This window comes from Ammospiza nelsoni, chromosome 18 (genome assembly GCF_027579445.1).
Source record: "Ammospiza nelsoni isolate bAmmNel1 chromosome 18, bAmmNel1.pri, whole genome shotgun sequence".
NCBI lineage: Eukaryota > Metazoa > Chordata > Aves > Passeriformes > Passerellidae > Ammospiza > Ammospiza nelsoni.
Window position 1 is genome coordinate 200,650 of NC_080650.1, and position 134,351 is coordinate 335,000.

The 134,351-nt window shown below is 42.0% G+C and overlaps 1 long non-coding RNA gene across 1 annotated transcript; it reads right to left on the reverse strand.

Moving 5' to 3' along the window:
• Nucleotides 1-63,683: 63,683 nt before the first annotated feature.
• Nucleotides 63,684-120,839, reverse strand: LOC132081617 (uncharacterized). The gene is made up of 3 exons (XR_009419696.1): nt 120,786-120,839; nt 72,729-72,830; nt 63,684-63,926 (listed from the first exon to the last, which is right to left on the reverse strand). It is a non-coding gene; the product is annotated as an uncharacterized LOC132081617 (long non-coding RNA).
• Nucleotides 120,840-134,351: the final 13,512 nt, after the last annotated feature.

Consider the following 134,351-nt stretch of genomic DNA (forward strand, 5'->3'; position numbering starts at 1 on the left):
TGTAAAAGTAAATATCTTTTTTCCATTCATCAATCAGTGGAATCTTTCTCATTGTTTCTTTTATCTTCCAGAGCTAGTTTTATCTACCAGCAGACCCAAGGCTTGTTTGTAAAGACAAATCTGCTATTCCTCTCACACCTGCACAGAAACACCCACACCTCACCCAGCAAGGGATCTGCTTCTGTAGGTGACAACAGCTAAGGAAACACATTACCGGAACGCCCCCAGATTATTTGGTTTTCTGATTGATTACATGTTAATTGACTGATTAATCTGCCAGGCCAAGTTCAGGAGCAGAAAACTGCACAGGGATAAGGCAAAATGGAAATATCATATTTCACATCTGATCAAGTTGAGAGGCTCCTCTCAGTTCTCAGTCATGAAAAGAGATTTCAAATAAAGCCCCCTCACATACTGCACTTTAACCCAAACAGGTTGAGTTCAAGCTGAGTCCTCCATACGCTGGGAGCAGCTGTGTATGGATCTGTGAATATAAGCTTCTCATTATATTTTCATGTTCCTTTTCTGGACTCTGAACAGTGTCTTAATTTATGCTAAAACAATCTTCTGGAACTGCTCATTCATCTCACTTTTCAGGCTCATAAACATTTGCTCCTCCCCTGGATTTGATATTCTGGTTTTTGTTTGCTTTCCTGCCTGCACATGAGGTAAAAACAAAACTTTTGCATAGTAAGCGGCAAGAGATTCCTTCAGAAAAGTTATCATTCAATGTCTTTATGTGATTCTCTTCAAATGTGAACACATTGGTGTGTGTTTCCACAAATCTTCCTACCTTTTCTAGCATTTAATAGCTTACTTTTAAAGCAGAGGCACTCCACATAGTGGGAGCCAAAAAGAACATTAGTGAATTCATCTAAGAGAAGTGTGCTGTTAAATAACATGCAGACTAATTAATGTAAATGCCATGGTGAGAACATGCTGACATTGTTGAAGTTAGTGATCCAGCTGCATTATCATTTCCAACATGGTGATGTTGAGAAAACCAAGGAACTTGGTTTTCTGCACTCTGGCACAGCATTTTCACTGGGCATCTTTCAGACACAGCTGGACAGCCTTTCCACACACTACTGTGTGAATTTATCATGGAATTTGGGACAATAGATTAACTTTACCTACAGCCCGGAGCAGCAGATTTTAGCATTTTGTTTGACAGGTCAGAGGTCTCACCCACCCCAGTGAGGTGGGAGGCCTGACCTATCTCCATGCCTCCATCCTCCCACATGCATATTATATTATTACATTTGTGCATATAAGCAATAGTTAATGCACAACATTATGAGGAAAGAGAGCCCTTTTGCCAGACTGACCTGGACCACGCCAAAACCAGATGTCTCTTCTCACCATGGGTGCTCTGTGGCTGGAACACCACTGATGGTTCTGGGGAAGACAAACAGGTAGAGGAGAAGGCACGTGCACTGCCCTGGTTCTTCTCAGTAACAGCAGAGGCAAAAAAGCACCCATCCTGCCTGCTAGGCAAAAGAAGGAGATGCTCTTCAATGTTTACCAGGGGGCTGTTCTGTGGAATAATTGCTTGTCATTTCTGTATAATTATGTTTTTAATGAAACCGCTCTTCAGACAAGGTATGAGAAGCATGGGCACTACTCACCATCTTGTCTGGGTGCATGGCAATGAAGGACTTTTGAAAAGTCAGCAACACACAATGCTCTCAAAGAAAATGAATAAAAGAACATGGTGCTCAAAATGGCCAAAGAACAGGACAGCTGTAATGGGTCTTGGTTCATTTCATCAGAAGTGTTTTTGCTGCTAATTTTCATGGTCCAGAATGAAGGGCAGCGCTTTAAAGGGAGCAGAAAATTACAATGAAAACAATGCAACATCATGGCCTTAGTTCATCCTGCACAAGCCAGGAATCACTGCCACCTTATTTCAGCAGGGCTGAACAACCCTGACTCACAAATGCATTCAGCCACCAAAGTGCTTTTTTCACTGGGAAAATGAAGCTCATACGTTCCAGCCGCTGTCTCCAGCAGTGCTGCCATAAATTCCTTTTTTACCTAGGGGTGATTCATTTTACAGTTTTAGAATTTCCCTTCTGCTGCAAGTCCTGCACAGGGACTGCTACTTAGAAAGGATAAAAATGGCAAGCACAGTTGGCCATCTTGCCTAAAGCCACTCAGACCCAGCCTTTATTTGAAATCACAGCCCCACAGATTACACAGGCCAAGGGAGAGATCTGATAAGGCCCCAGGCAGACAGACAGACAGACCTTTTCCTCTCATGGCTTTTTCTATGAACAGACAATTACTTTGAAGATTATACTCTAGGGAGAGATTTTCTAGAGATTGCAGATATGCTCTAAATTGCAAAACAAAGGTACAGATTTTTTAAAAGTGCCCATTGTTGAAAAAGTACCAAATACAAGACACTACAATACTACGATAAAATCATATTTTATGAGAAAATGGAATTGTTAAACTGTTTTGGTTTTTTTCCTTTCCTGTAATTTGTGTTTTCACTGACATTGTGCGTCTGTCAAACAGAACAGATTTATTCGTGAATGACCTCCTTGGACAGACTTTCTTTTGTTGTTGAAAAACACGATCAAAAAGGGGGGCATCAAGAGTATGCCTTATGCCATGCAATCCAGCCTTTCAACACAGAGTAGCTGGTTTCAGAAAGACAGCAGCTTCAAAGAAACATGTTGCCTAAATATCAATTATTCTGCTATGAAGGAATGAAATTACTTGCGCAAAGGAATTTTAAGATGCTCCAAGCCAAAGTCTATGTAATTTCAACTCTGTATGTTTCATGTGAGATGTTTGGGTCATGTCCAAACTCTCAGTTCAGAGTTACCTATAGAAAACCAAATAATTGTGGTTGTTACTGAGACGACACCTCAATGCTTAGCTGCCAAACCATCCTCCTTGTCTGAAGGTCATGAAAATTCTTTCCAGGGAAATAAACAGAGGATTCGAAGACCAGGAAGTTTTTATACCAATTTGAAGTCCGCAATGAAAGTTACAAAATGATAGGTCTATTTTAAAGCTAATCACAGCTTTGATGCTCCTCATTGAGGGCATGTACAAAGAACCTTTGGTTGACTACACAGCAGCTAATTTGAGGATACCAATATATCACACTACTTCTCCAAGGATTTTTGAAACTAACCCTTTATTGCTTCCTTTTATCTCTTAAAAGCTCCTGTCACTATAGCCCTGGCAGAGCATCACTGGTGAAGCTTCCAGCACCCAGTAGCCTTTGGAAGAGCATTCCCATAGTAACACTTCAAATCCTGATGGCTACATCCTTTCAGCACAATAAGCTTAATATCAGATGCTTGAGCCATCTGTCCAGCTCCTCAATTAACATAGTTAGCTACTGAAACTTCAGCAATTACTGAAATCACACTGCAATCAAGGAACAAATCCACAACACAAAAGCAGGACAAAGGAAACCTTAAAGCCACATTCAAGCAGAGCTGGTATGAGTGAAAAGAGAAGGAGAACTACTTCATCCAGAATTAAATGCAATTAGAACTTAATCTGGCCCATAATATCAGCCTCAAGTCCTCATTTGGACTGTGAAGCAGCTGGAATCCTGTTCTCATTACTGTAAACGACTGTGTGGTGCAAGGAAACAGAAAACCAAGCTCAGCACTTGTGTCCTCTATAAATAAACTTGAGAAACACCTTGGGACTGAGATGAAAGCAGAGCAGCCTAAGGCTCGGCCATGAGAAGCAAGATGCCCTTTTCTGCTAGCTTTGGACTTGAGGTAAATACCGCGCAGTCATCTGGATACATGAAAAACCTGGTGGATAAAAGTACCCTGGGCACAGCAAACCCGGGATCTGTGGATCTGGAGTGCAAACCATTGGGCTGGAGCAGGCGAACAGGGGCCCAGAGGGGCCAGCAAACAGCACAGGGCTGTGGGGACAGCTCTGCAGAGCTGGGGCGCAGGAGGCAGCAGAGTGGGGACGGGCAGCGCTGGGCTCTGGCGGCAGTGCCAGCCCTGAGCAGCTCTTGGCTGCTCTCCTGCAGGGCCAGGGGCACGGCCCCCCTCACCTGCCCCTAAATTCACAGCTCTCCAACCACTTACCTGCACCACCCCGGCAGTCCTCAGAGAGACACAGGCGTTTCTAAAGCATGACTTATATGGCACTTTAGGCATTTACTGTAGAATAGGACAAATCATTCCCTATTTCTCTCCATGGGCTATAAAAGCACTCTGAACGCTCAGCTCAGGATCTCTGTACAGTGGATATCAAACTTAAGGCAGCAAAGCCCTACCTTGGAGTACTCTGGTGATTGTGTGAATTGTTTCCTTGGTTTACAGGGATCACAGATTTCATGGAACCAATGATGTTTTGTACTACAGCTGCAAGATCTGCACTGCTAAGCCCATGCTAAAGCATTACAAAAAGATGGTCAAGATCTTGCCCCACCAGAAACAGCAGCCTGTTTCCACTCCTGAACTCAGCACAGCCTTCTGTTTGCAGCAAGAAAAATTCTGCTCCAAGCTATTAGAAAACAGTATGAAACTGTATGAAAACCGTATCAAACAATAAGTGTATGTCGAAAGACATTATGGTGACACTTGTCAGCAAAAGAAAGGCAAGGTACAAATGAATTTACTGGTAGCAGTTTGTCCCCTCACAGCAGGCACTGCTGCTTGGCATTTCATCTTTCAGCTCACGCTGGGTTTGATATTTAAGTGTCACTGCCAGCCCTGAGTATTTCAGGTAGTGCTTCTCTTTCTTGGATTTCATCCATTAAGGGAAGCAGTAAAGCCCAGGTGTCTTCCCATACAGCTGCTTGTTTTGCAGTCTCACATCCCCAGAGCCATCACCTGCAAGTGAGGAAAAGTTCACTTTGCAGAGCGCCGAGGGGTCTCCCCTCAGTCAGCCTGGGCTTTTCCCTCAGGTCACTCCTCAGTCTGCTGCACAAATTCCATCTGTCCCCCAGGCCCTCTGTCTGTCCTGCAGCTTGCTACGTTGCCTCCACCTGCAATCACAAGCCCATCAATCACAAATCCACGTGTGCTTAAGGCAATGTCCAGGAGCTGTCCTTTGTACAGAAACTCAGAGCCGTGCCAGCCTTCAGCAGCTCCTCCTGAGCCAGGGGTCACTCCCCCCCACACCCAGGGGTCAGTCCCTCACACCCAGGGGTCACTCCCCCACACCCAGGGGTCACTCTCCCCACACCCAGGGGTCACTCCCCCACACCCAGGGGTCACTCCCCCACACCCAGGGGTCAGTCCCCCCACACCCAGGGGTCACACCCCCACACCCAGGGGTCACACCCCCACACCCAGGGGTCACACCCCCACACCCAGGGGTCACTCCCCCCACACCAAGGGGTCACACCCCCACACCCAGGGGTCACTCCCCCCACACCCAGGGGTCACACCCCCACACCCAGGGGTCACACCCCCACACCCAGGGGTCACTCCCCCCACACCCAGGGGTCACTCCCCCCACACCCAGGGGTCAGTCCCCCACACCCAGGGGTCACTCTCCCCACACCCAGGGGTCACTCCCCCCCACACCCAGGGGTCACACCCTCACACCCAGGGGTCAGTCCCCCCACACCCAGGGGTCACTCTCCCCACACCCAGGGGTCACTCTCCCCACACCCAGGGGTCACTCCCCCCCACACCCAGGGGTCACACCCTCACACCCAGGGGTCAGTCCCCCCACACCCAGGGGTCACACCCTCACACCCAGGGGTCACTCCCCCACACCCAGGGGTCACACCCTCACACCCAGGGGTCACTCCCCCACACCCAGGGGTCACTCCCCCACACCCAGGGGTCACACCCTCACACCCAGGGGTCACTCCCCCACACCCAGGGGTCACTCTCCCCACACCCAGGGGTCACTCCCCCCCACACCCAGGGGTCACACCCTCACACCCAGGGGTCAGTCCCCCCACACCCAGGGGTCAGTCCCCCACACCCAGGGGTCACTCTCCCCACACCCAGGGGTCACTCCCCCCACACCCAGGGGTCACTCTCCCCACACCCAGGGGTCACACCCTCACACCCAGGGGTCAGTCCCCCCCACACCCAGGGGTCACTCCCCCACACCCAGGGGTCAGTCCCCCACACCCAGGGGTCATTCCCTCCCACACCCAGGGGTCACTCTCCCCACACCCAGGGGTCACTCTCCTCACACCCAGGGGTCACTCCCCCACACCCAGGGGTCACTCCCCCACACCCAGGGGTCACACCCTCACACCCAGGGGTCACTCCCCCACACCCAGGGGTCACACCCTCACACCCAGGGGTCACACCCTCACACCCAGGGGTCACACCCTCACACCCAGGGGTCACTCCCCCACACCCAGGGGTCAGTCCCCCCACACCCAGGGGTCACTCTCCCCACACCCAGGGGTCACACCCCCACACCCAGGGGTCACTCCCCCCACACCCAGGGGTCACACCCCCACACCCAGGGGTCACACCCCCACACCCAGGGGTCACACCCCCACACCCAGGGGTCACTCCCCCACACCCAGGGGTCACTCCCCCACACCCAGGGGTCACTCCCCCACACCCAGGGGTCACTCTCCCCACACCCAGGGGTCACTCTCCCCACACCCAGGGGTCACTCCCCCCCACACCCAGGGGTCACTCCCCCACACCCAGGGGTCACTCTCCCCACACCCAGGGGTCACTCCCCCACACCCAGGGGTCACTCCCCCACACCCAGGGTCCAGCTCCTCCTCTTCCCCCGTTCCCACCCCCAAGGCAGAGATGGTGACAAAATGCAGACTCCAACCCAGATTCTCTAGGCTGACAGCCTGCCACCTAGATATTTATCTATTTAGAGCTGCTACTCTATTACCTTAAGAAGAGCATATCGTGGAGGAAATCCTGTTTCTCCTTAGAGGGATACAGGGGATTTTGATAGCACAAAACTCCCCTGTGTTCCTTGAAAGGCCATGTTGCTCTCCACTTCTGTGTTTGTGCTAGAGACTATTAAATCTGCTCATTATTATAAAAGACATTTTTCTAGCTAGAGCCATTCACAGCACAACATTAATTTTCTCCTCATTTTGTATGGATGTATTGATTTGATCACGGCTACAACCCATGATGTGTTTTGGTGCTATTACATTCACGTACTTGAAATAATATTGCCATGTAAAACAGAGCTATTAACTGCAGCCTAATATCTACCAGCCAGTGGTGTGTGATAGAAAAGCAGGAAACTATCCCAAAGGGAAAACTCAAAACATGTAAATATAGTTTAGTCATTCAAATAATTATAATTGTTTTCAATAACATTGAAATGCAACATTCAGATTATGAAGTTAATTCTCTGTACCCACTCATCCATGGGGTTTTCAGTTATTATAAACCCCAGCTATTACAAGGTTCTTTGTACAGCTGAACAGTAAATGAGCCATATGTGCCAGCCTGACCTTTTGTCACATTCTATTTATGAACTCAAGCCTTAAAACGCTTATACCTAAAATCCATTTAATGTTGATATAACACTGTCTAGCTTCTTGCATCAGAGAGGTATCCCATCTTTTACTCCTGTGTATCATCAATACTGGGACTCTGCTATTAAAAAATAAAACTATTTACCAGCTATTGCAGATCTTGGAGAAGTAACTTGGCTGGATCCACTCTTCATTTTTGTTGTTTGAAATTGCAATATTGTAGTGCCTTTAACTCCTGCCAGCAGTGCCAGCCACATTTCTGACTGAGAGAAACCATTTGCAATGAAAATCTGAATGTGGTTTGGGTCCACCCTGCTGCCCACAGGATTAGCTGTGCCTCTGAGAGCTTTCTGTGACTGCATCTTGCCAGGCAGAAATCTGTGCTGCTCCCCAGAGGCCTCACTCGCTCTACCCTGCAAATCAGCTCTCAGTCTCCTGGGTCTGGTGGGGCATAGATGCATGAATAATTAATGCCTTCTCTTCATATCCAATTATATTTACCAGAGAGTGGTTTTTGCAGCTGGCATAGCGCTGGTGTTTGTTAGGAGTTTTCTGAATAACCAATACACGATTTAAATTTTATTTTCCCTGGCATTTTCACTGTGGCAATCACACCACCTGCAACTGCCACTAAACTGAAAACAACAAACTGTTAATCCTGTGAAGGTCCATAACAATTCAGGGCCTCAATTTTGAATTTATCTATCAGCAGATTGTTATTATATCAGACAAACATATGTATACATTAAACACTTCAGTGACCCAGCATAGCCCTAGGAACTAAACCATGAACCAGTGCGTGCACAAGCTTTATAGCTCATTACCAAATTGTCCACAGGATACCAGAGGGCAGAGATCTGTTTGAATCTTCAGTAATTTTGCATTTCAAACTAGCTTGGTTGGAACCATTAAATTGTAGAAATTCTTACTTTGATCGGTTTTACTTCATAGTAAAAATTCCACTGTTAAAAATTTTGAAGACTGTTTTTAATACTTTAGTATTTTTGCAGTTTTTTGAATTAAGATTAAGCCTATTGTTTTTATTAAGTTTCCAGAACATTTTGTGAAAATATTAACTTTAATTTTTAAAGAAGTAAAAGGAAAGGTAAAAAATTCCATGATCTTTAAAATTATTCATTTTCAATTTTTCTGATATTAATCCAGTGTTATGATTTGCAAACCATAATAATAAACTTAGAACTCTTGGGGTTGCCAATATCTAACTTTTATGGAAACTGGAGACGCACAGAGACTCCTTCAGTACCAAGCCATGACCTGAAAAATTATTTTATGCTACTCAACTGATACAACAGGGTGCAGCAAAAATGTTAATTTGCACGGTCCTGACAGGCAAACAGCCCAGTGAAGAGGAGGACATTCCCAATTTATTCCCCTTCATGCCGCTCCTCTCGTCTCTTACCTACCCCTCCGATCCTCATTATCTCTTTCAAAACCTCCACATTTGAGCCAAAAGAGGTGGGGAAAAGGCTGAAAGAGTCAGAGCCGCTCTGCGCACGCTGACACCGCCGGCCCCGGGGCAGGAGCGCCCGCCGCAGCCGCTGCCTCAGCGGAATCGCTGCTGCGGCCAAACCCAAATTTGCCGCTCAGGAGGGGCTGGCAGCGCCTGCTCGCCACCAGAGACACAGGGGCCACAACCAGAAGATAAATTAGACCATTCCAAGTGTAATGCTGATTGCAGTGTACCAAATTTACCAATAAAACCCCGCATGCCTGGAAGCCAGAGAGCTGAGGAAATGTGCTGCAGGAGCTGCTGCAGTGAGAGTCACAACGAACCTGCAGCCATCAGGTGAGCAGGGCCAAAGTTAACACAGACCAGGGGATGCTGCTGGAGCACACTGAGCTCTCTGCAAAATGACAAAATAAGGGTGTCTAAATTGCACTGCAAATCTGATAGACTGCATGCTGGAAGCAAAGAAATTAGATGAGCAAGGGCTCATCTACGTTGGAAAGTTTTACTGCCTTAATTAATCCAAAAACATAATTAAAGCTGTGAAATCTTTCTAGTGTGAATGCAATTTTACCGGTTAAATGAACAAGCACTTGGAGCTCACTATGGTTCAGATATATCATTTACCCATCTGACTGTACCCTACTCTGGCATAGTGTAATATACCCAGTTTTCTTCTACAGATGATCCTGGCTACCGATGTAAATTTCACACGGATGTTTCATACCACAGAGTAGTGCTGAAATCACACAAGTCTTTTAGATGATCAAAGACAAACTAATTCATGTTATTATTTATCATCTTTGCAGTTGTGCTGAAGTTGTCACTTGTAAGGGTCATTCCTCACACTCAATATATAAATATTTCAGATTTTTTTTCCTGCTGAGCACTGAGGTACTAAACAAAGCCATGAAAGTAATTTTGAGACTAAAAAGACAACTGGCATTCACGCAAAAGTCACAGAGCATTTTATGTTGCTGGCAAATTTAGCAGAGAATCTTTCTGTTGCTTTGCATTCACTTTCCAACTGATCTATACCAAATCTCCATCCACAACAAATATACAATTCGCCCTGGCTTTTCTCTCCTTGTGCTCATCCGTTTATGTGTTAGTTGGGATCACCATAACAACATCTGCAGGACTTGAATGACCTCAGAGTATGGAGATCCCAATTCCCAAAAGGGCTCTTGGGCCTTCAGTGGACTGTGGCTGCCATTACTTGATGCTGCTCAGCAGCTTCCTGAGTGAGAACACTCCAAGGAGCCTCAGTGGAGCAGCACCAGGCAGGAGTCCCAGCTGACCCCAGAAAATAATGGAATGGGCAATGGAATGGGCAATGGAATGGGCAATGGAATGGGCAATGGAATGGGGAGTCCCTCCTGTGTGGGCTTGGGGCGGCCAGTGGCTGGGGGTCACTCAGACTTGGCTCAGTGCTGCTGCCTCATCACTGGGCTGCCAAGGCAGAGTGCACCTCTGAGCACTGTGATCCTGCAGGCTCGTGCTTAATGGGAAGGAGCTGTCAAATAGCAGGCAAAGTGAGTTTTCCATCTCTGATCAGGACTGGGTGACCTTCTCCCTTGCAGAGCTGCATTGGCAATCAGCAGAGCGTTCGGTGTCTCTTCCCTCCTGAGCCCACTGGCACATGGGGCTCGATCAGATAAGAGCACTCAGCTGTCATGTTCTGCTGGAAAAAGGCAGCCTCCTGCTATTCAGGTGCTGAGCAATATTGATGGATGTCAATCAGTCTCAGACTGCAGCGTGGCCAAGGGAGATTGTGCTTTTGCACTCGTGTTCACGTGGGGAGATGAAAGCTGCCAGTACCCTGGGAAAATTCATCTATCCTTTACACAATCTGGGTTTCATACACTGTGTTTAGTATCACATCAAAATTCCATTCTGATTTGCTTTTTACTGATGTCAAACTAAGTAGCTTTTTAAAAGTTGTCTCTCTAAATATATCAATATATAGACAAACAGATGAACAGACACAGGAGTGTGGATATGCTCTTGAAAATGGAAGAACAAAGCAATTCCTCTGTGAAGTGTCAGCTGCAATTTGTAATCAATGACACAGTATGTCACATTAACTGCTTCATTCCAAGTATTCCTAAGGAAATATAAAGATTTTTCATCTAAAAAGCTTTATCAAGGCAGAGGACATTCAGCAGTCTACGTAAACCAATTTAAGCAATGAAGGACAAATAATTCCTCACTTCTAATACAATTTTGAAGATTGTTTATGCTGACAACATATACTGAGCTATAATGAGAAGCTTAGAGCTTCTTGCTAGAGCACAGTACATTCAGAAATTGAAATTGTTAAACAGAGTATGTTAGGAATCAATGCATTCACGTTCACCAACTATCATGTAGAGACAGCAAGACACTACAGATTTAAGTAGCACCTTGACCAGAAACTGCTCTACCCTCAAAAAAAAAAAAAAAAGGGTGGGGGGGGGGGAACAGCTATGATATGGTTCTCTTTGTGGAAAACATGGAAATTACAGAAATGTTTAACTCAAACCTACTTAAATTCCTCTTGATACTTATTATTGAGTTACTACAGGTATGCTTTAAAAATTAAAATATATGAAATTTGAAATATAACTTGAAATACAGTTTATTTTGCACCAATCTAAATATTTCATTCTGCATTAAGAAACCCAGATATTGCTGAAATCTGGTTTTGAAAAAATTATGTCTCTGCTACTTGACGGCTTATTCCAACTTGATAGAGGAATTTTCTAATAGAGGAGTCAAACACCAGCTCTATCTGGATCCTCTTTAGCCCAGCTTTAATAAACACACTTGGAATAGGGACAGAAATGAAATGTACAACTTTGGGACAGTTGTAACTCACACAGAACTATTTAAGAATATGAATAGATGCTTTTTGTGGTTACAGGGAGATGAATCAAAACAGACAAAAAACTTTCTCAAAATTCAGCCCCCCCCACCTCCACGGCATTTTTCAACTTTTCCAAAACCTTTTGCCAAGGTTGGAATGGGTCAAAACTGTTATCCTCAATTATTTGATGTGCCTGAACTTGTGCAGTGGCAAAGCAATTAAGTGCGAGTGAGGAGAGAGTCCAGTTATTGCCATGGCAGAGCCAGTGGGGGCTGTGCTCCAGCCCAATTAGGGTCTGCCCAGCCTCGCTGACAGCCTCATTACTGCCATCAGCAAATTAATTGGCATGGGGTTCACTTGCACAGAATGAAGGGCTTGAAAAGGTCTGTTTTGCACATTACAGCGAAGTCAAGGTCCTTCAAAGGTTTTTGTGACTGTGGGGATGAAAGGACAGACAGAAGGCAAATCCGGCCTGAGAAATGAGTGTTCAGAGTTTGAGATCAGGCTGTCTCTGACTCAAACTGCTTTCCTCAAATAAAGGCTTTCTGCATCATCCTCCAATTTCTGTCCATTTGGCACAGATCTCTCTGTTTTTCACCAGAAATCCCATCTTTGAAAGGAGAGGCCTCCTTGAATCTAAATTTTCAGAACATATCTATGTTCCCATTAAATAACTAAAAACTTCCCAATCAACCTTTTAAAGTGAGGAAGGATGCAAGAAACACTGCAGAAGTGGACAGTGAAGCAGTAAATTAACACAGGATGGTATGGACTCACTAAAGTGATATGTGGCACTGCTATAAATCAGCACAAGCTGATAATAATCAGGATGAATCCTGGGCTGAGGGCAGCATCTGTGTTTTGCACACAGCTGGTGCCTCAAATGGCAGAAAGCCAAACAATAACATCACTACTTTCTATGGGGAATAAACAACAAAATAACACAAGTTTCAAAAACTCAGAAACTTTGTCCAAGACTGCTGAGGGTATCTAACTAAATATAGTCATGAAATGGCACTTGCCAGTGTTAAAAACAAAAACAAAAAAAATTGCAATATTAGTACACTAATATTGTCAAGCTCAGAAAAAAATAATCTGTGAAGAAAAGTGTCAGTTTTCAAAAATTTCTCCTTGGTTTCCTTGTAAATTGTTATTTTAAAAGCCCTACTATCCTTTATTCTTCAGTTTCTCTGTGGCCATTAAGACAAGTAATAACTCCCTCTTTAAAAACTTCAATAAATAATTGAATCAGATACCAAAATTTCTTCCAAAAGCCCTGAAAGTGGGTCCATTTCCATCCTAAGTATTGCTGCCAAAACTGAGAAAGGTTTTGGTGTACTTGAAGAATGCAGGGCCATTGGAAGAAGATTTTTTCATTCAACTAACCTTCCTCTGTAGTCAAAAACCGAGATTGAGACTGCCATCCCACATTTTCATTCTCAGAAATCAGTTCACTCTGGTGCCAGCTTTTCCCCCAGATTCTGACTGCAAAAGTGAATGCATTTCCATCAATGTATAGGATTCTGAAACTGAAATATTATAAAATATATTAATAAAACAAGGTAGAAAATAAGTCTGGAAATGCCATCAAGTCACACAATCTATCTTTTTTTCAAGAGAAGTCTGAACCCTGTATTTCTTGACAGAAGCTTTCCAAACAATTAGTTAGAAAATTCTGATTGAAATTCTACTTTCTTCCTAAGCCATGTGGTCTTATAGTTCTCTTTAACTGACAACAGAGACAGCTAAAGCAGCTAATACAATTTAATTGACTTAGGGTTGGCAAGTCTCCAAAATAATGAAGAAAAGCTTGGAAAAAACCACTCCTTTTCCCTCTTGAATACAAATCCAAGACAAAATTCAATGAGGATTCATTATGTGTACACAAGGAAGTTTGGTGTCCCATTATCTTAAAAGCACTGGTGAAATTTAATATATTTACTCCTCAAAATAGCTTTGAAAATCCCAATCCAAAAGAATGAGAGTTGCTTGTTGATTAAAGGAACCATTCCTTTTAACAATATCGATTGTGTATTAACTTAATCCACACACTTTCCTTCAGCTGGAAGGTGTGCCAGGTGTGGAGGACAAACATCAATGAGCTTTTCAAGCAGCGTCACAGGCAAAGCTGCTGGGATAGACCAGCTGTACATCACATTAACAAAGCAGCTTCAGAAGGAGGGTTTTAACAGGAAAGCAAGGTGGAAATGCACAGAGGAGGATTAATCACTCACACAGTGTATTACAGAAATTGCTACTTAGTATTAAACTGGCCCCAACCTTTAAACATTCCACCCAGAACATTTCCTACAGAAAGGTGAGTTTCAGCTCCTGATCCTTCATGGGTTGTTTGGAGCTAATCTTACGTGTTGGCTTACTGAGATTGGGGCATTTTATTTTTCAAACCATTTTTTTTCCTTTATTTAGCACATATGGCCCTTTCTGTAACGTCATGAAATCGTGCATTGCATTGGTTTTAGGAGTAATATACATTAAGCATAAAGTAACTGGAATGTCAATCATTATTTAGCTGCTTTTCCCCTTTGCTCAGGTCTTAAACCCGATGCACAAATTTGCATTGGCAATGCAATAGCAAAAAAGTGAAATAGTTTTAATAAATTATTCTGAAAGATATTAGATAGAGGTCAATTCCCAATTCTTTTGAACTCCATCACAGAACTCTCATTTAATTTTCTGGGAATAGAATTTGGCCCCAGTCGCTTATAAAATGGGATTAAACTTCTGGCTTTCTTCCCAGAACCTGAAATGAAAGTACACCAATGAAAATCTGCAGAATCATAAAACAGAGCTTCCTAAAGAAGAGAAAGCCTTATATGTAGCTTTATGAAACAGATTTTTTAGTGCCTTAGATTGCCACCTTCAATGTGAGCCAGCTTGTCCTGTTATTCATAAATTGATTACAATGCCTGAAGTCAGAAGCAATTTCTTGAACTTGCGTTGAATCAGTGGGCTTTCCAAATTTAAACGTTTTTCAGCTTGCATTTAAAATTGAAGAGTACGAGCAGCTATCATTTCTGTAAGACCATAATAAAGGTCAAACATTTATTAGACTGAAAGTGACATTAATACCTCCTGAATTCTTATTAGAGGAGGTCCATCATGGTATCATTTTCTTGGAGAGCAATAGGTCAGCTGTCAAATCTATCACCATGTCCGTGTCTGTTTTCCTACTCGCAAGTCAAAGAGAACAGAAGGAATTCAAGGAAATACACTTCTCAAAAGCACCAATTTGACAGTTTTAATTAAAGACACAAATTCAAACACGTGGAAATCCATTACCTGGAAAGCCTAGAGCTGACTCTTCATTCTACAATGACTTAAAGAAATTGAACTTCAATATAGGACTGCACAAGCCATTTGCATTGTTACATAACTACCAACTCAAGAAATTACTTAGCCCAAAACATATGGAAGGCGAGATTTCAGCTGGGGCTGGCTTCTTACCCAGGATAATTAAAGAATCCCCCTCATGGCATGACCCCCTGGCCTTACCTGAACAGGTTCCTGAGAGGAGCTGTGGTTCCCACGCCAGGGCTGGGGCGGGCAGACACCTGGCCCCGCTCACCTCCACTCCCAAAGAGCTGCGTGGAGCCCAGGTGCCTCACCCAGCCTGCTCAGCACCTCTGGCATTCCCCGTTTGAGGGAGAAATAGCGAGGAAATGCTGAGACAAGGATCAGGTGTGCACCTCCTGCCAGGAGACATGGATGCACTAATGCTCCTCTGACAGCTGGGTACCTCAGTGCATCATCTTTGGTTAACAGATTAGCATATACTCTTAAAAACATACTTACAAGTGAGAAATGCAATAAAATGAAAAATGGAGCCAAAAGAAAGACATATTTTATCTAATGTAGTCACGCTTCTGCTTTTAAATGTCAGTGAGAGCTACCCAAGTTACTTGTGTTTTATGTATTTGTGCATGTTGGTTTAAGAAGATCATAAAATTGCCCAAGTGGAAAGTATATCATTTTAACTGCAGAGGGCAAGTCAAGCAAGGGAAGAAAAAGAATATGGAGGAAGCTACTCCTGTGTTACTTGTCAGTAGGAAGTAACTGAATATTTCTTTTAAACCAGACTAAGAAGCAGAAAAGCTTACAAGATAACAATCCATTATTAAAATAAAAAAGGTGAGGGAGGGAGGGAGACAGGAAAAGAGAGAGAGAAGAGAGAGAAAGGAAGCATCAGAATCTCTAAGTATCAACAGATAACAAAAAATACAGGGTAGCCAGGGAAAATCAGGAATAATTTCCATAAACTTATCCAATTTTACACCCAGGATAATTCAGTGATAGTCTGTGCCACAGGCAGGATAGTTAAAAAATATGAAAGCAGTGAGAACAGTCAACATTCACAGAAAAATAAGCTCACGTCTTTTAAACAAGCCTCTCTCTTCTATTTGCTGTTTGATGAACAGGCATTTCTGGTGAGCACTGCCCAAAATGAACTGTGTTCCAAGGTCTGCAGAGGAACAGCACTGATTTTTATCAAGAGGGGCAGAGGGAGCCTTCCTGTCTCTAACAGAATGTTTTGGACCCAACTAATTTCTCATACTCGTCTAAAATACATTTGTCAGGGATTCAGCTTCCACAGGTAGAGTAATATTGATAAAAGACAATAATCTGACACAATTCAAGAGGGAGAACAGACAATCCCAGCAGTATGCATGTAATTGCAGCACTATCTTCTTTCCTGAAGCACTCTGCTAGCACCCACATGTAAGCTGGGAACACAAGTAATTATTTTTTTAGCTGTTAGATGTAGCATGTTTGGCATCCTCCAGGTTTTATCCAGTCCTGGTAGGCCACTAAACCCTTCTGCATGTAGTGAATATTAGTATTATGTATTTAGCAATAGCATTTCCTGGTTTTACCTGCTTCCCAAAAGATTGGAGAAGACTGTGTCATGTATTCAAAAATCCATTATTAACTTCATATTAGCATTTTGAGTCTCTAAGGAAGTAGAAGTTGTTGCAGGTTTCCCACAAAGAACCTACTTTCAGTAATGAGGAGCGGAACTCTGACATCTGTCAACTGAGTAAATTCCACTGTTTTGTAAATATTGATCAAACAATCATGGCTAATGATACAACTCTAAGTGAATTAGACAAATGTTCCCACATGGCCATCAATTTAATTCCCAGACTAAATTAGCTTCTTTTGTAAAGCAAAACCCTTTTAAGGAAGATAAATTGTTCAGTGACATCAACGTCCATTTCAATTATGGCTTTATTCTGGTGGAGGCTGCTCTGCATAATACACCTGCTGTTCACCTGGTTGTGCTGTAAGAAAATACAGTGGGAACCACATGGCTCTAACCTTGAACATTTATTTCCCACTTTTCTAAAATATGGGATAGCTGCTGTAAATGATACACAGCAGTTATTACTTTTCTCTGTACCAGCCCACACAGTCGGCTGAGCTGAAACCACCGTTATTAGAAAATACACAGATTTAATTCACCTTAGCACAATTGTGTGTCAGAACTGCACTGGAGATAAGAGCCGCCACCTGAACACGAACGAGGTGAAAATGGGGAGCCAGAATGCACCAAAAGGATACTTGCAAATGGGCAGAAAACACTTCTTAAAGCCTGACTAATTACGTCTCAGAAGTAATTAATGCATCACTCTCTAGCCTGCATGAGTGCAGACAAAGCTGCCTGAGGTTCAGCTCTGCTGGCCCAGCAAGGCAAGAAGGGAGGGGAGAGGAAGGGGAGTTAAACTTGTCCCAAAAATCCAGGGACCCCTTCTCAAACCTGCTGTCTCTTCAGGTCTGAAATACTGCTCAATGAAGGAGGGGAGCAGCTCCCCACTGGCCTCTGCAGACTTTTGAAAGCGTATGGAATGTGTAATGCTTTTTTACTGCTGTATTTTAGTCTTTATTGGCAGCAGTTCATTAGTTTTTTTGAGAGACTAGAAAGGCTCCTTAAAATGAATCTCAACCAAAGTGCCCTTTATTTGCAAGCAGTTTATTTCAAAATGTTTCAGTTAAAATAAACTGGGGTTTTTTGGTAAACATTATTATATTTCAAACTCAGTTTTGGGACAAAATTACTATTAACTTTCTCTCCCTAGTCTGTTTTCCTTGATACATTCTAGTAGCTTTCAGTGGATGGAAAGAAAGACCTGAGTAGGTAGTTATTCAAAATTATAAGTACTTTTCCTCCCCACAAGAAAGACAGCTGCTGTTTAAATGGTCTTTTCTCACACAGGGAAAGAAAAAGCTTTAGCACAGCTCTGTACAAATATGGGCTGCCCACAGGGCAGAAGCAGAGCACAGCATGAGCCTCAGAGCCCTGCTGTTACATTATGCAAAAGCAAACAGTAGAAGACGAAGAGGTTATAGAGGCAATTTGGTGTTGCATTTAGAGGTTAATAAAGATTTTTGAGGAGGAGGTCAGCTTTTTAGGATATTCAGGTGGCTAACTCAATAGAGTGCCTAAATGCCTTTAAATCCCACACGGTGCTCATTCTGACAATTCAGTTTCAAGAACCGTGATGTTATCAGAACAATGAAACAAGTCATGCTTAGTCTGTGAGAAAATTTGTGTTTCTTTTTCTCAAATTGCTTTGTGTCTTTCTCTATATTTGACCCCGTTTTGAAAAGACACAATTCAGGGATGTGTTTGAATAAGAAAGAAAGAATCCCCACATATCCTGAGTTGGAAGGGAGCCACAGGGACCATCACATTCACCTGGAGCGCCCCAGGGATGGGACCGTGCCTGGGAGCAGTGGCTGCTCACACCACCCGTCCAGAGCAGGGACTGCCAGCGTGGGCATTGCCAACAACTCTGCCAGCGTGGGCATTGCCAACAACCCTGCCAGTGTGGGCAATGCCAACTCTGCCAGCATGGGCATTCCCATCAACTCTGCCAGTGTGGGCATTGCCAACTCTGCCAGCATGGGCATTGCCAACAATTCTGCCAGTGTGGGCATTGCCAACAACCCTGCCAGTGTGGGCATTGCCAACAACCCTGCCAGTGTGGGCAATGCCAACAACTCTGCCAGCGTGGGCATTGCCAACGACCCTGCCAGCGTGGGCATTGCCAACAACTCTACCAGTGTGGGCATTGCCAACAACTCTGCCAGTGTGGGCAATGCCAACAACCCTGCCAGTGTGGGCAATGCCAACAACCCTGCCAGTGTGGGCATTGCCAACAACTCTGCCAGTGTGGGCAATGCCAACAACCCTGCCAGTGTGGGCAATGCCAACAACTCTGCCAGCGTGGGCATTGCCAACAATTCTGCCAGTGTGGGCATTGCCAACCCTGCCAGTGTGGGCATTGCCAACAACTCTGCCAGTGTGGGCATTGCCAACAATTCTGCCAGTGTGGGCATTCCCAGCTCTGCCAGTGTGGGCATTGCCAACTCTGCCAGTGTGGGCATTCCCATCAACTCTGCCAGTGTGGGCATTCCCAGCTCTGCCAGTGTGGGCATTGCCAACCCTGCCAGTGTGGGCATTCCCAGCTCTGCCAGTGTGGGCATTGCCAACAATTCTGCCAGTGTGGGCATTCCCAGCTCTGCCAGTGTGGGCATTGCCAACTCTGCCAGTGTGGGCATTCCCATCAACTCTGCCAGTGTGGGCATTCCCAGCTCTGCCAGTGTGGGCATTGCCAACAACTCTGCAGCCCAGCCATCCCCCGGGAGTGCCCAGGACTTATCCTGACAGCGAAACACCTCTGTTAACGTCACATCTCAGCCGAGGGCATGACAGGAGTCCCTCAGTGGGGCTGCTCTGCTGGCAGCTCCTTCCCATGGCATTCCTGAGCCAACCACCCAACTGCACCACGTCTGCTCCCTCCCTGTTCCTGCACACACCTGAACACAGACTGCAGGGCTGTTGTGAGAAGAATTTACTACAAGTTCCAAAGCATGATTGTGAATTATTGATGGCCACACCAGGGCTGGCCAGAAAACGGAACATCTCCTCCCTGACTCATTCCAAAAGTTATTTTCATTCTGAGTTCAAATGAAAATCAATGGATCAAAATGAATTGTACAAATTCACGCAAACATTTCCTTATAATAAACATGTTCCTATGAATCATTTAAATGAAAGTTTTTCCAGGAAGAGATGGATCATTTTGTAAACAGCTGTTATCTGGGAAACAGGTGCTGATGTATGATCACACACATTCAGATCATGGAGAACAGGATGAAACAGTTGCTTCTCCAGAGTGCCAATCTCAGGAGCAATTATTCAAATGAAATTATGCCCTATGTGGCTTTTAAAAGGTTTACTTTTCATTTCTCCCAGGCATCAGGGCAGAAACCCCTCTCCCTCACTGCCTGCCCATACACATCACCCCAAACACAAACCCCCAGTTGATCAATATTGCTTCCCGACCAACAGAAGATTTAAGACATTACTGATGAGGTTGTTCTTTAATATAATTTAGGAATTAATTTTCAGGCAATAATTTGTTTTCCTCTTAATTTTTCATGCCTCCAATGTACTAAAGCACTTTGGATATATGGACTTCTTGATATCTCTTAAATTGAGCTGACAGTGCTAATCACCAATTCAATATTTAATCTGAATGAAGGACTGTGTAATAGTAGGTGTAAGAAATGGTGTACAGGCAAACATTCTCTTTTGGATGGCTTCTTTGGGCTCATTACTGTTCGTCTTTTCTCTGAACTGGGTCACTCTCTGACTCATTAATTGTCTTCTGAGATTTGACCCATTTTTCTGAGTAGTCCTCTAAGACCTCTCAAAAAAGGGATGAAAGCAGTCCAAAGTGCTGGCATGGGCTGTTTTGGGTTGCCTGAATAATCTGAACGGTTATCTGAACCATCAGGAAGAACGGAATCAAGGCTGGCAGCAGGGGAGCCCACAGGGGAAGGCAGAGCTCGGCTTCTGGGGAGGCTCCGAAGGCCCTGGGGCGGGATGGGGACGCGCAGAGCCTCGAGCAGCTCTGCCCAGGCCCTGCCTGCAAAGGGGCACGGCCCCACATTCCTGCCTTCCACTACCTGCAGAGGGACGTCAGGACTCCAGAGCCTTTTCTCATGAAAATTGCCATAACACTTTCCTTCCTCAGAGTGCAGAGAGCCCAGGAGAAACAGCGGGCTGGCCCGACTTTGAGCAAAAGCAAACACACTAATACTCTTAATTCTGAAAATTGACTGCTGCACTTAATACACTTAGTTTCTGTTTAATCTCATCAGCGAATAGTACACTAAAAAGAGAATTTAAAAGGGGAAATTTTCCTTGATTAAGTGAATTGTCAAAAGTAAATCAGAATAATTGAAGAAATTGAAAAGGCAAAATAATATCGCTAGTTTGTTAGTATGGGAAATACTTTACAGGTTCCTTTCCTGGGGCCTGTTGCACTTACTATGGATTAGCTGCTTATTGCATAAATTACATGTCTGAGTTTATCCAAATTTTCTCTCATCCATAAATTCATCATTAAAGCCAATTATGTATCTTACAGGAAGTATTTTGTGGGATTTTTTTGCCGCTAACTTCATTGAACAGCAAGATAGGTATTTCTGATTGCTTTTACCTAGCTGACAAGGGCAAACATCACTTTTTAAATTCCACTGTGATATTTGCAAGAAAACATATCTGCTCTTTCAGAAATGAAACCTCATGTCCTAAGACAGCTAGATAGATATAGATGTAAACAAGGAATCTGAGTCACTGAGAAATAGAAAAAACCAATTCAATACCAGGAAAAGGTCTCTATTTGGGGGAAAAGGCAATGCTGGTTTGAGATATGCAAAATGATACAGTCATAAATTCTCAGGGCTTTATGCTTCAAATATTGAGTCTAGAAGATTCAAGAGCCAATTCAGTGTCTCTTTTTTTTTCTTTTCTAAGAAAGCTACATTTCCTATCACAATTTCAGATTACTGCTATTTGTCTCACTGTCACAAAACAAAAGTTTCCACATACTCTTTCTCCTTTTTTATGAGCAAACATTTCATTGTTTTAGTACCGGGTTCAAGTCTAGTGGAAATTCAAATAACATCAGCTGGATGATTCAACAGCAGCCAGATGCAGCAAGAATCTCTACCAGACACTCCTTTCCCCAGAGACATTGTAATAAGCAATGGCCTTTTCTGGCTGCAGACATCTTAGTATCTGATTAAATCTGGGAAAATATAGATGGTTGTACGCAGTAAATGCCTCACAAGTATGTAAGTTAAAACAAAACTGGAATCCTTGTTCATTGTAATTACTTCTTCCCACATAAATCGGTCTTGTCTCTCAGTCTTTAAAGGTCCCTTCTAGAAATTGGAACAATTTTAGTTGCCACTTTTTTTTCCCTACTGCTAAGGCGGCTGGAATCAAGAGTTTAAACTGCACAACTGCTAGGAGCTGGCTTAGCATCAGACATAATTCCAGCAGTGCTTTTGTGTTAATTAGTATTTACAATTGAACACATGGCTACTGAACACCACACTGTGATTGGTCCCTTGAATGATGCTTACAGCTGCATTTATTTTATAACAGGAAAGCATCAATGCTTTGTAGTCACAGCTGGCAGTGGAGAAAACAGCAACCCCAAATATACAAAACTTTAATACCTTTTAGTAACTGTAGCTCTGATGAACATGCAACCTTTTCTGAATTTAGATATGGATCCAGGTCACATAGCTGGCCTAAATTACTCTAATGGGCCCAATTAAAACTCCATGTCCAAACATCTGCAGCTCCTCAAAACATGACCTCATGAACCAGGAGCAGTGCAGCAGGTCATGGCAGAATCAGAAGGGCTGAATATCTATGAGTGCTCTGCAGAGATAGAGTTGTTATTTTGATCTTTAAAACAGATGACTAAAAATATTTTCAGAACCAATTGTATAAAAGCACAGAGTGATTGATATGAACAATGTAAATTTTTCAAAAGCATAAGGAAAATTACTGGGAAGCTATGCTGTGATAGCAAAATTAAACTCCATCAACTGGTGTTTTGAATAATGAAAGAAATTCAGTTTTGGCTTGGAGTTCAGCATTTAAATAAATGTCAAGGGGGAAGAAAGGGTCAGATCAAAGTCAAAGAAAGCCTGGACTGTGTTACATCTTACGTGATCTTTGTCCATAGCAGAAAGCATGTGCAAGACACTTCAATGTCTTTTCACTTCTTCAGCAGAAAATCAAAGAAAATAAAGCTCAAATGCAATATAAAGTAACCGGGAAATTTATCTGAATCCTTTCCCTATGAATCTGTTAAAAAAGTAAAATCCTCATGGGATAAAGCAGAATGGCAGATCACACCCTCAGTGAGCTAGACCAGAAAGAAAGCCCAAATATGCCTCATACAAAATTCATCTGGGTTAAGCATCAGGGGTCTGAATAAGAGCCAGTCAAGGAGGAGAATTTAAAACAGGACAAAAAAATAAAGCAAAAATATCTCCTGACAAGTTAGTGTAGCAGAGTTGTCCAGATTTGTGAGACATTTGTTCAACATGAATAGCAAAAAGCACATAGCAATGGCTTTTGTAGGACCCTGGGATTAAGAATGGGGAATTTCCAGGGACATTCCAGAACTGTGTCTGTGTCTAGAACTGACTAGAACAATTCTTCTGCTCTGCAGTGAAACAAGGGGAGGAACAATCACGAAATCACAGCTGTACTTTTTTTTATGGTAAAATGTATTTCATTGCCTTAGTGAAACAATTACATTTGGCAGCTGCTGCACTTGCCTCTAAGAAATATTAGAAATGCCACCACAATCATTAAGAAAAGTTCAGGATCAAGTGACATACCAGTTTATGGCAACATCTGTTTTGGGAGGAGCTGGAGGAGTGATGGAAGGGGAAAATAAGAGAGCTACATCACACATATGCAATAAATTTCTGCTTGCAGAAGCGATTTGTGGGGTCCCTGGGAAAGCCAGAGCAGCAGTGAGTGTCACTGCATGAAGCATCACTGCAAGGTGACGCTGCACGGCCACCAGGATGCCCCTTACACACCCCACCGGCGTGAGACCTGCACTGCTCAGCCTCAGAGCCCCTGGGTCACCTGTACAGAACCTTTGGGGGCTGAGGAGGCTGCGCTGGTCTGGAGCTGGGGCTGGGGGTCTGGAGCTGGGGCTGTGGGTCTGGAGCTGGGGGTCTGGAGCTGGGGCTGTGGGTCCGGGGCTGTGCGTCTGGAGCTGGGGGTCTGGGGCTGGGGGGCTGGGGCTGGGGCTGTGGGTCTGGAGCTGGGGCTGTGGGTCCGGGGCTGTGTGTCTGGAGCTGGGGGTCTGGAGCTGTGGGTCTGGGCAGCTCCCAGGTGTGGGTCTGGAGCTGGGGCTGTGGGTCCGGGCAGCTCCCGGGTGTGGGTCTGGAGCTGGGGCTGTGGGTCCGGAGCTGGGGCTGTGGGTCCGGGGCTGTGTGTCTGGAGCTGGGGGTCTGGAGCTGTGGGTCTGGGCAGCTCCCAGGTGTGGGTCTGGGCAGCTCCCGGGTGTGGGTCTGGAGCTGGAGCTGTGGGTCCGGGCAGCTCCCAGGTGTGGGTGCACGTCCCTTCCCAGCTCACTGGGAGGAGAAGGCTTCACCCAGCTCCCCTTTCTGGGAGAGAACATCCCTGCCAGGGATGCACCTTGTGTCATGGTGAAAAAAACCCAATGTTAATTGCATACGTTTTCAAAAATACTCTAAATTACTCTATTAAAATAAAGATATGCCTCAAGAAATAGGTCCTTTCATGCATATTAATAGAGTAAGAGAAATTCTTTGAGTTTACTACTTCCTAATTTTGAGTGTTTCCTAGAGAAATCTCTGCAATAGCTCTTTGTACAAGCTGATCACAGGCGCTTGTCCTGCCAGACTACCAAAAGATACAAAGAAAAGATAGAGGACAAAACCACACTTTAAGATTAACCACTAATGAAAATCAGACCTGTGACACCAACCCTTGCCAGCATTCCTGAAAGCAAAAGAACTGAGGCAGCTTCTAATGCGTGACCTGGTGACAGAATAAAGAAAACCCAGAGGAGGAGAGGTTCTAGCCAAGAGTTCCATTCCAAGATTTTACAAGAGAGGATGTTAGAGAGCAGCATCCAGGACAGCACCACCAGCGCTGCAGAGCAGCTGCTCTGAGAAAGACAAAACCAGCTGTATTAACGATAATTGCAGGTTCTGTGCTTTAGTAGAGGAAATAGTTCTGCAATATCATCTGGGATTTGAGTTAGAAGCTCCAATTAAGAAGGCAGAGACCTCACAAATGAAACAAACGTAAACTTTAGAATACCTGAGTGTCCTGGACAGTTATTGCCGTATGTGAGATATATTATATTAGCTGTATTAGATACTTGATGTTCCTGAGAAGCATGACATGTTCTCACTTTCTCTGAAATGAATCAAAATGCACGATTCTTTCTCCCTTGGCTGTGACCAGTGATCACAGACATGGCACAGGAATCCCCACAGGTGTGGAAAATCAGCAGGAACTGTGAATCAAACACTTGCAATGTGTCCTGAAGCATTGTACAATTGCACATTGTGTACACAACCTGTACCCTTACCTCACCTGCCTTTAGCAGGAGCTCACAGCTCTCCGCTTCCTCATCCGCACAACCAAAAGGAATTTCTTTTGACCCCAGCATCCAGCCACTGAAACTCACTCTCCCACTGAGCACTGCCTTATTGAGAAGACAGGAGGAAAATTAAAAGCCGCATATAAGAGTTAAAAATCTAGATTTTAGACATAAATCTAAATTCTTTATCTATCTTTACAACTCTAGGACTCACTTAAAATAAAACTTAGAACACAAGAACCCTTATCTAAGGCTCTCCTCCCTCTCATTTGTAATGGAAGCAGGTATTGTCTTCAATTGTGTGAGCTTGTCAGCAAAAATTATGCAACTGTAAACTGCTAGAGATAATAAAAGTCATTCTTACAAACTGATTTTTGCTGACATCCAACAAAGAAATAACAAATATGTATTAGAGATTCTTCAGCCACAAATGCAAGTTTGGGCTGCTGTTCACAGCTATGAAATTGTGCTCTTTTAACCTTACTAGGTAGATTAATTAAAATCAGAAGAGAAAAAGTCAGTGTAAAAGCTATGTTCATAAATGGCATAAATCTGAATTTTTCAGGACAGAGACTTGACATGTCTTTGCCTTCCTTGCCTCTTTCTCCAACACAAGGAACATTTTCTTCTGTAAATTTCTGTTATCGGAGAGTGAAAATTAACATCTCCAGACCATCATTAACAGAAGCATTTTGAAACATTAAAAAATTTGTTTCAGTCTTTGCTTTGAAGTCTCCCAAAACAGGAATTGTTCTCAAGGTGCCATCACAAGTATTTAATCAGAACACAGATGGCAGTCACAAAGACTCACAGCTAACAGAGGACATGCCAGCCTCAAGAATGGCCACACCAGTGAACTTGCATTAGTGCTTACTTGGGTAAAAAGGAGAAACACTCTAATTCCTCCAAGAATGTTTGTCAAAAAATTCTGTATCACGTTTCACGTAAATGTAATTCTAAACAAGCAAACAATGGCAAGAAGGCAGCATTGACTGGGTAGGTGGCTACAAGGCAGGAGCGTCTGACATAACTCTGCTTTCTGCAGCCTTGTCTGGAATAAATTGTGCGAGAGATTGTTTGATTTTAGAAAAGCTGAATCAAAAAGAGACTTGTTTGATTTTAGAAAAGCTGCTCGGTGTCGCGGAGAGGCACAGGCAGGGCTGTGGTGGCGCTCTGTGCTTCGCTCTCGCCCAGCAGGTCCTGCCAGGACCCCAGCGCCCGAGAGCAGCGGCGGCCAGGGACAAACCTTACCCAGAAACCGGAACGAGAGCAGGAGAGAGGATGGAAGAGCTGGGCTGGGGGCTCCTGCAGCCCCCCGCTGGGTCCATCCCCTCCAGCTCACCTTGGAGACAGCAAGAGCTGGAAGCCAATCACCTGTCCTTCACCGAAGAGCTGTGTCAATTAAAATAAACTTCATAACGAGGGAAACTCCGATAAAATGTGTCATCCCATTTCCCTTGAAAGATAAAGATTAAAAAGGAGAAATAATGAGACAAATTATAAAAATAAGCTAGTCTGCCAGTGAAGGGAACAAATGGAAATTAAATATCTGCCTATAAAAAGGCATACTAAAGCATACTGGAAAGTAAATAGATGCTTGGGGAATATGAAAGCTGTGTGGTTAGAAAGGAGAAAAGTGCTTTAACTTGTATAAAAAAAATGCTAATAATCAAAATGACATTGAGAAATTAGAGCAGTGGAAAGAGAGCACATCACAGGCAATTTAAAATGTAAATTCCCTGCAAATGCAAGAAAACCCTACAGATACTCCAAAGGCAATCAGAGAGCAAAATCTAAATTACAAAAGCTATAGATGAGAACCTCAGATGTTCAGCACACATATATAAATCCTCAAATATAAAAACACTGCTACATGCAATTCTAATATTTCTTAATTCCTCATCTGAAAACAGACATGCAGTGCGTGGCAAAATGGGTGCAAGTTCAGTGTGCTGCGGCCAAAAGCGGAGTGCAGCTGTGCAGAGCACTGGTGCCAGGGCCTGATGCAAGGTCTGTCCTTGTGGGGAAATGCAGGAGCCTCCTGAGCGCTGAGCGGATTTAACTGTGAGAGGCAGAGCCTGTGAGCATTTCTCTCCTTCCATCCTTCCTGCAGGGAGGAAACCCTGACCCTGAGGGCCGTGGCCCTGCAGCCCGTCCTGTTCTCTCTTTCTGCACTCGGTAACTGTGAGAAGCATGGCTTAGAATGCATTATTCATATCTAAGACTACACAGTAACTGCATAAATGGCATTTATCACTGTTATCTAAACTGGCTAGGAAACCAAGAGTTCTGTATGTAAAATTGAACACATCCATTCATACCTACATGCATACATATGTATCTATAAAATGTCTGTGCACAGGTAAATTTGCTATATAAATATTTGAAGCAAAAATACCATTTCTGATTCCCTTAAATCTCATCCCCACTTTTTTACCTTTCTATCCATAATCCATCTTTCAGAAGAAACCCTTAAAGACAATTTATTCTTCAATAACGTTTAAAAACCCCTAAAAGTGAGGCAGTTAACAAAATTATACCAAAAGTGGGTGACAAAGAACTTGAGCAACTGTTAAAAAGTGAACTAGAACTAGTCAATGTGCTGAAAATTCAATAATTCTGTGGTGTATTTGTTCCTTCAAAATACTGTCCAAGGGGATAATTCCTGCTACAAAAGCAACAAAGTTTGTCTTTCTCAGCTGCACAGCCATTTGGGCAAAGCAGCATGCACCAGGAAATTGTGCAATTGCATGAAGTGATATTAACAGAGCCATTTCTCCTCTTCATTATCTATATTCTAATAATTGGACAGTTATCAGCTAATAAATTCTAACTGCAGCTCAAGTCTGGCACTTCATAAGCAATTGCAAAAACCTGCCAGTACAGCAAGGTAATCACACCTTGCATTTTAAATCATCCCCGGGGACACATCCTGTGGTCCTGGATAGGATGGCCCCTGCAGAAACCACAGCAGCGTGGGCAGGGTCTGTGTCTCAACACGCAGCCATGGGCACAAGAGCCTCACTCATCTCTGCTGAAGCAGCACAGGGAGCACTCAACAGGCCCCTGGAGCTGACAACTGCAAGAAAGTAAATTTCACCAAGAATGTTTCATTATTTTCTTCCCCCTGCTTGTCTGTTGTATTTTTATTTCTGTCTGTAAACCTTCAGGCACAGCACCTTGGTAGTGTCTAAATACCAGTGCAATGTAATGTGTACTTGGTGTTTATTACTGTATATGTAACATCAGCTAGGTGCATCACAAGGGAGGATAATTAACTAGATTTTCTGGAAAAAATCTGCTCTGTATGAATATCTGAACATATTAATGTCCCCATGTCTTCCCACTTTGTGGGAAGAGATGAGGGGTTGCCCTTAGGGTTTTTTTAAAGACATTTGGTATTTTATTCCAACTCAACACTCTTCTCAGGAAAAAAACCCGAAAAAATGGTTTAACAACGCAGTTGCCTTTGCAAGCTGACATCAAGATACTCTTAATAAAGATAGTAGTTTATTCCCTTAACTTCTGCCTGTGGCATTTACTCGATAAAACACTATATAATTAAGTCCAAAAATCAATATGTGACCCCATGAATTTACAGCCACCGCGACATCCCCAATATTCACATATATGTCCCTAGATATAACTTAATCTATGCACTTACACTGCAGTTTGGAAGAGAATGTATAAATAATTTAGAATTCTTTGCAGATATCCCTTTGCAGAGACACCCCAGACAGCAGTTGCTGAGCACCACCCTGTCCATGGGCTCTGAGGCACGAGGGAGAAGGGAGTCCCTGTCTGGAGGGTGCACGGTGTGCCCTGTGCCACCCCTACCAGGCACCTGGGGCCACATCTGGGCTGGCATCAGGAAACTATTGCCCTGGGGGATCCCGTACCTGCGAATCAATTGTAGACAGCTGCAACTTTCATTTCAATGCAGTTCTAAGCATTGAAAATCAGGTTTGGATATACCTTAAGCACTCAGAAACTGGATAGCCACCGGAATGAGCTCCAAATTTATTTGTAAAATTCCTTGTAACTTTTAAGTATATCACATGCTGGTTTGGGTCTTGAGACCAATGCTGCATAAACCAGTAACTTTCTGCTCATCTTCTGTATTTGCACATTGGAGCTAGGCAAAGTACAGAGGAAATTGCACCCAGAAGTGTAGATGATTTATAGTGCCTTGGGCCAAGAGATACAATTTATGCACTATGTCCTACATAGCCCAGCCCAGAGGCTCTGCATAACACTTTGATGAGGATTTAATTTACTTCCTGTGGTGATAGTACAGTCTGTCACATCAGAATTTAAGTACATTAAACAGCAACACCATAAAACTTCTCATTTTCATTCATAAGTCAGAAGTAATTCCAGCAGGAAAAAAAAAAAAAAAGGATATTTCACATCAGAAACAGATTCTCATCTTCTGAGACAATTTTTCTTCTATTGAAAGTCTTACAAGTGACATCCCATATACCCCTCTGACCCTTTAGCTGGAGACACTGAGAGGTGGCCAGGAAGCAATATATGGCCACACGCGTGTCTCCTGCCCCAAACCCTGGGTAACACAGTAAATTAACCCTGTGAGCAATGAGATGCCGCCACACCTGCAAGGAGCAGTGAACACATTTTCTGCTGAGACCAGGTGATTGACTGCCTGGGCACTGCTAGTCCCTGTTAGCTCTCGGCCCAACAGATTAATTTGAATTATCAGCGAGCAGGCCCCACGCCCTGGCAAGTTCAAACACGGATTAACCCCAGGATCCCAGCAGCCACAGCAGGGCTGGGAGGGCGGCAGGAGCTGGGTTTGAGCAGTTCCCAGCGACCACGGCTGGGCTGGAGCCTTGCTCTGCCACCCCTGGGGGCAGATGGGACTCAGACCCCCACAACTTTGTCGTGGTGCCTTTCTCTGCACCAGAATTTATCTGCAGCGAGCTCTCAGACTCCTGTTAGGAGACTGCCAGGTGTGGAGCCCTAACGCAGGCCAAGTGCCCCACGGTGTCATTAGGTAGATTTAATCAAATACCACGTTGTGACTTCCAGCCCTGCACAAGACACTCTTGGAAATCCAGTCATCATTTCCCTGCATTGAAATGATAATGTGTTCTTATTTTCTACAGACACCTTGAGAGGAATATGCAAAGTATCTTAAATAAGAGATGAACGTGACATAGGTTAAATGGAATTGTTCCACAGGAACTCACTCCCCTCTGCCCACAGCCACTGACACTAATACTTATATCTCAGACACACAGGCTCATGCCCTAGCGACAGACTTCCCGAAAGATGAATTTTTGCTCACTTGCATGCGTACATTGAGTTCACTTAAAATTAAATTTGCATTTATGCTGTTTTTCTTATTAATGACAAAGAGAAAATACTTGGCCAGACTTGGCCTGCAGACTGGGTAGATTGCTTTTAATCTCGTTTTTCTGAGAAGAACCTAGCTTTTTAAACGGGAGTAACTATTCCTGATACGAGTGCTCATAGGGGCTGAAAAACCTCACAGCTCAAGAGCTTCCCAAAGTAGCCAAAGCTCCACCTGAAGAAGTAAGAAGGAATAGAATAGTGTCTGACTCCTTTTTCTCTTAAGCTTTTTTGTACACATTTGTCTTTGCCCTATTCTTAGATGCAACTAACTGAAAGAGTTTGTTTGACAAACATTCTCTTCTCCCGTTTCTACAAATGTAGGAATCCTCTGTGAAGTTCAAACACTAATTAATAAATTCAGCAGAGGATGAAAGTCCAGTTATCACATTCCATTAATACAAGTTTTTGAAATGCAGCTGCTAATCAAATACCAGCAAATTTGTTGTCAAATTACTTGCAGGTCATTTGATTCTGTAACTGAAGGCAATTTAAATAACACCCAAAAATTTCTTGTTACATTAGAAAAGTATCTTTGCTATTGATTTTTTTTTTTTTTTGAAAGAAAAAAACAAACAGTACGACTCTCTTGGAGGGAAGAGCTAAAAAGATGATTTTGGGCATTAGCCACATGTAGTTGGATTTCTAAGTAAATAATGGGTCAATGAACACTTGAGAATTTCTTTAACTCAGAACAAACATTTACAGTGACCTCAGAACCCTTCTAATTCCACTGAACTGTCCTTCAGTTAATATTAAAGGCTGTGACATGTAATACCCATGTAATCCTATTCCTTATAGCCCCCCAAAAGATTCAAATATCAGAGCAGTAGAGCACTTTCTCGACTTGCACAGGAGAAACAGCTGAGGACATGGAAGTTCTACAGGTGTTTTTATATTTTTTCTGGAGTTCCAGTTACATTAATTTTAACAATTTGTAATTTATGTTTCTATTCTTATGTAAGTGATTGGTGTCTCCTTTCATGAATGAAGCATTTCTCTCTAATCATAATGCAGCTCCTAAAACCCATTAAAATCAGGGACACAGTGTTAAAATGTCAAGTGTGTAATTGATGTGTGAAATAAATGGACTCTCAGGGCTATGTAAAGGGTGAGCAGGCACTCTGAAGGATCCTCCAAACGAAGGCAGCATTACTGCCTGTGGAAATACAACAGACAGCAGCATTTTAAGGCAGCTTTTATCACTGCCCTTCTTTCTCCTTCCTAACAATGGCTGTAAAACACAAACAAAAATTCAACAAATAAAGTACTTCATTTGGGAAAAAATTCCACTGCAAATCTCCCATTTCTCTGAAATAAAGCAAGAAAGAAGCAGAGCAAACAGCCTGAGGTTTTTCTCATGACAGCAGCAGGCTGCCATGGAACTGAAGCTGGATTCTGATTGCTTTTTGTAAAAGACCAAACAGCCAGCACTCACTGAAGCCCTGAGCAAAGGTGGGAAAGGAGGAGTGCTCCAATGGCCCAGAGGTGACTCCAGAGGGGCCCAGATTCTGGCACTTCCAGAAACTGGGAAATAATTATGGATCTTATTCGAATGAAATTTCTACCCACAAAACAAACATAGGCCTAATCTCTCCTTACTCTTTTTAGTTTGTTCAAATGGGATGCTTTTCTTCACACTGAAAAACTGTTAGATCTTGTGACTGCACAAAAAGTGGCATTTCTACATTTGAGAGATTAATACATCTATTTGGATATTCATGTAAATAAGGTTTGTTAACACATTCATTTTTAAAGATGTGCCATTTTGCACTATGATAAAACATTTTAAATGAGTCTATAATTCAAGGGCACCGATAAACACCTTTGAAACACCTAAAGAGTACAGAGAGCTACAAGGATGGATGTATAGAGGGTGAAAATTAATAGAGCCTAACCTTCTAATCAGTCTGAAGATTTTAATTTCCACTACTACCAGCAGAATTTAATTGTCTATTTAATAGCATAAATGTTGCCAAGTATCATATTTTATATTTCTACAGTCATTATGAATATTCATCTAAAAATGATGATTGCAAATAGGTTGTCAATAGAGCAGATAGACAGTCTGAAATGCTTAATAACCAGCACGATGATAATCATCATCCCTTGTATAGTATTTCCAATCCAAGGTATATAATGGCCTCTTCTCTTCAAATTAACAAAACTTAATTAGGATACATTCCAATTACCTTGGGAGACTGCAGCCTGAGAGAGCAAAATGAAAGATTGGTCTGCAAGAAAGAAGCCTGGCCTTGTAGGTGAGCACTGAAGTACAACAGAGGGAAGCTGGAACAAAAAGAGAAAACTGGCACAGGTGCCAAGCACAGAGCCCAGGTGAGTCTGAGTGCTTTGGAAAACACTGAGCAACCTGGCTGCTTTCCCCCTTCATTACAGTCTTCAAGGAGATTGGAATCAAAATTAATTCAGTATTTTGGCCATTCAATATGGGAGAAATTGTCATCTTTCCAACTGACATTCAGGATTCCCTATTGTTTCATTATGAAAAGGCCACTGCTACTGCGATATTTAATTCCTCATAATAATTCATGAGAAACAACAAATACAAAACTACACTGAGAGCACAGCAAGCTTGCTTGTCCATCTCTCAAACCTTATATCCACATCTCTGCTTTAAGAATCATGTCTGTTCTGATAATAATTTACTCTACAGGCGCCTGAAGTTATCATTCCTGAAATGAAGTAAAGAAATCCTCCCTGCCAACCTTGGCACCCAAGGGCAGAGCAGAACGGAGCGTGCTGTTCTAGGAGGAGATGGGCAATGCCACGGCCACCTCCCCTGTCCTGCTGAGACGATCTGCCGCCCTGCCCCACAGCGTGAATTACTGAGGGGGCGGCTCGGGGCTCACACATCCCCTCTGCCCCCCGGGCCAGGCAGCCACTGCCTGCAGCAGGATTGCTCCCGCCCATCGCCTTCCTCTGCAGGTAAGCCCATGGAGAGCAGTTCCACGCCGTGCCATTCACCCCCTCCCTGCACAGAGCCCTCGAAAAGTAACCTCTCACTGATCGCAGCCAGACATTGATTTTTGTCATCCCACTATAATGAAACTGGAAATTACCATGTTTTTTCTTTAACAGAGGAAAGAAGTTCTTTAATTAACCCGGGCTCCCTGTGCAGCAGCTGAGTGGAAGGCACTGCAGGTGCACCTGGCCAGCAGAGCCTCTGTGCACAGAATGATCTTTCCCCCAGTGCATACACGTGTATATCTGCATTTTCATATTTAATTTATGATTCTGTTTCACATTTGGTCAAAAGCAGCTCTACTTTTTTAGCAATTAAACCCTTCCATGTAATGCATTCCTTGCATTGGCAGACTGCAGTTCAAGGTAAAGTTCCTGTCTGGTATAAATCACCAGAAGTCTGCTGACTTGAAGGGAGCAGAGTTGATTTACACCTGCTCAGGACCTGCCAGCAAACCTCTGAAACACAAAATATGTCCTTTTTCTTTTCCTCATTTCTTTAAGCTGCTCCATTTTTATTACCCTTTGAAAGGAACTCTGAAGTGTTTACTTGTCAAGAGGATAAAATATTTGCTGTTGAAGTTCATTCCCTAAAGTTTACAGGGAGCGCCAGTGTTGCAGGGGTCATTCTTTGCCCACTGCAAGCCCCAGGTCCCGGACAGAGACACCAGTGAATGTTCAGAGGAGCACTGAGTTCCAAGCACAGGGACAGAGCCAGCACAGGAGCTGCTGGGATGTTCTCCAGAACATTTTTGTAGAGATCTACCAGTGTTTGAAGGTCTAAGAGTTAATGGCTGTATTTAAAAATTAGGGAATGAATGGGACTTTTAAAATTCTGCTTTCCTTGTGAAACAGAAGAGGTTTTTTGGAAGAAATCTAGAATAGTTCTATTCAGAGTCAAACTACTCTCACAGTTTTCTTCAAAAACATGTTCTCCACATGTGTGATGAGCTAAGTGTGTTCTGGATGTGTTGGGACTGGAGCCTCCTGCAGTGTGGGTGCTCACAACCCAGTGTTCAAGCAGCCTCCAGAGCTCCAGAAACCCCTGACGAACTCTTTTGCTCTTTATACACAGAAAAAGATCTGAGCAGAAGCACACACCCTGCTAGCATTTATTCTACTTCCCCAGAGAGACAGTTTCATTTATCATTAACTCCCTGGATGTTGAGCTGGCTTGTTTGACAGCCTGAAAAGGAAAGGTTGAGTGTCTGCAAAGCTGCACTCTCAACATGCTGCTTATTTGATATTTTTAGAGATCCTCTCAACACTTCACAGTTGACAAGCTTCTTGATCTTTTTATAGTTTGATTTACATAAATGTGTTTCTTTCCTCTAAATAAACATCCATGCAATTCAAGGCTTAGTTGATTTCCAGCCTGTTGCTAGTACAGCAAGAAAAGCCTTAAAAGATGAGAAATTATAGGGATGGGTATATTTCATTGACAGAAAGAAAGACTGTGTTTATCTGAGAAAATATTTTTTTTGGCAATTTCTGTACCATCTCAGTCAGGAAACAGTCTACAATCATAATGCTTACAGACTACCAAAGAAGTTTGAAGTCCAAATATTGCATTACTCCTATAAGCACGAAAAAGAATAAGTATTCCAGTGCTGTTAATTTAGAGCAGGCTGCTGACAGTTTAAGCCATCTCAGAACCCACCACTTTCTGTGTAACTCCACACTGTGGTCTCTGTTTTCCATTGTAATCTGTAAGGTTTCCAATGTCAGACACAAATAGTCATCAAGCATTAGAAATTAAAGAGAAAATGTGGTCAGAAGTTCAGTATCAATTATTTTTTTGGCTTTGTGAACAAACATTCAGAAGATTGAATAGTGGAATATCACTTCTGAGCAGAAGACAAAAACAGATTTAATACAAGTATTCCAAAGAACAAAGGCCACATACATAAAAAAGATAAAGCTATATTATTTTAAATGTAGTGAGCGACAGAGGAGCTCCACAGAAAATAATTTGTGACTAAATCTTTTAAGCTGAAGATATTTTAGAGCTTTACGTGCAGAAAATGAGGCAGCGCATGTCACACATACACAGAGGGTTTGGCCATGGTTACAGTGGTCACTGTGCTTATTGTCAGGAGGAGCTCTGTGGAGTGCTTTTTGTCTCAAATACTCTGTGAGTACGAAGAAATGCTCTGCCAAAGTGTGCTGCTCTGAATGTCCAGGTGAAGCGTGAGCACAATGGCTTTTTCCCACTGATTACCTAAGAAGTGTTCTTACGTTTTTCTGCTGATTGGTCCTTGTTCAAAACGCGTGACAGCCAGCAGCACCAAGCCAGGCATTCCACTGAGGCATCCTGCAGCACAGCACCAGCGTGCCCTCCAAAACTGGCTATTTTAGACTTCCCACAGCACTGGAGATCTAATTGTTGCTGAGGCTATTGATTATTCTTGCTGCTTCCAATTGCTTGAGGGTTAAGTATTTTTAGTGTATTTTAAAGTTAACATTGTTTGCAAAGAGAGAGGGTAGAAAATTATCAAAGTACGAAGAGGCAGCAGTACAAGACAAATTTATTGTCTAGCAGCACAGTCCAATCAATTCAATTATTAAACTGATGCACTAAGTGCATTTGTCTTGAGCCATGTAATTTTAATGTTAAAGTCAACCAGAAAGAAAATACGTTATTTTTCAGGACAGTGAATTGTCTTTGTCACAGCAAATAAATAAGCACAAATTGTCACAAACACATTTTTACCTCTGGTTCTTTCTTCTGTATCAAGATCAGACATTTCTATTACAGAATGGCTCGTCCTCTCAACAGTAGCAATCAATCTGTTTGTGTTATGCTTAGACAATTAATTTGTCTTTTTCTGGAGAAATTATCTCAATTCTATTAATTTTTACATCTTGAAAATTCAGAGTTGATTGTGCAAATTGCTTATTTATATATATAAGATTTCTCTATTTATAGATACATATTTCCTTCTGTATTTTTATATATATTGAATTTAATAAATTCAGAGACTGAAGAAGTACTTGCTTCCTGATGAACAAAAAAATAAACTATATGAAAGGAAAGATGCATCTGTATTGGAAGGGAAATATATAGATTGCAAAGTAGGCCCCTTCCAGAAAATGCAGAAGAGAAAGACCAAGCATGTATAAATTGTGTTCCATTAAAAAATCAGGATTTTCAGAGTGCACTGAAATATGAGCCGAAAGGGGGTTCAGAAATATCATGCAATCGATCTGTTTTCCTCCTAACCAGTCCTTCCCCTGGTCTGACCAGGCACCATCTTTCAACAAGTATTATATTTCGCAAGGCTTTTCCAAATTACACATCTCTCAGTGTGAATGTGGCCAATTTCATCCCGTTCTATGCTTAGAAAACATGGAGATGGAAAACTTGGCCTTCCTTTTCCCAGCATTTTAATCTGCAAAGGCACCTCAGATGCCATTAAATACTCCATGTTTAGTCCCTGTCGCAGCACGAATGCCACATTTAGTCCCGTACCACTTCTTTCTGTACTGGTTCTGTTCTATCTTTTTGTGTTGTGTATAAAGGACCTTGACAGGCTGCTGCCTCTGACAGATCAGTTTAAATTTCTTTTTGGACTGACAACTCATTTATACAGCCTTGTTGAGATACCTGACCGCGTCCTGGGAACTGCTCTTGGCATTTAAATGAGATTTAAGACCGAGTTAAGTTCTCTTACAGGTATTTGCATCCTAATCAGTAGGTCTTTACATCCCTGTGGGAATTCATTGCCAGCCTTTACCCCACTGAGGCTTATCACTTTCCATATATCAGCAATGTCCTTTCTCCTTCAGATCCCTATTTACCTAACTTGCTTGTGCTAATTTCCCCACAAATCATCACTGCTCCCGGAGAGGGAGATGCTGTAACGACTCTCCTGTATTTAACTTCGGACAAAGCCACTGAAGGGAAAAGGACGTGGCCTTAAAAGCTTCTAACCATTGGAACAGCCAGACTTACAGGCCTGATTTCCAGACAGCTCCCAGCAATTACTCTCTCCCAACTCACTCTGATTAGGTGTTGACCTGAACGCAATTTGTTCAAAAGCAGCAGTGTGGGAAAAAAAAATTAAATTCGTAATTATTTGTGACGCCGATAAATCCTTCTAAAATAACTCTGTGATGGGCAGTGAGTATTTGTTTGAATTCTCAAGTCTATATTCAAATAAATAGCTGCATAAATAACCAGAGGCAAACAAATTGCCCCAGCAATAAATAAATTCCCTTTCATCCAACATGAAAAGCATATTTGTTCTGAAAATGAAGTGAACGAATTGTTGTTATTGAAGCTTCCTTTTCAGGTGATGTGTACCTCTTCTGTCAAATGCTTGTGAAGGACAAATTACTTATTATTATGTATGATGTTTAATTTCCCAGTGATAAATTGCATGTGATATCTCATTTCCTAAACGTGCGGGTGAGAATGAGTTAATTAATGCTGAGCAGTCTGGAAATGTTTTGTTCATTGTTTTTCTGAACATCCCCTAATCAGTGCTAGCTGTAAACATACCCGTAATTCATGTTAGGAAACAATTCCTGCAAGTTCAGACAAAGTTCCTGGTGAAGATAGAATGTCATTAGATGAAAAAATTAAGTCATTTTTTCTGAACTTTTGACACATCCAGATGAAATTTTGAATATGAATTTTAGACTAGCTTGTCATAGCTTTTTAACTTCCTAAGTATTGACACTAAGCTAAATAAAATATGACATGCAACATCTTGTCTATGAAACCTTATGCTCAACACCTCTCTTAAATTGACTATGACTTGTAAATCAGAATTTATTGAAAAGGAAAATTACTCCAATGCATATCGTGAAAAAAACACAAGTTACTTCCCACAAGTAAACAAAAGCATTTAAAATGTTTCTAAAATTTAAGGAAAAGGAGACAATTTTTTACAGTCATATAGGAAAAATATTCACTCTTTCAGCAATGACGGACACAGAACAACCTCATGTGGGCTTACCTGAGGTTCCCATGCCAAGTTCTAGCACATACTAATTAGCAATTAATCACTTAGACTGTGCAAGAGCAATTTGCAGACAGTCAGCGGTATTGATTCTTATCCATTGTTTTTAAAAATGGCTTCTGCGCTCTGATGTTTTATCAGTCAAATCTTTTCAGCCATGAACATTTGTCATTCCACCGCCCCTCTCCACACACTCATCACACTAATTACCAAAACATTAATCAATCTGAACGGCAAAACAACCTCTTCCATTTCTATTGGAAAATCCATCCCAAATGAAGTTTCAGAAATGACCACTTATCTTATTCTACACCGAGTTCCTACTAATGTTGGTATGGAAAATGGTGTTCAGTTACAATGCTGAAAACTCAGTGAAAGTTTATCCAAGGCAATTTCTGCCTTATCCAACTCAAAAATCAGAAAATTGCTGTAGAGACTGAGAGAAATTAAATTCAAAATTGGGTTTTGGGTAACAATGGTACAGAGTAGGACAGCATCTTTCTGAGGACAGAGGAACACTTTCAAACCTTTCAAACCCTTTCCCATCCAGCTCCTGGAATTGACCCCTGCAGGGATTACTGAACCTTTCCTGGGCTGCTCAGAGGTGAATCCTGGCTCTGCCGGGCAGGGGGAGAAGCTCAGATGTGAGAGCTGAAGGGGCTGCAGGTGGTACCTGGTGACACCAATGCCACATTCCCACTCCCTTCCCAGGGGGAGAAGCTCAGATGTGAGAGCTGAAGGGGCTGCAGGTGGTACCTGGTGACACCAATGCCACATTCCCACTCCCTTCCCAGGGGGAGAAGCTCAGATGTGAGAGCTGAAGGGCTGCAGGCCATACCTGGTGACACCAATGCCACATTCCCACTCCCTTTCCAGGGGGAGAAGCTCAGCTCAGATGTGAGAGCTGAAGGGGCTGCAGGCCATACCTGGTGACACCAATGCCACATTCCCACTCCCTTCCCAGGGGGAGAAGCTCAGCTCAGATGTGAGAGCTGAAGGGGCTGCAGGCGGTACCTGGTGACACCAATGCCACATTCCCACTCCCTTCCCAGGGGGAGAAGCTCAGATGTGAGAGCTGAAGGGGCTGCAGGCCGTACCTGGTGACACCAATGCCACATTCCCACTCCCTTCCCAGGGGGAGAAGCTCAGCTCAGGTATTTGCAGCCCCCAGGGAGTGCCAAGTGACCAATTCCGGGCCCTGCTGAGCACCAGGAAGGTCCCACTGCCAAAGGCCTCTCAGAATTTCTTTGAGAGGTGCTAGGAAGCATTCAAAAAACTTGTACCTGAGTTCTCCACACATTGTTAGAAATAACTGAGGTTTCTTTAACAGCATGAGAGCGATATTTCACTCAAGATCTCCAGAAAAATAACTATCAGCAGAAACTGCAGTCACAAGGTCACAGCAATTTAGAAATAATTTCAATTACATTTCCTAAGGCTATAGGGTTTCTTTTGTGATGTTATCCTAATAACCTTTAAAGAAATGACACATTTGAAAAAAAAAAAATACATGGCTTGAGGAGAAGAACAGTGGCCACAGATTTATGTAATATTTATGGATTCAGTTCTCAAAATAGAGGAACTGGAAAAATTAATACATTCTCTGCCTGAGGTTTTTAATCAGTAATAATACATCAGGTTTAATAATACTAGCCTAACACTACAATAAAATTCAATTCCTGTTTGCAACAGCTTTTTTTGCAGCTTTGGATGAATATCTCTTTTACAGGCAACAGTATTGCACAGCACTTAAACTGTTGGCAAAGCTTGGCAGGGACAGGAGCAGTATCTTTGGAAACATTTCCTGCGCCCCTCATTTTAAGCAGAGGAAGGTCTGAATACCAGCTCTCTGTTCCATACACAAAAAGGAGGTAAAGCCATGTTCCACAATTCCATTTTGGCCTCAAATTCTCCTTGAATCACTGACTGCAATCCATCACCTGAGCACATTTGTGATCTGGCTGTAAGTGCTCACATTGCTACCAGCAGGATGCCCAGACCCATCATTCAAAACAGCAGAGCCCTGTCTGCAAATGGAAGCTGAGGTGCTGCAATCACATTTACCTCAAAGGGGTCTGGGAAGGAAAATCACTGACCAAGGACACAGACCTCAGCAGCGAGGAATGCTGACCAGATTGACAATATGGCTTTGGGCAACACAGAGAGGTTCATCATCTTGCAGTGTGCCTAAGGCTTCCAGCACGAAGCACAGGAGAGAAAGGCAGAAATATTTCATTACTGCTTTACACACGCATCTCCTTTCAGCTGGAAATGGCGAGAGGAACAGAAACAGCCACCCCTTCCAGTAATGGGTGTTTCTGCCATCCAATATACATCAGTGTAAATGATAGCTATAGTCAAATAAACTGCTGAAGCATAAAAGAATTCAGGCATGGAAATGGAAAGTTTTCCCTCCGTCAAAGACATTGGGGAGTCTCACCGGAAAATAAATGTGTATCTACATAGAGAAGAATGTCATGCCAAAATATGGCTTATATTTCTTAAGCATCCTTTCCAGTCTAACATTAAACAATAACAGAAACTCAAAAGTCTTCAGTTCCAGGGTCTTCTCATTTCCTTAATACTTGACTTCGTACAGTGACTATCAGACCATATTCTCACATTAATTTGTTTAGAGAAGAATGCGTTGTTTGTTTCAATATTGTCAGCATGGTATTTTAGCAGTTTGGACATCTCTCTTCCCTGGGTATTTTATGCATTCTGTGATTTTTTTAAAAAAAGTTGCATTATTTCACTGTTCTTAATGAGCCTCTACAGGAGTTAAAGTGTAGTATTATTATTGTCCTTGTATCCCTTAAACCCACAAATCTGTAGCATTGGGGTTCATTGAAAGCATTGTTTTTACTACATAATAGCAAAAAGAAGTTTTGTCCTTTCTTGTAGAGAGAGAAGAGCTATATTACTTTTGTAATTCAGGAAATTAAGTGAATTCTTCCTCCATCATTTGTAGAGGCTACAGAAGTGTCAAAAATGAGTTTCAAGGTCACAGCCTGCAGCACAGTTAGCTCAGCTGACATCAGGAGATGTTCCCATTCAGAGGAACAGCAATTTCACCTCTGGATTATCTCTCTCACATCAGCCTCAGATGTCTTAACCTCCCTGTGCCTCAATTTTCTCACCTACAAAACTGTGGCAAATGATACTGATGGCTGCCAATTCTTAACTGTTCAGAACACCTTGTCAATTGTGCAGAGCAAAAGGGTATTTTTGGATCACAGGCACCACAGAAGTCCCAGCACATCCAAAGACACCAGGGGTAAAATCCTTTTGATTTCAATGGGCATTGTTCATGCTTGATGAAATAAGGATGATGCACAAAAGCCTCTTGTCAGTTGGAACTGACAGTGACTCTGCATCTGCTCAAATTTCATCTAGAGATGAAATAAATTCCATTTTGGTGAAGCATTTTAACCTTGATAAGAATGTGCTGGGTGTAGTATTAAGTGGAAACCTTTTCACAATTAGAACTATTAACAGAGTTCACACTTAAAACATTCTCCAATGTTGAAAGTCTCTTAAACTGCAGAGGAAAAACCCAAACATTTTGGGTTAACATAAAGTTAATTTAGTGCTGACTGATATGTGAAAATTATTCCACATGCTCGATTTTCATTTATTCTTCCCTAAACATCTGCTGTTGTCCTCAGCTGTGAGGTCCACCTTTGTTTTTACTCCATGTGTGTGCAAGTCACCTGGCATAAACAGAGGTCACCCCTTGGGTTCTCCAGGTGTGTTTGATTTTAAATTTCTTTGGGTGAACGCTCATGATTATAGTGGTTGTCACAGTAATTCTGTGACAGAATAGAAACATAGAATGGTTTGTGTGGGAAGGGACCTTAAAGCCCACCTCATTCCCACCCCCTGCCATGGGCAGGGACACCTTCCACTAGACCAGATTGCTCAAAGCCTGAAAAATTATTAAGTCTGTCTTTTCTGACTTTAAACAGCTCAAATCCAAGGCCTTTCGTGGCTACTGTTAATTTTACATGTAATTTACTACAATGTGTATTCAGATTTCAGCATATAAAGGAGCCTTTCTGAATGCAAATGTTCCAACCTCAAGGTTTTGCAGGTAAAATCCAAGAAAATATGACATTTAAGACCAAAAAATCCCTAAGTTTCTCAACAGCTATACCAAACTCTTAAACAAAAAGCTTCATGGAGGCTGAAAGTGAATATAAAGCTTCTTTTAAATTAAAGGTCAACACCAAGAACTCGCTCAGAAGTAAAATTAAAATTCAGCAAGTGCAACAATTTTCTATAGGTTCCTAACTTGGCAAGCATTTTAACGTTAAAAAGGAAAAAGAATGAAGGGAACATATCTTTGTGCCTGAATTTCCACTGAGTAAATAAGCAAATGATTTATTGAGCTCTGCCTTCTTCTTAGATCCTGGAATATCTATGAGCAATGTTTGATCTCTGTGAAGAAATCCACTTGAAATAGCCAAAAATATTCTTACTGTGCAGATTGATTATCAAGAGGTGTCAGTGAGGTTTGCCTCCTCTGTGCCCCTCAAGCCATTACTCAAGTGGTCCCTGCAGCATTTTTCAGCCTCAGCTCGACCTCACGAGCAATCACAGAAATTATTCCAGTGAGCTCTGGGCAGCCAAGACCAAGTCCACTCAGCAAACAGACTTTTCTGGTGTAAAGCCAGTATTTAAAATACCTAAACATGTATCCTGGGTCACATTCTGAACAGCCCACTTTATTTGGTAAGTGGGCTCACATGAATGAACATCAACAGGTAAATTCTTTGTGGAAACTGAGGCATAGATATATTTTTTTTCCTTGCTTGCTTGGAAACAAAACCTAAACACCACAATAATGTGTGACAGTTATTGAAAAGCATGGAAAAAGCAGCCACCTCTAATCTTTTTGAATTGCTGCTCAAACAAACACCAGAGTACTTGAATTTCATCTCTGGGAAGGAATGCAAATATTTGCAAGCCAAAAGGGAGAAATTATGGTTGTAGGACAGCCAGAATGCTGGAAGAAATATGGTCATAATGTTAGCACTGTGTGTATCATTTATGTGACAAGTATGAGTAACCGGGAAAGAGATTTTGGAATTAAAAGAGTTAGGTAAGCTCAGAGGAACAAGGCTTAATGCCCAGTCCTTTCCAACCCTTCAGCTTCTCTGTTACCAACAGTTGCCATAGTGTTTTTCTAAGCCTTCCACAAAATGCATTAATACAACCTTGTGAAATAAAGTTATGGTTTGTGACGTGTAAGTGCAGCACTACAAGCCAGGAAAGAATGACAACTTGATTTATAGTAGCTAACTTCAGAAATATTGTTTTTCATACTGAGGAACACATATCAAATCTCTGTGTAGCACTGCAGACTTTTACAGAAGTCAGTTTAGACACCACCAAAGCTGTGCTGCATCTCTGGCTGAATCAGGAGATCAGGAAAATACTAATACTCTACTAAACTGCCTTCCACTCCTTAAAAGGTTGAGGTTAATAGTGCTTCCCACAGCTGGTTGTGCAGTGCCACCCCTCACTTCAGCTCCTCTGCAAGACAAGGATCACTCAGTCCGTCAGCAGTTTGTGCAAAATTGAAATGCCTCATCTTTCTGATACCTCAATTTGCACATTCAGCTGAGTAACAAATTGTGTTGCACTGAAAATACATTTTATACACGGCTTTAATTTCAAAAGATGCTGTGGAGATAATGCTGACAGCAATGTCCTGTTGTTACTTTATTAAGCAAAACAGGAGATGGAAACACGGTTCCTTTTGGCGTGAGCAGAATTTGGATAATTCTGTAATTAGCTCCAGACTCATTTTATTCCTTTGCCCTGCAAAGACAAAACATGCAGCTCCCAGACAGGAAGATGAAGCAGAGCTTTGTTTGCAAATTGCAGTGCACATTTCTGGAAGCACATGGCTTAGTGTCCTTACGTTGCTTTTACAAAAAATAAAAGAATGAAAAAGTAAAAGCACGAGTGGCATGAATGAGGAAAGGTGGTCAGTACTGCCTAAAGTATTTCAGTCACACAGAAAATTTGTGTGGTCTTATATCCACATTTCCTCAGATGTGCTGTGCTAGGAAAGTGGATAGTTCTCTCCTAAGGAAACAATTATCTTCTAACATGCTTAAATAAAGTTAGCTTTCTAAAGTTATTCTCTGAAATAGCTGATATTAACCTGTCAGCATCAAGATAAATGGGTCTAATCTTATCCAATACACTGACTCTTTTGTTCCTATTAATTTCCATCTAGCCAAGCTACAAGGTTACAGAAAATCTATTTTTGGATACTTTTCAGTATTGATTAGGTATTATTCTGAAATGTATAACAGAATGGGAAATCAGTAGCCAAATCTTAAGCTTATCTTTATCTTGGGACATCAGTGTTAAGGAGGTGATTTTCAAGTTCTTGTCTGCTGTATTTTCCAAGAGCTGATGCATATGGAAATTAATTATTCTGGATTCCTGGTGGTACCAGCAGGTACATGGTAATACCTGCTCAGCCACTGATCAGATTATAAACCCAGAACTGTTATTACATTTAGAAAAGAAACATCCAGCTTTTTCTGACTTTATCAGATCAGCCTCTATTATCACAAATAGGGGAATAACTTGGCTTAGAGAGAGAGAACAGCATGGAGCTGTGACAGGGGAGGTTTAGGCTGGGTATTCTTATATTCTATCCCCCTACATATATATATATATATATATATATGTACACACACACACACACATATATACACACATACCTACATACACATCTACATACATTCTGTGTTCTTTCCCCAGAGGGGCATTACCTGTTCAATTGCCTCTGGACACTCCCTAACACCTTAACCCTTTTCTTAAAATGTGACACCCCAAACTGCACCAGGACTTGAGGTGAGGTTCTGTGTCCTGGAATTCACCACAGATTTTTGATGACTGTCCTCTGGTCAGCCATGGCACCTCTATGTTGTTCGTATCCAGAAGTTACTAAGGCAGAGAGGAAACATCCGACCTTGATTTAGCCACTACGAAGGCAACGTTCCATATGAAAAGCACAATCAAGCTGCTTCATTTCTTTCAGATTACAAAGAGAAACAGTTTAATAATGCAGCAATGGAGGGGAGGCGAAGGCATCCCGCTGCTGCGGGACAAACACGCCCGTGGTGGGCTGGCGGTGGAAGTTATCTCCAGGGCCAGGAGCGCCGCCTCAGCGCGCTGCTCTGAATAATCACCTTGCAGGGAAGCTGCACTGATTGCTTTGGCTCCAGCCCAGGTGGAGTTTTGTTCCGGGGCTCGGGGCGCCAGCTCCCCGTGGCACTGCAGGGTGCTGGACAGGCTTTGTGCTTGCTTGATTATCTGTACCATGGCGTTCCTAGATAAGCACATCCCACCTGAGAACGGCTGGAAACCAGAGCTAAGGGTGCTGAGAATACCTGCATATTATTTGTGGAGTAGGAAAATATGTATTTACTACAGGTGTAGGTTTAAGTCTGGCAAGAGGAATAGTCAGCAGTACATCTCTGATGTACTGCTGATTATAATTAATATGAAATATAAACTATAACTTTCATTATAGAACTTATCAAAACTAAAATAAATCACTTCAAAACATTTTTACCTTCAAGCATGGTTTTGATGAACATGCTTTCTCCTGGAAGGCAAATAAAATGACATAAAAATCTATACACCAGAGAATTTCTACATAAGGTTAATTTTTTTTTCACACTGAAACATTAAGTGTAGGTTTTCAATTGATTTCATCTTGTAATTGAACACAAAAGTATTTCAGCTTTGGGGACTAATCTAAAAGTGATAAGTATTTAGAGCCAGGCTTTACATTTTTGACTGGCAGAATGCCCTACATTTAGCAAATACTGACAAGCAGCACTTTGGTTCCAGAAGTCAAACAGTAACTGAACATCAGTTTTAAAGAGCCACCTCTCAGCCACATTTATCCAGCTTTGTTACATGACTGGAATAATCTCTGAAATTTCAGTGTTGTCAAGAGATCTGCATTACAAATGCAGAAATGGGAGGACTACATTCTCTGACCCTTGTGCTGACCTTTGTGTGGAAAATGCAGTTACTGAGCTGAGGAATGAAGCAGATCTGTTGAATTTTGTTAGAGGTTAAAGCCCTTCAATAAGTCCACTGATGGTTTTGCTTGGGAAGGATCAGAATGAGAATGCAATAACACAAAGTCAACAATGGCAAAGCTATCCATAACAGAGAAAAAATAAACTTCTCATAGGAAAGCAGGTTACCCTTTTGCAGTTTTAGACTTCCAGAGAATGAGCACTAATCAATCTGATTTAAGAAGAAATTTTTTCTAAAGGGGAAAATAGAACTCCATTTGTTTACTGCTTCTTTTTTTGCACCTCTCATACTTTTCTCTTCTTTTTTTGCAGACTTAGCTTTTGCTCAGCAGTTACATCTACACAGCGTTATTATAAAACACTTAAAACCATCATAGTTTCTGTCCCCACAGTAAGCAGTTCCTTACACTATTTAATGAAAGATAACGAGGAACAAGAATCTTAAATATTAAGCATTTACTTTAAACATGAAACAATTGAGTTCTCCTCTGAATTTTTAACACTTACACCAACTTTATAAAAACTGAAAATGAACAAGGCAAAACGTCTAGTATGAAAAACATACATCCCTTATGCAGGAGAAAGAAACTGGGAGCAGGACATTAGGGACACCCCACACTGCAAATATTTCAGATCACATCTACAGAAGAAAAAACCCCCATGTGATTTTTCCTATCATCAGGTAAACATGATCTCTGATGCCGATCTTGGTAAAGAATTAGAAGTTTCAGCTAGTTTGCCAAAAACGCCTCAGTGGCTCTGAAAAGGGCAGCATTAAGCGTTTCTGTGCATGCTGTGAGCCCATCTCTGGCTCCACAGCAGGAGCAGCCCAAACTGGGCCATTTCTGCCCCAGCAGCTGAGGGAGTGACAGTGACCATGACTTACAGCCACGTGGCACCAGGAGACTTCTCCAGTGCCAGTCCCACCTGTCTGAGCCCGAAAAAGCTCATTATCCTGAAAGCTGCACTTTTGTGTTATCCTGTAGGCAAAGTCAATACCAGGAGAAGTCTCACACACTATACTGATTAATTTTTAATCTATCATAATTGTAATCAGCAAAAATTCTTTTCTTCTGTGAAACATGGACCCCTATTGCTTTTCACCACCTTCTCACAGTAAGAGAGAAATGACATTTTAATAGAATTTTATACTCACTAAATTAAAATGTCAAAGGTAATATTTAATGAGGCATAATCCTGCTACTCACACTCCCTTGATCTTAGTTATAATCTCAGATTTTTTTTAATGACTATCACCTTATTAGAAACTTTTCTGAAGGCTGGGGTATACCAGGACCAGAAAGTAAACAAACAAGCAAAGAAACCCACACATGTCCTACTCCTGGGCTTGGGACTGCAAGTCTTAAAATGAGTAAGCAGCTTCCACCAGTTTTAATGCACTGGGAGAAGTACTACTGTCATTCCATTTGGGAATAAATCAGAAAGTTTTGACACCAGCAGACATGTCACCAAACCTCCCTTCTTTCTTAATATTTATTAACTTTTTTGGCTACTGGGAAAGTCTTCAGAGACAGATACCTCATTTTTATGAGAGTAGCTCTACATGCAGCTGGAAGATGAAAACCCTGGGATCTACTTCGCAGTTCACCCCAGCTGCTAAATTTTTCATTTCAAGCAATTAAGAAAAAAGATTATAACTGGAATGTTGCTCAAGATTTTAAAAAACCAGAAAACAACTCACAAATTGCTTTACACGTAACACAAGTCTTGGAATTTGAAGTGAAGTATAATGTTCAAAGAAAGTTCTCAAACATTTGGAATTTATTTCAGCTCAGAAATCAAGCCACATTATCAAGAAGCATTCAGGGCAGTCAGAAGGAAATGTGTAGTTCTAACAAATTATAGAAATTTTTAAAAAATTAAATATCCTGATTTTCTACTATATAGACACACTCCAAGAGTCTTTCAAAGCAATATATGCAATACTGAAATGGTTTTACACTGCATGTCACTTCAGCTTAAAAGGATAAAAATTTATTTCCTTAATCTCTTAATGCAGGTTTGTGTATTTCTTTTTTTTAACCTAAATTAATTTCAGCAAATTATGTGATTATAGCTATTTCCAAATCCTTTTCTGAACCAACAGATGTTCTTAAAACATGGAAAGCAACAAGAGACAGCAGGCAAAAGAAAACGAACGTTATTCTGAAGAAGGTAGGGATTCTGAAAGAGCCATTTTCAGAAGCCCAAGCCTGCAGACCAGACAACACAAGAGGCAATTCAGAGTATCTGTGAAATTACAAACAGAAATGAGATAGTTGACACTCACACTTTATGGTCCTTGCATGGGCTGTGGATTGAACCCCTAATCCCACAGCCACTCACACTCTGTCCTGGCCCATGGGCTGGAGTGAGCCCCTAATCCCACAGCCACTCACACTCTGTCCTTGCATGGGCTGGATTGAACTCCTAATCCCACAGCCACTCACACTCTGTCCTTGCCCGTGGGCTGTGGAGTGATTGAACCCCTAATCCCACAGCCACTCACACTCCATGTCCTTGCATGGGCTGGATTGAACCCCTAATCCCACAGCCACTCACACTCTGTCCTTGCCCGTGGGCTGTGGATTGAACCCCTAATCCCACAGCCACTCACACTCTGTCCTTGCATGGGCTGGAGTGAACCCCTAATCCCACAGCCACTCACACTCTGTCCTGGCCCATGGGCTGTGGATTGAGCCCCTAATCCCACAGCCACTCACACTCCATGTCCTTGCATGGGCTGGAGTGAACCCCTAATCCCACAGCCACTCACACTCTGTCCTGGCCCATGGGCTGTGGATTGAGCCCCTAATCCCACAGCCACTCACACTCTGTCCTGGCCCGTGGGCTGCTGCTTTCTCCCTGTATCCCAAACCTTCTGTGCTTCTGGAACATCCTCACCAGGACTCCAGCTGAGCAGCAGCAGCAGCTCTGCCACAGCACTTCTGAGCTCCCCTGCCCCAGATTGCAGCTCCCGGTATTCAGGGCTTTGAAAAGCTTTCAATAGATCATTTTCCTCTTTCTTTGCCTCAGAAAAAGTAAGGAAATTATGGAGAAGTTGATATGCAATAATCATTTGTCTATTGAACCCACGCTTTCCCCCTTAGAGAATGAGAACTGTGTTATGTTTGAATCAGTACACTGAGATTACTGTTAGATATATGTGCATGATTCATAAACCATTGAAAAATACTAATCTGCCCCGGTTATTATGAAAATACTCTACAATTATGCACACAGTTACATTGGTTCAGATGGAGAACTGAAACTTGTTCTAACTCAGATCTCTCTGAAGTTCATTTTCTGCAGCTTGTACACGATGAACATTTATCCATTTTCAACCAACCATCAACCAGTGCAATTATTTTTGCATGCTTATTAATATAGAGCATAATGAAATAATTTATTCCTAAGAAAGAGCAGCAGCTGTCACAGTATTTGAAGTTGTCAGTAGTGCTGACCCCTATGCTATATATATATATATATATATATATATATATATATATAGCCTGTCACAGGCTCAATTAGGGTATTTGGGGAATGTATCTGTTCAGGATAGATGGGACAGTAAATAACATTTTTTCCTCCCCAGGTCTATATATTTAGCAGCTAGAGCATCACTGTACCAGTGATTGCTACCTCAGGACTATGCACTATGGAATCTCCAGATTTTCACCTATTTAAAAAGAGAAGGAAGCATTAAATATGTAATGGGCAATCAATTGAGGTAGTTAAGGACAAAAGGTGACTTCTAAACAGTAGCTATGTCTATTATCTGCACTGGATTAGTGTCGCTGCCTTGGCTTTTCAGTGCTCTTGTCATCCAGAATAAATGGAGATTGATGGCAACTGTTAGTCTATTTGTTCACACTTCCTGTGGTTTGGTATCTTTCTGCTTGGAAACATTGCTGTGTAAAAAAGTGACATTCATCAGCTACATTGCTAAATTGCTTCAAATCACGTGTTGATGAAAGCATCAGTGTAGTGCTACTGATTAAAGCATGACAGCGTAGGAGATGTGGGGGCCACTGTGCCCGACCTCTGCAATCACAGTCCTCAAGGTAAATGACACTGCATCCCGGCAGTGCTCGACCATACATCACATATAAAACACCAACACCCTCAAAATACGCTATGTGCTTCAGAAATGGGGAAAGGAAGAGATATTGCCAGCCTCCTGCATTTCTTAAAGCTGAGTATCCCAAAAGGAGTTTGTACTTTCACATTGTAATCCTCTATCCACTGTCTCTAACCAGAAAGCAAAATTAGTACCAAATTATGAACTGCCTAAGTAGAAAAGACAATTATTAAGTGAAATATTTGGCCTCTCCAAAGAAGATTTACAAACATTACAGAGTTTTTATCCCACATAGTGATCTAATGGATGCCGAAATTCTGAGAAGCCAATGATATAATTTAATTGAATATGTAAAATTTGAGTCTTTAAGAGCCACAGGGATGAGTAGGACCCAGGGAAGTTTTACATTAAATGAGTGTAAACAGATCATTATAAATAGTCAAATTCCTGTAGAGCCAGTAACAAGGTGGCAGTAATCAAAGGAAAACTGGCAAAAGCCTTTCTGTCAGCAGATAGGCAGTGTTACCCGTGTGCTTTATTTTTAATTAGTTAAAAACACCACTTACAGCCTAGTTTACATGCACATGAGGATTTAAAATACTGTAAGCAGTAATTTCTTACTGTCTTTGGTATGTTCCCATATAATTCAATCTAATTTATTCCATCAGGTGAATTTTTTAAGCTCTGCTTACTGAGTTATAAATTGATCATGGCATTTTACATGTTTGTGATGAGTTTGAGATATTGTTCTTCTCTTCCCACACAGCTTTTTAATAAAATGCTGCCAGTTTGATGACCTTCCCCTCTTCAAAGTTAATGGCTTGCTACCTACAAATTACTTTTCATGATACAACTTGGGTTATGAACTCCAAAATAGTCTTCGGTTGGCTCTCCTTTCAATTTGTTTTAGGCTGAGAGAAAAGCAGATTTCACAATAGCAGAAAGGGCCACAGAAATGAAAAGAGATAATGTTGGCTTTTGGAAACTTGCCTTTTTGTTCTATAAGAACTCACAAAATTACTGCAGCAGGGTGATACTGGGGAACAAGTGCTGTCATGTAGAAAAGCTAAAAGCCTGAGATTGCCATTTACCACTGCCCTGACTCCTTTTTCTTGCATACAGAGCCTCTTGGCTAAAGATACTTCAGAGACAATAATTAGTGACATTGCATAATTGTAAAGGTTTATAAAGATGTTAATAGTCAGACAATTTATAATATGCAGGCTTTGTTATCTTCACGGAACATCTGTTATTTAAGAGCCAACTGCGTAATAAACCATGTCCTAGCGTTTCTTAATCCTGTCACAGTTTAAGAAGTTAAAAAGAGATTAAATTAAATTTGATCTTGGGAGGTAGCAGAAATCCTTGCATCCCATGGAGGGCAGTAAAGCAGAAGGTGTTCAGTACCACCCGGCAGTTTTAAGATCCTTCACTAATATATCACACAATCCTTTACCAGCTGGCCCTTCCCACCCTTTAAACTTTGAGAGAGGATTCTCCAAGACACCAGCAGCACATTATAACTCAATATCCAGGGAATACACACTGGCTTGCAAGGTCTGGGAACCATTTGAGTATCTGCACTGTTGAAAAATATAACTCTGCCACTTCAACTGCAGTTTCAGTCATAAAAAAGGTGTGAGAGTCTTTCCTTCTGAGTGACTGTTGTTTTCTAGAGGTCATTTACTTTACATGAAGCCATTTATACAGGAATAGAAAATCATGCAGCAGTGAAGCAGAGCTTTCTTGGCGTATTTGTGGTACCCTTGCACACAGAATATTGCAAACTGCTTAATTTCTTTAATTTTGAATAAAGCGTTTATTCCACTTTTATTTTGAAGGCTTTTTGAATGAAAACAGGCAGCATCCAGCAGAATCACACCCTGAAATTACTCTTACCACTTTATAAACAAAATAACAGAGACCATATTTTTGCTAAAAGTAATAGCAGTTCTAAAATTGCCATTGAGAAGCTGCTGAAATTATGTCAACTTATTCTAACAGGCAGCAAGCCCAAGCTTTTTTTGTCTTGTTGTTGGAAAAGGGTTGAAATTTTTTTATCTGTTTCACAAATACACTCTCCAAGCATCTCTCTCACATTTAATAACTTCAGCAGTTCAATAGACTGTGCTTCAGAGCACTATGTTGAATTTACTTTTAGTTTCATTCTAAAAACAGAGTTAGTCAATAGCTATGACATACTGCTTCTTTGTCTGCAGAGACCATTATTAAAATCTTTACTTACAGCCACTTGTGCAATGCCTTCAAGCTATTTCAGTCCAATTTTATTCAACACTTAAAAATATTTTTTAAATTTATACCCTTTTAAAGGAAAAAACCCCATATTTTATGAGTTTCCAGGGGATTGCTTTTCCTCTCTCTTAACATTCTTTTTCTTATTTACATTTAATTTCCTTTTTTTACTAGTGCACTGTGATTGTACCTTTAAAACAACAAAATCCCCCTCCCCCCATATGTTATTTGGAAGAAACTGCTAATTGTAGCATCTTAACCATCAAACTATCAACTTTAACATCAACTATCAACTATAAACTCAGCTCCTATAATGTTTTGCTGCAGAATTTGATTTACTTTAAGTAAGTTTTGTTCCTCTAGCACTGGCCTGGAATATTGGTCTGGTTTTTGACTTGGAAAAGTCCAAGACCACTGGGAGCACATCAAGCTTAGAGCAAAACATTGCCAAAATCAGCAAAGGTTTGAGTAACAGTGCCAAAGCAAACAAACTTCCCCAAAGTGGCACTCGGCTTCCCTTTGTGCCCAGTGAAAAGCCTTGCAAGGAAGCAAAGTTAGAAGCACCTTTAAGTGGCTCTAATCTTGGAAAACTGCCCTTGTTGAGAGGCCTCAGGCTGGGGGCTCCCAATGCAAAACTGTAAAGCATTCAGGTTTGCTGACACGGTCTAGGACATGACAGTTTCAAGCTGTCCTCCTTAACTAAAACATGCCCTGAATTAAGCAAAATTTCCAGAAGTGATAAATCTGATAGTGGTACCCTAAAATATCAGCTTAGAAGCATCAGTGACCTATTATGAAATAGACGGTGTTGAAAGATTCAAGGCTTTCAGAACTGGGTGCTGCAGCACTGCCGTCAGAGGAAATCACTCAAACTATCAACCCTTTTACCACTACACAAAATTTATTTTCCTTAAAACCCTAAGCCTTTCATTATCTAAATTAGAAGTACACTGTGTTTGTTGAACTTGGAGATTAGCTTGCTGTTACACACTGTAGTCTTACTTTGATGTCTCAGGATTAATATTCATGAGGCTTCAGACTATTAACTACACATGTACAACATCTAACAAGAAATGTATCTCACAGAGTTCAATTATTGTACAATGCTGTTAGTTCTGATTTTATCTTTCATTTTTCTGTGGATTCCCATGGAGTTCTCATAAAACCCACGTTTTAAGGTTGGTCACGGCAGGTTTTTTGTATCGATGGATCTGGCTAAAACTTGGACTTTCAAAACCAAAGGATATCCTTCAATTTCTTTCTCATTTTCACTAGTTTTGTATGAGTGAAAGTTTTCAACTTCAGTTGCCTGAAACATCTGAACTTTCAGCAGAATTGGAAATCAGCAGAAAGCGTTCCCTGCGCAGTTCAGCCCAGAAGGTGCCACGGCACTTTGCACACCACGGGTCAGCACTGACCCTTGTCCCTTTCCAAGGAGTCTCACAGACACCAAGCCTTTGTAAGGATCCCACAGGCAGCCAGAAACACAAAGAGCTCAGAAACGCACCACTCCTACAGAGGGAATAATCACAGAAGCATCAGCACCTCTGGAGACCTCCAGCCCAAGCTCCCACTGGGCCATTTCCAGCAGACACGGGGAGCTGGCCCAGTTTGCCTGTTCTGCCTCGTTGGCAGTGTTCTCTTTCATTAACAAGCAACCAGACTAAAATGCAGATACACTTGTTATGGCCCAGAGATATTTAACATTAGGAAGAATTTGAGATCTGTAAGGTGCAGCTAAGATTACCTTCCAGTCTTTTTCCTTATTAACACATGAAGATATATCAAAATACAGAACTGCCTTAAACCAATCATCCTCCCGCACAAATGCAGGGGCTCAGCAGGGAACCAAATTACTTTCATTCAACATTATGGGCATAAAGCAAGTAGCTCTGTGGTCAACCTGACATTTAAATAAAGCAATTCAGAATGATTTCATTTTCTGGTTTATGGAAATAGTAATAAAATCTGTATTGGTCACAGTCATCATCTACATTAAAAAGCATTCTACAATTGACTCTGGATTGCAGGAGGATGTTGTAATTAATGGCTTCCTGCTGGCTGCATTTTTAGTCATTGCAATTTGCGTGGAGCTGGAGCTCTTTCCAGATGTTGGTAAATGACAAATTTTCCCCCAGTTTTCTCATAGCATTACTATTTCTACATTACTTTGCTGAGCATCTTAAACACAATTACATATTTCTTTCATAAGCATTATGAAATTGGGTTTAAGCAGGCCCTGAGGATTACAGAAAAGGCCTTTGTTTGACAGTGTTAAACATCAAGTGAAGGTGGAAGCAAACTGAATTTGGGCTGGGTTGGATTTCCTGGCCTGGGTCACCCATGGTACAGCTCCACTGGCAGCAGTGAAACTGCATTGGTGTAACACAGGCTGGAAAATGTCTGGGGCAGTCTTTGGTAGCCCAAACAACAATTATTCAGGATTCCAGGCAATTCAGCAAGTGCTACAATGATTCATTATCAGAATTCCAAAAGGTCTTTGCTTTTCCATCATAATCAATGGAAAAACTCAGGAAACACTAGATAGACACACACACAAAGAAGAAAAAAAGGAAATGGAAATTAGAAATCACCTAGGGTCCTTCCAACTAAAGAAAAGTATGTTTCAACAGGCATGATTTAAAATCATTCTCTGTCTTCTGCCATGGTCTACAGTATAGAATTCAAGCTGCTGAGTTTCATTGAGTACAATGATAAATATAATAGGGCATTCACTGCACTTTAACTTACTGGAGAACTCAATGAATGGAAGTGAAAGAAATCTAGTTTAAGCTCAGTTTTATGTTTTGTTGGGAATACGTGCTGTAGCTAATATTAATGATTATTCTGACAGCAAGGATCCAAAGATTGAGAGGTGCTGCTACAGCAGCTGCAGTAGAAGATGCTACAGACGGGAAAAAAAAATCCAAAACAAAATAAACCACAGGCCAAAGACTGAGAAAAACAGGCATTTATTTCTTGCCAGCTTTTATACCTGATATCTGTCACTGTTTTAAAAATGACTATTTGTATTAGACAGGAGTACAAAAGCTATTTTAAAAGGAAGCCCACAAGATAATAACTGTGGAACTGACCTGCGCTGCATTTATGAAATGTCAGCGGTGGAAGATTAACTGCTGATATGGGACAAATCTACTACCTGAAACAAAACTTACGCATGGAAAAACTGTTTGGTGGAGAAAAAAGGCCTCATATCTACTGTGGATGCCCCAGAGCTGGCTAATGCTGCCTGCTGACCAGCTCAAATCAGTTTGTGTGCATAATGCACAGAATCCCATTTCCTGCAGAGCAGGAGAGATGATTTGTCTCAAACTGGAGTTTGAAGGGTACAGCATGTGCAGAAAGCATCCCCTTCCTGCCTGCTCTGTTTGGTATTTGCAATACTTTGTTCTTGCTGGCATTTCACCTTGCATGTCTCTCAGACATTTTAATATACTCACAACTGATACCATGCAGTAAAACAGAAGAAGCGCCACTCAAATGAAGAAATTTATATAAAAAATAATAAATTCTTTGGATAAATATATTTTATCAGAAAAGAACTTTGCTACACCCACCACTATCCATCACACAGTGGACACAGGGAAACAAAAGTCTTATTTTCATTTTGTGTCCTTGTACCTATGTTCTGTTGTTGTTTATCTGGATAATTTAAGTACCAAAAGATTAAGCCATTATTGAGCTACCCTTCCTAAGGAAATGAGAGTCACATTACAGTGTGCTCTCTGTTACTCATTAACAGCACTTTTATTAATTCTCGGTTGGGTTCAATCGAATCTGACAGAGAAGCAGACATCTCAACCAGAGGAGGCTTCCTAGATGAAATAAACAAGGCTGGATAGAGAAATGTGACTCAGATTAGTGGTTCTAGCCCCTGGAAAACGGGGCCTCCAAGGATGGAAATTCTCCACAGATTCTGTACAAATTTTGTAATACGAAAGCATGCAGTGCATGTTGAACATGCCAATCAATTCCCTGTCTCTGGGAAGGGTTCACTGCACTCATCCCTGTTCTCCTTAGTAATTCAGTAATCTTGACAAATCCTCATCATGCAGAAATATTCTATTTCACAGAGTTACCAGAGTTCTTTGGCTGTGCACCATAATGAAATCTGTGCACACAGTCACTGAGCAGCAGCGACACCACCTTGGATAAACAGCGCCTCAATTACACCAGCAAACATCTCCACTGAGAAAAAGATTCATATAAAAGAATATGTATATTACTGTTTATCTGTTAGAAAACAAAGGAAGAAAAATACATCTAATTAGCAGAAAGCTAATTAGAGGAGGCATCTCTCACCCTTGGCCATCTGTTAAGAGCAGAAGTTGTCTGTGGAGTTGGTGAGCATCCTCCTCTGTTCAACGAGCAGCCCCATTGCACTCCTCAGTAACCTTAAAACAAACTTAAATCTGTAATGCCTGGTCTATGTTCAGGAAAAAGGAAACCACAATGAATAATGGTGGTGGCCGCTATGGCAAAGGTGAGGAAGTTGCTAATTCCAGATTATAATTCAGACACCCTGAGCTGTCGACAAACAGAAAGAGAGAATTTTGCTCCTTCAGGGAAGCAGTAAAACCTCAGTGAGCCTGAGGTCTGCACGACTTTAAGTCATTTGCAAGGGGGTCTGAGCTCTGCTTCACTCGAGGGTGTGTAATGGGACCAGGCACTGTGGCAGTGAGGCACCCGCACACAAACCAGGGGTCGGGGCAGCGCTGCAGCTGAACATGCACACAGCTGAATAATTCCTAAAAGCATTCATACAGGGCTCTGGAGACATAAAAACCCGTGCAGAAATAGCCCCTAACAGAAGAACTCAGAGTTCATGGCTAAAACAGCAAAATGTTCCAGGTCAGAACACAGCTGACCTTCTGATCAAGCCATTTGACAGCTCCTGATCCAGAACTAGAAGTACTGACTTTCATGAGCAAAAGCCATGTAGAGTCCCAAATATATTCCTTCATGTATTATTAATGTTTGACAGCAGATTACAAGCTTCATTTAGTTTCTTATGGACCTGAATGCTCCTCAGTCATCACCCTCATCTGACCTCTCCTAAATTCACTTTTTAAATCTGAATTTGAAATTCCAGACCCTATCTTAGTGTCCAAGCAAATAAAAAAGTTACTTTCCAACTTTAGTAGAAGAAGGAAGAAGTTTGTTCATTTCAGTAATAAAACTAAATAAACTTGTCTCCAGTAGGATTCCTATGGGTAATTATATTCCATACATTTGTAATTTTTCCCAGTCTCTGGTAATGTCACAGTCACTACACCAATTTATAGGCATGTTTAAGCTAAATCTTCTCAAAACTCTATGATTTCCTACATATGATGCGACCTGGGTATTTAATTTATGCCTCTCACTTGCTGAGCCACCTTTCTACTTCAGCTCTGGCTTTTACTTTTAGCCAATAAATCTGGCTAAATTCAGCTGAAATGTGGGAGGCCAAGCCACGTTACCCTCAGGGACAGCACAGGCCTTTCTGCCTAGGTTTCCTTGATGCATTAAAAACACAAAGCTGTGGTTTTGAAGTGCATAGGAACTGCAGAAGCTCGGTGGATAAACAATAATTTGTTGTTGTTCATTTTCAAAAGAATATTGAATACTGTTCTTTTATGCCCACTAGTAACATAATGTTTAATGACACCAAATACTAAAATATTTCAAAGGATGCTTGCTGCTGCAGATACTCCTGTTGCCCACATCCCTATATAATTTTGCAGTAATTTCCCACAGAAATCTCCCTTTGTTCAGGCAGTGAGCTATTGCTGAAACACCAAGAGAGAGAAACAGAAAATAATGTGCATTCCATTGAAGGCATAAATAGGAAGTCTCTCACTTCCAGACTCAGAACTGACAGTAAGAAGCACAAAGGTAAAAGGGACATAAAGACAAAACGTGTTTTTACAAAGTTATTCTTTTACAAGTGCTGACAGTTTCGGTGTTTCTCCCAAGCACTAACCTTCTGTATTTACTGTAGCATTTCATTTTATGGATTTTTCCCCACATTGAGTTCAAACAGAATAAACAGAAGTTTGAGTTATAGCATGTAACATGGTCAGAAAGGGACTTTATAGAATTAGGTCAATTCTTGTTTCTTATCCACCTGGATTCATAAAACACCCATATTGACTCTGCTACTATAATGTTTGTGTTTGGTTGCTCAGGTTTCACAATCTATTAGAAGCTAAAAGAAGAGCTTTTTATGAGAAAAATAGAAGTCACAGGACTTTAACAGTGCTGTTCTCTCTTCTTCATGGTTTTTCTCTAAAGAATTTTTAGGAAAATTTCAATCTCCTATTTTCCCTATATCCACATATTAAATAAAATCTTTCACTCTAATTAAAAAAGCCCTGTGCTCATCCCTTTAATCTACTGGGCGTTCCAGGTTGAGTACGGCTGCACCTCTCAATGTTCACAAGATGCATGTGAAATATTTATTATCATATAAGGAAAAAAGGTTCTGAAACACACCAGTCCTACAGAGGGAATAAGCATGTGTTATCTGAATACAGCTTTAGTGATGCAAATTTCTGCTTAACAATGCTACCAATAATTTAATCACTAACCTGTGCCTTCGTTGGCAGCCTGGGAATTGTATTGCCTTTGAATTTCCTGCTGTACCTTGATTTCTTGTCTGATAAAATAGCAGGCTTTTATATGGCAAAGAACACATGAATCTGTGCCCCTCCTTGCTCAAGCTGCTGGCATTTCATGGAAAGGCTCCAGTGTGAATTGTGGCCCTGGACCACGTTTAAAACACGCCAACAACCTTGGCTGAGTTATAGGCTAACAAACCCATTTTCTTCAAGCAAATTATTCCTCTTTCATTCTCATGTTGTATTGATGTTGACTCAGAATGATTTTTCAAAAGATATTCAGGTCAATCCAATGATTTATTTAATTCAGTTAATGTGTTATGGCTCTGAAAAGGTAACTTTCATCATAATTTTAAAATTACCACCTTCATATAAATGTACTAAAAGCCTGACTAGAAAACAACACAGTTTTACTTGATTTTAAACCATTCTATTGAAAATACCAGTAAATTTCATCCCCAGAACACTGAATACAATAAAGAGTATAAACATAGTATTTTAAGTTTTTCCTGCAATTTCTAGAGAAATATATTACACCTTCCAAAAGCAATCCAGATTTCACTTATCAGCTTATCAGGGATTTAAACACTAACCCTTGTAACAGGTAGATCTCATTAACTGCTGGTGAGCAAGTGTCTCTTCTATCTTGACTCATCACCTCCTGAGGTATTTCTAGACTATCAGAATCCCACATTGTCTAACATATTTCTAACATCTTATTCCTTTATCATCATTTTGTGCTTTGCTCAATGTCTCACAAGAGAAGTATTAAATATTACATTTTCTGTTCAGACCAATATTAAGATTCATAGCTTTTTCACTCTAATACCGATTGCCTTCACCTCCAACAAATTAGTAACTTAATATTAAACTCACACAACCATAGCAGTGAAAATTAAAGGAAACACTGGCACCGTTACTTAGGTTGTCACTACATTAAACAAAGGGAACTTTCATCAATTAGCTAAAAAAAAGGTGTCAATATTTAAATTGAAAAGAACACAAAATATAAAAAGAAGGCTTATGAGTTCTTGCTGAACACAGGATCCAGAGTATTTTGATTTACAACCCATTTCGTTTGGTAGACTTGTGAGGTGAAGGAAAGGAAGATCTCTAAACCCAAATAAGCTGCACGCACACTCAAGCCTGGAGCTGTATCTGTGATTTTCACAGCTCGTTTCAATAAATGGCAACGCGCTCCTCACGCATGACAAAGCCAGCATCAGGCACTGCCCGTGGAGCTGGGGCTCCTGGCCAGGACCCAGAGCACGGCTGGACGACAGAAATGTTTTTAATAAAACGGTGCCCACAGGCAAATTAACCTCCTCAACACTCCTGTATCAATGAAGCTACACAGACCGAGAAGAAAATGATACCTGCCACGATTCCAGCTCAGCCCAGGAGCCGAGGCACAGGAGAGGCCAAAGCCGAGCTCCTGCATCCCTGCTGACAGCGGGCACATCCTGCCCGAGGGGGTCCTCAGGGGGAAGGGGCTGCTCTCCTGGCCTGGGGGTCTCTGGGCACCCCCACGGGGGCTCGCCCAGCTGAGGGGGTGTGTTTGCCTGCCCAGGTGAGGCTGTTCCTTTGCCCAGGTGAGGGGGTGTGTTTGCCTGCCCAGGTGAGGATGTTTGCCTGTTCAGGTGAGGCTGTTCCTTTGCCCAGGTGAGGGTGTTCCTTTGCCCAGGTGAGGGGCTGTTCCTTTGCCCAGGTGAGGGGGTGTGTTTGCCTGCCCAGGTGAGGCTGTTCCTTTGCCCAGGTGAGGTGCTCTCTGCTGCTGCTGGGTGCCTTCGGGGAAGGAAGGAAGGAAGGAAGCCAAGCCTTGCCCATGGCATCCAGAAGGAACCAGGGCTGCACCTGTCACTGCCACCCTGCTCACCTGCCAGCAAACCGGTGCCCTGGCCCCAGAGAGCCCCAAACTGCAGCAGCACAGAACGCCAACCTGAGCAGTTTTTCCCACAAAAGCTCCACCGTTGTTTGCAAGCACCGTAGGATATTGTGGAGCACAGTAAGTGACAAGAGTGATTTCTTGGAATTTGTTCAGGGAAAGGCTGAGGCTATGCATTCTAAAAATCAATATAGTTTGAAGCACCAGTAAGACTTAATGTGCTGTAATACGTGCAGTCCACACACTATTGCACTTGATTAAAAGTGTGACTCCTCTTTTCTGGGAAGTCTTCTTGCTTACATCGTTTGTATTACCACACCACACATTCAGACACTTCAGGTGTTTTGGCTTTTGTTGGGGCTTTTTAAAAAAAAAAAAAATGTTTCAGGGTTTTTCTTTTTCTGACAGGCTTTCTCTCCCCCAAATAGAAATCCTGAGAAGAGTCTCAAGCACAAAATACAGCTTACTCTGCTGAGTCATGACAAAGCAAATTTACTAAATAGATAAAAGCACCCTTCACACCATAATATACTGATGAAGGTGGTAAATAAATACGCAGTGCAATTTGCTGGTTTCCTCTGTGTGCAATATATGAGGCCATTACTGCTTTGCTAAACTAACTGTGTCCTCCTAGAAAGATTTCCAATATCAATTACAGCACTGACTGCAATGCTACTAAATAGAGTTCCCTGTTGTGTTTCCTTGATTATATGTAAATATTTCCTAAATTAGACATGTTTCAAGCTCCATTTAAAATTTAGTACAACGGGATATTGAGTCAAAATCGTGCAAGGTAGAACATGACTGCAAGGACCAAGAGTCTAGGATTTATTCTGGTTTGAAATGAAGGGAAAATAATTTATTCTAGGTAATGTCATTTAACAAAAACTAATAAGATACTTTGGGTTTATGCTATAGAAATTATACCAGTTTTCTAAACTATTAAAAAAAAAAAATCTGAAGTTTAGCTCATGTGAGTCCCTAAAGCCCCAGAAATTATTCCAACAATAAATTAAGAACTTTTAAGTGTGATGTATTACAAGATGTTTTCCCATTACTCAATAAATTAAGCTGTTCAGTTGACAGGAATTTTATATGCAAAATAATGATACACGGAGGAATATATTAATAATACCCTGGAGTTATGAACTGCTCACCTCAAAATTTCTGGATTATTTTAAAGATGCAAACCTCTCATCTTGATATATTTTATTATGATAGAATTCTGTCATAATCATCTTTTCTGAGTGCTGAGAGTCTCCAGAGAAATGCCAGGAGAGTACTAGAGAATACTGGAACAATGGTTACCAGCTCACAACTGAGACTGCTCTGCTTAACACACTGAGAAAGAAATAGGAAGCTCCAATTCATACAAGATTTATTTTATTTCTGTGAAAATATGCTTTTAATCTATGTACCTACCTATTTCCTCTGAACTTAATGGTAAATTGCATGATATTTTATTTTCTGTTAACTTTATTCAGATTTCTCGGCTAATATGAAAACATCTCACAATGTTATTATTTCCTCAAAATAAGAAAGCTAAAGGGAAGGAAAAAACATTTGTTTTCCCCACACCCTCAAGGGTTTGGAAGATAAGGATGCACTAAGAAGTTTACTTAAACTTTAATACCTCCTTTAAAATTTTGCACCTTATGCCACAGGAAATATGAATCGGAGTTTTAATAGAGCATAGTGTCATTGTCAGCCACCTAAAGACGCTAAGTAAGCAGAAAACATCTCAGGATTTGGGGAAATTCTTGATGCTAATATGAGAAAATCCAAAATAAAATTCACCTTTCATTGAGGTGAGTATCACAAAAATACTAAAATTAGTTTATGGACACTGATGGTCTTCTCAATAAACACTGATATTTTCATAAATCCTTTAAGACCATATTTAAATAAAGGAAATAAAATTTCCTTAATTTTTTTTATTGTAATTCTATAATATTTGCCAGTCATCCCACCTATGTTTTCCAGTGTAACATCTAGGTTGCATTTTATACAATTAGCCAACTTATTTTCTAATCCAATGGGAGATAAAAGTTATCTTCAACAGTTAGCCCCATTAACAGACCTGACACACTGAAACTTCATTTCTGGAAGTGCCATGTGACACACCAAGGGTACACTTCAAAAATCGTATATCATCAGACTGAGTGAATTAGCTTTTCTGGGGATAAAACGCCTTTTATTAGAGTGCCACTGAAGACTAGAGAGCTTCTTTTACAAACATTTCCATAATAAAAGCCGGTGCAACCTACCTAAAGGTGCCAGGTGCACAGAAACATTGAGCATTTGGGCATAATTGAGCCCCCTGTTGCTCCTTGCCATCACAGCTGCTTGTTTTCTTTCTGGAATAGAACCACACATGCTGATGGCTCCAGGAGCAGAGAGCTCTTTGACAACATCACTACAGATCTCATCACCGACTTCCCATCTGAAAATGTGAAAATGCCAAATCCCACTTCAGAGAAAGCTGAAGCAGAACAGCACTTTGTGAAAACGATGATCAGAAAACACTGGCAATGACAAGCCAAGGCATCAATCAATTTTCAGCAAATGATATTATTGAAAGTGTTCAGTTCTGCAAAAAGCAAAGAAAATAAAAATTTTCAAATCCAGACCATGAATTATAAGTATTTTAGCTACTCCTCTGGTAAAAACCCATCTTTTTTCTGTTGAAAGATTAATACAAAAGCCTTTATGGAATGTCAAGATACTACAAAGCTGTGTAAAAATCTTTTTTACACTGCTTATTTGAAATTTCTGATTCACCACTCTGCTTATCCCTAAGAGTTCACATTTCCAGAGATTCCACATCTCCAGTTTTAGAAATTACTCTTCCCCTTACAAGGAAGTTTTAGGCCACAATGGGATCTCCTGTCCATCTTCTCTTCCCACACTGAACAGACCAAGTGAGCCCAGCCATTCCTCACATGAATTTGCCTCCAGACCCTTCACCATTCCTGTAGAAACCTACTAGACAGGGAAATGAGTCTTTGTCACGCTCAGTTTTGGAAAATTGCAGTCTCTTTGGGGTAGGAGAAGAGCAGCAGGGAAGGGGCACAAAATACTCTACTTTTACTGTCTGTCCGTTTCTTTCAACGTTTTCGTGAGTTAATTCTCTGTTAGACAGAGAAAAAGTTTATACTAACAATCCATGGGAGAAAATAGAGTTTTCTCAAACTCTCCTATTTGAGAAATCACCACCCCTGACAGGCCAGCATAGTCAGCCACAGAAACACAAGGTCTCATTTTCAGTCTGATGTTCTTTTGCATCCTACACTCACGCTCCTGAACGGATCCTTTGCTCATCGAGCAAGCTGTGGCACAGAGGCACAAGAACTCCAACATCGGGCATGTAAATTATCACTCTTATTCACTAAGAAAATAAGGAAGGAGTTAAGGAAATTTGAGAAATAATTTTACCTCAATTCTGGTAACATTAATGACCCAAAAGCCATGCAGTCAGGAAACAGGGCCATTTAGATAATAATGATAATGGCACAACGGCGGATTAAATACTCTGGGACCCAGCCAAACCACTAAGAAAAAGGATAATAAATATATTCACAACCCAAACAGCAAGCAGTACCTTTCTCAAACCCATGCATACAAGATCCAGCACTGCCCATCCAAAACTTGATCACCAGCCCCAGCTAGAGCCTTATTACAAAGAGATGATTTATTCTCAAAAAAACCCCAAACAACCCAAAGCCCCAAAAAACCCACAACCATGCCCAAGCTAGCAATGAAACCAACCAACAAGCCAACACAAACTAACCTGAAAAAAGCACACCAAAACAAAACCAAACCCAAACAAAACCCCACAAAACAAAAAAACAACAACCAAACTAAACCCCACAAACAAACAAAAACCCAAACAAAACAAAAACTCCAAACAAAACCTCACTTGAGATCAACCCTTCTTAATACCAAGGCCTCTTGAACATCCAAGGATCACTAAGATGAAGCTGAGGATTAGAGCACAGCTTTGTTTTACTTGACCCTTTGCTCTCTGAGATTTCTCTTGCTGGCTCTTCTACTCATCTGTACTCTGTAAATTAATTCCATGTTCTCATTGAATTTTCATTATCCTTGACAAGAATATTCCTTATTGTTGGCATTTGAGTCAGGCAGTGTTTATGTCCTTCTGGAATTATTTTTGTTTGGACATTTAAAATACATGGTGCCTCCTGTCTGGCACACTTGAAAGTTGAAAATCTTCCTTTAGTATTAATCTTGGGTCAGCAAGAAATAAAGGAAATTGCATGTTTAAAGTGAGCCTCATCTCACTGCTATAAATAGAAGAAACTGAAATAGCAAATAAAGCTAACAAGAAGTGACAGTGGAGGATATTATTGTGTCTAAACAACCAGATGGCTTCTGTACAGGAATATATATTGATGCTCCTCAAACAAATATGGGAATTTATTAGGCAAAGAAATTAGGGAGATTTCAAAGCCAGCAGAAAATGGCATGGCATTGTTCAGAAGAGAAGTTTTCTTAAGTGAAAAGAAGCAGCTCTTTTTTAATGCATGGAGGGGATGGTACGCAGTAGGATTTCCTTATACACTGAATATTGTAGCTGTGTTATCTGGCTTTATGTAGCTTGTATATCTGTTTCCTGGTAGACATCTGGGTTGCATCTTGCAGCAGACAGCTAACTGACAGTAGAGATGTGCTGTTTCCTGATTGCAGATATTCTCACAAAAATGACTCAGATGGGAGAAGTACACGTTTTTACTGACTAGAATTGTTACCTTGACCACTTTCTCCCACAATTATAATTTATCATTGCTTTCTCACAGCACTCTGGTAAGAAGGATGTGCAGCAGATGAAAGAAAAGGAGAAGTCTACCCAGCCAACTAAAGTTTCCTTGGTTGTCCCCCACACCTAGCAGTTCCTCTCTGTCTTTTGACACGAACAGTAGAGAAAAAAACCAAAGACACGACCTCAGAAACAGCATCACACACACCTGAAGCCTCAAAGGATGCCCCTGTATATTCCAGTTCTGCAAGTACCAATCTTTAACGCATCACCTCTGCTGCAGCTGCTGCCCAAACTCTGCAGCTCTGCCCTCCTGAATGGTGACGTGCAGGTGGAGCTCAGGAGCACCATGGAGGCACCACTGGGGTGGGAGAGGACACCTCACCCTCACCCTCAGCCAGCAGTGCTGGAGGAGGCACCACTGGGGTGGGAGAGGACACCTCACCCTCACCCAGGCAGATGCTGCCCAAACTCTGCAGCTCTGCCCTCCTGAATGGTGATGTGCAGGTGGAGCTCGGGAGGCACCACTGGGGTGGGAGAGGACACCTAACCCTCACCCTCAGCCAGCAGCTGCTGCTCCCAGCACTGCAGCTCTGCCCTCCTGAATGGTGATGTGCAGGTGGAGCTCGGGAGGCACCACTGGGGTGGGAGAGGACACTTTCCTCAGCCAGCAGCTGCTGCTCCCAGCACTGCAGATGCTGACAGGTCCTGACAGGAGGGATAAGCAGGAGCCAAAGCCAGGTCAGAGCATGGAGCTCCAGCACAGCAGAGATATCTCCAAAGAAGCCTTTCCACAACCCCTGCCAGGCAACAATTAGTAAGACAGAACAGAGAACCCAAAGTCCAGGTATAGATAGTAAATTATTCCAAATCTGGATTAAACCCCCTGACATACATAAACACACAAACTAAACAAACACACAAAACCAGGATTTCCAAGTTTTGTTTTAGTTAGCTGTACAGAAATAGACTTTCAAGATAAGTGAAATGCCTTTATGACAAAACAAAGACACTGAACAGTCAATCTGGCCTATCACAACCCTAGATACAACATCTGCTGGAAAATTAAAAAAAATTTCTAGATTCAAATACTTTGCTGTTAAGGAAATGAGTGTTGCATAATAGATGTCACTGGCATACATTAATTCAGAGAATTAGGTCTCTAATTTTATTATTTCCATCACCTTTATGCTTTCAATCCTCTACCAATTTTAATTAATTTGTCTCCTCTAGGCTCACTGGCTCAAAGTTCTTTGAATAAAGAATGGGAATATGAACATGAAGAGGAAGCAGATTTTTCTCCAAGCTCAGCCAGCTTTAACAATTTTAGCCAAAGGAGTCTTTCAGGGTACAAGACACAAGCTATGTGTTTGGGTTTATTACCTGGATTCTGTAGTGTGTCATGTTTCATATGGGTGTCCTGATGCCTTATCTCAAACCTTGCATTAACCAAATTTTGTTTTCTTTCAGCAAACAGAGTAGGGGGGAAAACTCTCAAAGCATAAGTGCCAATCTGACAGAAACTGTGCAGAAATCTGTCTGAAATCCCATAAAAAAGAAAGGACTGTGCAACTGCCCTCTGCAGATCAGCGTGCTCACTCCTTATGGCATCTTACACAATCCATTGTGCCTCAACAGTGTTCACTTCAGCTCTGACCTAGGCTCTCTCTCAGTAACCTCTGACTCCCCTGCCCCTCGGGCACAAAAACCTCTTAACTGAGCACAGAGTGCATAATCTGAGTGCTCTGGGGATGGAAATGAAAACCTGAGTGCTGCTTTCATCCCAGGGCATATTTTAGAGAGGTTTTCTCAGTGCGAGTCCTTATCATGCGCCTTCCCTATAATTCGCCACATGTTCAGAGGCCAAACAAATTATCCTGTAATCCAGGGGGAAAGGATCAAAGCTGGTTCCTTCTGCCTCATTGCATTTGCTTCCACAAGTCAAGGAGGATATATCTGTGATAAGAGTACAGAGGAATGATCACGCAATAACTCTGTGCAGCTTTGAAGCAGGGATAATCAGGGCAGAGCTCAGTTAACCTGGATGCTGATTTCTCTTCCAAGGAAGGTTTTTTTGAGCAGTGAGGAGTAGGAAGCTCTGCTTCCCATGAGGACCATCAGAGCAGCAGGACCATGCCCTGGGGCAGTGCTGAAAACTCTTTTTTATATTCATAGTTCTGCTGGTCAAGTTTTAAACTGCGCAGGCTGTGTAAGAAAAGCTCCCTAATTCACCTTTGTGTGGTGAAAATTTGGGAGATTTTGATAAAATTAAATTTTGAGCTATCGCTAATCAGTGGAGCAAAACTTGTGTACGATCTGCCAATATACATTTTTGTTACCAAGATGATGGCATAACAGTTACTGGCACTCAGATTCCTTGGTGTAGCTCAATCAAATTGTTAAAACATAGACATACCAAATGACATTTTATACATTTTAGAATATCACTTGCATGTTGTACCATGTCATAGGCAGAAAATAGAGCCTCATATCTAAATTCATGTTATTTTCTACCTCCTTTGTTACCTGTGTAGGGGTTTAGTCAGAGAAGCAGAAAACAAGAAGAATAGTGGAAGCACTGTAATGGTCCTGCCTTGCAGCTGGGATGCCATTATGATAAATCCTAAACAAACAAGACGAAATTACTGTCAGCAGTTCCAATCTATAGCTGTTAAATGTCTCCCTCTTCGTAGATCAGAACTTGGGAAAATTCTGGACCATGAAAGATTTAACAATCAAGACAGGAGGATCAAGGTAATTCTACAGCCATTTTTATATGCTTCACTCAGTGATAAAAGCAGCTTTCTCTATGTTTCTTTCTAGTTCTATAATATGCATTTTCTTTTCGATCCTTTCAGTCTGCAGCTGGGGTGGAAAACAAGAAAACAAGCCCCAGGACATTACAAGGACACACTGCACCACTGTAATTGTGCACTACAATTTTAATTGCAGGCAGTTCCTATTTGGAACATTTTCTCCCATTTGGAAAAGGTACTGCAGTAAGGAACAGGCCTGTGGATCTCATCAATTATAGAGAATTCTTATTCCCAGGTAGCACTGATTGCACAGTCAGGCTTTGCTCCAGGTACTAGGGCAAAGTGGAAACATAATGTTTTTACACCAGGGATGTGTATCAATGTAAACAAAGGCACAATAAAAGCATGCACTACTGAAAATCATAGATGTAAGCATTCAGCCCTCTCACCTTTTAATTTGTTAAAAAGGTAATTAGCAAAGACAATTATGAGATAAAGGCAATTTATTTTATGGATAATTGCATGCATTTCCAGTATGAGTAGATTTAGAATGGTTCACAAAAGTATTAAAGCCATTCATCTCATTAGCTTGCTTCCTGACTATTCAAGGTTTCTCTTCCCACTCAGCAGTCTCAGCTTTGCCAAAGGTATCCAATGGAAATTCGTACCCATACTTTGGGCACCGTGGCACAGCAGACACAAAAGCCTGATGTAAATTCTCTAAAACTACAGATCGCATTATCCTGCATGAGGTGCTTTTGTGAAGCAGTAACACAGTGCATTAACTCAGCCATGCGTCGCAATGGCAGCGTCCTCCATCACTTAACAGGAAAATATAACATAAAAAACAGGAAAATATAACATAAAACAAGAATGCCTCCTTTAAAGTTTGTGCCGTTTCCAGGAGCCTGCACTCGCTGCAGCAGCAAAGCAGCGCTGCTAACACCCTCATGCTCAGCAAGAGGGGCCCCTCTGCCTCTCCCTCTGCCCCACCCAACAGGTGAGAGGTGCAACAGCCTGGCAGGGACACAGCCAGCCAGATAACCCAAATTAACTGAAGAAATGTTCCACAGCCTGGAACATCCGTGGTGCTCACAACAGAATGGAAAGCAAGGAATTTTAGAGGGGTTGGCCTGTCTTTTCTTCAGGAACTGGCTGGGCACTGTTCTATTGTGGGAGGGGAGGAATTATTGCCTTTCCATTGTTTATTTCAACGCCTTCTTACCTCTTTTTCCACTTATCCTTCACTTATTAAAGAGGTTTTTTGGTGTTTTCCTCACCCCCAACGTTTCTTACTTCCACTTTTCCTTTTCTCCTCTCCTGGACCACAGGCAGGGTAGGGAAATAAGTGAGGGAGCAGCTCTGTGGTGCTTGAGTGGCCACCATGGTTAACCCACAACACTAAGCACTGAAAATAAATCATTAATAGATGACTGATGCAAAGGGCTGAAACAGGTAAATTTGGGGTAAACTCCAAGTGTCTAATCACAGAAAAAGACCACAGAAATGTTCCAAGAAGCCGTAAGTGAAGAAAATACATAGCCAGAGTACAACAAAAATTGAAATGACAAATGTGATGTACTTGGGAGGCAGCTTGTCAGCTATGAAATAAATAAATAATACTACATTACATTTCTGCAGTGCCCTTCAGTGGCACAGACCAAGGTGCTTTGTCAGGTGAAACACAGCAGAAGCAAAACAGTGCTGGTGCATCAATGCTTCTCCAATGCAGATGCAAAAATGCCCCAGTAGAACTGACCTAAGTTAAAATTATTTTAAATAAAGGAAAGTCATTATCATGGGAAATAAACAGAATCTGCTCTTCACAACTTCAAGTTAGAATTAAAAAACAGTCAAAGGGAAAAAAGACTTGTGGAAGTCAGCAGCATTAACAGCCAGGATCAGAGGTGATCAAAGTAGGAAGCAAATGAATGCTTATGCAGTTATGCATGTAAAGCTGTAATGAACTAATTTAAAACAGCAGCTTTCATGCTCCAAGTATTTCCTAAGGAACAGATTTAATCCATATTAAATACAAACACAAGGACTCAGAGTCAGGCACTAGTGTAGAGAGAGTAAAAAAGAGGTCCGAACCATAAAATACAACACGTCCATTCTCATTAGCATTTAACTGTTACAGAATGTGCCCTGGAGTTGGAGTTTAGAGTCCAAGATCAGCTCAAGTGGTTTACCAACCCTGACCATGGTTTTAGACTCTGGAATTCTTGGTTCCACTTGAAAAAAAAAAAAAATTTTTAATATATTATATATATATTATATCATAATTCACTTAAGGCCTGTACTTGTAACTATTTGTCAACAAAGGCTGAAGGCACAAATGGTAGAAGCAAAGCCCTGAATTTACCAAAATACCTCGAATGACACCCATTACACTTGTTCAGCTTTCAGACACATAAGATGATTTCATCAATACAGCTCATCCATTAACGCAGCTATTCGGGTGGAATTTTATAATATAAGGTAGATACAACTCTTCAGGTAATATCAAAATCCTCAGAAATAAAAACCAACTGCAAGATGAAAAGAAGTCGAGTGGGTTTTTAGAGGGATTACAGTCTGTAATTGGTCATTTGCTGGAGACCTGGAGCTGTGAGCACATCATGGGCTGACTGCAGGGGGAAGGGAGAGGACTCGAGGGTGCAGAGCTCTGGCACTCAAGGCAGGATGGACAACTCATTCCATTTACTCATCTCATACTCATCTATTTTATCTGATCACTTTTGATTAGTGCTGCAGTTTCCACTTTGTACTTTGACTAGAGAACTCTGATGAATGCAAATAGGGTGAAAAAGTGAATTACAAAGGTCACAACAAGAAAAAATGAATTTCAATAGATCAAGCCATTTGAGAAGTCATAGCAGCCCTGAAACGTTCCCACTAATTGGAAAAGGGGAAATGCAAAACAGGAAAATAGGAATTTTGCCCTGCTGGAGAGCTGGCTCCCCTTAGCGTAGGGGGAAGCTGCTAATCCTCAGCCATGCTGAGATGGCAGAGATGCTGCCCTGCTGCTGGTGACACAAGCACGCTGACAGTCTCTTATCAGCACTTCAAGTTTGTCTTGTTTCCTTGGGATTTGAAAAGAGCAGAATTTGTCATTCTGCCAGTCCTATTACATTATCACATGAATGTTATCACCCAACAATTACACACAGGGCTGAGCAACTTTGCTTCCTCGGTATTTGATATGTGAGGTACTTCTTCCACCGTTTGACATGTAAGGTTTGAAAATCAAAGCAGCCTAATGTATTAGTGGCATAAGTACACAAATTCAAATATCCCACACTCTGGTTGGATTCATCCCGCCCATCTGGGAAATTAAAGCAGTCACTTCCACCCTCCTCTGCAGCCAAAGCACAGAGGGCAACTCCGTGCATCAAAGACAAGTTTGATCTGTGTTTCCAAGTGCAAATGCCACACAACAAACAATACTACAATGTAATTTTACATCACAATTATGCTCCCTTCAGATCAAATATTCATTGAAAAAAACCCCAAAAACATATGCTCCATCAAGTTAATGAAAGAAGTCTGATAAAACACTGATAAAATATCAAGATTGCAATTTGAATTTCAGGAAAATTTGCAGACCTGAGCTTTCAGCTCTTGCTCAAGATGGAACAGGCCTGAAGGTTGTGTGGCACGTCCATCAGAGCGCAGGAGTCAAAGCAAAGGGTCCAAATGCTGCTCCTACCTGAGCTGTCAAGCCGCTGGTTGGTCTTAGGAAGGCCACTACTCCTTTCTCTCTCTCACAGCTATCCAAATTTCAGCTGGAATTATATTTCCTGAAGTGTACCTACAGGGCGTAATGTAAAAAACATTGTAATAACAGTAAAGACTCCTTAGGTACTCTCCTAACTATGCTAATGTGCCTAAATCAACTTTGCATACTGATTACCATTCTAGAAAACATCTGCTGCCTCCACTGACTCCTAACTTTCCTCTTTCAGCATCTCCTGCAGGTTTATAGCTTATCTTTTATGCATATTGATCACAGTTTCAGCAGTTTCAAGTTAGTTATTTCTGACATCAACAAGGTTCTGAAATCAATACACGCTGAAATCTGAGCATGAAAGCCAAAGGAAATTAAACCAATGAAGCGTAGGACAAAATGATATCGTTTACTCATTTTAAGTTGGTCATGAATGTCCATTAGATGTGTAAAATATCAGAAATCTTTCAGAACCAAAATTGCTTCCTTAGAGCAAGATGTTTGCTGCTTCCATTGTCCTGAGTGAGAAAAAAAAAACCAGCCTAACATAGTGTAATGGCAAAAAGCAACTTAATTTTACAGAAATGGAGACCATGACCAGATTGAAAACCAGTTCTTCTTCTGAACTGCAACTTTTGAAATTTAATTTTTGAAGGAGCTGGAGGTTTAAAAGAGGAGACACACTTTTCAATTCAAGGAAAACATTTGCATTAAATTATTTTTTAAATCTTTTAAATTAGGGGAAATTAAAAAATATATTATCACTAAAGAAAATCCTTAGAATTTTGTAATATCCAACCTGTACATTGGCACAGATTTTTTGTCTTTAGACGAGTACTTCTCGTGCGTGCCAAAGGCACATACAATGGCACTGCAGTGGGAAGGCCAAGGGTGCTGAGGTTTGGAAAATATCCAGCCACAGAGCAACTCCAGACACAAATCAGAACTGGAGGAATCATTTTACAGTTTTCTGCCATGGCACTCGGCATCTCTCTCATTAGCAGATTTACCAATTTTCTGCTCCTCAACAGGAATATTTTTTGTCAGTTCTCTCGCTCGTATAAATTATTGGTAATAATTAAAATGAAATTCATAAGATGTGTGAGTTCATTAACTCCGTTAATGAGAAAGAACATTTTGGACCTTATTATTAGACTGTCATCAGTATCTGTTCGACAGCTAAATTAATAAAGTGATTATATTCAAATAACTCCGGCATTTGCATTTTATTTTTAACATTACATGTCTCTCTGGCTTGCTCTGAGACTGGGGAAGTTTTCTGGCCGTGCAGGAGCCCAGTCCGGGTGGATTTCAGTGCCCTGGACGCACTCAGGGGCTGAAACTGCTGTGGGCCAGGCAAGGGCTACTGCAGCCTCAAGGAACAACTCCAGCAAGATGTACAGCACAGACATCCCTTGAAAATAAAGATATTGTGGTCTCTTTGCTGCCAGAAAGCAAAAAGCCTGAAAGAAAACTGTACAGAAGAGACATTTCTTATCCATGAAAGCATCAAGACAAAGCAAGACACAGCAATAATTCTCTCCTGTACTGCACTCTTGGAATACCGCCGACCCTCTGTGAAAAACATCCCCTGGCTAAAAGCAATACTCAGAGTGGAACCAGGGCTCCAGATGTCTCCAGCTCTTGTGAGCAGCCATGGGTGCTTTGTAATGAGCTCAGTGTCCATCTTTCCCAGAAAGAGCCTCCAGCCATGCAGGGCCCTTCCTTCAGGGCTTTCCTGGGACGCTGGTGCAGTCAAGGCACACAGGAGCCTCAGCTCAGAGAAATGCTGCTATTCTGAAAATCGTATGTCAGATGGGGGAAAAACGGTACCAGGTAAAGCATAAATGCATAGAACATATTAACTCATAAAATCTACACCTGATCTTTAGTAACATGAGTCTGCTTTATACATATCCCTCAAGCTGAAATTTCAGAACTGAATTTTTTGCTCCCAAAATGTTATTCAAGACAATACAAGCAGCTTTTCTACCTCCACCTCCTCAGCACTAAAGAAAAAAGTAATGACTTTTCTCCCCTTCCTCACACTTCAGAAGTCACAAGCTTCACAACGGAAAAGAGTAATGGAAAATAAAACAGACATATCCAGTGTGGCTCCTGCATGAACCAAAATAGACTTTAAATTTCACAGTCTTTAAAGCCAAACAAGGTAAACTGCTGCTTTTTAAGATGCTGTTAGATTTACCAAAGCCACGTGGAAAGAAACTACTTGAGTGAGATCAGTTGCTCAACAGATAAGTAGAGAGGAGGTAAGTGGAGAATTTTTTCAATTCAACTGAGACGTGGTTCTGTCTCAGAACTCTGTCTCCATGGCGCCTTCCAGAAAAGTGCAGCTGATGAGGAATTTAAAGCACTGCTTCTTCTACTGAGCCTGCTCCAGTTACAGAGCTCAGGTAGTTACAAAGAGAAATTTAGCTGAGAAAATAACATAGCACCTGTGCAGCTGCTTCAATATCTATGCCACGGCTTATTTCTTTCTTTGGGGCTGCACTCAGCTGCACAACTGGGCACTGCAGCAGTTCCATCCCAATTCATCCCAGAGATAACGAGTGAGCTAAGGGGGGCATTCAGACCGGGCACTCAAAGTGGGGCTGGGTGCTTTGGCCTGAACCAGGGCTGTGGGTCACAGTGAGGGTGCAGAGGCTGCGCAGGAGCTCCCTGCGGCTGCAGTGCTGGAGGAACTCCCCCAGGCACCCCAGTGGATCCCCTGCAAGGCCTCATGAGGACATCCATCCTATCCTGTGCCCATCCATCCCGCCTCCCATTCCACTGTCCCTTTCATCACAGTGACAAAACACAGCTGATGCACATGGGCCTCGTGAGGACGTCCATCCTATCCTGTGCCCATCCATCCCGCCTCCCATTCCACTGTCCCTTTCATCACAGTGACAAAACACAGCTCAGAGCCCAAGAATCCTTTTACTGGTGGTGCAAGCTGTGCTGTAAATCCAAATATCCAGTGGGAATCCCTGCAGCAAACATTTATCAAAGCAACTTTGAATCCAGCTTGATGGCAGCTAAACAAAGCCCAAACCAAACAGCAGCTCCTCAGGGATCCCAAATGTGGCACCAGGGCAGAGCTGGAATCAAACACCACAGGCCAGCAAGAAGCTCTTGAGCAAAACCCTGCAATTTGCCATTCTGGAACAGTCTAACGTAACTTTAGCCACAAGACAAGCGCACTTTAAGCATTATCTGGCTCCTCACAGAACAGTCACACAGCTAACCAATAATCCAGTTCAAATGTCTGTCTGCAATCACTATCCTAAAATGCAATATATTCTTCCCTATTCACTAAAGCAAATCTCATCAATGACCAACCCACTTACACACAGTAAAAAAGCAAAGGAATGTGTGTTGCTCTATTTATTTTTCCTCTCACTAGGAGATGCTATTTAAATCATTCATCCAATTACATGCGGTAATCAGAACTAACACAAAATTGTAGGTACAGCATTATATATTTGGTTTTCTGTGGGAAGAGCACCAATAGTACATAGACTCAAACTTCCAAACACAAATGCAGTACTGTAACTGATATAACCAAGTGGAACAATTCTTTTTCCCATAGAAGTGTAGCAGATGTTTCTGGACAGAGAGGTGGTATCTTCCATAACAGTTTTTTGAAGTAGGAACTGTATTTGCATTTAATATCAAAGCAGGGTTTTATCAATGACTGTAATTCAAAGTGAAAAGTCATTCAGATTCTGTACATACAATTAGCTACCTTTTATTGAAAAGCTGTTAACTCTAATGATATATCTATCTTTAATAACTCAATGAGGAATATTAAGGATAGGCTGAGATCCTCCAACCTAACTAAAATTATGGCATAAGAAACCTGTTCTGATTTAAAGTAACATTATATTTCACAAGGCTTTTAATGGGAACGTTTAATTTATGGCTTAAAATAACTACAGTTCTTCAATTTAAAATGCTACTTTTTATTATACCTGTGATATACTACATGTTCATCTCTCCCCCTGCACATCAGCTGGTTTCATTTTAGAGTTCTAACAGGCCTTACACAGGGCTGGGTACCTGCATGAGTTACATGCCTGCCTCCCAACCTGATGCTGCCATTCCTCCTCCGCAGGGGAGAATGGTCTCAGTTTTTACCAGAGCTTTTAAAGCACCAGAGACAGTTACTTCAATCCCCTGCCCCCCAAAAAAAACCAACTGCAAAAAAATCCCAAAAAACACCAAACAAAAAACCAACCCCCCCACCCCCCCAAAAAACCCCCAAGTCCACCTGTACAGAAAAACTGAAATACTCCAACATATGCTAGTATTTTTTTGTTCTGAAAATGCTCAAATCAGGGAAATAGCAGGATTATCAAGCCATTTTCATTTGGTCAGGATATTTTATGAACACATAAGTGAGGTGCTACTGGTTCAAGTCCAACTATGAAAATAATGAATGTGGCTCCCTTTGAAAACATAAGGTATCTCCAGGAATTTTATTTCTAAAAAGTAGCTTCCCATATTAGAAATATTCAATGTAATAAAGAGAACATGGCAAATTAAAATTAGCAGAGAATTTGGGCAAAGTTCTATATATTGTGCTAGAAAAAAATGGGGGGAATAATATGAAAATGTGAAAACACTTAACTTTGAGGGTTTTGGGTTTTTTGATACTTCATTTCAAACCTGCCAAAAACTCCACATTGCTGTAATCTTTTTGCAGGGGTTCCACGCTGTTGTCTCCTTATCACACAAGTTCCACACCTTCTTGGTGTTTCTGGTGGGCAGCTCTCAGAGCACTGACTGTTCCTCACAAAGCACCAACTGACTCCAGCTCCCTTCTCACGCAGCCACCCCACTCTTTTAGAGCATCTTCTTCTCATTGGGTACAGCTGTGGCCTGGTAAAGTCAGGCCTGCCCCTGATCTTTGATAATTGGCCCAGCTGCAACTCGTTATGGGTAAGATTGCTTTCTACACTATCTTTATTGTCTTATATTCTATCCCCCTCCACCACAGCCTTTTCCTGAGAAGGGAATACCCATGCACGCACCTCCTCTGCAGGTTCTGCAGGATAGCACACTTCCAATTACATCCAAATGCAAAGGGAAAAGCTCTCAGTGAGGGAAACTAGGGCAGCATTGGGTCTTTTACCTTCAAACCCCACACTTCCATTCATTAGTGATTAAATTCCACCAGTTTATATAAACAGCAAATTACCATGACCACCAGGGGTCCTCTGTCCTTCTGCCGCTGGTGCTCGGTAAGAGCAAATCCAGGGGCTGTGCAGCTTTGTGTGGAGTGACCTCTGCGGGGATGGATTTTAATTTCTGAAGTTGTTCCCGACAGAGAGGCTCCCCTGGCAGAGGGAAGTTCAAGGGACGGAGCTGCAGCTTGCAGGGAGGAGCAAAGTCAGGAGTGAACTGAGCTGTGTCGGCACTGGACTCCAGCTGCTTTGAGGATTGCTGTATTTCCTCTTCCTAAGCGACTGAGATGATTCCATTTCTAAAGAACCCTTACAATGCTTTTTAAACACAATTTTTCTAGGCAAAATAATTATGTCTGTGGCCCACATTCTAACAAGAAATAACAGAGTAACTTGCATGGAAAGTTTCACAGAAAATAAAAACATCAGATACAGTATGCGTTGTGTTTCTTTGTCACGTGAAACCATTTGGCACAAGAACTCTTGAGGATTTTGCTGTCTCTACTCCTTTGACACTTTCCTTCGATATCAGTTATCAATATAGGGAGAAAATAGTATATGCTAGTTTTTACACTGATTTAAAATAGAAGGAAATTTTGACTAACTGAACATGAGCAGAAATTAAGATACAGTAAAAAGCAACCATAACATTTCCGACAAATCAAAAAATTATTTCTAAAACAGCTTAGAGGGATCATAAAATACCCATTTCAGATTTAACACTAGAAAAAGGGAAAATGCTGATCTCTCCTTTCTGGGCTCTGAACAGTATTCCAGAAATGCAAAATAAAGTGTTAAATAACTCTTTAAAAAGCATAGGGATTGCTTCGCTTTGCAGGAAATAGTCAACAATTATCTATTTGCATTATGAGCCATTAACTGGGGAGCAGACTTGTAGGTTCAGAAATGCATTAATGGAGCAGCTGTCAGATAAAAGGGTGGCTGCAGAAATAAGTATTCTGCCATTTGTAACGCTGATGTCTCTGTGAGCATCTGTCTGCAGATCACTCTGACCCAAAGGCCACCAAAGAGCACAGGAATCTTCCCAGTGACTTATGTGGCACTGCCACAAGCTCGAGACAAATTTAAATCAGAACTGGGAACCTCTAGATAGATGCTGCTAAATCCTGTTAAAAAAGATTTAATTAGGCTTAATAACCTGAATTTGTCCTTAATTTGTTAGATGAGTCGTGCTGCTCCAGAGATCACCATGGTGGGCTAATACTGTGGTGTTAAAGTAGCTTTCTCCTCTGCTTAATGCTGCGCCATAATCCTTCACTCAGATCATTGTCATGGCCGTACATCAAAGCCATAATGGTTATATATTATTGGACAAAGTCTCCTTTAATGTTAGATTTGGCAGAACGGGGTTTGGTGTTTAAGTAAAGAGTTTCAGCCAAACACTCCATCACTGGATTCCTGACATCGAGCTTTGCACAAAAATGGTTGTCATTTGTGTGCAGTGACTTTAAATATCTTTGATTATTACATAGTATGCAAAGGGCAATTTAAAAAACATTTGAGGTGTTTCATGGGCTGTTAAACATGAAGAAACAATGCTTTAATGGTTACCATATTTGTACTATGTGTTAACCTAACAAGTTCCCATCTCCAGTTTTACTATTTTACCTCCATAATATTTAATATTTTCTTTTGTTAGCATCTTTTCTGTGCCAGTGCCACATCAGGGTTCAGTGCCGCTGCATGGTGAGACCCAACTGGTCCAACAATGCAGGAAAACTTGGGCTCCACTAGAGAAATTAGAAACTCTGCTCAGACACAGGCACAGTCCTATCCTACCACGCCTAGCTGTTTTTACAATTTTGAAACTATTCCAGCAGCAGTAGCAATTATTATAATGATACATCATTCTTGTTACATACAGAGTCCAAAGAGAGATTGTGACAGAGAAAAGAAACTCGTCAGAAAGGATGGCAGAAAATGTTCACTGCATCAGTACAAATTTGTGTTTAAAGTCACTAAAACTAATTTTAATCAAGCTGAAATTGTAATGGTAACAGCAAGACTCACACTGAAATGGATTTTTTTTTTAATTTGGTCACCTTCCTTCCACTGATATTAAAAGAAATTCTTCCAACCAATACTTGTTACAGCTTCAGAAGAGGTGGCCATGCTAACAAACCCTCTAAACTAAATGTCTCAGCTGGTAAAACCTCTAGTCAGCTCCATACTCCCATATTTCACACGCAGCAACAGCCTTATCTTCCAGACTAAAAAGATCTGTGCTAATAAGCATGCCCTGATGCAGTATATTGTAACAGATCCAAACACCAACAGGTCTAATGCAGACACCAAATGCAAATAAAGACTCCCGTGAAAGCCACAAACAAAGTAAATGCTTTAAAAGTAGCTATCAGCAGTAGGAAATACTTAGATAATCAGGGAGCTAGGTTAGGGCTTTAAACATTCCAAAGAGATCATTTGCTTTCTATGTATTAAAATCCTATTACATAGGAAATTACAGAAAAGTACTGAGAATTCTAAATCTCACAAACAAAGCACTGCAGAGCATACAAATTAGCACTAAGTAAGGAGGAACTGCTGGGCAAAGTGACAAAAGATGAGGTGGAGTTTCTGGAGCACAGTGTGCTGAAACAACCGAGTGCAAGAGTGGCCGAAGGACAGGAAAGGACGGGAGTTCTCTCCCTGGAGGAAAGGAAAGCAAGGTCCCAACACCACACAGAGGCGTTCCCTCACCGGCCGGCCAAAGTCAGATTTACGGGGCTAGCCTTCCTTCCTGGAGTAAATTGTCGTCTCACAACCACGGATAAGGCAGCCTTTATTATCCCTTAATTGTCTCAGTGGTTCTCACAGTCAGGCCTCTGCAAAATATCCATTCCCTCGAATTTAAAGGTCCCAGAGCAGCCTTAGGATCAGTCCCTGGGGGAATTAATGGGAAGTACACAGGGAACAGGATTTAATGACAGAGGGCAGTGTGAAACTGGGTGCTCCAATTCCTTTTTTGGTCTGATACAGTGACTAAGGCAAGCAGTGTTGAACAAAGAACAGAGAACTCAAACTGCAACAGGCAAGCCATGGCTTGAGAGGACTCAAACAAGGTGCACTACTGTTTCCAGATCTTACACAGTCCAAACCTGAGTACCTGGCTCTTTAGAAGTCCAGGCAGAGAGTTGATTATTATATTTATAATAATACTACCAAGAAACCACAACCTGCCTTGCACGTGACAACGGAACTTGGAAAATACACACCATAAAACCAAGGAAAGCATCATTATAAATGCACTAATCTCCCAATACAAGTTGAAGAAAAGAGAGAATAGGACATGGCGCTTCATTAAGAAACTTTTCTTTGAAAGCTGTGCTTAAAGACATGGGATACAAAGTAAAAAAAAAAAAAACAAAACAGTAGTTTAAGAAATATGTTTCAATTAGAGATATAACTGTTCAAAGGAATGTAGATCCAGCTTCAATTTCAGGAACAAATTAGATAGATAGATAGATAGATAGATAGATAGATAGATAGATAGATAGATAATTTGGTGAGACCAGGGTTACCATGAGAGGAACAGAGAGGCAAGATTGGGCAATTTCCTTGGGAAGTTTTCCTTCTTAGGGTCTCAGGTAGAGTGGGAAGAAGAACTAGTTAAAAAACCCCTGAACTTTCAGAATAACCAAAATAAAAATAAAAACCGATAGTCTGACAAGGATTCAGGGATGTTGTGACATCAGTCATGGCCCATGAGAGGACGTGCAGGCTCCAGTTCCATTTCCCTATGATAGTGCTGGAGCGTGGTTCTGCAGCCACCCCTCGCTCAGTAACAGGCTGCTGAAAACATCTGTAGAGAGCAGTTTTCAGTTTCCAACAGAGATATATGTGCTGCCTTCTGAAAGCCTCCATACTGTTCCTTTGTCTTGGAACACATAAGGATTCTGGAAAACATCAGGTTAGAATCCATCTGACCTACTCTCCTCTCAGGAGCTGAGGCTCCCAGGTACCTCTTCAAGCATTTTTCTTTCTTTAAAACCAAATGACAGAGAAAATCTGTCTCGTAAGATCTCTTCTGAGAAGTTTGATAACACAGAGAGGTTTGCTCTGTGCAGGGTCTCAGCTTCAGCATTTACCTCTTTCAGCTGTTCAGATTAATGTTTTCAGAGTTTTACTTTAGAATCCAGCACAATAGCTTTCCATCAGTGTGTGGGGTACTTAACTTGGGTTACAGTGTGATTTTATAGTAGTTTGAACAGTTTAGAGCAATGCTTGGCAAAGGCACTAATTATAATTAGATGGCTTTTTCAGGCAATCATTGTACATAACTGTGTGCACAGAACGCTCAGCCCAACAGAGTCCTCATTTCAGACAGAATGTCTTCTGTAAGAGCCACATCCACATTTTCTGGGCTACAATCACAGCAACACAGAGCAGCCAATTACCTGGGCTGTGTACAGCAAAAAAACAACCAGCATAAAGCCATGTAAAGCCAAGCTGAGAAAATACAAACCTAAGTTTAGCAAGAGATGGAAGCCTTGTGTGGAGGTGTAGGTTTTCAAACCACTGATTAAGCTGAAATGCTTGTTCTACATGGTTTAGAGAAAAAGGAAGAAGATAAAAATATAAAAGCACTAGGGCTTCAGTAGGTTCAAAGCTCTTAGATATTCCTTACATCAGACTTTTTGAAATAAACTATGAACACAGCATTTCTGGCTTTGATTGCCTTAAATATAATAAAAAGAATAATTGCCACTTGAAGATTTCCAGTAACTCTCATTCCAGTGTAATTAGATGTAATGATTAGAATCTCTTCTAATGCATTGCAGCTCTTCCTTAGCACCAAGGAACAGCGATACAAGTTATTTGCATAATTACCTTGGTTAAATGAGGAACACAATTTAACACAAGAGTTGCCATTGCTTCCACCAGAGCTCCTCAAACCTCCTGCACAACACCCCAGTGTTGTGCAATGACTTTGTGAACTGTTTGTGTCACTCCATGATCCATAGAATTTATTCTGTTAAACATAGTCTTTTCAACCAGCTCATCCACAGACTGACTGCCCCCAGGTTTTTGAGGGAAACATCTGCTTTACACCCCAAAGACAAAGTCTCAGTATTAACTTGTGGGCTGCCTGACCCACCTATCAAGTCTCAAGCACAGCAGAGCAGATTCAGATTCTGATCATTTCCTGAATCAAGAGTGGGTCTCTGCACTAAATGTATCATAAGTATTTGATGTATGTTAGCATTTGGAGTTAATAAGAACACTCCTAGGAACCCCACTAAAAATTTTGTACTATAGTTTTCATTCATCAACATACACGAACGTTTAGATTCCAATTTCTTGGACCAGACTCTGAAATAACAGCCACTTCCATGTTGGTTTAGCCTTTACAAACTAAAGTTGATGATTCTGTTAGCTTCTCCACCACCTTCTCCAATTTTTCCTACATTGTGTAAGAGCAGCTGATGGGAACTAGCAGGTTAGCTAAAGAAATGCTCTATCCAGCAAAGCATCACAAGACATTTATTGTCCAGGAAGGTTGCGATGAATACCTCATATTACATCAATGCAAAATAAACCTCTGGTGCCTTACATCACTCCCTTAGCTTATTCATCATAATTTCTCACAATTTCAAGCTATTCCCGCTTGCTCTGCTTTTGAGAAAAGTTTCTTTGTAGCTTACATTAGTAAGGAAATTTCATAACTCCTGGCTGACCTTGCTCTTTAGTCACTGTCTGCTCTTGTTCTAATTACCATAGCTTATTCACTGCATTTCTGTATATTTCACAGATCAGCTATCTATTTCCAATTTCTCAGATACAAGAAAGCATTCAGCAATTTTTGTGCAATGCTCTTTTAACTGTATGTGCTCTTCCAAGCAGCTGGCTACTGATATTCATATGGTAAATTAAAAAGCAGATTTATTTTCAGAAAGACAACATAAATGAGCTAATCAGCATGACACTAAGTTTTAATATAAAAGTTTTAAAGATTTAACAGACATTTAATTGGAATCATTGCTCAATCCCAAAGCACTTTTGGCAAAGGTGGATACCAGCCTGGAAAATTCAAGCCTGGTACTTTATGCGGCTCCATCTGTAGCCTGAGCTCGGAGCAGGAGGAGAGCAGGAAGCATTTATGGATGTACAAACCTAAGGCACACATAACCCTGTGCAGGCAGGGCTGAGCTGGCTCTGCCACAGGCACAGCCCTGGGGGCAGCCCCAGCCGGGCAGCAGCTGCTGCTCCCCTTCTCTGTGTGCCCAGCCCCAGCTGTGCCCAGCTGTGCCCCAGCTGTGCCCGCAGGGTTTGGGGACAGGGGGACAGGGGCAGCCCCAGCCTGGCAGCAGCTGCTGCTCCCAGCTCTGTGTGCCCAGCCCCAGCTGTGCCCCAGCTGTGCCCCAGCTGTGCCCGCAGGGTTTGGGGACAGGGGGACAGGGGCAGCCCCAGCCTGGCAGCAGCTGCTGCTCCCAGCTCTGTGTGCCCAGCCCCAGCTGTGCCCCAGCTGTGCCCGCAGGGTTTGGGGACAGGGGGACAGGGGCAGCCCCAGCCCGGCAGCAGCTGCTGCTCCCAGCTCTGTGTGCCCAGCCCCAGCTGTGCCCCAGCTGGGTTTGGGGACAGGGGGACAGGGGCAGCCCCAGCCTGGCAGCAGCTGCTGCTCCCAGCTCTGTGTGCCCAGCCCCAGCTGTGCCCGCAGAGTTTGGGGACAGGGGGACAGGGGCAGCCCCAGCCCGGCAGCAGCTGCTGCTCCCCTTCTCTGTGTGTTTGGGCTCAGCCCCAGCTGGGTCTGGGGACAGGGGCAGCTCCTTCCTGGCAGCAGCTGCTGCTCCCAGCTCTGTGTGCCCAGCCCCAGCTGTGCCCCAGCTGTGCCCACAGGGTTTGGGGACAGGGGCAGCTCCTTCCTGGCAGCAGCTGCTGCTCCCAGCTCCAGCTGTGGCCCTGCAGGGTTTGGGGACAGGGGAGCTCCCTCTGGCCGCACAGGACATCACACACATCCAATGTACCAAGGACAAGGATCAGGATGCAGCTCACGGTTTCTCACAGCCTTTCGCCCCCTCCTGATTGTGCCCTGCAGATTTGTAAAGGCTGAAAGTTCATGAAGGAATAGAAACGTTTAAGGCTAAGGAGAAAGCCCAGAACAAGGATCCTGACATTCCTTCCGTGTTTACACTTGGTCAGCTCTGTTCAAACACGAGCTCTGGGACTCAACACCACTGTATGAAGTGCAGCAGGCTGAGCTCTCCAGATGAGACAAATGATCTAATTACTGCCAGGAGGAGCTGCAGCAGAACTGGCAGAGGCTGTGACAGAGCTCGTTTCAGAGGAACAGATTGGATTTTCTCACCAGGCTTACAAAGGGTTGGACTGTTTTCCAAGAACATGGTGTGCCAGCATTCCTAGGACAAACACAAGCTTTGCCTGTGAGCACTCCCAACAGCATCTGTAGAACACCTTTTATCGACAGCGAAGCAAAACAAAACCCCACAGTGATCCATGTTCCCAGCACCAAGTTACTAATTTTAACAGGACCAAAGACACCATTTCCAGTCAGCACTGGGAATTCTCACCACATCAGAACTACGAATCTGTGAGACTGAACAAAACACTACAGGAGGGTAACTTACCTCAAGAAGTGAGTGTTTTGAACACTCTGAACTTCCATGGAAAAAAAAGGTCAGTGTGATTTGAAGCACCTTTTTCACAAACCTTTCCGCCCTTCCTCAAAACAACTTCTAACACTTGGAAAAAAGGGCCTTTTTGCATGTCACCATGACAAACAGACCTATTTTCACAATTTGAGATGGGGAAAAGTGAAAGAAATAGCATAGTGTCTCACTTGTCATAGCAAAAAACCACCAAAACAGCTTGACAGCCACAATATTTTGCTTCCCTTTCCAAAAGGACTAAAAGTACTCAGTGATGAGTACCTTCATGAATTGTCTGTGCACTTGAAATTCTTTAAATTCTGACTGGCTGGCAGAGAGCCCTCTCCCAAGCTAACATCAGTGTATCCAGACTTTATTCCTATGCCTGCTGCAGTCACTATCACAGGAAGGGTATTGGACCAGACAAACATTTAGATGAGTTTGCATTCTTAAAACCCAAAGTCAAATGGAACTGGCACCTCCTTTTCTTCCTCCCCCTACAAAAAGCACTAAGGAAAGCTAAATCCTCCAGGTTTTGCTTATATTTACATATGGATAGTGAAAGAAATTTAAGTCAGATGAAGTATAAAAGCGAGGAAGTCTGCTCTTTCTTGCTACTGCAGCTTTTTTCAGCAATAGGTCAAAATACCTCCTAACAAGAAAGCACTTCACATTAGTACTGTGTCTGGGTTATTGTCTGAACCAGGACTTCTTGCTGTGCATGTAATTTTTACTGTATTTAAAAACACATTTTAATGTTCTGACTGGTGCTAGCACTGTTCTGGGAGAAGTTCCCAACATAGCTATCACTTAAGATTTGCAACCAAATGACTATGACTAGGCCAATCAACATTTCTTTTTTGTTTTCATTTCTATCATTAAATATGGTACTCCTTCCCATTCTCCCACAGAAGCTTTCCCATAACTGCTTCAGAGGTGTTCCTCTATCAGCTGCTTCGTGTGTGATGAAATAATCAACTTTTCTATGAGATTACTTCTATTTGCATTTTAGTGCACTCATCACCTTGATTAGGGATCCAAATTCTCTATAGGACACTACACTCACTGAAGAACCTCTGTATTTGACTGCTGTAATCCAAGAAGATTTAAATACTGTATTCAGAATCAGTCAATGAGCAAATATTTTTTTCCCCCCGGACTCCTTATATCCATGCTGCGTGCAAAACAAACATTTATATTCTTCAGACTTTGTCACTAAACCAGCCAACCTTGTCTTTTAGAACTCACACTTCATAGCCCACTATTAAGTTCACACTTAATAATTTAAACCTGCTACTTAAGAGAATGTTGTGTTTCCAAATACTAAGACTCAGGAAAATCAGGCAAAAATGCTACTCAGACATTTATTGCTCTAAAGTTTGCTGCATTTAGTGAATCAGCAGTGAGCAGAGCATGTAAGGGCTCCTTGCATAGTCATTTTCATTGCCAAACTAATTCCACAAGTCGCTGTCCTTGCATCTGTTGGCTTTAGGAGTTGATACACAACATGGGTGTAAAAACCACCTACTTGCAAAAACTTGATATAAAATCTTAGTTACAAATGAAAAACCAGTATTGCATAACTATTTTGCTAAAAGTATATACTTAGAAGAAAGACAGGAATAAAAGTTGGGCACTGAAGTTGTGATTTACTCAAGTTGAAGGCAGAATGTCAGGGAGCAAGAGGTGTTTAGAATAAGGAAAGTTATCTAGGACTTTGAATTCACACAATGATGTGTTCAGGACTCAGCATCAGATTTTATCTTAGCTGCAGAATTTCTAGAAAATATTATACATATTATATTATGCTTGAGGGATTGTACTACTGGACTTCCATTATCCTTTTTCTCAAAAAGCTTTCTTATTTTTCTGGCATTTATTTGGGGATATTTCTAAGAATTGCACTAGCAGCTGCTGTTGCTTCAGGCTGCACAGAGGAATTGCACACACCCACAGCCAAGCAGCTGGGAAGCCACAGTAGAAATACTATTCTATCATGCATTTGTAGGCAAGCAATTCTTAGAAAAGATACCCTCAGTTATGACTCATTCCTTCCTTAATAGGTACAGCATTATTACAAATTACAGCTCTCACAATGCGTGAGACCCAGCTAGTGCCCCATAATTACTCATGAAAGCTAATGATTCTTCTAATCTTTGGCTTTTTTGCATGGTATCATCCTATTTAAGATCATAGCAAAAGTAATAACATCATGAATAAGAGGCACAGCTACACCCATCATTTTAAGAGAGGACTCTTTTCCTCCTCTGTCTTACAGAAGGCAAGAGAGATATAAAATGAAGGAAAAAACCAAGTCTCATTTAATAACTTGAGATAGCCAAGAGTTGCCTCCACAACCCCCCAAGGCCTTTGGTAGGTGGAGAAAAGGGGCCCTGCCATGACATCCTCCAGGTCCTGCAGTGCTCTGGGATGAGCTCCATCACACTCCATGGACTTGTGAATATTGAGCTGGTCCCTGACAATTTCAATGTTCGCCAACAGAAAACCTTGCACTCAAGATCCTCTGACGCATGGGACCTGGCAGCCCAATCCCACCCCCATTCCCAAAGACTGAGCCAAAACAAGAATGGAAAGCCTCCTCTTTCTCCATCCCTATCCTACCCCCATTCCCAAAGACTGAGCCAAAACAAGAATGGAAAGCCTCCTCTTTCTCCATCCCTATCCTACCCCTGTTCCCAAAGACTGAGCCAAAACAAGAATGGAAAGCCTCCTCTTTCCTCATCCCTATCCCACCCCTGTTCCCAAAGACTGAGCCAAAACAAGAATGGAAAGCCTCCTCTTTCCTCATCCCTATCCCACCCCTGTTCCCAAAGACTGAGCCAAAACAAGAATGGAAAGCCTCCTCTTTCTCCATCCCTATCCTACCCCCATTCTCAAAGACTGAGCCAAAACAAGAATGGAAAGCCTCCTCTTTCTCCATCCCTAGGTGCGTGTGGCTCTGGTGTGACAGATGCCAGGTGTGCAGGCCTGCCAGCTGTACCAACTGCCCACTCCTCACACATCTTTTCATACACATTGGAATTATTGTGAAGTACAGCACTGTGAAAAGAAAATCTGACAGACATCACACCTTTACTCATGCCATAATCATAGACAGTCACAATTCAGGAAATTACTCACAGTCATGTAAAATAGCCCACTAGGGATAAGTGAAATGGTAATTTCATTTTATTAACTTTTATGCCCTTTGTAAGAGTTACAATTTCAATATCAATCAAGACTAGATGCATCAGGCAGGATATTTCAATACATTTTTGATCATGCTTTTCAAGTTTCCTGTTACTTTCACATTCAAAAGGGACCACCACAGTTCTGCAGACAATGTGGTGTATCTTAAAAGACTTCAGCTTTGCTCCATGTACCTTTATGCTGACAAGCTGAAACTCCACTAATTAAAAATTCTTTTTTCGATCTGTGTAGCAAATGAGATACCAAAAATCTCTCAAGATATAGCTGTAATGTATGACCAGCAAATATTTGCCAGCACTGACTGCCTCCTAAAACCACAAGTCCTTCTCCTTCTCCCCACTGCTCACACAGATTCATCCCCTCATTTCCATGGCAGAAAATTTGGTGACAGAGATCAACACAAACTCCACTAGACAGCCTTAATCTGCACGACAACTGCGCTGACTGAAAATATTCCATAAAAAACAATCATGAGCTCAGCATAAACATAAAAAAAAGTCAAAGTTGTGTTACCTGATTTGCCAGTGACAATATTGGAATGAACCTCCCCATGCACCAAAACTGAAACATCCACATAGGAAATAACTTGAAAACATTATTCAAACTGTTAAAATAATGGCTATAGATAATGTGCTCTGGGCCTAATCCCTTCAAGCATTTAAATACTCACTCGATTGAAGCTTTTGGGACCAAGGAAATTTAAAGGATATTAAAAAATTGGTAAGAGAAGCCTAGACAAGATTTTAGAAAATAAAATACCAGAGTGAATAATGCATGGGAAGATGTGCCACATTCTATGTTTATTTAGTATAATAGGACATATGAGTTTACAATCTCACTTCCCTGGCTGACTCCTTTAGCTTCTGAGGTCTGACTAATCACCACCAAATCTCTTGGTACTGGTTGAGGAAGTCTCTGCTAAGCAGAACATCTGTTAACACTGTCCCCAGTAAGCTGCAGCCATTACCTCTCACTCACATTAAGCTGCAGCCATTCCCTGGCAGATGTCCTAGTAAAATAGCCATCCCAACTCATTACATTTCCCATTAAAGGAATAAATAATATATTCACTATTGAAATTAGATCAAAATATTGAAAGATTCATAAAAACCCTCCCATCTCATTTGGGAAAGAGGAGATGGACATTATCATAAGCACTTTACTTGCTGCAAGACTTTTGCTAGCAGCACATCAGTGTCACAGCTGAATTATGACAGTCCAGAAATGCCAGCCTTCGTAACTACAAAAGTGACCACAATTTCAATAAACTGGAAGGACAAATGAAGGGCTATTTAACACCAGGAAGAAAGGAACATATCATTAGCCTCGCATTTTTTCTCCCCTCCTTCTCTGCCAGTAGCTGCCTGTTTGCATTTCAAGATCAGTTGAAGTGAGGTTAGCAGCTTGTCTTTAACAGCATTTTAGTGGTCACCAGTTCCATTTTACAGTCAGATCTGTGACACAGAAGACCTAAATAAATCAACTCTTTGGGTGGCAGCGGCCATGGTGGCTCGGGCAGCAGCCACACAGACAGTCTGTGATGTTTGAGGAGGCCCCCGGCGCAGGTGAACCATCGCACACACAGCCCCAGCGCAGGTGAACCACCGCACGCACACAGCCCCGGCACAGGTGAACCACCGCACACAGCCCCGGCGCAGGTGAACCATGGCACACACACACGGCCCCGGCGCAGGTGAGCCACCGCACGCACACAGCCCCGGCGCAGGTGAACCACCGCACGCACACAGCCCCGGCGCAGGTGAACCACCGCACGCACACAGCCCCGGCGCAGGTGAACCATGGCACACACACACGGCCCCGGCGCAGGTGAACCACCGCACGCACACGGCCCCGGCGCAGGTGAACCACCGCACGCACACAGCCCCGGCGCAGGTGAACCACCGCACGCACACAGCCCCGGCGCAGGTGAGCCACCGCACGCACACGGCCCCGGCGCAGGTGAGCCACCGCACGCACACACAGCCCCGGCGCAGGTGAGCCACCGCACGCACACGGCCCCGGCGCAGGTGAGCCACCGCACACACACAGCCCCGGCGCAGGTGAACCACCGCACACACACGGCCCCGGCGCAGGTGAACCACGGCACACACGCAGCCCTGGGGCAGGTGAGCCACCGCACGCACACACAGCCCCGGCGCAGGTGAACCACCGCACGCACACACAGCCCCGGCGCAGGTGAGCCACCGCACGCACACGGCCCCGGCGCAGGTGAGCCACCGCACACACACAGCCCCGGCGCAGGTGAACCACCGCACGCACACGGCCCCGGCGCAGGTGAACCACCGCACGCACACGGCCCCGGCGCAGGTGAACCACGGCACACACGCAGCCCCGGCGCAGGTGAACCACGGCACACACGCAGCCCCGGCGCAGGTGAACCACGGCACACACGCAGCCCCGGCGCAGGTGAACCACGGCACACACGCAGCCCCGGCGCAGGTGAACCACCGCTCGCACACGGCCCCGGCGCAATGCAGCGCACCCAGGGCAGGAGCAAGCAGCAGCAGCCAGCGAGGCTGGAGCACCCTGGCAGAGATGTCCCGGTCAAAGCCACAGGAAAACAATGGCTTTGGACTTGGCTTCTCCAACATTCACAAAGATTGTTTTCCGAAGCAAGTGCCACTGCGTTGGGCACTTGGAAGCAATTATCAGTTATAAAAATTTACAAGTGACCATGAATTTTCAGTCTGATCTTTCCATTAGGATTAATTGTAAGTGGTGTAATAGTCATAAAGCAGCCCCAGAGAGCTGTAATTAATTGTGCCATTTGACTAATAAAATAATGTATATTTCCATTAACAAAACCGAATGCAAACAGAATTGATTTTCAGCTTCGATGTAAACACAGCTTATTATCTTGATTAATCCTTCTCCATGCTTTGTTTTCTGGAAATACTCCCCTCTGGTGGCAGAGTCTATTCCAGCCCATGGAAAGAACCGCTTCTTCAAATTCTAATTGCAACTCCAAAATAGATGTTTAATTAACTGTAAAAACAGCCAATCCTGTCAAAAATGCAGTCTGACCATGGTCTCAGTCCTTTTGCCCTCAACATGGTAAAGTGCACATGAACAAAAAAATCTTGAAAGTACAGAAGATAGCATCCAAATGGATTAGGACCAAAGCCTACACTGAAGTGCTTTCGTAAATCAAATTTTGAATCAAATAGCCCACTGTTTAATTAAAGAACTTCATTTACATTCCCACCTTTCACCACATCTACAGCACATTCCTTAATTATATTCTTTAATCATGACAAGAGATGTAAAATCTCACTCACTACTTCTGCTCGTTAATTTACAAAAATAAAAAAACCTTTACAGTTTGCATAAATATTCACTGAAAAATAACCGAAACACTGAAGATGCACAAATATCCTTTGTGTATTTTTTGAACACACACTTTCCAAATTAGAATTTTTCTAAATTCCTTCCAGACTCATTATGAAAACAGAACACCATAGTGGGAAGTACAGTAGCACAGTTTGGATGAGGAACAGATAATCCATATTATAAAAGGTAAATTTGGGATTACTGAAGTAAACTTCACAAGTCTGCAGCTGGAGTACCACAGCGTCACAATGGTGAACAGGCAGAATATACATTTACCTTAGACAGTATTTAAAGATATTGCAAACTACTCACTAATTTAAAACAAATTTTGTTTCCAGCAGCTTGCTTTAAAATTAGCCAGTGCTTGTTCAGCAGTAATGATGTTCTCCTTTTAGAAACTGCACAGAGCAGCAGTTCCACCATTAAACTGAATCATAAATGAATTACCTCCGGTTTTTTTTCCGCACAACTTTGCTTTGAATGTTATTGTAAAGGTTCTATCATCATTTAAATATGCAGCTTTAACAAATAAGCTTTCCTGAGTTCTGTTAATCTCCTTGCCCTTTCAAGTTCCAAAGCCAGCCTGGAGAAGCTGCTGGCATTTGCTGAGCAGATGGGGATCCCTCTGCAGGGAGGATCCACCAAGGACGAGAATCCACCAAGGACGGGGATCCCTCTGCAGGGAGGATCCACCAAGGATGAGGATCCACCAAGGACGAGGATCCCTCTGCAGGGAGGATCCACCAAGGACGAGAATCCCTCTGCGGGAGCTCTCCCCACCAAGGACGAGAATCCACCAAGGATGGGGATCCCTCTGCATGGAGGATCCACCAAGGACGAGGATCCACCAAGGATGAGGATCCCTCTGCAGGAGCTCTCCCCACCAAGGACAAGGATCTACCAAGGATGGGTATCCCTCTGCAGGGAGGATCCACCAAGGACAAGGATCCACCAAGGACAAGGATCCACCAAGGACAAGGATCCACCAAGGACAAGGATCCACCAAGGACAAGGATCCCTCTGCGGGAGCTCTCCCCACCAAGGATGACCCCACACTGCCCCAGGCCAGAATGCCCTTTACATCACTCACTTTTATTTGGTGTGCACTCCACCTCTTTATCCCTAGAGGGGAACCCAAGGACTTCACACAGTCAAATGTATGGAAATCACGATCCATTTAACCCCTGCTTGAAATTCTTCCGACTGGTGCAGAGGAAAACAAGGGCACAACGTCCCAAGGGGCTGCACTTGAGTAAAAGCACTTCCAAAAGGCTGTCTGGGTGGTTTCTCTCTCACTGCACAACAAAGAATTGGTTTGAATACATCTATTGTGGAGGCTGCCTGCTCTCCACTGGGCTGTCTCCGGGGCACCACCTTTTATTCTCATTAGTGAAGGGACGCCACTGGGAATTATTTAATCTCAGACATTAGTCTTGAAAACTGTTTGTTTTGAGGCTGTTTGGCTTAATATACATAACAAAAGTGGTAGACTGTCTTGGAAGGAGAAACAATTCTCATGTAGTTTTATCAAACATGACAAATAAGCATCTCTGAATCCTTTACTTCATTACAATTTCAGATGCAAATAAAGATAGAAATCTAAAATTTATACTCCTTAGGCTTTTCTTCCATCTCATAACCAGGGGAGAGATTTAATTTAAGACCAATTAAGATGGTTGTCAGTTAGATTTAAACCAACAATGAATGGAAATGCATTGTGAAAGTGTTGAATGAGAGAATTATTTCCCAAACACTACCAGCAAACAGAATTTAAATATCTTTTCACCCATAGCCTTCAAAGCAGCTCACAAAGTATTATTTTGACCTTTGTGTTACAGATGAGGCAATTAAGGCAGAGAGTAAAATCCTCATAAGCTTCTTGAAAGTTCTGCCTTGAAATTTCTATCAGGGAAAACCATTGCATTTTTTCTGCTGAAAAGGTGAAATCAAAACATTTTGCATTACAGAGGCACAGACAAAATGGCCCAAAATGTAAATTGTTGATGGAAAATACTATAGATAACTTAAGACTTAAACTCCCTCCAGCTGAGCCTTTGAGTAGAAACCTCGGTAAATGCATAGACCTAAACTGACTCTCATTGCTTACATACGCATTTTGATTTCTGTGTATGCAGCTTCCAGAGCGTTCTACTGACAACTGATAGCAATTCTGAAGCTAATATTTATAACCTTATCCATAACTATAGAGTCACAGGCATACAGGGGTACAGTGTCTTTAAACCTAACTCAGCACTATTCACACAGTAGAGAGCAGGGAACACTGAGGTTTCCTTGCATTTAAGGAATTTTCTGGAATTTAGACTTTGATGTTGTCAGGTTTTGCTTTCCTCAATAGATTCCTTTGTAGAATTCTTAAGGCAAACTTACCTGACCTGCCACAACCCTTTAACTCTCCAATACAGTGCTGTCAAGGAACATTGCTCTTCCTGACCAGCTTCACAACCAGCAGTGACAGCAAAGATGTCAAGTACGCTTTACATAACATAAAATGGCTTTTTTCCTCTTCATTCATGAATTTAGTACAGGCCCAGGACATCAACTTTATTGCAATTCTCTTACTCTCTCAAACAGAATTGATAACAAAGCTGGTTTTCCATGAGAAAAAAACTAAGAACTTTATATTTCAACTTGACATTTTTCTATCTCTGGCAATATAAAATTTTTTGAGCCAGATATGAAAAGCATACTGAGCTTTCATTGAAGATTGTCATTCCCTACCTTGTTGCAATGTCCATCAAAAGCTTCTACAAACACAAATCTTAAAAATTTTGTATCTAGTAAATGAGTTATTCAAAAAGTCATTTATTCTAGCACATAACTAGAAAGCTGAAGTGTAAACAATTCATTCAAAATGCCTTTAATTTGAACATCTCATAAGAACATCTATTGATTTAAAACTTGACTCTAAGTAACTACTTTCTGCCAAAATTAATGTCAAAGCTTCCGCAAATTCATTGAAAATGCAAAATTCGAGTTTTATCATCTGTGTCCTGACAGATACTTTATTCACAGAGAATATGCATCACTCACTGGCAAGACATAAGTAGGGAACCCTTGTTATTCCAGTTAGTTATGTCCTACATTCAATACAAAATGGAGGGGTTTTTTTTTAATTATAGTTAACTAATTAGCAGTCTCTAAGTTCTGTGAGATTAGCTATCTTTTTCCTTGTTGCTGCTAAAATGAACAGAATTTTGGCTTAAGCAAGAAGAGAAGCAGCATTAAAGAAACATTGCATTGCTGAAAGAGAAACAATCAGAATAATGGACACAGGCTCACTTATTAATAGATAACAGCACCAGACAGAACAGGAGAGAGAATTTACAGCCAGAGATTGTAATTACAGAAATACTGCTGGCACATTTTAACTGTGGTAGCTGCCAGAGAGATTGCTTATCAAAGCTCCAAAACACAGAAAATCCATTCCTGGATGCTTTCTCTCTCTCCCCTATCATATTACTGTATCTAATCTGGGATTCTTAGGAGATTAGAGTTTTCAGAGCTGTCTTCTGGGGTGGCTAAATGCAATAAATATCCTTCAGAGAACAACTTGGTATTTCTGTCACAGGATTTACTGCAGCCGGCTTTGCAGCCAAGGTATATTTTTCAGATATTTATTTGTTCCCTTCTCATCAACACTAAAAGATTGAAAGTGGTTAAATAGAACAAAGGAAAATCAGCCAGAAAATGTGTATGATTTAATTAAAGAAAGAAATCAAAGGGATGATAGCCAGCAAAGGAAGCTTAAATGAAAATTTACTACCTCTGGAAGTAACTCCCTGTGGAAGGTAATAAAATACCTGGCACTCGGGTTCCTGGTGAAATGAATCACATCTTCACTACACAACTCTTCCACAAGATTCTGAATAAAATCACTTCTTCCAACAGCTGCAACTGAATCTTGTTTTAAGATGAATAATATTTCTCTAATATTTATCTCATCTTCCTATTGATACATGAGACCTGTCTAGACTCTGTCTGCCAAAAATCTGGCTTCAATTTCCTCTTGATTTTCCAAGTCACTGATTACAGGAAAAACTCTGGATTTTCATGCTCTCTGGGGTGGAGGCAGCTTTTCTAATTATTATCTCCATGCAGGGGTATACATAGGACATATCAGGTCAGCTTCAAGTCCTTGCATGAGCAGAACAGTTCACAGCACTTGCCTTGGACAAGCACATAACTAATTTAAAATTAGACACTGCACAAGGCTCTAAGAAGATTTGGTTACAGCATTTGATTCATTGACAACGTGCTTCCAGACATTTTTATACATTTTACGGTTATTTTAGAATCCTGGTACTTTACAACTTTCTGCTACAAAAGTTTCCCAATTAAAACAGAAAAAATTACAATTCACTCACAAAGTAACACTTTTTAAGTGAATGTACAATTTAAATGTTATTGTTTCTTCCAAAATGCGTCTCTCGGGTATATATAACAGTTGTGATTTTCAGGGGAATAAGAAGAATACACATAACATGGTATTTGTAGCTAACAAATGATAGGACTTTCTGTTTTACATACACAAACCGAGAAGGTTGCAGCAGAATTATGGGCAGTATTTTTAAAAGAACGCTCACAGTTAGAACCTTCCTCTGACATTAAATATTTCTGCTAGTAAAGAGCTGTGGCAACTATTTATCACAACCTGCATGGTTTGCATATCAATGCTGCAGCCACCAGAAATGCATGGAAAATACTATAGATTTTTAAATACTACAGGCTCCGGGAGGAAATGCTGCTCCTGGTGGGTTCCTGGGGCTCTCAGCACAGCACCTGGGGGCTCAGAGGATTTTTCTGTGCAGCAAAGTGTGTGTAGGTGTGAATGCACACCCCCAGAGCCATCCCCTGAGGGAGGGCATCACAGAGCCCTCAGATGCACCCCTGGCTGCAATAAACTGCACGACTGCCCCAGCCTCTCCGGCAAACATCACTGGGGCTACGGCCAGCCAAGGCAGCAAGGCACAGCTCCTACCCTGCTCTTCATTTAAATTCCTCACAAAGGCATTTTCCCGTGACACTATGCAGCAAACAGACCCGTGATATTCATATTCCAGAGACTTATTTGCATGGATTTCTTGCTTTCTGTTTTTCTGCCCTTTCAAATATTATTTAGAAATTATAAGCACAGGCTGGCTGTCTGAAACAGATGGCAAAAGTCAGAGATTTTCTATTCTCTCAGGAAGACACAGGTGTGGCATCAAATGAGAAATTCCACCAAGAGATAATACTGTCACTAAAAGGATTCATAAATACATTATTTAAAAGACCAAGATGCCATTGGCATAGCAATACTCTGGGTCATATACAGATCTTTTCTTTAAAAAAAAAAAAACAGTACACCCACACTCAATTTCACATTGCTATCATAGAAAATGCCTGCTTTGAGTTTCTAGGGGAAATCAGACTTGCACTAAGCAGCCCTGCCTATGCTCAAGTACTCTGGGGCAATGCATTAAAATCCAATTAAATGAGAGCATTACTTGATGTTTCAAATTTCATGAAGGAACACTTGGCTCTTCACTTTTTCCCTTCTTCCCACCCTTTCTGCCCGTGCAGAGCAGGGAGGTGAATAACCCTGCTCTGGGGTATCAGTGCATTACCACACATTGGGGCAGTGACAGGAGCAGAGGGCATGTTGCAGTTGTGCTGGATTTTACCCATTACAAGTAGTTTTTGTAGGGGGATAGAATATAAGAAAATAAAGATAGTGTAGAAAGTAATCTCACCCCTAAGGAGTTGCAGCTGGGCCAATTATCAAAGATCAGGGGCAGGCCTGACTTTACCAGGCCACAGCTGTACCCAATGAGAAGAAGATGCTCTAAAAGAGTGGGGTGGCTGGGTGAGAAGGGAGCTGGAGTCAGTTGGTGCTTTGTGAGGAACAGTCAGTGCTCTGAGAGCTGCCCACCAGAAACACCAAGAAGGTGTGGAACTTTTGTGGTAAGGAGACAACAGTTTTCTCTCAGTTTAAATGAGCAGATTCATGTCCTCATGCCATTATCCTGGTATAAAAGCCTGAATATAAGCAAAAAAAAGATAAAGACACAAAGTGCAATCAAAATCAGCAGTTTGAAGCAGCCAGTCTGCCTTATTTTCCATTGCAATTTATTTTATTGCCTTGTGTACTAACACTAAACCACAGCATCGTTCAGCTGAAAGGGTGGATCTGGGATCTGGTCTGCTCTCAGTGCTGTCCCCAGTGCACTGCAATTACAGAAACACCTGGTTTGAATAATTTCTCTACACTCTACTGTAAAAATTCAGTGCCCAACAGACCAAAATTCCACCTCAGTCTGCAATATAAATAATGTATGTATAAGGCACTCAGATTCGTACAGGGCTGTGGACTTCTCCCCTGTGTCCTCAGTTACCATATCCTTTGTGGAACAAATTAAAAGGGGAAAAATGATTTGCTACACTTTTTTCTGACATTGTGTGCAATAAGCATTCTTAAAAAGAGATAGATTTGGAGGCTGGCCAAACCCTATCTGCTCCAGAGATCAGCCTGGAGCTGTCTTCTGGGAACACAATTGCTCTCATTCCTGACAGAAAGCAGCTCAGTCTATCACCTACCATAACTTGATGGCCCTAGCACCAGCAAGTATTTCTGAAAAATAAAATGCTTTTGAATATTTCTTCACTACCTTCTTATTTTTGTGGAGTTCATTTCTCTGAGCACATTTCACCCAATGCTCATTTTGGTGCCTCTCCTATGTGTGATTTTTATTTCCAGAACATTGTCAGCAAAATATATTCATATGTTAACATTGCAACGCTCAAGCAGACAGAGTACAACAGAGATTTCCAAATGCACCTACAGCAAACCCAGCAAGAGGAGTTTGCCAAATGCTTCCAGATTGGCTATTCAGAAAGCCTGCACAGTTACAAGTTTTGAAACCCTGAATGGTGCTGGCAGCAATTCAGGTGAGCCTTGTCATGTCACCACAATGACCTGAACACAGGGTTATTGCCTGCTGGGGCTCTCAGCAGCTTCAAGGAATGTCCTGATGTGCACATGCAGCTATTTCACCTGCAGCTTCTGCCAGGCTCAGGGCTATAAACCTCAGCGTGCTCATCACTACAAAAAATTACTTTCCAGTCACCATGAAGTTCTCCAGCCCCTTCTTAAGTATTTTCACACTTCTGAGATGACAAAAACATACATCATACACACACCATAACCTAGAGATTGGATCACAGGGTACTGGACCAAGACTAGAAGCTATTAACAGCAGAAATGGGAAAGTTTAGTCGTGCTGCCCTCCTCTCACTTCAGCTGTAAGAACCTGCTCATGGTCAGGAAAACTTCCTCCTAGCTCTTGGCATGTTCACAGAGAATATTCACAGAGAACGTGTGAAGCAGTGCCCAGGAATGGCAGCCTTGCAAATATTGCTTGGCTGAGCTTACGAATTCACCTCTTCAGGAGCACCAGTAATCTGCAGCACAAACTCTTGTGTTCCCTTAAAGGAGAGCACCAACAAAAGGCAACAAATCCCACCTCCCACGTTTGAGAGGAAGGTTTCAAAGACCAGCAATTTCATAGTCAGAATAAATCCCTGGTGATTTACGTGGGAGCAGAAATATATCCATGCACAGTGATTGCAGTGTTCTATTTACACAAATATTTTCCATTTTAGAAATTTTTATTAAAAGGAAAAATTGCCACTTCCTGGTGCAAATTTGTCTAAACAGTGCTCCTTGCTTCACTGTGTAAACTAAAAATCTCTTAGTATTTTTATAAATAATTTTCCAAGCCTTATTGGTTTGCTGCTGGAAGCAAAAGAATTGGTATATTTCTTGTTTCCTGCTCATATGAATGCTAAATCTCCCCTGGTTGAGATGCTCTGCATACGTATTATTCCTAATCCTGGCAACATGTTGCTTTGACTTTTCCAAGAACCAGGATAATGCAGCAAAATTATTCTTTTCAAAAGGAACAGAAACCACAGACTTGAGAAAAGTTATCTCCAAAGTGCACATAAAAGTAACAAAGTCTTCCTAGAATAAAATCCCACCTTAAGAACAATCATCACAAGCATCACAAAGAAAGATGGAAGAACCACTAAAAAACAAAGTAATGGAAAGTATTTTTTAAATCCTTTCTTATGTCCCCCTTTTGGTTGTTACTTAGCTCATTACATGAGTTTTTGTAAAACCAAAAAATCTCTGCCCAAAGGAATGGGACATTTAACTTATTGTGAACCAACTTCTGTTAAATATGTCACTTGGGAGAAAGTTGAGTGTATTTATTATACAGATGCAAAAAAATCCCAATTTTTTGTCTAACAGATTTGCCTCCTATGTGCATGCAAAAGAAGTAATACAGTTTCTTTATTTTTTTTTTACTGTTATTCATTGCTGCCTTCACCATTCCTATTACTCTTCTAATTACCAAATAAATGGATTTGTTCTGATAATCTAAAGTTTAAAAAATTCAATGCTCTCCAGAATTTTCTCACATTTAATTATTTTTTACTACATTTGAATTTTTTACTTCTACTCTAATTCCTTAAGGAGCCCCTTTTTCCTCTGAGGTGGTGAGAGAACAAGCCCACAATTTGCAGTGCCTTATATAATAGCTCCTACTGGAGAAATACATCTGGGGCTGAACTCTTAGCTGTTGTGATTTCGTGGATTAAAAATTACTCTGAGCATTTGGTTTTCTAGAAGATGGGACTGGGCACAGAGAGGCAAAAGAAAACTGACATTAGTATGTAAGCTGACATTTAGCTTGGGTGGAAGTCAATGAGCTCCATCCTGTCAAAGCCTGAAATTGCCTGTGAGCTTTCCTAGAAGATGCTTCATCAAATGAATATGAATAATTTTTCAGAAAAAAAAAAAAACTGATAGAAATTTACTCCAGCTGGTTCTAAGATGGGTGGGAGGGACAGGAGGGTACAAATACATCAGGCATGTGGAGCAAAGCCAGAAGTGTGGCTGTTGTGCCACAGGAGCCAGCGAGATGGAAGGCTGGACCATCTCTCTGACACGTGTGCATTCAGGTAGTAACACATCCATTTCCACTCTAGGAAACCAGCCAGCATCCAGGCAGAAATGTCACAGGCCACAGACTGTCTGAACACCTCTGTGCAATTCAGAGACAGCTGTCTGCTGTGTCAAGTGCCAGGTTTTCTATTATATTTGATCTTGGGTGATAAATGTACCTGCGTAAAAACGCCTTCTGACAAATGAGCGGTCAAGAGGTACAGTTTTTATAGTAATATCATTAAAGAGAATGCCTGCAGCCCAAAGCCTCCTCCATCTCTTTAGCAACACTCTGAGAGCTGTGCCATTCTGAGGGCCTCATTATTCAGAGCAGCAGAGTGGTCAAAAAGGTCTTTAAGGCCCTGGGGGGCTGAGTGGCCTGGAACGCCCCAGTGGGAAGGCTGCTGGTGCTTGAGCTTTCGCACACAAGCTTTTTCCACTCACTGTTATTTGAACCCTTGCAAAAGGCTGATCTCATTAATACTGCACAGAAACCAGCGATTCTGTGTTCTGACAGGACTGTCAGTATGGGATTGATAGCTATGCTTTTGAAAGAGGTCCCCAAAAATGAAATTACAACACTCAACAGTTTTGTATATAAATTTAGCGTGACATAAATTAAAATATAAATTTAGTAGTGACTTTGGCGTGTCTACACAATACATGTATTTTAACCCCATGGAAGAGCCACTGGAGCAGAGTGGTACCTCACAGAGGATCTCCAGAGACCTTGGATTTCTGCCACAGAGCTGCTGTCAACCTGACCACTAGCAAAGGGAAGTTTCCCAGCTGCAATATGTAAGTAGCTCCTGCTGAGCCATACAGTCCTGACACCTCTTTAGGTTTCTAAAGCCCAGCTTCTCACTGAACAGAAGCTTGCTGGTTGTAGAAGGATGGGAAGATGCTTTCAGGAGAGGAGCAACACTTTGTGACAACCTTCTCAGCCTCAGAGAGGCACATGCTGGAAACTGACAGGTCCCTTTCTTTTCCCTTGGATGGAAAAGACACTTGTCTCATTCTATTCCCTTTTCAGTATTGCTGCTTTTAAAGTGACAAATGAATAAATAAACAACATCTGGGTTGCAGAGCAGCCATCTGGGAAAATCTTGGAAGTGAAGTGTGGAAGGGCCCCCAGGGAGTGCTCGAGAGGCAGAGGATGGAAAATAACCTGCAGATGCACTCACCAGAGCCAGGGGCTGCAGCTTCCCTACCGTGGGCATGGCAGGCAGCCCCACCTGGGCTGACAGAAAACGCAGCACAGCGTGGATGCGTCTCCAGGAGTCTGACTGCCGAGAACCTCAGCACCATGCAGGGGCTCTGTGCCCATGACAGACATGCTCTGCCTCTTACTTGTGAATACACCTCTGCTTCAAACACACATTAAAGATATTTATACCGCAGCTTTGAATAGCAATGCGTTACGTGGTTTGTTAGACCTCAAGTACAGTTCCATGGTCAAATTGATTTAATGCCTATCTTCCCTCTCCTTCCCAGCCTACAAGAATTCTCTCCCTCTTGGGCTGGCACCAGCTCAGCTTGCTGGGCTCTGCAGCCATCTCCATCAGGAAGCTGATTAAGCTGAGTATTAATAATTCTTTGCTTTGGGGCCAGAGCAGTTTGCTGAACTGGCTGATTAATGCAGAAAAACTAGTCCTAGGAGAGGGGAGAGGACTAGATTATGGTGCAGGCTCACTGCACACTCCTCAGCTGCCCCACAGACCTCGATTTTCCAGACTTCTTTATAAAGCACGTGCAAATTTTCAGCAAGTGCTAAAAAGTTAAAAGGGAGGAAATATTGTGGAATGCCACTAGAAGGTAGTGCAGTCTAAGACTGAATACAAGGACTCTTGGGCTCAGTTCCAGCCTCTGGAAATTTGCTGGAGATGAAATTCATCTATGTGCCGGCAGCTGTCCTGGAATGTACACACCTTTTATGTTCCCATATAAATGGATAAAAAGGGTTTAATGATGGATTGGCCAACTGCACTGGATATGGAGAGTAGAACTCTGCACATGCTCCTGCCCCCTCCCCACGTACAGCATCACACCAAGATAACCCAACCCCTCCGTGAGTCCATAATCACTTGGAGATCACTGAAGCAGATCAGTGACTGTGCAGCCAAGGGTAATGTAATGACACCAAAAAAAACAACAGAAATCTTTAGGCAGAATTCCAGGAAAAATTGTCTAAGGTATGACTATGGAAAAGACTCCAGAAGAAAATAGTGGGAAGTCTCCATCAACACTTAATTAACAGGAAAAAAGCAACAGAAAAGAAAAGATGGCTCCCTGGGGAGCGGGAGCTCTGCACATCCAGAGCGTTATAGGTAAAAGTTATGTTAAATTAGAGTATAGTTCAATTATATTGTATTAATTATGTGATATTAATTGCATTATGTTCAGTGGTGGGGGGGAATATTAGAATGTGCTAGGAGAAGAGTCCAGGGTTTGGTGGAACACTGGTCTGGCGGGACAAGGCGAGGATGAAGAGGGATTGGATGGAAGATCTGACCATCATTCAAAGCCCTTCAGAAATGATTGGTCCCAAATGAACGGCGTTAAGGACCCTTGAGCAGCCTGGAAATGGAGCGACCACCACGCGGATCCAAAATGGACAATCCTGGACTCAAAGGAGGCTATAAATGGGGGAGTTTGGTTGGGTCAGGGTTCTTCTGCTTGGAAACTTGTTTTTTGGGGAGAACCCAGTGCACTTGGGGTTAGCGCACTGTTCTGGTTTTGGCTCGGGCCTATCCTGGGCACTCCGTTCCTTGCAGCTATTTTAATAAACGAGAACCTCTTTCTCCAGAGAAAGTTTGGCCTCGTTCGTATTCATAACACGGAGTGTTCATAGGAACCCTTTAAACACAACATGATAATGCAGGTTACAAATATCAGTAATCTGTGACATTTGTGCATCTGTGACACACATAACTAGACAGAGAAACCCAAAAAGTCTCTTCCTCCCTAGCAGATGTCCTTGAAAATTCCTCAAATGCTTAAATCCATTCTAGCGGTTTACCTTATCAACCTTGCCTCACAGAGCACAGAAAAGCATTTTTCTAAGACTATTGATGTGCTGTAGAATACAAAATCTAAATGGGATACTGCCACATTCATATGGTTATAAATAAATGGGGTAATCTTAATAGTCCTGAAGTCACTAAAACAGATATGATGCTTTTATCTGGGGCCTCATATATATACAGTTTATCAGTGCAATTACAGGTACGGAAGATTATATTTATCTTTGCTTTCCTGTGAAATGGAGAAAGAGGAAATTGTCTTCTAAAAGACTTGAATTGAGTGAAAATGGAAGATCTACCCATTGTGATAGATAAACTATTTTTTTTCCTTAACTCTATCAAGAGAGGAACAGTAAACAAACAGCTACAAATTAAATCATTAAACCATGCAAATCAAATGCATTTAATCCTATTTAGGTTTGGGGACTTTTAATTCGGGTAATTAAAATGAGTGTTTTTCTAGTGCTGACTAAAGAGGACAGCTGTTGCTTCCTCCAGTATCCTGCTAACACCAGTGGCTCACAGCTGTGTGCAAGTCAAGAATAAAACCTTACCCTGGCCAGCCAGGCAGCAGCTGAAGCTGGACAGTACCAGCTTTAATATTGCTAGCTCACTTAAAGCCCCATCTTGAGAGCACTTCCCATTCCCAAAGTTTTCAGCCAACGTAAACCACCCTTCTCTACAGCCAAACAGGCTGCATAATGTTCTCTTCTCTTAGAGGTCAGCACCAACCTTTCTGCTAGGGAAAACGTCCATTTCGCATGAAATTATTTGATGCTAAGGTAGTGCACAGCCTGTCTGAGCACACAGAACTTCTCGCACGAGAGAGCCTGCAAATCTGTTCTTCTGTTTTTAAAGATTACATTATCTGCATTTCTTCCTCTCATCCAAGTGGATATATGTGCAGAGAACTAAGAGGGGAGAAACTACACCAGCAGGGCACAGAGAGATTCATCTTTCTGATAACAATAACAAAACCAAAGAATAGAAAGCTCAGAGGGAGATGAGAACGACAAATTTTTCTTTGAGAATGATGGGTGGAATTGTAATCTTCCTGTATCTATATGTAGTGGCATCATATAAGGCTGTCATTTGTACCACCAAATAGATCCAGGAGTATCTTGGGTTTATTCCATGAAGTTCTAATGGCAATTTTCAGATAAGGTTGCTCACCAGCTCTTACAAATATGTATTTATCCATGCCACTTAATGCCAAATCAAGTACAATTACTGTGTGCTGTCACCCAGCAAAATCAACACTGCGTTTTTACAACTGACTTCAACAAATAACAAAGGCTCACAAACCTGTCAAGAAAAAAACCCTGAATGATAAATTCTCCCAAGGACTTCTGTAAAAAAGAGTGACAAAAACTAGATGTTTTCACTGGAAGTATTGTAGTGGAGATACTGATGTCAGAAATCCTGGTACATGTGGGGCACACTCTTTCCCACCACTCAAAGGTAATGGAGCAGGATGGATCAGCCCCTTTCTCACACTTGCAGGCACCTGCTCCTATTGATTACACACACACCGCATGCATGATTTTAGATACTGTTTCATTTTCTGCTTCCTTTTGGTAAAGGAAATGACATTTTCCATTTACTGCGTGATTTTACAAAACACATAGTTCAAAAACCTTTTAGGAATGTTTTAAATAGTTTTATCAAAGAATTTCTTGCCTCATACAAAGGCCTAAGATCCACAAGCATCTTGCTGTAAATAATTTTCACCTTCCCCAAGTTTGCACTAGAAGAGTCATGGAGGCCTCTGTGGATTTTCTTCCATGTGTAATGCAGCAAAGCCTCAGCAAGAAAAAACGCTTATTTAGCCTTATTTACCATTGTTTCCTTCAAAGTCAGTCATTCCAGTGACTTCCCTGCTATTATGCATATTCTAGTTTTGGTCCAAATGCATTTGGGAGTCAACTGGACAAGGGAAGATTTTTGCAGGGAACTTGCTGTGTTGAGGAGATGTGAATTCCTTTCTAAGCTTCTCATTTAAGAAGTTCCTGGAGCTGGCATTCCCCAGGGATTCTGAACTCCATTCCAGAGACTCCCTTCAAGACTTCCTATCAATGACCCTCTTCAGTATACCTGAAATTCATTATTATGTACACAGGGCTCTGAGGTTCAGACTTAAACAGTGACTGCTCCTTTGATGCCTGAGGTTAAACAGCGTGGGAAAAAGCCTGAAAAGATCTCCAGGCATTCTGAGTTCCACTGGTTTATCACAATTAAGTGACCAGATTTTCAAGTTTACCATGGCAAATGGTGAGAAGGGGATAATGGAATTTGGATCAAATTTTGTGAGTTTAACCATGGAGCTTGAGGGTGGGGCTGGGCAGGGGGAGCAGTGTAAATACCACTGAGAATTTGTGGGATGGTACATTGGGCACTTCGTGAAAGGTACATGCTAAAAGAGATTTGGAGTTCTCTCATTATATATAGATTTGGTCACTATGAGACATTCTAGAGAGCTTTTTCACCTTGGCAATATGAAATTCGCATAAGAACATATCAGGCACTGATCATTGAGGAAATTCCTGTGGCATATAGGTTTCCACCGTGTTTCAGATCAGTTCAACTCCGGATTGCTGCAAAACTTGCAATCCAGCTAATGGGAAACCGGAATTATGCAGAAAGAGATTGTTCCCCTTCCCTGGAATGCTTTTTGTGAGGGTGGCAGTGCAGAGGATGCTCATGGCATCCAAGTGCCAAAAGCTGACACTGCTGAGGAAGTTTGCTACTACCCAAGTACATTAGTCATCTCCTGATATTCAAGACTTGTTTGCCCCCTGAGCACACTTGAGGGAAATATGACTGATGGCAATAAAACTACAGGCAGGAATGTGTTATTGCCAGCAGACAATAACAGAGTTACCTTTCTCCCCACAGGCATTTCCCACATATCTCAAGATGTTTGTTATGAGCAACTGATTTCTCTGGAGGAGCCTAAATGATTTCTGTGCTCCTGGCAGACGTTCTGCCATACCCAGAAAACTCATTTTGACTCACACGTTGATAGACATCCTTTTACAGTCACAGAACGGTGGCCAGAAGGGACCCCTGGAGACCTTCCCCTGCAAACCCACTGCTCAAAGCAGGCTTAAGCAATGGGCTGCTCAGGCCATTGTCCAGCCTGTGGCAGGGATCACTTGCTCTTTGATCTCAGCTTTTAGCTCGTTGCTCTGCTTCTCCAGATACAAACCCTGTCTAGAAATCCTCATGGTGAGACAGCTCCACAATTTCCCAGGTCCAGCACCAGGTTATGCATTTGCCCAATACAGAATACGTGTAAAAGAGCTCTGAATATGCACAGAGGTGGAGAATGTGAGAAAATATGAGAGCCTTAATAAGTGTGCCATTCTGGAGGCCTGTCCTGACAATATGCAGTAGAGGATGCCCAGTGGGATCAGCTCCAAAGAACTGATTTTGTTGATCATTGGAGGGCTCACCAGAACACCACAAAACCTTTTCCCCTTCCACAGGAATGATGTGCCATTCAGGCAGGGTTGTCTGCACAGCCCTGGTTTCACATTCCTCACTCAAGCTGTGTCAGCTCCCCCTGAACAAACTTCTGGCATGTCACCCACTCTCCCTCTGACCTGGTACTTGGAGACTTCACCATTTCGACAGAGAAGCTAATTTATGCAATTAAGATTGGAACAAGAGGCCGCACATTAGCCCACATCCAGCAGCAGAACTGACGTGCATTAATTGCACTGAGATGCCTGGGCCAGGTCAGAGCAGAGGCCACCTTTCAGATCAGAGCTGGGATTTTGTCTCCAGCAGCAAATGAGGAATTCTGTGAGAACAAGGCACACATCCTGCGATAGAGCCCTCAGTGATCTGCAGCTCAGGCAGCTTCCAGGCCAGAGGTGATATCTTCAGTTTGAGCAGCCTCAAATGAACTCTTCTCTTTCCATATTTTTTCCCTCATTCATTGATTACACTTCACAATTCCTATATAACTTCTAGACAGCTGCCAGAGGTAACCAGACTATTGCATGAACTACCTAAATATCCTCTGGGTACTCTGATTTAACAGGTTAGTAAATGAAGTACAACCAGGAAGAGAGCTTGAATATCCTACAAGTCACCTGAAAATCCTACTGTTCACAAACTAAACAAAATAAAACTAGAAAAGACCCCAAGCCACAACCAACACAGAGTGGGCAGAATTCAGGTTTCATCTTCCTTCACACCATGTGCTGAGGCTGACAGGGAGTTAGATGCTGCTCAAAGTCACCAGCTAATCACAACCAAACCTATTCATGGAAAAACAAATCTACTTTTAAACTCACGGGTGTAGTTTTAAACCAAGCACAACCCTTGCTAGTGGGAGACTTCTGGATCCTTGGTGGATGTTGCCCATATTTTTATAGTTGAAAAATCAAGCTCTTTCTAAGAGGGGGTTCTGTACCTCTAGTCCTGTTGACTATGTCACACATTGGCATTTAACTGTATTTGAGCACTTGAAATTGATATGTCTTATTTATGATTAAAGTGCTGTCAGCCTTCATAAACAGTGTATTAGCACTAATTTCTAAACTTACTTCTAGATTAGTTAAGCTGCATCGATGAATTTGACACTAATGGCAGCAGATCTATGAAATACATGTGTTGAATATTTTATAATGTTGATATAATATCTGGAAATTAAAGAAAATTAAACTGTGACTGCATACAGAAGTAGGCCATTTCCTGTATATTTTTAACTCATTTTCCACTAATTAGGACAGAGGATATGCTTAGTTAGGCTTATAATTAAGCAATAAAACCCTAGTGATTCAGTATGCACTACTGGTATTTTACTAATTAACAACTCCATGAAATCTAATAGTAGCTCTCTTATCACTTGAATCAATGAAGTATTGATCTTACAACAATATGGACATATCTGAAGAAGTAACTGTCACCAACTGCACTCGCACAACCTCATTTAAAATAGAATCCAATCATTTTAAGAGAATGTAAGAGATAACAAGCTCTTATGTATGGCATTTCAACTGTGTATAATTCAGTCTCATTACAGTTAAGTGACTCAAAAGCGGCCTAAAAACAGACAATCTGCAAAAGCAAAAAGAAAGAATAATAAATTTAATTCTTGTTGGGATCTTTACTTTCAATGAGTACATACATTTAAAAGGCCTATTATATCAACCATATTCTTACCTTATCAAGAAAAGGTATTACATGATATGCAGGATTAAGTCAAGTGAGTATGGGTGCTTACTTTATGGATCCAGACTATATTTTAGGACTATGCAGAACTGAGTTTCCTGGTGGCTGTATATTTACAAAAGTTGTCCAGTAAAATGCCATTTTTTTCAGGAAATCTCTCCCTCATTGCTAACACAGCCCCAAACCTCTCCTGTTCCTCAGGAAAATGGATGGTGAGCATGGCAAGTTTTCCTGACAGCAAGACCAAAATTAACAACGCCAGTACACTTTGTAGTTATTCCAGTGCATTCCATATAATTATAGCAGAAATAAATACAGGTCAGATGTCTCTCAGGATGAGGTTGATGCATTTACTTTTGAACAATAATTTTTTTATTATTTTTATTTTATAGGTTTTCTTTTTTTTCCCCCCAGGCACAGTCTCTAGTTTCCTAGCAGGGCTTTCCCACCATGCACTGTTCCATATTCTAGATAATTCAAATTATCTCCATCCCATTCCTTGGCTGCACAACTTGCTTTTAACAATCACTGCAAGGAATTTGACCAGAACAGAAACTGCAGGAAAAAAATTCCTCTTGAGGAAGGACAAACTGTGATTGTTTTCCAGGAGTGTTGAAAGAATTGTTCTCACACCTTTATGGAAAAGGGTAGTAGGCTTCATTTCCAGCAGGATGTCTGTGCCTCTGACTGGTCCTATTCCTTGAGCCAAACCTCAGAAGATGATAAATTAATGCCTGCGTCTGCAAGAGCCACATTCAGAGGTATAAAACCCAAATTACTCATTAGGGGAAAGGCAGCAGAGAACAAGTGTCCTGTACTGCAGTACATTCTCTTTGTTAAGGTTTGAATACCTTAAGGTACACAGAGACCAGAACCAGTTTTGGGGATTGCGCTTGCAGTATAAAACAAAGAACTGCTCTTGCTTTTTTAGGGGAAAAGATCAGCCACAAGTACAAAGTGTCTGAAACTGCTGGAGCTGTCAGACTGGGGGTGATGCCCAGTTCATAAAGCTCACAGATGGACTGGACCACTAATGACTGAAAAATCACCTATGTCCAAAACAAAAGAGCAGTTTTCTCTTAGTAGGCATAAGCACAGTATAAATTTCATACACCCAGAGAGATGCCATTCACACTGCCATTTCATGGCCATATCACAGCCCACCAGAGCCAGCCACATGCATGGCGATGAAGAAAACAGCCCAGTAAAGACGGTGAGCTGAATTACAAAAGCACTGCATTCCTGCACTGAATGGAAGCTGACATGCTAAAAACTAAAAGGAATTGAGGTGCTAAGGTCCATTTATTCCTCCATGCTTCTGAGAGTGCCAACTAGCTGGCAGGGTGCAGCATCCACCCACTCAGCCATAGACCACAAACAAACACTAGCCAGCACAAGCCTGACTGAGGAGCAGACCAGCAACTGGAAGATTAAATGCTGCATAGACTGTTACTGGCTGTGTAAATGACAAACTCCCCCAAATCATTGCTTAAGAGGCATTTTAAGGACCTTTAGGATAATTACTATATTTGGTTCCAGAATCAACATAGCCTGTTGCTAATGAATTATTTGTGTTAGGAGTTAGGTTCTGTATACTTCAGACTGCTGCAAAAGAAAATAAGTTAAATAAGTTATAGTGCACCTAAAGATTGTGAGGAAAAACAGTTCAGTGGCCACACATTGAGCTTCAGACCATGAAAACCCCAGCAATGATGTTACAAGATTTATGTTGGTTAAATTACCCAAAGAGAGGAGCATCATGAAGTTTTCTCTTTCTTTTCCCTAAATCCAAAAGGATCCTAAAAACAGCAAAATATGTTTCAGGCAATTTTTTGAAGATGACAATTGCAGCCCCGTTAAAGGGAACATCTCACTCTGGCCAAGGACAGATAATTCTAAGGCCACATCTGAAAATCTGGAAGATCTGGAACAAAAGCAACCATAATTATATTAAAATTGTCCCAATAATGTAGTGCTAAGCATCAGAATATTGTAAGGAGGGGAGGGTGCAAGAATTAATAGTTTTATTGTAAAAATAAATTGCTCTGTTGTCCTTTTTTTCCATCTAAAGCTTCCACTCATAATTGAGGCAGCTAAATGTAGCCTTTGTTAGATGAAAATGTGGCCAGGCTGTTAGCACTCTTTTATCTGATGGCTTAATGCAGTACAGCTTGCATTAGAAAAATGAGCACTGCAAAAGAATAGCAAGTTGAAAGAATTTACTAAGATCCTGTTACTTTTTTAGGTAAGTACTTTTTAAAGGAGTTCAATCAGTGCAACTGTTTCTTTTGCTTTTATTAGAATCCATATATTTATATATTACATGTAAAATCACAATAATGGGATTTTCATGTACAGAGTATATTAAATTTATCACTGGTACACAATGAAATTGATCCATTGGGCTGCAACATGCGACTGATTTTCTAATGACTGGCATAAGAGAAAGGTAAAAGGATAGCATATTCCTCTTCAGCAGTCTTTTTTATGTGTTGTAGGCACATTTATGGTAAGTTACTATAAAGGTGTTTACACCTTCCTAAAGGTAAAAAATACAAGTATTGTACATGATAAAGGGTTAGTTATTTTTCTACACTAATAGACATACAATGGGGAAATATTTGCAAAATGGTTTGGAGGACTGGGGAAGGGATTGGTCCTTCCGGACATACAAAATCTGTTGCTTCTCCCAAGTGGGGTCCAAGAAACGTTTTTGGGTAACCCTCTATTTTTTCCTTGCTCTTCTAAGCAGAGGAAATCAAACAAGGCTCCTCTTGTCTAAAGACAACCCACTTAACAACTCCCATTCAGAGTCCTGCTACTTGCAAACTGTAAATCAAATTGTCCACCACAGTCATCCACTACAGAATCTGAAAGACAAAGCTGTGATTTAGACCCTGAACCTGACAAACCTCCAGAATGTTGGACAGAACTACACCATGGAATGGGGACAACATAGACTCTGCACATTTCAGGACTGAAAGTGTTGATTCCCCCGGAAAAGAACATCAAAAGGGGTTTCCCACATCAGTGTTACAAATACAGAACTGATCCTCATGGAATCCAGTTGCTGTTCCAAAGTCATAAGAAACCTGTTGGTGACTTGAGGCTTTTTCTCCTGAGCTGTGTTCTGGTGCCCTAAGCTTTGAGCTGTTTTCTCTGTGCCCAATGTTTGTGGGTAAATCCTTTCATCAATACAAGATTCCCCTTCACTTTCAATGTCCTACATATCCTTACACATTCCTAACTCTCCTGTTCAGCTCAGCTTGTTTCTGTTCCATCTTCCCCACCAGAGAAGGCTGAAGGCAGAAACCACAGAGACAGCAAACGCCCAGGAGCTGCTCCGTGTCTGCAGAGACACAGCTCTGAGCCCTGTGGCTCTGCCCATTCCTTGTTATTTTTGGATTTGTTCCCGCAGTGCCACAACAATGCAGTCTCCCAAGGCTTTCTCTCTTCAATCACTGCCCTGACGCTCACAAGAAAAGAAGCCTCTTTAATCATCTTTTGATTCTGAGCTGTCTTTTTCATTGTTAATAATGTTGCCTATTTCTGTGTGACTAGGGGAAAAGAAAATTATATTTATGCATATATACCAACAGTCAGGTGGAAAACTGCCTACACAAGTCACATTTCTTATTTGTCACCGACAAGAATATTAACTGGCTAATTTTCAGCTGTATCAAAACTCTAAATTACAACTGCCGTGACTTCATTGGTTTTCAAAGCAATTTTTTTGCCCTCCCCCGAGACTTGGTTTTCATTCAACAAACCATGAACATTCATGTATTACACAAACAAATGTAATGATTGATATCTTCCCATTGTCACCTTGCAGTTGGAGGTCTGTAGTTTACTCCTTCCTATTTGAATAATGATTAACATAATAATTAGATTTTTACATAAAGACATCCAGTTCCCAAAGGAACTGCAGATATTCCGTTGAATATAAGCTATTCAATTCTCCTTTAAACAAAGGGCAGAGTTTGCAATTAGCTGTAATAGACCAGCTGATTTGTTGGACAATTTAGAATAGTATCTAGTTATTCAGGTTCTTCTTAATATCCTTTCTCCAGAAAAATTCTTGGATACAAGAGACTAATTTGTCCCACTTCATCATCTGATCTATTAAAAGATTTTATATCTGCATACAGCATTTTTTTCTTCCTATACTCTTAAATAAACAAAATGTCTAAAATAAAATCACTAAATAAAAGCATAACCTGAAAATCAGACTCCAGAATCTTCAAAGACGATTTTCTACGTATTTACTTCATGTGATTGCTCAGTCTTTAAAAATACTTTTAAAAAATGCATGATGTTGCAGGGAATTGTGGAGGAAGTATTAACAGCACCAAGCCAGATTGCAGCAGAGCAATGTGACTGCCTCCCTGCACAGCTCTCAAAAAAGAGGTTTTAGATAGGCCTGTGAAGAGTTCTGGAAAGCCAGGATTTCAGAGAGATTATGAAAATCCTCCCAAGATAGATTTTAGGGGATAAGGGCACACACCGCCTCCCCAAAGTCTCATCATTTGCAGTGATGTAATCTTCATGGAGGATTTGGAACTGTCCTGTTTGACAGACAGGGTGAATGTTGAACACCTAAGGAATAGAAACCAATACAACCCTAGTGGGAAAGTTTTAATTGTCGTCTTTTTCCAGCACAACACCAAAAAGCAGAGGAAAATGTCAGAACAAAATTTACCAAAGCTACTGAGCTCGTCTGAATTTGTACTGCGGCTAATGACACTTTCCTAGCCTACCTTCAAGTTATAAGGAGTTACCTTGAACATTTGGTCAAATGAGTACTTTGGAGGACAACTTTGGTGGGAATTATTTAATCTGAGTCTTGCTCCTGGGTAGCTATTAATTACTTATGGTAATTAGACAGGAAAGCTTGAATGGCTGCTGCAGTTGCCCTGCGGTGGCTCAAAACGTGTCTAACTACATCATTCCTACTGTTCCTCTCTTTCCCAGCCTCATGGAATCACAGCAAAAGAAGCCAAAGCTGAAGGACATAGCTCCTTAGAGGCAAGGAGACAAAAAATTGGAAAGTCTGATCTTGAAAACACCTCCTTGCCTTTGGCGATTGATTTTAAATAGACTAACAATATCCCTCTTTCTCATGCAGAAGTAAAAAGCATTTGTTTTCATGGTGAGGTTAGAGCAGCACCACGTCCCTTCTATCATTCCACTGCCGACAGTGATTTTTGAAAGATCACAAGCAGCTGAATGCAGAAAAAGCCTCAAGAGAGTGAAAGTGGCCACACTGACTCTCACTCCAGGGTCCACAGGCAAAGTGAACCAAGGCTGAGATGTGCACAGCTCTGTGTCAGGTTGAGGATCAGTGTGGGAAGCTCTCCTTCATGTGCAGTTGTACAAAACCTCCTTCTCTTGCCTTGGGGTGCTTTATATTGTTTTGACATAGCGTGCACAGTGGAAACAAGAGCTGGTGATTGACACAGCGACATGAAAATAAACCTTGTGATAAAGTGACGCTGCTGCACAGCCCCCAGCTGGCTGCCTTCCCGCTCACACCCCTTGGTCATGAGGGTCCAGTCACCACCAGAACTCCTGATGTGCACAGCCCCAGCTGGCTGCCTTCCCGCTCACAGCCCTTGGTGACGTCCCCACAGCTGGCCAGAGGCCGGGGAAGAGGGTCCAGTGACCACCAGAATTCCTGATGTGCACAGCCCCAGCTGGCTGCCTTCCCGCTCACAGCCCTTGGTCATGAGGGTCATGTCACCACCAGAGCTCCTGATGTGCTCCATCCGGACCATGACAGCCTCATCTTCTGTGCACACTTGGTGCCCAAGGCAAAGGGTGGGCTTTGCCCTCCCGTTCAGCCTCCAGCTTTCTATCCATTGCTGTCCTCAGCAGAGATACCCCCTTGCAGAGAAGGCACTAAAACAGAGAGGCTTGCCAGTAAAATGGAGCATTTTCAGCTGAAGGTAAACAGCAAAACACAGAAGATCAGTAGACTGCTAAGTCTGTGCATTAAAGAGAGACTTGTGGATATATTTTAACATTATCCCTCTTACCTCCCCAAAATGGGAAATCCCATTAGCAGCATAATTAGCCCTCCTTTAAGTAGCTAATTACACCTAACTAAGCCATAATATCTAATTACTGGTTTATTCACTCTGAGTGGTTTATAACACGAGAAATTACTGAGATGAAATTAGATCAAAGAGTAACATAAAAGTATTTGCCTTTCAAACTGCCTTTGAAGGCAGAGGTAGAGCTGGGAGGGGGCTGAGGTGGTGGAAGAGAAGCTGCAGCTGGAAGGTAAAGCTACATTTCCACAGTGGTCAACATCTGTTCCCTTCAGAGCCTGTCCTCACGTGGGGACGTGTGCTCTGCACCACAAAGGAACAGGCCAAGCTGTGAGAGCTTCACCGTGTGCCAAGAGATGGATGTGATTACCCTCATTGCCTTTGGAAGATGATGGGAGAAAACCTGAAGCAAAAAGCTGCAGGAGAATCATAGGGAGCTACACTGCAAATCATAGGGAGCCAAACCTGCAAATTCTAAGGGCCTCTGTGGTGTTACCATAATAAAAATATATTATTTAAAGTGTCTGTACAATGGGTGAGAAACAAGATTTACCTCATTATTTCACAGCAAAATAATGTGGAGGTTTTGATTATTATTTAAAATTTTCCCTATAAACCAAAAATGCAACTAATACTCCCAGTATGGGAACTGATGTTGAGATAAGGATGGGAATGGTGTTCTGGCAGGAGATGAGTGGGGTGGAGGGGCTTTACTAGATGCTAGTCCAAAAGTCTGAGGAGCACTGAAGTGATAGGAGAAAAACAGCATTTCTGAGAACGCTGTTTATGACTGCAAATGAAAAGAATGGGAGAAAGGAGGCAGAGCAACAAGTTTTCCTTTTTATGCTTACCAAAGCTGCATAAAAGGCATGTCAGTAGCAAGGAAGTATTTCAGAGTGGGATGCAACATCCATTCATGACGCTACATTCTATGAGAATTCTGTGGTCAAATCAAGACTGGTAACAACATGAAGGCAATAGCTTCTGCAAGCAGTGTCTCTTTTGCTCATGATTTAAAACAGGGAGGCACAGCATAACAGTTTAAGAACATTTTGCCCATCTCGCTTCTGTCACAGCGTACAATAATCCTTGCCCTTCACCGCTCTGTCCTTTCAGAGATGCATCTGTACAAGCACAGTCTCAATGAATGGCAAGAAACAGGTGAGTTGAACTTCACGCATGGCAGAATCAGATTAGCAGAGACAAGTCAAATTGTGCAGATAGTTTGCCATGCATTTCCCATGTACAGCTATTGTGCATCTATTTCCCACTGTACAGCTAATTATGGACTCTGCAATTACTGTGGCATATGCTAACCAAGCATCCCATCCCTCACTAGTGTTATGCTCCATTACAGAAAGTTAAGGATGGTTTGTTGTTCTGAACCACATAAACAGCTGAAAACTGGTGTGATTCAGGTCTTCCACAGCCTCAGACATCCTGCTTCTGGGACAGACTAAACTCATTTGAAAGGTAGCTTCATCTTATGATAGTTATTAACATTACCAATATGTGATTGAAGAAAAACGTTCCTCTTTTGTGTGTTTATGATTTCTGGGATTTCCACACATTACAAGTACACAAACAACGAGAAAGTACAAAACCCAGAAAGATGATGGACAGCATGGACATTTTACTGGGAAGCTTCTGAATGCAGGACTGAAAGGGACAAAGACAACATCAAAAACTAGAATTTTTTTCTCAGTTGCCTTCCAGGCTAAAACCATTGAACTGATCCAAGTCAATTATATCTCAGCCTCTGAGAGAGGCTGAGGTGAGGAGATGGACGTGTGTTTCTCATTTGACCTTCTCAACAAAGAAAAACCTGAGCGTATTAAACACCCATACAAAACATCCCCTATTCCTTTTACAGTGCTTCCCACGTCTCATTTTTTCTGTGAAAGCAGATTAGCTGCTCTCTCACAAATCATTATCTCTCCTGTGCTCTGACCTATTCTTTGATGTGACTTGCAATAAACATCTCGTTATACTCCAGCCCAGACTTTTGCAGAGAGGGGAAAGAAACCACACACCATTGCTGCCTAATGTCCAAAACAAGGTCGAAGCATTCAAGACTTTTCATATTTTCATGAACCTGTCATATTCTCTGGCTTTTCCTAGATGTGACCACCAAATCCTCCGTTGATCAATTATGACTATGACATTAATTTCTTACACTTAGGCATAAAGCTAAACCCACAAATATTTTGCCAAGCAATGTACACACCACTGTGTTAGAGACAGTAACACTTCAGCACACTCTTTCTATTAAATTTTAACAGAAAGATCTCATTGCACATGCAAACATCTTTTGTGTGTGTAAGAAAGGTGGGAAAGGAACACCAAAACATATATATAAACATATATTTTTTTTTGCCTAATTGTTTACTCTTAGTTCTGCCTGCACAATTTTCCCACAGCTGCATGGACAGATGCCATTTCCTTCATGTCACAGAACAGGCTGGTTGCTGCCAGGCTTTATTTATTAGCTGAAACACAGATATTTGATAATTGTCACTAGAGAAAGGAAATGGGACTTCTGAAGAAGCCTAAGGGAATTGATGTCCATCATCCAGTGAACTTCAAATGGAGTTGGGCTTCTAATCCTTTAGTACTTCAAGAAAAAAAGGAAAACTAAAGTGAACATTTCAATAACTGGATTAAGCACATAAAGAAAACTTGCCATCACTTGCATTTATGCAGTCAATGACTGGCACAGAGTGCTGTGGTTGAACAAATGAATGCAAACAAAAGAGGAACTAATTTAAACAGAGCAGCCACAAGATTCTGCATTATTTAGGTTCTGCTCATTTTTATTATGGGAATTACTGAAATACAAAATAGTTTTCCCCCTTTGGGAGTTCATGGGAGTGTTTTTCTACTTCACATATCATGAAGGACACTAACAGTCTGTGCATAATTAATGTCAAACAGATGAGTCATTAAACATGGAAGCACAGCAGCTCTGATCCGAATGTCTCTGTCACCCCGGGTATTGCTGGCACTCCTCTCGGTGCTGGTGTCCCCAGGAAAATGACAATGCCATGAGCTCCAGGCCCTGGAGCACACACAGATCTCTTCACTGGCTTTGAAGAGAGCTCTGTCTATCACAAATTGTCACTGTCCTGACTGAAGAGGCAAATCCTCACTGCTCTGCACTGGGTGAAAATCCACATCCAGGCAGAGATGCAGTCCCTGGTATTGCACAGGAAAGCCTTCAGGAGGAGGAAGCCATTGCTTCTCTTTTTAGATCATATATATGGGACCTTTAGGACACAAAGGCACAGCCAACTTTTGCTGTGCTCACACCAAATGTCCCACAATGTAATTTGAACTGATATTTAAACCTCTAATCTTGGTTGTAATGCAAGCAGAAACCCATTACGATCACTCTCACTAAAAGAAACCTTCTTGGGTGTGATGCTGACAGCCAGCTCTGCTTCCTGCAGTGCCAGAGGGTCAGAGCTTTCTCTCTTTTCCTACAGAAATCAGCACTATAAAGTTATTTAGACACTTCAGCCAAGGACCATGTCCAAGTTAGGGAGAGTTTTACTCTGTGTGATCTTAAACAAATTGCCTTATGCTCTCACACCTCTGTGCCTTAGCTTCCAAATATAATGTTGAGATAAAACCCATTCCAGTTGATAGGAACATGGTGCAAATTAACCTTTCCAAAATACAGCAAAATCTTCTAATATACTGCTAGGTTTCTTTAGAAACACAGCTTAATGAAAACCCTGGTCATGAGTACATTCTAAGATTCTACAAGATAATTTCATTCCGCAAAATATTTCTTCAGTGCATCTAAGAAAGAAGCGCAGCAGACATATGGACAGAGAATCACCAGAGAGGAGAAAATGAGCTATTGCAACATACAGCCCCACGTGAAGAGCAATCAGCAGTTTGGGGACCCTGTTATGGTCTCCCCATTGACAGAAGAGGCTGCAAAGTGTTCCAGAACCTTGCGAGGCAGCAGCAGCCTGTTGATGATTCATTTGGCTGGCATGAGATAAGCAGAGGGGCTGATGGCCTGACCTTTCCTCGCAGAAAGCTGACAGACATTGCCTCTTCACTAGAAACAACTCCCTGGAAAGGCAGAAGGGATGGTGCCTCTTTACCAGATACTGCTTCTTATCAAGGAGCTGCACCTTCTGCTCCAGTAATGATTTCAGAAACAAAGGACACACCACTCCAGTACTGAGAGCTCTCAGGGTGTCTACATCACCCCCCTGCCCCATTAATAAAAGCTTGAGTTAATAACTAAGCCTGTCTGTTGTTTCAAGGGCAAGGCAGCAGGCATCTTTTCAGGTCTATAAACAGTGACAAATTTTAGAGAGTTCCTATGAATAAACATTTTCAGCCTTTTCCACATTCTCCTTTTTAGATTTTCCTAGTATCCTTTCTGGCTTTCTTTTTGAGATGAAAGCCATTACTAGAAAACAAGAGACCACAGTGACTTTCAACAGCAAAACTACCAACAAACCCAGAGTTTCCAAGACAGCATAGAAGTCATTAACTTTTTTTGTTTCCAGAAGGTACCAGCAATCCGATGTCAGATTTTGAACCACAGTATGTAACATACAAAGGCTGTAAACAAAGCACACTTATACACTGGCAGTTAAAAGTGCATTAAAACTGACTATTGAATCAGTAAGAGAGGTTTTCACTATGATGCTTTAGATAACACCCAGACAGTTTTTTACAGGTTTTCAGAGACTTACAATGATGTGCATGCTCCCCTCTGCGATGCATCCAGGCCCCAGGCACAGGTGTGTGTGGAGTGTCCCTGTTCCTGAGGGGCAGGAATTTGATCTCCCCCTCGTGGTGTGGCTAATAACCCAACCCTGGACCCAGACCCTAACTCTACCCCGTGACACCCTAGAAAACCCCACGACTCTGCCTCTGCCCTGTCCTTTGTCTCTGTCCCACCCCTCCTCCCTGGGGGCAGTACATGGGTTCTGGAGCTCTCTGAAATGAGAATCCATCTCTTCTGCTCCCTGCCCAGCAGCTGCACCTCCTGGACACGATGAACCCAGCTGCAATGCACTGCAGCAAGAGCTCCTGCATGCTCAAGGTACCCCCTCACACGTGGACAGCCCAACGAGAACAGGGACACAAGAGCTCCTTCCTGGGCCAGACCTTACTAATCCTGCCTCTCATGGCAAACTGGGCACCCAAACTCAGGTTTAACAAGTTGCTGAGGCTTTCTGCCCCAGGCAGATCCAAGCTCTCATGGAAGAGCAGGCACATTTGGTAGCCCTCCAGATGCACAGAGAACTTGTCAAGGATGTTTTCAGGATGACGCAGCATTTGTCAAAGTCAGCTAGAACGTTAACAAAGACTGATCTTTCCACTGCATTTTGGTGTTGCTATCTTATTGCAAAAGTTCCATACCTTTCTGGTGATTTCCCATGCGCAGCTCCTCACAGCACCAACTCCTTCTTCCTCGCAGCACAGCCAACAAACTCCAGCCCTCTCCTCACCCACTCTTTTATAGCGCTCGTTTACTTATTGGACGCACCTGTGGCCTATTAAGAGCAGGCCTGTTCCTAATCTTTGGTGATTGGTACAGCTGCAACTCCTCAGGTGTGACTACCTTCTGCACTATCTATCTTTATTTTCTTACATTCTATCCCTCCACATTTTGGAAGACTTGTCTTGGTATTTGAACAAACTGTTGACAAAAAACCCTAGATGGGATGCTGAGTTATTCATTCCTGAAGCCTGATGTGTATCTGTGACATGTGGCTCCTCAGATATTTTTATCCTACCAATGCAATGTCAAACCACTTCCAGCCATCAAATGGAAAAGAGCTGCTCACAGCTTCTGCTTCTAGTGTGTTTGATCTAAGAAAGCAGAAGACAGCTGGTGTTCCTGGTAGTTTTGCAGAGATTTGTACATGGCTGTTCCAGTGAAATTTTGAATTTAGAACTGCTTTATGGTCAGGTATTTCACGGATGGGTTAAAACCAGATCATTTGTACTGACCTCCTTCATTACCAGAGCACGTCCTTGTATTTCCCGAAGAGGGGGGCACTTCTGTGGGGGAGGAATTCCACTGTTACTCACCCATACATGCCAACAGGGGTGTTAGTAAAGAACAAGAGCCAAGCATTGGGAAACGCCAGAGACAATCCTATTTGTCCAAGCTTAGTGAAACCATCCTGTACAAATGCATTCTGGCAGTGCCATGAGTGTGGGACTACACACCAGTTATCCCCAGGACCTCTTTCACACGCAGACTGGCAGCACAGACACTTTTACTGACAGGGAATCTTTGTTTTATTGCTGAGAACTTCATCCTCCCTGCTACATCATAGGTAAATTCTAGTTTGAAAACAAAACCCTCTTTCCTTGTCAGCTTTTCAGTAGCATTTCTTACAGGATTTTTATGAGGTTCAGTCTGCAGTGCTGACAGGAGGTAAGAGGTGCTGTATTCCCATTTCACAGACAGGAGATGCCAGCACAGAGGAAATTATGAATAGCAGAAAATCACTTGAGATATGGGGGGGTTCAGTATGTGATTTTTCACACAGGACTAAAGTGCACACAAAGGCTAGGACATCACATTTAAGTTCCTGTAATTTACAGAGGTGGGCTTCAAACAACTTCCCACTAAATGTTTCAAAACTGCAAGTTTCTGACAGAAAAGTGTGTCTGGTTTTCCACAGGGAATGAAACATGTACAGTTGTGCCATCTGCCTATTCCCCTGCTGTTAATAATCCTTCCACCTCAGTTCTAAGCCTGTTGGCTGGCTTCAGACAAAATTGGTGAAGGAAGAGTCTTCCAAGTGAGTGTTTCTAGGTCTATCAAAACCTGGCAGCTAACAGAGGGTAAGACCCAAACAACATCTTCCACTGAGGGGAAGGAAACCACACTTCTGCCCACTCCTGTCCTGCCAGACCCCTGCTGCACACACACAGCTTTCAGCTGGCTGCTTGCTCAGGGATGTAGGGCACAAATGTGGGGAGTTAATATCCCTGTTCCCCCTTGAGAAGTTGTGTTCTCATCTGGTGACACAAAACAGAGAAGCAAAACAGAGTAAAATCATCTCCAAGATATGCAGTAATGAGCCCTTACCATGCGATGAAAGAGGCACCATTTTCATCAGCTTAGAGGCATTTATGGCATAATAAATGTACTTTTAAAAAAATATAACTGTAAGTAGAGGAAGAATTGGCTGCTTTTAGCATAAAGCATTCCTAGACAGGGTGATCCAAGTGTTTGTGGCATAGAACATTAAAGAAAGACATATCCAAAAAATAAATGGTAATGGTGTAGCAGTAAATTCACACTCTCTCACCTACAGACATCTTCACAGCTCTCCAGCAGCTGCACAAAGGTGGAGCATACAGAGGAGCCAAGAGGATGCCAGCCACAAAATCCGTCACTTGCCGATTGCTGCTGCTAGAAACTGCCCCACTGCAATCCCTTTGGCACTCCCCACCCTGGAGCTGCAAATTAAATGAGAAATGCCAGGCTGGTGTGTCTGACGCCTCTGCCTCGCTCTCTCCCAGCACCAAGCACTGGGATTAGGGGGACCGAGGCCAGCTCATGCCAAATTACTGTGAGAGAGTGCACTGCACCCCAGAGAGGCAGCAGCAGCTTCTCATTTGGTGAGGCTGATGAATTTTATGCCCTTGATTACATTTGTGCAAAAGTGAGCACAGAGCAGGAAAATCTGGGCGAGTGAAGGCAAAGAAAGCAACTGGAAAAATCTCAAATTGCAAAAAGCAAAGACACTTCAGAAGGATGGGTTTGCTTTTCAACAGCTTCCTCAGATGACACAGCTTTCAGCTGTGCAGCTCTGCAAAATGCTGCTATGGCTGTGAGTTCATCAGCGTGGCCTAAATCAAGAGAGGTGTCACTGTCAGATAAATCTAGTAAAATTTTAAAAATCAAGTTTGTCCTTTCCTTCCTAAAGCAGCATTCAGAGCGGGAATTAGCGCGGCATTGAGCTGACACAGCTCTAACACAGCTCTGAACTAACATTTGAACAGGAGAGCGGAGACTCCAGCTGGGCAGCTGCCTCTCAGGACAGGTCTCCAAAGAGAGAAGAACTAAGTCCCAGGAGGTTAAAACTGCATACATCAGCATAAACTTTTTACTCTGTGCGTGTTTGTGTACCATTTAGAAGAGAAACAAAACAAAACAAAACAGTTAAAATGGGGTCCACAGAAACCCACAATAACTGTTAGCAGAGCTCTCTAAGTGCCAAGTTGTTCACAGTGGATGCTGCAGCATCTGGCTCTGTTTCCAAAGCAATGCTTTGGAGAATTCAGCCGGGAGTAAGTTCCACATGGCAGTGAGCTGGAAGGTACAACACAGCGTATTATAGGGCACGTGCAACTGGAAAGGAAGGGGGAAACAATACAAGTGGAAGATAAATGCAGATGTGAACCTGCAGATGTCTCTATACTTAGAATTCCAGTTTGGTTTGTGGAGGCCCAGCAATAAATAATTTCCTTCTATCTTATAATGGCAGTCTAGACTAGAAAGTTGTAGTGAAAAAAAAGGACAGTCCTGAATTTCCTTTTATCTTCCAAAAATTCAGTTCAAATTTGGCAAAATATCTTCTGACCTATAACTACGACTGACAGTCATGCAAAGTCACATGAAAACTTGGCTTAAACCATAGTTTCATTTCCTATATTACTGGAATTCTTGAAATAGAAAAATAAAAGTCAATCTAAATGTACATATTCAACAGTTAGTGATAAATTCAAGGAGATTAAAGAGCAGAATTTGGCCAGTGACCTGTCTGTCATTGCTAGACACCTGGAACAAGTAGCCCACCATGACTGCCTAGTCTTAATGCTGGAAGACAGGCAAACAGAAAAAGAAAATTATAGGTACAGATGGTTCATCTGTAAGCTGAGCTTTCAAGTGAAGTTCTTTTACATCTAACTGTACTCTGTGCTTCCTTTTGTGTTTTGAAGAGGTGAGAGGAATGGAATTTTATTCAGTACTTGAAAACACATTTTTTGGGGGCAACTCCTGAAACAACTGAAAAGGGGACACCAAAATTTTCTTGGAATATTTATTCTCTTCTGCAGTGAGAGCTTGCATAGACTTAAATTTTGACAGCTAAAAATATATTTCAGCAGCAGGTACCCATCTGGATAGCAATCTGAACTAACATAAAAACTATTACAACACTCCTGAATATACTGATGCACTCATTATCTAATGTTCTGCTGCTTTATACCTCACCATAATAGTTGAGAAATAATGGAGAAAATTTTTGCCTATGCTATGAACAATGAAGTACTGAGATCAAGAAAAATGCTCCATGTATCCTTGACTCATAGGTCAGATGGGCTTAATAAAACCTGAAATTAGGTGGTTATCAATAATTTGCGGATGTGATCTTCTTGGTTTCATTTTCCAAGCTGTTCAGCTTGCTGACTCTTTCCTTCCCTTCTCCCCTTCTGCTGCTTCTTCTCCTCAGGAGGTTTTCTGGTCAAGCCCTTGAAGAATTTGCTCCTGCTGAGGCTCTGCAGGACCCAGAGCTGCTCAAAGGGAGCCAGAGCTGGAGAGGCACAATGGACACACACACAGAGATTTATTTCCTTCCAGTCTTTCTCCCTTCTCTTCCTCAGGCTGTGTCTTTCATGCTCCAGACCTCGAGATGCACAGCACGGAATGTGGCGTGTGGGAGGCAGCTCTGAGATTAAGTTATATATTGCCCACAAATGGTTATTTTCTGGGGCTTAGCATCTTCATTAAGAATCGCTTTGTGCTGAGCATTTCTATTAGTCAGCTTGAAGCTGCCTGTTTATGCCTCTAAAGAAATTTTCACTCTACAGTATCTGAGTTTTTAAGCTTTTATTGAACGCTTTCAAAAGGAAAATCCCTCTCAAATCTTTTTAAAAGAGGAAACCACAAACAACATCTTTGACAGATTTCCTCTTTATTTTGAAGAATTCTGAATCAAAATCATGAATGATATTGTGGAAATCAGCTGTTTTAAATTACCCAAATCCAGAATTAGCTGAGATTGCCATAAAACCACTCATTATGTAATGATGGTCATAAAACAGCAATTCTATTTTATTCTGAGTTTTAATTATGTAATTGCAAGGAGTATGTTGATTGAATTCTTAGAATGTTTAATGGTGTTAAAGATAATATTACGACATTTTAGCCCATGTTCTTCGGAAGTACTTCTAAATGACACCAGAATTGACGTGTCCACCTACCGTCCCTTGTGTGTTTTATTTTTCAATGAAGTGGGAGATTTTTAATGCACACATAGTGCAGTTCTCCTTGTGACCCCGAGTGACAGAGCAGGGTGGCATTTCCACCCTCACACACTGCCCAGTCACTCCCTTGTCCAGCCTTTGGATCCTTTCCTTCACATCCTGGTTCATCTGCTCCAGTCCAGTTGTTTTCAGTTGGATTTCACCATTTCAGACCATGCAAGACCCCTTTAAGGACCCCACAGATACGGGCTGTTTGTGGCCCTGGTCCTACAGGAAATAAGGTTTTCACACCTTAAATTTGTTTAAATGAACAAACAAATAAATGGACAAACAAATCCATTTGCTTTTTTTGTCAAAAAATAAGTTACTTTTGGTCCTCCACTGTGAACATCCTTAGGTGGCAAATGCATTCATCAGAGAATAACCAAATACTAGCACAGAATTCCATTTTAGAGATCAATGTATAGCTCTTGGCATCATTAGGGGCAAGTTTCATGCGTGATATAATTACTGCATCTTATAAATCAAATTATATTAATAAGCTGATCTCTTTGGGACAGGAGCTGTCACTTGCTATATTAATGAACAATGCTTATAATGCTGGGCTTGAACCTTGATTGAAAGTGAGATCTGACTGTAAAATTGTAATCAGGAAAGCTTGGTAGATTTTCTTCCCTCAATTTATACAATTGCTCAATACATTTTTCTCTATCATTGTAACCTTTTTCATTTGACAAATATTGATGGGCTTTCCAGAGCTCTAATGGAAGTAAAATTGTCATGATAAAAAACCCAATAATTGCATGTGTTTCTGTGAGAGTTACAAGCCAGAATACTTTGTTCCAGAATAAGAAGTCAAATTAATATAGTCAAAGCTACTTTGTTTTTTTAAAATGTTCTACTCTGAGTCAATCACAGCTTCTCTGAACTGTGATTACCAGCAGTTCCTTGACAAAAGTACCTGAGTGGTGCCAGTCCTCATAAGAGACTTGGCTTGCGGCTGTTTATTAATGTCAATAAACATTGCACACAGGTATCAACAGGAGAGCTTGCAGGACCAATATTAACAGCCCTCAGCTATTTTAAATTGTAACACCTACCAGCAAACTACTCTTGATGCTGTAATTCTTACTCAGAATTTATGTAAACGATAAGCAGGGGGATTTTTCTTCATTTTATCCTGGTGGTCTATTATTATTATTATTATTATATGCTCCTGGCTGATCCTGCTCTCACAGTCTGCTGGGGATGCTCCTGTCTTGGAGCTCAGTCAGAGCCAGGCTGCCTCTGCCATGGTGCTGCTCTGCATCCTGACTCATTTTGGAGGGTTTTGTTTCACCCTTCTGGCAGCACACATGCAGAGATATTGCATTATTCATTCTCTGGGTATGACACCCCTCGTGGTTTGGATGTTTGTAGTTAGACAGCAGCTCTCAGGCCCACCAAGCTGGAAGATGCAGTTTTTGCATGGAGATTTTCAGCAGTTTACTGTAATGTGGCCACTTTAGGGAAGAACAGACTGTTTTTATGCATGAGAATATTCCATGTCCATAAAATGCTGACCTTATTCTGGAAGGTAGTGCTATTGTCTTACATCTACAGGTGAGCAAGCATATCTGTAGCAGATGCACACATTCACAGAACTGGAATTTTCCTGGGAGATGTGTGCTGGAAGGAGGTGCTCAGGTGTTCCAGCTGTTACTGTGACCTGGCCATGCAGAACTGGAATTTTCCTGGGAGATGTGTGCTGGAAGGAGGTGCTCAGGTGTTCCAGCTGTTACTGTGACCTGGCCACGCAGAACTGGAATTTTCCTGGGAGATGTGTGCTGGAAGGAGGCGCTCAGGTGTTCCAGCTGTTACTGACCCTGGCCATGCACACCTGTCTGGTGCCCCTGGAGCATTTCCCCAGGGCCAGTGCTCATCGACAGGTGCGGGGAGCTCAGTGACACCTGACGGTGCTGGGAACGCCCGCAGGGAACCAAAGGAATAAATCAGAGACTATAACTGAGGGACAAGCAAAGTGAATGATGGCATCCTGTTCTTCCAGTTCTGCTGTCTGACGAGGAGACTGTTCCTTCATGGTCCAGACTTTCTCTTACCTCTTGCTTGCATATAAGATTTTCTTTTCTGCTGATGATTTGTGTACTTTTGGCCACGTTGCAATGACAATACAGTGACATCTGCTGACCAGTTCTGTGTATTTATTTTATTTTTTTCATACTTTGCCATGAAGCAGTTACCCCAAATTCCGGTAATTACTGTAAAAATCCATTAATTAAGAGAAAACCTCGACAAGACCCATTAAGTGTATAAGAATGTCACATTTTTTAAAATATTAAGTGATTTCTTGCCCAGCTGCCTGCCCATTGCCACCAAGCTGTTTCCAGCCAGGTCCTCCATTGTCCTCAGGTGTCACCTCCTGCGCTGGGAGTTTGGCCTGAGCTCTTGGCTGGCCACAGACACAGAGGGCTGTGTGCTGTTTTTAGATGTGGAGGATGCATTGAAAGGGAGCTGATTTCTCTGTACACTTAAAAACCCAAAGCAAAACTCCCCGAGCCCTGAACCTCATCTGCTGTCACAGCCCTGGTGTTGGTTCCTCAGTGGGTGCCAGCAGGGCTCTGCTCGCAGCCCAGAGTCTCAGCCGCTGCATTTCCTGTTAATTCCATCAACAGGGGCATTAAATTACGGTTAATTCCATGAACAGGGGCACCAGTGCTGCTCCTCCTGCAGGCTGGGATGGGCTGCTTGCTCTCAGCCTTTATCAGTGGCTGCTGTGGCTGCTGCAGTTTCTCTCTGCTCCATCTCCCTGGTGCATCGCATCATCCCTTCAGCTCCCAATGCTCCCTTTCTTTGTGCCCTCCTCTATCGTTTCACCAGAGTGTCTGGAAATAAATTTAAATCATCATCAGTCACTAATCTGTGCTATTGGTATCTCCACTGAGGTGAATAAAATCCTACAACATTTGAAGTCTAATTTCTCTGCGTGTTGATTCTTTCTACATTCACAGCTCCTGCAAGGCTTTGTAGGTATGCAAATTATGTGTGATCCATTTTTGGGAGCAAGTTTTAATTATTAATATTTTTTAAAAACCAATAAGGATAATTTTTGGAGTTGTTAGCTATTTTAAGTTAGTGTCATTCTCCTATCTGTACTGCTGGGTACAAATAAAAATGGTGATTGCAGTCCCCTGACTTAATGGGGGTAACCTGGCAAGTAGTAGCATTCCGAGGCTTTTTTCTACCTTTCTTTTTTCGCCATCATCTGAGCAAAGATGGATTTTTCCATAGTATCATTATAAAACATTCACAAACAATAATGTTTTCCTGATTGTAAGTGGTATGTTTTAAGTTGCATTTAAAGCATCTGAAGGTAATTTAACCCAGAGCTACATGGTGTCACTTGAGAGAAGAAAATCAGAATTGCTTTTGAATTTGCTGTGACTTCAGCAGTGCTTGCAATGGCAGCTCAAGCAGCTGCTCAGAAAAACAGTCCCTGAGCATGAGAGGTGGGAGCTGTGTCTGTGTGTGCAGTTTCCAGCTTCAGGAGCCCTTTAAAGCCTCACTCCCTCACTCAGGTGTCTCTGATTCCCTTGACCTTGTGAGTGCTTTAACGTTGTACTCTCCAAAAATTATTGTTGCAGCTGAAATTGAACATTTTAATTTGTTTGGAGTGCTATTTTGCAGTGGATAATGCTATAAAGCCAAATTAGAAAAATTTCGATGTATGTTCATACTAATTAATTATTCCTAATGATTTCCTGCCCTAATATATATTCCTTTCTGTGAATGAAATGGAAAGATGATTCTTTACTCTAGGAAAATGTCCATATATTTATGCAGATCTTAATTTGCAATCTCATTATAGTTCTGAATTACACTAAAATGTATTTCTATTATAATTTTGAAGATTTTTTTTTTCTTCTTGACTCTTGTCCTGTCCCTGCTGCCTGCAGGTGGTTTGAAAATGCAGCTGGTTTATGGTTCTGTTCAAGGCTGCTCTGGTGCTGTAGGAAATTATCTGTTTTTTCTCGTGGCCATGAGGAGTCTGCTGTCTCTTGAGAGGAATTTCTGTCCGTAAATCTCTGCTGTGCATGGCATTGGTACCTCAGCTCCAGGGAATTGCCACTGCTTGGCTCATGCTGCAGATCCTGGGCAGGTGGGGAGCTCGAGTACAAAATATTTCTTCTGCATCTGGACACAATCAAATATTGTGAGTGTGGGTCTGCTAAAACGCAGATCCTATCATTTGTGTAGTGATATTTTTCTGGTAATGTAAGGTGTCCAAGAAAATTATGACAATGACTGGTGAAACCCAGTAGAAACATTTACTTATTTGTAAAGCAAGGCAGCACATTTTGATGATGTTTTGGGAATGATCACAAACCATTTTGAGAAGTTCTAAGTACGATTAGCAAAGGAAAAAACCCCAACTTTTGTTGATGCCTTAGTTCAGCAAAACAATTTCAGAGTAACTGAACTGTGGTGTTACTGTAGGTTTGCATTCAAACCTTAATGCCTGAACCTTTTCCATTTTTAAACAAAATCTCACCTCTGTCTCAAAGGTGATGTCTTTAAACCTGGACCAATGTGCGCAGAGCTGCCGTGGTCTGGATTCCTGCACAATTCCACAGCAGCCTGCCCGGCCTCTCGGGAGGAGGCAGAATGAGTCCCTCAGGATCAGACAGGTGTGAAATAAAATGAAATGAAATGCTTTTCCTGCCACAGGCTGGGAGAGAAGCCTTGCCCGGGGCAGGCTGTGTGCCTGCAGCACCCGCAGAGGAGTGGGAGCAGAGAGGGAACGCTGCCCTGCGTGGTGTGATGTGATCTCACAGTCCCAGCTCAAACTGATGCTGAGTGTCAGTGGTGGACCCCTCTGCCCCACTAACTCAGTAGATTACAAGATGTCTTTTCCTCCCATTGGAGCTGTGATAAGGGAAGAAGTTACTCAGGACACTCGCAACGCTGAAGGATTTGCCATAAAGTCATTTGTGTTTGTTGTGCAGCCCAGACTCCTGTGCAAAGAGGTAGAACACAAAATATTTTATTTTCTTTGGAATCATCTACCTGATGTCCTGCCTTGCAGAAGCGGGGCGAGCCTTTGAGGAAGGATGTGCTGACAGTGTCAGCCCAAGGCAAATTCTCTCAGATATTTCTCTGGACCCAGAGCTCTGCCAGAAGCAGGCTGATCTTGAACCGCGTGCTCTCCCTTTTTATAAACTTACAGTATATAAGCTTATGTGATTTCACAATGAAGCTTTCCATCTTGTAATTCCATAGCCCAAACTCTAAACACTTTCAATCCTGCTGGTGATGCTTTCCTTTCTCTCAGCTGTATCCACCCAGGCTCATTGCTATTAATGTCCTTTTTCCTCAGAGCGCCTGGTGTGTGTCCCACGGGGCTGAAAGCAGCACAGCAAACGGACAAGCTGGTAATTGCGGGGACTGGCACTGGCTGCAGAGGCTGAGCCCGCGTGCAGCAGTGCAGGAAATGCTGCCTGGGCACTGCAAACGCTGCAGCATTTCCTGCGCTGTCCCAAGGGAGAGCCTGCTTTCCCTGCTGTTGCTCAAAAATGCATCTTATTGACAGCCAAACGGTTGACCTGGAAATGTTAAATAAGAGCTAATTCAAAACCAGCAGACTGCAAAAAGTTTTGGGCCAGGGAAAAAATAAAAAGAAGGAAAAAAAATGGCTGGAGCTAAATTTGGAAGGCAGCGAAAAATCAATTAATAGAAATGTATTTGAAGGAATATGCAAATGAGGCATAAAAACTTATATAACAGGTTCTGTTTTGGCAAGAAATATAGGACAAAATATGGAAAGAGTGATGAAAGTGGATAATAATGGTTTGAATGTTTTAAAGAGGTTAGAGTTTGTAATATTTTCCACTTAAAGCGAATGCAGACCTCAAGTGTTGTTATTCAAAGGCTTGGAAGTCTTTTTTCCTTAACCAGGGGAGGCAGTAATGGATGTAGGTCAACATGCTGGAGAGTTGGTTGGATGAGAACGATGGATCCAGAGGGGCAGGAAGATGCATTGTTCTGTTCCTCTTTCTGTCTCTGCGTTGCTGTGCAGGTGCTGTTTGATGCCAGCAGGTAACATTTCCCTCCCCACTTTAGTTCCCCCCAGGCTGCCCCGCTCCTCCCATGCCGCTGGCAGTGCACTCGGTTCCAGCTCAAGCAGATATCCTGATTTATGGCATGATAACAGGATCGTTTTTCATGCTCAAGCCAGCAGTTATCAGCAGTTTTGGTGATGTGTTGGAATCTATGTGGCTATAAAAGGCTCTTTCCAGTTAAATCAGTTTGGAAGATAAGCTGAGGCGTTTGCAAAAATTGTTTTATTAAACTGTTTCATAGCTATTCCATTCCAGCATAAACCCACTTGACTTTTCTAAAGAAAATTGTGTTCCTCAATGATTTTAAGTCACTGATGGCTTATGTGGCCATAACTTGCCCCTAATGTCAGTCCAGAATGATAATATTTAGCCATCCTATTTTTTACCTTGAGGGCTGCTCATGGGCTGGTGGGGGATGTCCTTGCCCACAACAGGGGCTGGAATTTGCTGGAATTTGCTGGAATTTGATGATCTTTGGGGTCCTTCAAACCCAAGCTTTTCTCTGATTGAATTGGTATGGGAGAGGGAAGGATTCACACACTGTGTGTAATATCTAGAGTTAAAGCAGATATGCCATAAGACATGAAATTCCAGGTGAAAATAAGTCATAATTTTTTGCTATCTGTGGTGTTTCATATAATTGCTGTGCTGCTGTTGCTATGGTAATGACAGCAATTCTCTGTCTCTATATTGTCCTCTTTTCTGTCATTTACATCTACTTACATGTGCTCACTTTTACTCAACAGATGAATTGCCCATCTACATCACCTTTTTTTTCATCTTGCTTTACAGCCTCATACAATAAACTTATTTTTAGTCTACACAGAACTTAAAAATAGATATATGCTTAAAAGCTTTGCTGGGCTGGTACCAGTGCTGCATTTCTCAGATGATCAGCCACCACAGGAGTGATGGCAGCTCTCTCTTACTCTCCAGAGCATTTCAAGGACCTCTTAAGCTGATGCAAACATTGTCTCTTGAGCTGCTTTAGCGAATTGGCACGAGGAAGACTGAAATTGGCTCCATGCTATTTCAGCAGCTATAAACTCCCCTCCTCCTGTGTGATGCTGCATTTAGGATTGGCTGCAGGAGAAAGGGGAGAGGCTGCTGGGCATTTTCCATCCCTGATGGGGCAGAGGGTGTTTGGGACACGGGGACTTCTTGGTGGGCAAGGCTGCAGATGGGAGGGCTCTGGCAGTGGGCACAGAACACAGCGAAAGCAGAACGCCACGCAGAGGAACTCTGGCATTTCCCCAGCATGATGGAAACCTCATTGCCGTCTTTGTGAAAATCTCAGCTATGGGCTTGCTGGGGGAAAAAAGGATAATGCAGTGCAAACTTGTAAGGTGGAGAAGGTCTATTACAAAAATGGTTTGTGCCTGATTATCCAGACTAATCCTACCTGGAATGGGCTCCTCCAGGACAGTGCCATGCAGGAGCATAGGAACAGCAACCTGGGGGTGTCATTTGTGCAAAAGAAATAAAAATGGTGCATGTGCTACATGAGGGAGAAAAAAGGACAAGAGAACCCGTTCTGGCTGTTTCTCTCTGTTTAATTTGTGATCTTGGGAACTAGTTTGGTTTGGCTCCCATTCTGCACAATGGGGGCGACATCCTGGTTAAATTATCTTTGTGGCTCCTGCTCTGATATGATCTCTGGGATCCTGCCATCACTTAGCAGAGCATCTGCTATTCTTTCCATGGACAGAGATAACTTTGAATTAGAACTCTGAATCTTTCAGGATCAAAGTATCCAAAACTGGCCTCTGCTTCTGCATGATGTGTAGGAAAAAACCCACAGTGGACAGATGGTGAGATGCTCCTCTTTCCAATATTATCTCTTCTTTCCAACATTATCTCTTCTTTCCAATATTATCTCTTCTCAGCCTCTTGCCCCAGTTTCTGCAGCCAACTTTTATGTTCTTGGAGAAAATCACGAGCATCAAAACATGAGAAAACGCAAACACTATCACAGAATAGACTAAGCTATGAAACAAATAATGCTGTTTTCTTCTCGGTTTTCAGATAAACATTAATCTTGTCTCATTCATCTGACAAGCACAGGTTTTCCCGTTTCCCCTTGCTCAGTGGCAGGTTCCAGCTTGCCTGGGGTGCAGCTCGTGTGGGACTGGAGCTGTGCAGTGTCTGCAATTCCTCTCCTGCCCATTCTGGCCTTTGGGGTTTCTCCTGCTGCTCTCCCCTGAGGCTCACTTATTTTTAATTATTTTTTTATTTTTTATTTTCCAGGTTTTTATTGTCCAGCACCAGTCCCCTGCCAGGCTGAGCCCCAGGGAGGGTCTGCTCTCCTCTCCCTCAAAAAGAGCAAACTTTGCTTGCCTGGTGCTTACACTGCATACAAAAATGTGACTTAGGCGTAGAAAGCTCTTGCAATTCACCCACAGATTTGTGTGAAGGCAGAAACAAGGCACACCCCATAGCTGGAAGTTCTGTAAATTAAACAGAACCACTGCAGGCTCAATTAACTGCTAAAGCTGCATAGAAAGCTGCAGAGAAGTGCTAAGGCGATTTTGGCTCTTTTCTACTTTTGTGTTATACATTATAATGGCATTTATGGACGTCCTTCCTCTTTGGTTTCACTCCAGGAAGGATTGAACCTCAAATCAAAGCAAATTCAAAT